General features: G+C 38.4%; 3 protein-coding genes, 1 long non-coding RNA gene and 4 pseudogenes across 4 annotated transcripts; 1 reads left to right on the top strand and 7 right to left on the bottom strand.

Moving 5' to 3' along the window:
- The first annotated feature begins 12,940 nt into the window (after positions 1–12,940).
- LOC139735193 (uncharacterized) lies at positions 12,941–14,641 on the top strand. Its single transcript, XM_071645953.1, has one exon. It carries the CDS (start codon positions 12,941–12,943, stop codon positions 14,639–14,641), a length of 1,701 nt encoding a protein of 566 aa, XP_071502054.1.
- A 26,860-nt stretch (positions 14,642–41,501) lies between these two features.
- On the bottom strand, positions 41,502–82,856 carry LOC139735144 (ubiquitin-protein ligase E3B-like). The gene is made up of 26 exons (XM_071645905.1): positions 82,554–82,856; positions 81,359–81,485; positions 80,261–80,331; positions 78,772–78,831; positions 78,187–78,291; positions 77,219–77,318; positions 76,082–76,250; positions 74,292–74,397; positions 73,556–73,741; positions 72,236–72,348; positions 70,068–70,222; positions 68,974–69,138; positions 68,198–68,369; positions 66,900–67,018; positions 65,951–66,062; positions 64,569–64,668; positions 62,370–62,489; positions 61,612–61,689; positions 61,048–61,146; positions 50,555–50,662; positions 47,134–47,271; positions 45,843–45,967; positions 44,747–44,929; positions 43,939–44,050; positions 42,831–42,923; positions 41,502–41,947 (listed from the first exon to the last, which is right to left on the bottom strand). The coding sequence occupies exons 1-26, from the start codon at positions 82,707–82,709 to the stop codon at positions 41,756–41,758; spliced, it is 3,264 nt and encodes a 1,087-aa protein (XP_071502006.1). The 5' UTR covers positions 82,710–82,856; the 3' UTR covers positions 41,502–41,755.
- On the bottom strand, positions 55,450–56,854 carry LOC139735143 (uncharacterized). The gene is made up of 3 exons (XR_011711195.1): positions 56,630–56,854; positions 55,926–56,032; positions 55,450–55,507 (listed from the first exon to the last, which is right to left on the bottom strand). It is a non-coding gene; the product is annotated as an uncharacterized lncRNA (long non-coding RNA).
- A 9,448-nt stretch (positions 82,857–92,304) lies between the features above and the next one.
- On the bottom strand, positions 92,305–95,468 carry LOC139735141 (dynein light chain 1, cytoplasmic-like). Its single transcript, XM_071645904.1, has 2 exons — positions 95,217–95,468; positions 92,305–92,709 (listed from the first exon to the last, which is right to left on the bottom strand). Exon 2 carries the CDS (start codon positions 92,605–92,607, stop codon positions 92,305–92,307), a length of 303 nt encoding a protein of 100 aa, XP_071502005.1. The 5' UTR covers positions 92,608–92,709; positions 95,217–95,468.
- Positions 95,469–104,016: 8,548 nt separating this feature from the next.
- LOC139735140 (dynein light chain 2, cytoplasmic pseudogene) lies at positions 104,017–105,764 on the bottom strand (annotated as a pseudogene).
- A 6,921-nt stretch (positions 105,765–112,685) lies between these two features.
- On the bottom strand, positions 112,686–117,615 carry LOC139735139 (dynein light chain 2, cytoplasmic pseudogene; annotated as a pseudogene).
- Positions 117,616–135,369: 17,754 nt separating this feature from the next.
- LOC139735175 (dynein light chain 2, cytoplasmic pseudogene) lies at positions 135,370–137,123 on the bottom strand (annotated as a pseudogene).
- A 6,478-nt stretch (positions 137,124–143,601) lies between these two features.
- Positions 143,602–143,895, bottom strand: LOC139735138 (dynein light chain 2, cytoplasmic pseudogene; annotated as a pseudogene).
- Between the last annotated feature and the right edge of the window lie 284 nt (positions 143,896–144,179).

The raw sequence follows: 144,179 nt of genomic DNA, 5'->3' as shown, positions 1-144,179 counted from the left end.
CAAGAGTTACACATTTTCTAAACACCTATATTAGGCTTACTAGGCAAGTTTTACGTCTTCAGTGTCACTATATTTCGCTGAAAAGCAAAAAAGTTCATTTCGCTGATGAAAGGAGAAGTTTGGCCTCAGGCCAAATAGAAAACAACAACAACAACAACAACAACAAGACAAGTAGAAATTACCTGTACATGTAGTTTCTTGTCGTCATGCACATCAGATTCTGGTGCCACGTAGATTTTTTTTTGTGTTACCATTTACTGTTTTTTTTACATGGCAATGAAAATATCAACAAATTGTACCCCTCATCCTTGTCCGCATCTTTTTTTTTTTCAAGTTGCGTCATCATTTTCATTATTTGTCCCGCACATATGCTGATCATTTTTTTTTTTTTTTTTGCCTGATTAGCGTTTATCATTCCGCTAGGTAAGAGTGATCTTCAAGCCAGGCAATGTGGCTAGATCGTCCGATGAATGAACTAAGCTCAGAGCTTAATTCGTCATCGGACGCCTTTCTCGATAGCAAGTTGTATTAGTGTCGGATGAGTGTGGAGTCAATCTGTTGTGTGTCAATTTGGTATTGCGCAGCTATTGACCGTGTCTGGCCGATCAACGTCCGGCAACAATTTGTGGAGTATCCGATGATTAACCGTCATCTGATGCTCACCTGATTCCAATCTGCGGTCTGCACGACGTTTTCGAGATCGAGATCGAAAGGTTGATAGCCTATCAACTCAACTGTCACCTGACACTCATCGTCCACTCATTGTACAAACCTAGTCACATCCAATGGCCAACGGTCTATAAAAGGAGGGTGATTGCGGCCCTCGCGGTTAGCCAACATGGGCGCCTTGGCAGACTTTTATCGGACAATAACCGTTTGCTACATCTTGATTATGAAGATTGGGAGTCGACGACTAAGTCCCTTTTGCATTATTTTTAATGTGGAATGAGACCTAAGGTATTATAAATAAAAATTTGGATTGAGTGAATGCAGTTATATAAGTCGAACACATTAGTAAAAGCTAGAGGAAACTCGGACGATCTGTTCACAAGTTATGAATTGTTGAAGTTGTCCCGCTTAGCAAAATGCTAAGAGAACTAAAGTATTTTGTGACGTCAGGTATGGAAAACGGTATCAACGAATTCTACAAAATTGCATTTTTTTTTCTGTGAAAAGTTTACATTACCTTCCTGTTACTGATATATGATATGAGAAAATTTATTCCCCCTCCCCCTCGATTTCTGAGTGAGGTAGATAAAATCATGTTGTTAGATGCCAGAAAAGTGAAAACATGGTTGTTTTTTTTTTTTCTTGCATTATTTCACTAACGTGTTCTACTAATATTGCTTCATCTACTTAAACCAAGCGTAGGCCTACAATTGAATTCATTCCTCTTTAAGTGTTAGCAGACTCCTGTGCCCCTACCTAAAATGCCAATGGACTATGGTAATTATGCACTTCTATGCCTACAACTCCAGAGGAGGATAGTCTGGTCCCCGTCACCACTATATGCTACTGTCAGCGACTGTTGAGACCAATTAAAGCAGGCCTTCCTCACCTCATAAACTACAGTTGAGTTTTGAAACTAAAGTAAAAAGTGATAAAATCAGTTTATCTCTGTGATAGAAACATTGTTTTGAATTGCTTTAGCTTCCTTCTTATTTAAAGACTTCAGAGATACGTGGGATTGACATTTCAGTTAGGATATCGTCAGGAGGTGTATTGTTTTGAAGAATCTGTTTGACCCGCTTCAAAACAAATTTTGGCGCAAATCAGCCCAGTATCTGGTCTGAGTCTGATTAGAACGTGATTACATACCGATTAGATGGACTGGTGTCCTGTGATTGTCAGAAGTGTTGGGTCAGTCTCATATCACTCTCCAATCACAGTCAGATGAACAGTCGGCTACCAGCCTTCGATCCGATTACCCCGATCAACGTCAGATCTTTGTCGGATTCGCTAGAAGTCGCAGGGGTCCCAAATTCCGTTTGTAGGCTCGGATTTCATCAGACCTCAATAGAACGCCGAAATTTTGGCATTCCGGGGATCGGATGAGCCTCCGATGGCCAGTAGAATGGAGCCTTCAGTTTGTACATCGCGATAACACGTCTTTGCACATCGTGTATTATGGACGGCCAAAAGAGCCAAAATTAACATTACATCAAACGGACAAAGGAGCCAAAAGGACGAAAGACGTCAACTCAGAAGGACAAAAGATGATAAGTCAAAAGGACTCAAAAGGACAAGGAACGCCATGTCAGAATTACATAGGACGTTAAGTCGAAAAGACAAAAGACGTGAAGTCGAAAAGACAAAGTACGATACCCCAGAAGGACAATGGGCGTTAAGTCAAAAGAACTAAGGACGATAGGTTAGAAGGACAAGTACGTTAACTCAGAAGGATGGAGGATGTTTACAGAAACAAACTGAACATATGAGGCCTGCAGAGGGAGCTAGTCGAACGTAGTCATGTAGCGCTGGCGCTAGTTGCACCTGTAGTTTACAACAGTATCTGTTGGAACAAGTTTGTATGATTGTATGTTTGCTGGCGCGCCGGTGTGCCGCTCATATGTAGTACCTATAGCTAGATAATCTTTAGACTGGGTCTTCTTCGGGGATCAAGTGACAGCGGGAGGGTATTGCCGGATACGACGCAATGGCGACCTGCTTGTGTACATCTAGTTTGTTGTCAAGTACTTGTAAGCGCGAGACATCTTCATCGAGACAAAGGCCTTTGCAGGGTGAATTCGAAATGTCGGAGTTCCTTTGAAATCATTTAGGCTAGTTCAATAAACAGTATAGAGAATAATCATTGTAGCTGGTCTAACTCTCACGGTTAGCATGACCAGACGCCATGCGCAACCTGCTGTACTGGGACAGGGCTGCGTATAGAACAATTCTAACCTTTTATCTAGTCTGGAGTTAGACCAAAAGATTAATCTGTGCTTTCATTGGGGATGGATATATTCCGCGGAGACTACGTCTGTATTAACTATATCATAATCATAAATCTTTAATGATGAAATCAGAGCTGTTAAGAGCAAAACTAACATGCATTAGTATAACAGCAAATCATGCATCCAGTCCCAAGGAAAGAATTCGATTGATAGAATGCTAGGTACGTGTAGAGCTATTTCCACTTTGACAAGCTCTGCACATGTAGGTCAAGGTTTAGATTTATTCCTATCCAATCTGAAAATGCGAGAAAAATGAACTTTTGAAATCCACAGGGCCCTACTTCTATAGGTTCTTTTAGATTTAGTGTCGATGGAGCAGATGTCAAGAATGTTACTTTTTAAAGGCCTAGATGTACACATATCTAGTTTGATGATAAAGCCGAATAACAGTAGACTTTAGGCAAATGACATTGAAATATGTAGCCAGATTGCTGGATGCTTTGCCATTTATTGGGGAAGGGTGCACTACAATGTAGGCAAAATAGGCCTATAAGTGATGTAGAAGCTGTTAGTGTTATAAGAACTCTTGGGTTACAAATTAAGAACACGCAAAAATATTGCCACACTCTAGGGTATCACTGTTATTACTACTTTCGACAGCCTCGATGTATGTAGGCGAAAAATAACAGTTCTGACAGTAGGCCTACCTCACAATTACATGGGTAGGGGGTGAGTAGGTCTACATGTAGACAGAAAAAAAAATGGCTTTTGACTTTTTCAGTGGTCCTTCTATCCGTGAAGCCAGACATAGTTTCTGCAGAACATGTACAATGAGGCACACTCCCACTTTTCCGGGATGGCGAATTATCCCGGAAGAGAGGGATTAATTGTCTTTATTTGTCCTTATTTATCGTCCTTTATCCTTAATTCGACTAGCTCTCCCTCTGTTGTCCTCATAATTATGTCATCAGTTTGTTTCTTAGTCCCTCGTCTGTTTGATGTGATGTTAATTTTGGCCCGTTTGGCCGCCAATATGTATTTTCTACAAACACGTGGCTCGATTTCAACGTTTAATTATTCCATGGCGGCCTTCTCCTATCGGAAACCCGCTACACCGTGCTAGCTAGGATTGTAAAGAAAAAAAAGGCCTTATGAAAACAAGCGAATGTTCTAAAAAAATCATGTCACTATGCACATGGATTAGATAAAAACAAGCGCATAAATCGCAAAACAAAAATAGATGAAAATGGTGAAACTTACAATAATGAGTAAAGATGGCGACTGCGCCAAAGCGATAACGATTGCACTATCGATATAGAAATGATGTGCTATCGTGATCGCGAAAGTGTGTTTTTTTTTCTTGAAATCTGGAGGGTCAAGAACATCTTTAGGGCCGGTCGCGTTACGCGGGCACGCCAATCCAACATTTTGTGTTTCTTGGCCCAATTGTTGTTTTGTATACTCCCTCGTTGATGATTTTCAAGCATGTACAAACACACTGTAAATATGTCACACCCAAAAATACTTTCCTCTGAGTCTCGAAAGTACAGTAGGTATCATAGATCTGACCTATTAGACAGTGAACACAGAAGTAATCCTAAGTATATTGGAAACATCAGCTGCATGGCTGAATCTGCGTATCCACAGCAAGACATATTCCTTTACCACTCCTGTGGTATTTGTTCTTATTGTCATGATATACGTTTTGATATTACGACAATTCAGGCCAGTGGGAAAAACAACTTATCCATAAGACACACAGTCTCCCCATCAGATAAATACCACACATTTTCAGCGTTGTTCATGACAGGACCATGGGAGCTATTTTCTTTGCTTATAGGACCTAGTTTAAAGGGTGATTAAGATCGTGGAAAGTATAGAAATAAAGGAGCATTAAGACAGCGGGTTAGTAAGGAATAGGAGCAACAAAATTCATTTTAACAACGAAGGTTGCTTTGTGTTCCCTCATTTCTGGTCTCATTTAAGTGCGTTTACTATTACTGCCAACACTTTCTCCGTTTGCATCGTTTGGATAATAGTTTTCCTTATTCTCGCATGAAATATTCATTCTGTACGTAAGGACTGAAAAAAGACAGAATGTTGTGAAATGTTACGAACAACAAACAATGAATCGTGATCAGGGTCTCCATTACTCGTAACAAGGAAGAGATTAGGGAAAAAGGAGTGTGTATACAGTGTAGTATTTAAGGCATGTCAAACTTGACTTGTCGTGTTTTAACGTCAAAACGATAGTAAAAAAAAAAAAAAAAAACCCGAAGACACATTGAGTCACTCTTTTTGGTGCGGAAGTGAAATGTAACGTGATTTTGTCTGCCTTGAAATAACTATGAAACAGTCGCCCCGTCACAACTGCCCCTGATCATTGTCAGGAGAGAAATTTATCTTTGATTTTGCCAGTGAAGTGAAATCGAATTTGTTTGAGTTTGCAAAAGATTTAGAGCTTTAAAGTTGTCCTAGAAAGCCACTAGGTCAAACTACAAGAAAGTGACTGTCTGGAAATTCATATTAAATGAGACAAAGTAAAAGTTAAAGAATAAACTGGCATAGCAACAGTGTGTCTAGATCAGTTAAATTTAGACAAGGCAGTCACATGAAATGAGACAAAGCAAAAGTTAAAGAAATAGCATGGCAACAGCATCCCCGGTTTGCAATATTATGTATTAACTCAGACTATAGAAATTGAGTGAATAGAGGTGTTATGTAATAGCTCCCATCCAGGTGGTGGCTAGGAATGTTCTCTAGCTCAGTCGAGACTCAGTTATGTCAGTGTCACTAGGATGTTGGTTGTAGTTTATTGTTCACAAGTTCATGAGTAAAGATGTTATGTAACAGCAGTCTAGACGATGGCTAGACATATTGTGTAGAGGTTCAATAGGGCTATATTTAAGCATGATGATTGGATGATTTCTTTAGTGTAGGAAAGGCATGAAAAAGCAAGTGTATCGGAGTGTAAGGGACTTTAGTGTAAACATCTATGGTTAGGGAAGCTAATAAAAAGCTGAGTGATGTAGAGGATCGGGGAGAAATACTTTGATCAGACATCCAGCATAGATCTCCGCTTAGGCAGCAGTCGTTTTTCTGGGGGTTTTCTACGTCGGTGAGATGCGAGCTCCAGCTGCCGATAAAACTGAACTCGGACAGTTATGATCCGAACTTTGGAACGGAGCTCAATCTCCATGTGCCTGCTCGCCGTCGTTTGAGCTCGGGCATCGCAGATCAAGGCATGAGTCTGCGTGGTAGCAGGGACTAGTGAAGGCCGAGGAGCTGAAAGGACCGCCAATAGGGTAGCGTCTAGCTGAGTGGCCAAGTCAAGGGGTGCTTCCAAGAGACAAGCCAAGCGACTGTGCCGAGGTCGACGACGAGGGTATCGGACATCGATGACGACTGAGCCAAGCTGAGGGGATCACCAGTTCAGGTCATCCAAGACAACCTAAGTTATGTATTTGTGATTTGTTTCATATTATATTTTATGCTCAATGTATTGTTACAGGGGCGTCACCAGCATTTTTTCAAGGGGGGTGCGTTTTGACACTAAAATGTTTACGAGATTTTTTTGGACAGACATTTGGAATATAGGAAGCTCTCAATCCCTAGACTTTTACTGTTTTTTTTTGTTTTTTTTTTTTTTGGGGGGGGGGGAACCAAGCGGGGAAAGGGCACCGGCGTAACTAGGATTTCATCTTGGGGGGGGGGGGGGTGGGGGGAGGGGGGTTAGTATGCGAGGGAGCGAGAAAGGGTGGGGGAGGGTGTAGAAGTGCCGGAGGGGGGTGTACCCCCTATAAATGGATTATGGAATGACGGTGTGAAACGACAAATTACTGGCAACGATATCAGGAGAATGGCATAACGACTACATGCGAGCGAGGGGAGCGAGCGAGCTTGAAAATTTTGACATTTTACAGTCCAAGAACTGCCGTTTGTAGCCATATTTTTGTGCTTTGTAAATTAAGGGGGGGGGGGGCGCGTACCGGGCGCAACTGCTGGTAATTACTGGCAGCAACATCAGGAGAATGGCATAATAATTAAATGCGAGCGAGCAAAGAGAGCGAGCTTGGAAATTTTGACATTTTACAGTCCAAAAACTGCCATTTGGAGCCATGTTTTTTCGCTTTGGAAATAAAGGAGGGGTGGGGGGCGTAACGGGCGCAACTGCGGGTAATTACTGACAGCAACATCAGGAGAACTGCATAACAATTAAATGCGAGATTGAAAATTTTGACATTTTACAGTCCAAAAACTGCCGTTTGTATAGCCATATTTTTTTGCTTTGGAAATTAAGGGGGGGGGGGGGGCGCACCGGGCGCAACTGCTGGCAATTACTGGCAGCAACATCAGGTGAATGGCATAACAATTAAATGCGAGCGGGCGAAGAGAGCGAGCTTGAAAATTTTGACATTTTACAGTCCCAAAACTGCCATTTGGAGCCATATTTTTTCGCTTTGGAAATAAAGGAGGGGTGGGGGCGCAACGGGCGCAACTGCGGGTAATTACTGGCAGCAACATCAGGAGAATTGCATAACAATTAAATGCGAGCGAGCGAGCGAGCGAGCTTGAAAATTTTGACATTTTAAAGTCCAAAAACTGCCGTTTGTATAGCCATATTTTTTTGCTTTGGAAATTAAGGGGGGGGGGCGCAACGGGCGCAACTGCTGGCAATTACTGGCAGCAACATCAGGTGAATGGCATAACAATTAAATGCGAGCGGGCGAAGAGAGCGAGCTTGAAAATTTTGACATTTTACAGTCCCAAAACTGCCATTTGGAGCCATATTTTTTCGCTTTGGAAATAAAGGAGGGGTGGGGGCGCAACGGGCGCAACTGCCGGTAATTACTGGCAGCAACATCAGGAGAATTGCATAACAATTAAATGCGAGCGAGCGAGCGAGCAAGCTTGAAAATTTTGACATTTTAAAGTCCAAAAACTGCCGATTGTATAGCCATATTTTTTTGCTTTGGAAATTAAGGGGGGGCGCACCGGGCGCAACTGCTGGCAATTACTGGCAGCAACATCAGGTGAATGGCATAACAATTAAATGCGAGCGGGCGAAGAGAGCGAGCTTGAAAACTTTGACATTTTACAGTCCCCAAACTGCCATTTGGAGCCATATTTTTTCGCTTTGGAAATAAAGGAGAGGTGGGGGCGCAACGGGCGCAACTGCCGGTAATTACTGGCAGCAACATCAGGAGAATTGCATAACAATTAAATGCGAGCGAGCTTGAAAATTTTGACATTTTAAAGTCCAAAAACTGCCGTTTGTAGCCATATTTTTTTTGCTTTGGAAATTAAGGGGGGCGCACCGGGCGCAACTGCTGGTAATTACTGGCAGCAACATCAGGAGAATGGCATAATAATTAAATGCGAGCGAGCAAAGAGAGCGAGCTTGGAAATTTTGACATTTTACAGTCCAAAACTGCCATTTGGAGCCATATTTTTTCGCTTTGGAAATAAAGGAGGGGTGGGGGGCGTAACGGGCGCAACTGCGGGTAATTACTGGCAGCAACATCAGGAGAACTGCATAACAATTAAATGCGAGCTTGAAAATTTTGACATTTTACAGTCCAAAAACTGCCGTTTGTATAGCCATATTTTTTTGCTTTGGAAATTAAGGGGGGCGCACCGGGCGCAACTGCTGGCAATTACTGGCAGCAACATCAGGAGAATGGCATAATAATTAAATGCGAGCGAGCAAAGAGAGCGAGCTTGGAAATTTTGACATTTTACAGTCCAAAAACTGCCATTTGGAGCCATATTTTTTCGCTTTGGAAATAAAGGAGGGGTGGGGGGCGTAACGGGCGCAACTGCGGGTAATTACTGGCAGCAACATCAGGAGAACTGCATAACAATTAAATGCGAGCTTGAAAATTTTGACATTTTACAGTCCAAAAACTGCCGTTTGTATAGCCATATTTTTTTGCTTTGGAAATTAAGGGGGGGGGGGGCGCAACGGGCGCAACTGCTGGCAATTACTGGCAGCAACATCAGGTGAATGGCATAACAATTAAATGCGAGCGGGCGAAGAGAGCGAGCTTGAAAATTTTGACATTTTACAGTCCCAAAACTGCCATTTGGAGCCATATTTTTTCGCTTTGGAAATAAAGGAGGGGTGGGGCGCAACGGGCGCAACTGCCGGTAATTACTGGCAGCAACATCAAGAGAATTGCATAACAATTAAATGCGAGCGAGCGAGCGAGCAAGCTTGAAAATTTTGACATTTTAAAGTCCAAAAACTGCCGATTGTATAGCCATATTTTTTTGCTTTGGAAATTAAGGGGGGGCGCACCGGGCGCAACTGCTGGCAATTACTGGCAGCAACATCAGGTGAATGGCATAACAATTAAATGCGAGCGGGCGAAGAGAGCGAGCTTGAAAACTTTGACATTTTACAGTCCCCAAACTGCCATTTGGAGCCATATTTTTTCGCTTTGGAGCCATATTTTTTCGCTTTGGAAATAAAGGAGAGGTGGGGGCGCAACGGGCGCAACTGCCGGTAATTACTGGCAGCAACATCAGGAGAATTGCATAACAATTAAATGCGAGCGAGCGAGAGAGCGAGCTTGAAAATTTTGACATTTTAAAGTCCAAAAAATGCCGTTTGTAGCCATATTTTTTTGCTTTGGAAATTAAGGGGGGCGCACCGGGCGCAACTGCTGGCAATTACTGGCAGCAACATCAGGTGAATGGCATAACAATTAAATGCGAGCGAGCGAAGAGAGCGAGCTTGAAAATATTGACATTTTACAGTCCTAAAACTGCCATTTGTAGCCATATTTTTTCGCTTTGGAAATAAAGGAGGGGGGGGGGGGGGGCGCACCGGGCCTAACTGCTTGTAATTACTGGTAGTAACATCAGGAGAATTGCGTAACAATTAAATGCGAGCGAGCGAGCGAGCTTGAAAATTTTGACATTTACAGTAAAAAACAAACTGCCGTTTGTAGCTATATTTCTTCGCTTTAGAATTTAAGGGGGCGCATCGGGCGCAACTGCTGGCAAATAATGGCAGCATTATCAGGAGAGCATAATGATTACATTCGAGCGAGCGGAACGAGCGAGCTTGAAAATTTTACATTTCACAGTCCAAAAACTGCCGTTCTTAGCCATATTTTTTCGTCTTGGAAATTAAGGGGGAGGGGCACCGGGCGGAACTGCTGGCAATTAATGGCAGCAACATCAGGTGAATTACATAACGATTAAATGCGAGGGAGCGGAGAGAGCGAGCTTGAAAATTTTACATTTTACAGTCCAAAAATTATTTAATTATGGTTTAAAGAAATCATAGAAAAAATATCTTATTTCTTGATCACCCTTTCATTCAAAAAGCAGTTTACTAACACTTGAACTACTATTTCGGTAGGTTTTGTTTGTTTTTTTAACCAGCGGATTGGGAGGGGGCGCACCCCCCCCCCCTCCGTAGTTACGCCACTGCTTTTGGGTGAAATAATTGGACAGATTTCTTAAATTCTAACAAAAAAGCAAGAAAATCTTTTCATCGCGGGAATTATGATTATGTGGGGTGGGGCAAATGGTGCGCTTGCCTTCCAATATTTTTATGGGGGCAACATTTTTGTTTTCTTTCAAAAGCAAGAAAATCTTCTCATTACGGGAATTATTAATTATGGGGGGGGCAAAATTCAAATATGCTTGCCCCTCCAATATTTTTATGGGGGTAACATTTTGTTTTTCTGTCAAAAAAAAAGAAGAAAATCTTCTCGTCTCTGGAATTATGGAGAGGGGGGGGGGTGGGCAAAATGATATGCTTGCCCCTCCCTTTTTTTTTTCATTTTTTTTTTTTTTTATGAGGCTAAGGCTCGCTCTTGGGCTGGCAATATGGATTGGTCAGAAGTAACGTACATAGTCCCTACATACTTGTAAGTAGCACACGTACATGCAAACGTGACTATAAAGTGCTCCGTATCGCACGGATGTACGATACGGTCGATAGATAGTAAACACTGTAGAATACTAATAGATATGTATAAAATCAGTGCTGCCAGAACCAGGGGTGCGAATTGTTTTTGCCGACGATTTGTGTGTGTGTGTGTGTGTGTGTGTGTGTGTGTGTGTGTGTGTGTGTGTCCCTGGTGTCAAATATCTAAAAAAAAATAGAAAAGAATAATTATTTTGCGTCCGGCGTTGAGGTCGCTCGCAGACTGATTTTTTTTTTTTTTTTTTTTTTTTTTTTAAGGATCTGAAGGGGGGTGCGTTCGCACCCAACGCACCCCCCCTGGTGACGCCCATGTGTTATGAACGAGAAAGCTGCAAAGATTTGAAAGATTAAACTCGAACATAACTGTATACGAACAGTTTGAATTTCCATTATTTTGGTGTCAGAGTAGCAGAGAGAGAAAAAAAAAAAAGTCACTCACGTGACAATTTGGAGGTCCCACCGAGATCTGCTACCTGATTAGAAAAAGTTATTTAAATACTCTTTTAACATGCTTTAGGCTTAAATGCGATGTTTGTGTTTGATTCATGATTGAAGTTTCATTGCTCGATCGTACGCATTACCGTCATATATTGCATGTTATTATTGTCGATATGATAACCGTTTCGTATGTTTGATCGGAAATATTACCCCAGTGTGAATCGTGCGAGTATGTCGCCTTACGTGACAGTTTGATTGAAGTTTTTCTCCCCAAGGTTATGCCCTTGGTGTTGCATGTTATGTGCATGTTTGACAGATTCGGGTGTGTGTGCATGAGTCTATGTGGAGTGTTACTCCTTTTTCAAGGTTGCGCCCTTGGTATTGCCGGTTAGAGGCAGTTTGATAGATTCGGGGTTTGCATGCATGATTGAATCTGTGTGGAGTGTTGCTCCGTGTTTCAAGTTTACGCCCTTGGTTGCATGTTATATGCATGTTCGATAGATTCGGGTTTGTGTGCAAGAGTCTATGTGGAGTGTTACTCCTTTTTCAAGGTTACGCCCTTGGTATTGCCGGTTAGAGGCAGTGTGATAGATTCGGGGTTTGCATGCATGAATGAATCTGTGCGGAGTGTTATTTTATTGCAAGGTTACGCCCTTGGTGTTGCCTGGTATAGGCATGTTTGGTAGATTGTGGGGTTTGTACAGTCTCAAATCAATTGTATGCTCATTGGGAGATACAACGCTAGTATGCTTATTGACAAGGCATGCTTGGTATGTGGAATGTTTGTTGAGTGAACTCGTGTCATTTCACATTGCCTGCATTCCAGTACGCTTTTGACAAGGTACTAGCGGTTTGGTATGTGGAATACTTGTTGAGTGAATTTCAGCTGTTTGTCATTTGCAATTGTATGCTCGTTCGGAGATACAAATTGTTGTTAAGTACGCTGGCTGCAAGGTAGTACTTTTGTCGGACTTTGATAGCTAGGTGCTAGTCAGCTGTTTTGTACGACTACACGTTTGCTTAGTCTGGAAGTTACATAGTCAGTATGGCTAGTGTTGAGCAAATCAGAGAGTTCTCTTCATTAGGCAGAGAAATGGGCCTTAGTGGTGGTGAATTGAGTAGCTTTGTTTCAGAGCGATGCCAGGCAATTGAAGCAGAGCTTAAAGCTGAACGCGAAGCGCGTGAATCTGCCCAGGAAGCTGCCCGTGCAGCTGCCCGTGAAGCTGATCGTGAAGCACGCAAAGCTGATCGTGAACGCGAAGCTCTAGAAAAGGCGCGCGAACATGAAATAAAATTAGCACAGTTGCGTATAGAGGAAGGAACAGCGAATGTTGGTAGGCCCCAGTTAGCTGGCTTAAAGCTGAAAGTAGGTCGATTTGATGACGCACATGATAAGTTTGATGCTTATGTCACAAAGTTCGAAATGTTGATGAAAAGTCTGAATATCCCGGTAGACATGTGGGTGTTGTATTTGATTTCCAATCTAACAGGCAAAGCGTTAGATGTTGTGAATCGGATGAGTGCTGATGATCGCCAGATTTATGCTACAGTGAAGCATGAGTTGATGTCATATTATCATCTCACTGAAGAAGGTTATAGGCGGAGTTTCAGATCAGCTAAGCCAGTGAAGTTTGAGCGCCCAAAACAATTTGCTACTCGAATGAAGGGGTATTTTGATCATTGGGTGGAAGAGGCTGAGATCGGGGATACTAGAAAGGATCTAGAAGATTTGATTTTGCAAGAGCAATTTCTGATAGATTGTCCCAGAGAAGTAGTTAGGTTTGTTAAGGAACGAAAATGTAAAGATTTCAAGGAGGTAGTCGATTGTGCTGAAATCTATGTAGAAGCTCACGGTCCTCATGCATTTTCGGGTGTACAGAGATCGGAAGGAAACCGATCTGATTCAAAGCCGGAAAGCAAACCGCCCCAACAAAATCAGGTCAAAAAGACTAGTACGTATCAGAAACCGGCTGATGCTCAGGCAAAGGTGGGAAAGGCTATGGGAAATAGGACTTTTCAGGGCAGGGGTTGCTATATGTGTGGAAACCCAAATCACATGAAAAGAGATTGTCCCATGTTGTCTAGGCCTGTATCAGCTCAAGGTTTGATGGGTGCTGGGGAAGGTACGGCCCCAAAAGTAGACATGAATGTGGCGAATGAGGTGTCGCGGGGTGAGCCCGAGCCGGGAGTTGTTGGTTCGACGGCAGGTTGTTTCCTCCTTGAGAGAGTGGTCAACGACTTTGAGTGTGTAAAGAATGAAGTGGTTGAAAAAGGTGGAATGACATACAATGATGTCGCTGCGAAGGCGAATCGTATGCCGGTTGTGTCTGGAAGACTGATGCCAGATAATACACCCGTGTCTGTTTTGCGTGATACAGGTTGTAGTACGTGCGTGGTGAAAGAGAAATTGGTTAGAAATGACCAATTAACAGGTCAACATCAGGCAGTGAGGTTAATTGACGGTACGGTTAGGCGTTTTCCCGTGGCTAAGGTAGCTGTTGACTCGCCATATTTTGAAGGGGAAGTTGAAGCCGTGTGCATGCCTGATTGTTTGAGTGAGGTAGTTATCGGGAATGTAGAAGGGGCTCGTGAACCGAGTGACCCCAATCTACATTGGGTCCCAAAGAGTGTTGTGTCTGACCCGGATGTAGAGGTCATAACCCCGGATGTGGGTCTAGAAAGTTCAAATGATGGTGTAGAACAGGACGTCGAGGTCGCAATCCCAGGTGAGCTGGATGATACAGGGATGGCTGTTCAAACTCTTGCACAAAAGGTGAAGGATTCGAGGCCTAGTAAAGGTTTGACTGTTGCAGATCCTGTTGATAATGTGCGGCCGAGTGAATTTCTAAAGGAACAGAAAGATGATGAGTCGTTGCGCCCTCTATGGCAGAAAAGAGGACATGTTGATAATTTCAAGTACGAGTTTGACTATGACTATGTGGTCGACGTTGATGGTGTTGCCAAAACGTATCACATCAATTTGTTGAAGAGGTACTATAGTCGAGGTGAAGAGGTACCAGTGGCCAGTTGCTTTGAGGTTGAGGGGGTCGAAGGTAATGAGGAAGTTGTTGAGGTCATGGCTGACGAGGAAGATATGGCAGAGGCTGGTTCTGATTGGAATGGGGAGATGTCCCGTATGCCTAGTGTAGTACAGATGGAGTTTGTTGACATGGTAACAGTAGATCCAGTCCAATGTGGAATCTCGTTGACGACTGAACGACCAGTGCAATCTCCGCCTCATAGGGTACCTCAGGCTATGGAAGAGGAGATTAGCAAGGAAGTTGATTCCATGTTGAAATTAGGAATAATCGAGCCTTCTAACTCTCCGTCCATTGTGCTAGTCAAAAGGCCGAACGGCTGACCTCATGAGTAGATTGCTGTAACTGTTTATATGTTTGTTTGTAATGGTCCTTGCTTTTCCATTACATGTTGAGGAGGTAAGGCTCAAAGAAAGAGAAGAACATAATGATGAAACATATATTTGTTGAGTTGTTATGAATAAAATAATGCGCATGTAAGTGTAAATGCTACAAAAGCTTTTCTTTCTCTCTTATTTCTCTTACAGGATTAGCGAATCGCGATTATAATGTAGATGTAAAGGGATTAAGAGTAGGGAATAATGCTTAAGGCTTGGTTTAATCTCACAGTGCACGTGTTCAAGTATACATGAGGTATTAGAACACTAGGCGTACTAAGAGGTAGCAGGTGTTAACCAGGTAGCAAGATTATATTTTAGTAGATTTTCATCCAGATAAACAGGTAAATAGCGGCAATATTATTTTGTTGTAAGGTTTGTGCAACATGGAAGTATCGGGAAATGAAAGCAAGGTACAGGCAAACATATTAGGATATCTGAGCAGGAATATGTGATAGTACAGATATTATTGGTAAAAGGTATCATTGTTGGAGGCAGTGAAGATTTTTTGTATACATGCTTGATGGTTCTATTTTAGTTTTAGAAGACTTACAAAGCTTATGCATTTGAAGATGATGTATTAAGTAAGCTATAAGGCCTTTATTAGGAATACCAACAAAGCAAAAGTTGGTTGTTAAAAGGCTTGGGAGATGATTATGAAGTTGTTTCTTTTCAGAACAAGGATGGCAGAAGAGAAAAGGATAGTGTAATGTATGATGTATATATGCTGTTGATATTGATGTCTATCAGTCTCTCTTTTGAACATATGCATATTGACATACACTGTGAATAGTATGTTGGTTGATTGAATAGCGCGTACCATAAATTTCTTGTAGGATATAATTTTGATATCCCAATTATATCTTAAGGTGGGGGATATTGTCAGGAGAGAAATTTATCTTTGATTTTGCCAGTGAAGTGAAATCGAATTTGTTTGAGTTTGCAAAAGATTTAGAGCTTTAAAGTTGTCCTAGAAAGCCACTAGGTCAAACTACAAGAAAGTGACTGTCTGGAAATTCATATTAAATGAGACAAAGTAAAAGTTAAAGAATAAACTGGCATAGCAACAGTGTGTCTAGATCAGTTAAATTAGACAAGGCAGTCACATGAAATGAGACAAAGCAAAAGTTAAAGAAATAGCATGGCAACAGCATCCCCGGTTTGCAATATTATGTATTAACTCAGACTATAGAAATTGAGTGAATAGAGGTGTTATGTAATAGCTCCCATCCAGGTGGTGGCTAGGAATGTTCTCTAGCTCAGTCGAGACTCAGTTATGTCAGTGTCACTAGGATGTTGGTTGTAGTTTATTGTTCACAAGTTCATGAGTAAAGATGTTATGTAACAGCAGTCTAGACGATGGCTAGACATATTGTGTAGAGGTTCAATAGGGCTATATTTAAGCATGATGATTGGATGATTTCTTTAGTGTAGGAAAGGCATGAAAAAGCAAGTGTATCGGAGTGTAAGGGACTTTAGTGTAAACATCTATGGTTAGGGAAGCTAATAAAAAGCTGAGTGATGTAGAGGATCGGGGAGAAATACTTTGATCAGACATCCAGCATAGATCTCCGCTTAGGCAGCAGTCGTTTTTCTGGGGGTTTTCTACGTCGGTGAGATGCGAGCTCCAGCTGCCGATAAAACTGAACTCGGACAGTTATGATCCGAACTTTGGAACGGAGCTCAATCTCCATGTGCCTGCTCGCCGTCGTTTGAGCTCGGGCATCGCAGATCAAGGCATGAGTCTGCGTGGTAGCAGGGACTAGTGAAGGCCGAGGAGCTGAAAGGACCGCCAATAGGGTAGCGTCTAGCTGAGTGGCCAAGTCAAGGGGTGCTTCCAAGAGACAAGCCAAGCGACTGTGCCGAGGTCGACGACGAGGGTATCGGACATCGATGACGACTGAGCCAAGCTGAGGGGATCACCAGTTCAGGTCATCCAAGACAACCTAAGTTATGTATTTGTGATTTGTTTCATATTATATTTTATGCTCAATGTATTGTTATGAACGAGAAAGCTGCAAAGATTTGAAAGATTAAACTCGAACATAACTGTATACGAACAGTTTGAATTTCCATTATTTTGGTGTCAGAGTAGCAGAGAGAGAGAAAAAAAAAGTCACTCACGTGACAATCATTGAGATGGCCGGAATAAACCCCAGAAGTCTTCAAGACAGACCTCAGCTTCTGGCATCCCACGGTTTTGCAGTCTTTGATTTCTGTTACTTCGATGCTATTGGAAAAGATCTCTTGACACGTGCACCGAAAGGTCAGAACGCGTACCTGGATTGCCAGCTGTTTTACGTAAGTCGACGAAATTTTGTGCGGTTTTTTATCCCCTCCTTTTTCGTGTCAGACGTGATAATCAGTGTATGCCGAGCCCTTTCAATTCAAATAACATCAGTTTTGATTATCCAGTACCTCCTGACCGAATAAGACAGTGCATCTATCATAGCCATTGTGAACTACGGTCTCTGTGAACGTAATATACCTGATATTGGTCCTATCGATATTTGATTTTACTTGATTTACTACTACAACATAGTACATTGAATTCAAAGAAATCAACAACATAACAGTGTTCAAAGGCGGATCCAAGAATTGCGTAAAGAGAGCGCCATTGCAAAATTAAAGGGACGGATTTTTCATTTGTTTTTCTTTTGTTTTAACAAACAAATAGGGGGAGGGCGGTGCGCCCCCTCTGGATCCACCACTGATGATTCATTATGACACATAACACACACATACAAATCTTAGTGTTGACATCTATTACAAAAATGCCCCCTACTGCATGGGCGGTACCACGGGGGGAGGGGGGTGCGTTGGGTGCGAACGCACCCCCCTTCAGGCAAAAAAAAAAAAAAAGTCAGTCTGCGAGCGACCTCAATGCCGGACGCTAAATGATTATTCCTTTTTTTAAATTATCTTTTTATTATTATTGTTATTATCATTATTATTATTCTATTGTTTTGAACTAGGGACAAGAAATTCGAGGGAAAAATTCGCACCCCGGGCTCTTGCAGCACTGATTTTATACATTATCTACTTTACAGTGTTTGCTATTTATCGACCGCACAGTAGGCCTACATATCGTACGGTATATATACGGAGCACGCACACGTTTGCGTGTACGTGTACGTGTACGTGTGCTGCAAGGATGCAGGGTCTATGTACAGCACTTTTATATTTCTGACCAATCCAAATTGAAAATGCGAGCCCAAGTGCGAGCCTTAGTTTCATGAAAATTTTGGAGGGGCAAGCATATTATAATTCCCCCCCCCCTTATCAAATAATTCCCGAGATGAGAAGATTTTCTTGCTTTTTGACAGAAAAGAAGTTCCCCATAAAAAGATTGGAAGGTAAGCTTATCATCTGCCCCCACATAATCATAGTTCCCGAGATGAGATTTTCTTGCTTTTTTTATGGAAATCTGTCCAAATATTTCACAAAAGTGTGCACCAGGTTGCTGAATATCAATTCTAAAAATGAAAAGTCTCTCTCGTGTGGGAGGGGGATACCCCTTCTCACACCTCTTCTGTTTGGTATATTTTCCAAATGTTTCATAGCAAGTGTGCACCAGACCTGTCACTTCACGTAAAAGAAAATGCATAAGTTCCGTCGTGTGGGAAGGGATGATTATCTCCTTTCAATTAACCCTTTACCCGCTTGATTTCCCTTCATATTATTGGTACACTAAAAGTTTTGGGGGATTGAGAGCTTCCTAAATTCCAAATGTCTTTATGAGCTGTTTTCATTTGAATTCTAAAAATGCAACAGCTTCCTCGTATGCAAAAGCATAAATCCCGGAGGACAAGGGGGCAAACGTCACCCTAGGAGGAAAAGTGTCTTCATTTTTAAATAGAAAACTGTCCAAATATTTCATTCATTGTGCAACGGATTGCTGAATTCCAATTCTGAAAATGCAAAATCTCCGTCTCGTAGGAGGTTGATACCCCTCCCACACTCTCCCCCGTTAGGTCTCCAACCATACACTTAGCAAACTTGGGGGATTGACAAATTTCAGAATATTTCATCAAAAAGCATGTTTGATATCTTTCACTAGGATCCAAATATATGCAAAATTTCCCTCATTCTCTTTGATTTATGTTTTCCCCGCTCGGTTCCTACCCACAGGCTCGACACATTTGGGGACTGACAATTTTCGGAGTATTTCAAAGAAGTGTGCATCAGGGGGCAAAACGAGTTTTTTTGCCCCCCCCCCCCCACGTGCCCTCTTTAACAATAATGATTGATCAATTTATCGAAAAACCAACATGAACAGTAAAGGCACTTTTCTCGTCTAAAAGTTGTCGATTCCATAACTGAAAATGCGAAATTTTTTGCCCATAATGGGGCGAATAATACACTAACAATTCACAGATACACTAATATTCCCCTCCCACACCTTCCCCCGCTCGGTCGCTTCGCTCCCTCGCGAGGATCTCACACCGTCACATAATGTACTCCCGTATGTTGTAATCATAGTCTTTTACAGTGAATTTTCCACTATGTTTAATTCCCAGAAATTTGCTTTTAGATGCTCTACAAACGCGACTTTTGTACTGTGCTTTGACAAAAAGTCCCTACCGTGGGAGGGGGTATCCCCCTCCCACAACCTCCCCCGGTCGGTCGCCTCGCTGCCTCGTCGAAGATCTCACACCCTCACTAATGTACCCCTCTATGTTATACAGTATTCATAGTCCTTCACAGTGATTTTTACGATGTTTAAATCCCTAGAAATTTGATTTAAAATGCCCTATAAACGCGTCTTCTAAACTCCGTTTTTACAAAAAGTCCGTACCGTGGGAGGGGGTGTATACCCCCTCCCACACCCTCCCTCACCGAGGATCTCACACCGTCACATAAACACGCGATTGTACCCCCCCCCCCCCGTTATATTCACAGTCCTTCACAGTGATTTTACGATGTTTAAATCCATAGAAATTTGATTTAAAGTGCCCTATAAACGCGTCTTTTATACTCTGTTTTTACAAAAAGTCCATACCGTGGGAGGGGGTACCACCCTCCCACACCGTCCCCCGTTTGGTCGCTTCGCTCCCTCGCCGAGGATCTCACACCGTCACATAATGTACCCCCATATGTTATAGTCATAGTCGTTTACACAACCTCCCCCGCTCGGTCGCTTCGCTCCCTCGCCGAAGATCTCACACCGTCACTAATGTACACCCCTGTGTTATAATCATATAGTCCTTTACAGTGAATTTTCCACTATGTTAAACTTTATGCTCATGAATACGTGCCACTTACAATGTGTGTATATACAACAATGTATAATGTGTACAGTGTATTATAAAAATGTACATGATGATACAGGAAACTATAAATCAAATAAAAAAAAAAGAATTTCGCAGGTTACAATTAGTGTCAAAACGCGCCCCCTTGAAAAAATGCTGGTGACGCCCCTGTACTGCCATATAGATATTTAATAATTGAAACAGAGATAAATAACTCTTGAACCACCTCAAGTTCTTTCCGCGTATTCTCTAGTGCGATAACTTGTGGAGTAAAATGATGATTAATTGTATCGAAGGCCTTGGAGAAGTCCAAGAATATACGACTGTATACGACGTTATCGGTAAAATGAAGAACAGCGTGGATGGTACCATGTTTTTTTCTCGAAAACCAAACTGGGAATTCATAAATATTTGGTATTCATTAAAAAAGATTATAATTCTGATGTATGTTATTTTTTTAGTATAGACAGTGAAGACATAATAAAGAGATCGGACGATAATTACTGACATCCAGAATATAGCCTTCTTAAATGTTGGAATTACTTTAGCCAATTTCACTTTATCAGAAAACATACCAGAGGAAATTGAAAAAAAATAGGATGTGAAACAAAGGATCTGCAACTGATGATATAACAGCTATCTTTATCATTTTAACCAGAAATGTGTTTGTTTCTTTGTTTGTTTTCAGAGGATACAATAATTATTATCAATCTCGTATCTATTTGTTGGAGTTTAAGAAAATCGAATTACGGATTACGAATTTCTGGGAAATGGCTCATGGTATCATGCAACTTAATACATATTAAAATTCTGACTGACAGTGATTGTCTTGGGAATTTTAGGGTCATAGGGTCAAAGTCAAAGTTCAAAGGCCAGGTTAACATGCTAACTAGAATATTACTTGATTCTGAAATAACACTTTGTCTCCATACCTTGAAAATTACTCAATGCATTTTAAACTATAAAAGAGGCAAAAAACAAACAAACAGGTTCAACATTTTTAAATCCCCAAATACATGCTCTCTCAGAAAAAGAAAAACATTCATGCTATTAACCTATTCCTTGACAAAAATAATCTCAAACTGCAGGACATTCTTGAATTCGCCCGGAGCCATCCCCGTATCGACCACACGAGGATCGGCATCAGTGGTTCAAGCATGGGTGGTTCACTGACGCTCAACGCTGTACCCAGGCTTACGGATTTTCCCGTGCGCTGTGTATCAGTTGCGAAATGTATGAATATCCTCTCTATGTACCTGGGACTTCAAGGACCGGGTGGTTCCTTCATCCAACCCGCTCCATTGACGTAAGAATTTCTTGGAATTCTCCATGTATTCTCCATTTATGTTTTGCTAAAGGAGGTTATTTCTTATGTATTTGGGGGGGGGGGGGGGGGATGGGGGAGAAATTCAATTCCCATGCCACCAAAAAAGAAAATTTTTCGTTTTCCAAAGAAAAATAGTTATAGTATACACTTATGAGTGAGTACACAGGAGTAAGGATTGAGCTTCTAACATTTTGTGATACTTAGCATGGTTAGAATTCACTTAATGTCATATAAGGGAGCATACAATAAGAGGATTCGAAGTTTGCATGTTTAAGAAAATTGACATTGCCGAGATAACCAAAATAAAAGAGAGAGAGAAAAAAAACAACAACAACAAAAACAAACAATCCTTATAAGACGTGGGTCCCACCTTTTATTACGACCGCTTCGTTTTGGATATCTCAGCCATTTCAAAAGCAATTCTCATCAAATAAACTTTGGATTTCTTTTAGTACTTAATGTTCACTCATGTTTCATATAAGAGGTTTCGATTATCTAAAAAAAAATCATTATAAAATGGTTGGAAACCTGAAGCCCCATTTCAACTAAAACTGTGCCATCCCTTTCAAATTGTTTTTATATCTCATACATTCTCTGTGACCATAGGAGAGAAAACAGATATTCGAATGTCACGCAGGACGAACATGGTACCCTGTGGGTAGACCCTAACTTCAACAACCATGTATTTGACGCGGCAAATCATGAAGACTACGTGGCCCCAGTAAGTGACAATTTGAGGTCATCATTTCTTTTCCATTGAACGATAATGATGATATTCATAGCAATAGTTGTCCCCGCCGAACGAGTTCGAGCAGGGGACTATGAAACGGGCTCCGTACGTGTGTGTGTCTGTGCGTCCGTGCGTCCGTCCGTCCGTGCGTCCGTCCGTGTGTGCGTCCGTGTGTGATCAAAATGTTCAATTTGCTACTTCTCTGTCATTTATGAGCCAATTTTGATTCTGTTTGCTTTATATGATAGCACTACATGGGAGCTTTAAAACTTCTACACAGAATTTCAGTTGTGACCTTTGACCTTGACCTTTGACCTATATTGTACATTTGCTACAAAATGCTACTCCTTCGCCATTTCTAACCCGATTTCGACTCCGTTTGCTTTATGTGATGGCACTAGGTGAGGGCTTCAAAACTTCTACACAGAATTTTGACCTTTGACTTCTTTGACCTTTGACCTTGATTTTTGACCTATATTGTACATTTTGCTACAAAATGCTACTCCTTCGCCATTTCTAACCCGATTTCGATTCCGTTTGCTTTATATGATGGCACTAGTTGAGGGCTTCAAAACTTCTACACAGAATTTTGACCTTTGACTTCTTTGACCTTTGACCTTGATTTTTGACCTATATTGTGCATTTTGCTACAAAATGCTACTCCTTCGCCATTTCTAACCCGATTTCGATTCCGTTTGCTTTATGTGATAGCACTAGGTGAGGGCTTCAAAACTTGTACACAGAATTTTGACCTTTGTCTTCTTTGACCTTTGACCTTGATTTTTGACCTATATTGTACATTGGCTACAAAATGCTACTCCTTCGCCATTTCTAACCCAATTTCGATTCCATTTGCTTTATGTGATGGCACTAGGTGAGGGCTTCAAAACTTCTACACAGAATTTTGACCTTTGACTTCTTTGACCTTTGACCTTGATTTTTTACCTATATTGCACATTTTGTTACAAAATGCTACTTCCGGCGGGGACATATATTACGCACCGCGTAATTTCTACTTTTCCTTGTTTCCTTTGAATCCGTGATATAAAAAGTGATCTGAAGTCTTTCTTGGTATAGTGCACAGACTCACATCTGCAAGAAGATCTGCAGATCTGCAGATGAAGAATAAGGGGCATAAAAACAATCATTAACTACTTTTAGATATAAAAATGTCAATCTGTACATCACAAGAACATCTCTCTCTCTCTCTCTCTCTATATATATATATATATATATATGTGCGTGTGTTTGTACATATAATATATGGACGATGTGTGTGTGTGTGTGTGTGTGTGTGTGTGAAAGAGAAAGAGAGAGAGAGAGAGAGAGACTTATGTGTTATGAAAATGATTGTGCTGATACTCTGACGATCCAATTATTCACCCAAAATTCTCTCGAACCGGGTTCATGACAAAAAAAAAAAAGAAGAAAAAATACTATTTACACAGATAGTCTGCCGACAAAATTATTCGGCGAATTGCAACGAGTGCTCCACGACATGTTCTTCGCCGATATTTGCTCAGAATATATGCGACATCTATTTTGTCGATATTGCTGCAAAGATTTGCTCCGCGACAACTGCCGCTATCATCTTTTCTTCTTAGGATACATCGCGCTTGAAATAGTTTCCTTCTACGTATTTAATGATTGTAATCTTGAAGTCTAGAACGTCCGAAAGGGAAGGGATGGGGGTTGTAAGATAATTTTTTTTTCTTCCACCAATACTTTTACGTTATTGATATGTTTGGAAACTTCAAATCTTTGCTGAAAATGAAATCAAATGCAGTGAACTGAAATGGAATTCCATAGATTATTATAGTTATTATTATTTTATTATTACCATTATCATTATCATTATAATTCATATTTTTCAACTTATCAGTGAAACCGGCGCGCCAAGGAGCTACCACTACTGTCTTGTCCGACATTTTATCAGATTCCTTCACGCCCCACCCCCCTGCCTTTGCTTACCAGCTATTTCAGGGTTTGCCGATTTTCCGAGGCTGGCGAAGACCAACATTAAAAAAAAAAGTCTCCCAAACTGTCGAATGACTGTCGGATTGACTCCCATACTGTTCCCCTGCATGCATGTCCTGTCATGTGTCTTTTGGTACAATTTATCTCATTTTACTTCACTTCATACTTTATATTTCCCTTTACATTTTCATTTAGAAGTAAAATAGTTCACGTGTGTTTGTTTGATTTTCGGTATTGGTTATCTGCACTTTTACCTATAGTGTTTAGAAGGACGTTTTGCTATTTCGCTTTGCCGTCTTTAGTGGGGCAGATATGAAGCGAAAATTGGTCGAGATGCTTACATCCGGCGAGGAGTATGAAATTTTATGGGTACTTTGGGGCTCTGATTGCCGGATCCAAGAGATGTGACTACTGGATCGGCCGCCATTTTGAATTTCCAATACGGCCGCAGTCATGAAATATTTTAAGATTCAAAGAACCTAAATCTGGCAAACAAGAGCGTTTTGACATGTTTAATTCGATGACGGATTAATTTGAAGTGTCTGATAAACATCGTATGGCCGCCATTTCGACTTCCAATATGGCCGCCTCTACGAAATGTTGAAAATCACTGTTTCGAATTCTAAATGACAGAGTGACCCAGAAATTTGGTGCAAATAGGTATTTTAATATGCTGGGTTAGAAATGGAATAATGTAATGTGTCTGACAAACGCTATGCCTGCCAATTCGAATTTCAATATGGCTAGGTACCAAGACAAACATCACGACTAACATTCAGCATGCAAAAAAAAAAAGTGCAGCAACGGAAAGCATAATGCACTTTCACTGACATCACAGTGTATATACAACAGCGGGCACTTAACCAGTTACAAACGCGCTCTCAATTAGGTAGCCTAATTTGATACAAAACCCGAGATAGAGATTTTCAGCACTCCAACTTTGCAACTATAATAGAGAAATTCAAATTGGCTGCCTCGCAGCTTTCCAACATGTCAAATCAAATCAATCTGATATTGAAGTTGATATGATTCTGTCTTTAATGTGTCAGGTGGAAAATCTAACGATCCCAACCTTATTCCTTGTCTGCGGTGATGATCGAATTGTACCATCGGAAAAATATTTGACCAGGGCAAGTATATGATATTCTCTTAAATGTAAGAAACTGAGTCCGCTGAATATCAAAGAAAGAGAACAACACGTGACACATCGGTGAGTTTGTTATGCCAAAAGACATTGTGAATCATCACCGAGGTTTATGCTCTTTGTGAGTGGGGATTTATAAGCTCTAAGGATTGCCATGATTCTAAGTTCTGTAATTCCTCTAATATCCTCGTGGGTTTCTTTGCTTGAGTTATACAATGCTGGTTAATCGTTTTTCTCTTATACTTATAATCAGCCACCAGTAATTTTTATGATCAGCAAACGTTACAATCAAAATGTAGGAAATGAGTTTATTTCTACTATGATCACGATGATGGTGAATCAGCAAATGAAAACGTCCACTTTGCACTCCTTATTTCAGTCAACCTCGATCTTTGTAAGCTCGCACAGTCAATTACCCGAGCTGAACGAGCTGAATAAGCTGTTAATACAACTGAAATCTAATGAAACGACTGCAGTTCATATAGTCTATGAAGTTTACGAAGCCTTATTGTGTGTGGTCATCTCCATTGCCAATAAGGAGAGGTCTTATATTGAATTATAGAACATTACGGAACATGTTTCCAATCCTTTTTCAATGCCAATTTGCCGTACATTCGGGGGAAAGCTGGTACAGCAAAACGAAATTCTAAATGGAAAAAAAAGTCGTCAGCAATTGAGCTTCCTGGACCCAGGCCTGCTTATAATAGCTAAAGGCTTTCCCGACCAATTTCTAATCTTTTTTCCCATCCAGTTCCTTATTGCTACATTTGTGACCGTGCACAACAAAACAAACAAAAAGTCGCACCCCTTGATTTTACGTGAGGACTCGAAATAGTGAAAGTAGGTCAACTAAGTCAATCTTGAGTCTTTCATATTTTCTGAATGAGCTACTTTTCTTCTACATTATTCTTTAGTTTGGGATCATAACACGAATGGGAAAGTGTGTTTTCCGCAGTTTTTCTACAACCACTTTTGGGGGGAGAGTAGAATGATCAGGGATGTATTAGAGGCTCCTTTTCATTTCTTGAGATCCCATGTACACTCTTCACTTTCTAGTCCAATATCTTCAGAAGAGATTATTCTTCTGCTATGAAAGTGGCAATAATTCATGAACAGAATGTGTTAATAGAACATGCTCAATTTCAGCTTAATTTGATAATTCCTTCATTGTTATTGCTCCAGTGGTTGACATCCTGTGTTTTGTCCCTTTAATCACACCTAGCCGGGCTTGGTGAAAGATTAAGCGCTTGAATAGACCGTATACTTCAGAGCCTCTTATCTCAGTTCACTCTTTTCCAGAGTGTGTGCTTTCCAGTATTTATGTAGGTTAGGGGAGTCCATCTGAATTGAGTTATACATCATTTTAAAAGCTTAGAATCTGGTCTATCAGAATCTGCCCTTAACTAAAAATCCACGCCTGCCGACTTTTTGTTGGTTTTGTGACGCAGGGTCACATTTAGTTTAGTAAAATTTAGCCTACATGACATTTATGATCTCTTCATTCAAATTAATTTTGGAGCATTCAAAATACCTCTAACCTCATTCTGATTAACACTTTTTCAACTGATATTCGTATATAAGACAAAAAACCATTTCACTATATTGGTTCATTCAATTTAGAATGATATAGACACGTGATCACGTAGGGGAGACCCAGGAGAGTTGAGCCACTTTTTACATAATTTGTCATATTTCCCCCTAATTGCATTTTGGGCTGAAGACTTTCTTATGGTTGGAAGTTAAGATCATATGTCATAATCCAGTTTTGTTAATTATACGGAAGGTGATTGCATTTCAGAATAAGAGCCCGTTGAAAAAAAGATGTCAAATGGCACAAGTCTCCTGTAGGACGAGGAGAGTTGAGCATACCCGCAATGAGAGTTGAGCCACCCATGGGAGAGTTGTGCCACACTGTACTAGGGAGTGGGAAAGTCGTATATCTCGTGAGGATGGGCCCGCATAAATACATTTAATGTGCTGTTCTTATCGAATATCACTATTTTGTGAATTGAAATACAGTGACTCTAACAGAGAACTATTTTTTTTTTCAGATAGAAAGAACTTCAAGATAGGCTTTCCAAGTTGTAGACAAATTGATGATGTCATCGAAATGTTCTGACTTAGAGTTGGCTACCTGGGGCCAACAATCAATAACTTTAAAACACTTCCATGCATAGGCGCCGGAAGTGGGGAGGCAGGGGGGGCGGCCGCCCCCCCAATCCAAAAAGTGGGGGGGCAAAACGCATTTTTGCCCCCCCAAAAAGCCCCCCCCCCAAAAAAAAAAAAAAATGATAATAATAATAATAAGAATAAATGAATAAACAAAGAAAATAAAATAAATATGTATATATATGAATAAAAGGGGAAAAATATGGCTACAAACGGCAGCTTTTGGACTGTAAAATGTCAAAATTTTCAAGCTCGCTCGCTTCGCTCGCTCGCATCCAGCAGTTGAGCCCGGTGAGCCTCCCCCTTAATTTCTAAAGCGAAAAACATAGCTACGACGGCAGTTGTTGGACTCTAGAATGTCAAAATTTTCAAGCTAGCTCGCTTCGCTCGCTCGCATTGAATCGTTATACCATTCTCCTAATGTTGCTGACAGTAATTGCCAGTAGTTGCGCCCGATGCCCCCACCCCTTAATTTCCAAAGCGAAAGATGAATATAGCTACAAACGGGAGTTTTGGGACTGTGAAATGTCAAAATTTTCAAGCTCGCTCGCTTCGCTCGCTCGCATTGAATCGTTATGCCGCTCTCCTAATGTTGCTGCCAGTAATTGCCAGCAGTTGCGTCCGATGCCCCCCCTTAATTTCCAAAGCGAAAGATATAGCTACAAACGGGAGTTTTTGGACTGTAAAATGTCAAAATTCTCAAGCTCGCTCGCTTTGCTCGCTCGCATTGAATCGTTATGCCATTCTCCTAATGTTGCTGCCAATAATTGCCAGCAGTTGCACCCGATGCGCCCCCGTTTATTTCAAAGCGAAATATGTAGCTACAATAATAAAAACTCCAGTTTTGGAACTGTAGAATATCAAAATTTTCAAGCTCGCTCGCTTCGCTCGCTCGCATTTTATTGTTATGCCATTCACCTTATGTTGCTGACAGTATACAATTTGTCGATCGCTTCACACTGTCATTCCATAATCCATGTAAGGAAAACTTACAATGTTCCTCAATGACTGCGTTGTTTAATGTATCACATTCCGTAATGTATCGTAGTCCCATTATTGCTCACGCACACACGCACAAGCATACAGACCGTCAAAATTACTTTATGGTTCCCCCCATGTTTCGACCCACCGTACGCCACTTTACATATATATATATATATATATATATATGTATATATATATATATGTATGTATATGTATATATATACATATATATATAAATAATAGATGTGTGTGCGTGTGTGTGTGTGTGTGTGTATGTGTATATTGTGTAACATATGCATGGTCTAATCTTGAGCCCCCTCCAATGTTTGCCCCCCCAATCCAAAACTGCTTCCGGCGCGCCTGACAGGATATATGCTTCGGCGACAAATGCTCCGGCACGAATTGCTTATGTTGAAGCTAGCTTACACAAACCCTTACCCCTGCCCTAACCCTAACCCTAATCAAAATCCTTACCCTGCTCTGACCCAAAAACTCAATCATACCCACGAGGCTCAGTCTCTCTTCGGAGAGATATTAATGTCAGAGCAATAATTGTCGGCGGAGCATATTATGTCGTGTCACCCTTTAAAACACAATAACTTCTTTGAGAAGCCATTACTCATGAAGACAATAATTGAGTAAGCGAAAAACCATTGGCAGCTTAATTAAAACTTTAAAAGAACATTAAAACACAACTGATGTAACCCTTACTTAGATCTTACAATGCTTTTCAGAGCTCGCTCAAACAGATATGCAACCTTGAACAGGAGATAAAGATTGTAGTGCGTGGAAATTAACATGACATTTTGTTTCATTTAGCTCACGTCAGCTTCAGGCTATGCTATTGATATTTATGTATCATCCTCTTTGTTGTGAATTTCAATTTCCATGGGGTTTCATTCAACGTCTAAAGACAACAAGGGGCCACAAAACTTTCCAGAATTGCCTGAATACAGTCACATCTTTTCCAGTCACATCCTTTCAAATTTGAGACGATGATATCATATTGTAACAATATCTGCTCAAAAAATGTAGTCCCATGAACAACATAATGCCAACCAGTCACTCTTCCATCTACCTGGCAAAACAATACAAAATAACAAAATGACCTCAACAAATGATTTGTTAGATTTAACGAAATGTAGAATACCATGATTGCAGTGTGAACCAACACAACTTTAGCAATAATGACACAACAAATGATGGTGCCCTTCACTCTTAGAAAAAATGTGCTGATTAGAACCTCTTCTTGTCCCGTATTTAAGATTCTTTATAGACCCTTTTTTATAGGGTTCTACGATGTATAAAGAACCCTATACAAAAACGGTCATTTTTCTGTTTATCCATGTATCTCTTGAGTGTCATTCGATCTACACCCATGCTCGAGCGGCAGCTCGAACACTGTTCAACTCTTCGACTGCTTTTGCTCCTCGCTGGAGCAATCCTGGATCACTCCCACGGTCTGATGTCCTTTTGTATATTTGTGGCATTGTCTGAAAGAAAAGTAAAAATGTGTATAAATAAGATAATGGTAAAAGGAGAGTTGAGCCATGGATCATGTCTCCTCATGATGAGTGGCTCAACTCTCCAAAGGTTGGCCATTTTTGCATGTGACTTAACTACCACTAGAGCAGTTGCATCATATTTAACCAAAAACATCAGAAATAATCAACAATGCAGAGACTCTGCGTTGCCCATATTGCGACCAAAGTAACTGCTAGTATATGAATAATAAGAAGGGTCTTACCTCTAACTCTCAAATCCACTTTTCAGCGCAATATTTGGTTTTCCTTTCACAAAATCTCCCATGAGTTACCATGGATCTTGCTGACTTAACTGGCAAGAAAGTTATATTATACACTACCAGCAGAGGGAGTTTTAACTTTTTATCTAAAGTGGAAGTGTGAGATTTAGGGGGTGGATCAACTCTCCTTGTGGCTCAAGTCTCCTGGGTCTCCCCTATATATGCTGCGCACTTCATTCAAATTCATTATGGGCATCCAATTCAACAATATTTGCAGTCACAGACATATTTATGCTTTGGTACTTTCTTTATTTTCTTTCCACACACTAAGACATACGGGTTCAAATTTGAACCCCAAAATTTTCCCTATACGACCACCCTAAACGGTGCAACTTTGCACCGCAATAAGCAATTTGCACCCTTAGAGGTGCAATACGCTGAATTTTGAGCCTGCAGGGGAGCGAATTTGCACCCTCAGTTTTGTGCTAATCAAGGGTGCAAACATGCACCATAAACATTAATACATATTGTGAATTAAATATTGGACCACGAGTACCAAGGTTTTACTCCTAAGATCAAACTTACACTCCAATGGATATGTCCGCATCTTTGTAGGTACAAGTATAAATATTAAGAGCTTTAATTTTCTACTTGCATAATAAAAGGTACAAATGTGCATCCCAAGGTGCTGGTATAGGGACAAATAGGGTGCAAATTTGAACCATTATTTTTCAATGTGTGCATAGTTATTGTTTTGTAAGCACCATAACAGTTCATATTTAGGCCTACGTATTCTTTTTAGAAATTTTGACAACCGTTTTTTCCCCCAATGTGCTTATTGAGTGTCCTATTATATAGTCCGAAGATAGAAGGTAGATTTGAATGAAATGTTTGGAATTTGACTGCCCGTTCGCGAATTTCAATGACCGAAGTACCATTTCTGCGAGTGATGGCGAATTTGAATGAACATAGTACCAGCCAATTTGAATAACCTTTCTTACGAATTCGAATGACACATTTGCAAATTTCATTGATCGAAATGCTAAACTTAACGCACAAACTGCAATTTTGAAAGACAGACTGTGCGATAACGAGGGTTTTTGCTAATGAATTAACCTCCTATCAAATGGACAGACAAAAGTGTGAAATTGGCGGGGAAAACCTATATTAGTGCATGTAAAAAGAACATCAGCATAGTGTAATGACAAAATCAATAATGTACTTTATTCACGTCCGAAAGGCGGCAGAGCGGATGAGACAAGCTGGAAACGGCCATCTTGTACACTTCGTCCATCTTCCCGGTGCTGGTCACCTCCTGGAAACCCCCTACCTTCCCCTCTCTACAGAATCACGCGTCTACGTGCCCGGTGTTTTGGACGGTAAGTCAGACAAAAATCAAACATTTCTTTTTCATTCCTTAAAAAGTTAATTTAGTTTTCAGTAAAATGTGTCGGTACTGCTTTTCTCACACGATGTATATCCCTTTTCTAGCTGTAGTTTAAAAAAAATCAACAATCAGATGTTCTGATGTATCTGCTGAATGTATTACGTTGAAAAGCGAACGATTGGTATAAAAGTCATAGTTTTCCTAAAGAGATGTTAAAAGATTGTTGATAGAAGTTGTACATGATACAGAATATAACACATTCAACTTGCTCTGTTTTATTTGCTACGTTGCATATCATTTGAGCTGTTTAATTATTTCAGCTACTGGCTTATACAATAATCTATAATAAAAACTAGAGTCCTTGTTATACTGTCCGGTTCTGTAGACAGAAGCAACTCCAAGCTTCCAATGCGAGGGGCAGGTTTAGCTGTGATATATCGGAACTAAACGTTAGCAACGACACCCTTCTTGTGCTTGTTTGTTTGTTTGTTTGTTTGTTTTTCAATGTAAAACGATCTAAGGCAAACACCGCATTCGTATTACAACCTCATAGAGACAGCAAGCAAAATGTGTTTTGTTTGACAACTATAAATGACTTATGAATCAAAATAAGAATAGTTTCAGAGGCACACATATCCTGCCACTGCCAATACTTTCTTTAATACTAGATGTAATATTCTGAATAAAGAGATAATTCAAGGACAAAAATAAATCATTGCTCATGTGCGTCCAATCCAATAGCTGTATACGCCCGCTGGGGAGGCGAGCCCAAGCTGCATGCAGAGGCGCAAGTTAAAGCATGGCAGAAGATGCTCGACTTCTTCAGACAGCATCTTGGTCCTGTGGAGCCTTTGAGACGTGACTGGCTGTCCACTACATCTACATGTATCTAAAATGCAACGCTAAAGTTTGGATTCATTTAAGACGGCAGTTTTTTTTTTTTTTTTTTGGGGGGGGGGGGGGCTGTATGTTGATATGTTGGTGCGCTGAACATGCCAGTTCGCAGTTCCACTTTGCGCATGAACTGAAAAAGGTCATTCGTACCAACAGGCGCGTTGGTTTTTAAATTCACTGAGATAAGCATTTGTCAAGGAATGATTATTCATTCAGTCCTTATAAATGGTGCTTGCCAGTACATTTACCTGACAGATAAAATGGTATTTGGCAATATCAATAAAAAGAGATTGTTGATACGTTCAGTGCAAAGTAATGAAATGGATGCTACACAAGTTCATTCTTTGTTTTAACAGGATTAATGAATCCCATAAATTGTCACGTAAAGCGCTGAAAACGAGTGTTGTGTCCCTATAACCGACTGATAAAAAAAGGTCATTAGCACCAATGTGCCCATGAGCTAACTCCGAACTGGCTTATAGTTTTCTCTCTCTTTTCATTTTCTATAGGCTGAAAGTTTGTATTGACTTGCGGTGATTGGCTTCTGGTTTTACGTAATGGGTTTTCAATTCTTAGCGTGTTGTTGGTATATAGAACTCTTAACTTTATATTGATTGTGTATGACACTATAATGCATGTATGATTTATTTTTGTGCTCCTATTATAGGACTTTGAAACACTGATTAAGATGTTAAACACAGAAAAAGACAAAGTTTCTCAATGGTTTACGTGTAATAGATTGACTCTTAACGTTCCCCACTGTCCAAAAGGAAGTTTATACGTTTTAAACATATTTCATCACGATCCTAAGACTGATGATAATTTGTTTTTATGGACTGCCTGTGTAACTGAAGTGAGAACGATCAAATTCGTCGGAATTATACAACTTACTCCAATTCAACTTGGAATGAATGTTTTTTAAATGTTTGCACATCTACTAAAAAGTAGATTTTACTCCGTCTGAGAAACTTAATATTTAGAAATGCTCTCACTTTTTTTTTATACAGTGCTTTGATTCTACCATGCTTATATACAGCTATAAAGGAGAATTGATAGGGTCACATGAAACTAATCCAACATTTTACTCTAGAAACGGAATTTTGTAATTAATCGTTGATTGCCCTTAATTAGCCCCTTTTGACATTGACATTATAGTGAGTCATATACTCCTAAAACTGCTCTCTATATGCAAAAAAAAAAAAAAGTTCGTACTTCCTGAAAAGCTTGATTTTTGCTTCTTTTCACCTCAAACTACCACAGGAACTTTCCTGCCAATGTTATTTTGGGACATTACCACAGGACAGTACCACAGGACATTACCACAGGACAGTTCAGGACGTTACCACAGGACAGCACAACAGGAGAGTACCACAGGAGAGTACCACAGGAACTGTCCTGTGGCAATTATTGTGAGATATTTTGGGACATTGCCACAAAAAGTACCACAGAACATTACCACAGGACAGTGCCACAGGACCAATACCACAGGACAGTACCATTATAGGAACTGTCCTGTGGTATTTTGGGACATTATCCCAGGACAGTACCACAGGACCAGTACCACAGGACCAGTAGGCTTACCACACATGACAGTACCACAGGACAGTATCGTATAGGAACTGTCCTGTGGTATTTTGGGACATTACCACGTTAGGACATTACCACAAGAACAGTACAACCACATGCACAGGACAAAACGCCCGAGGATTGTCATTTATATGCTTAAAACATTCAATACATGTACATAAGAGATCTGGGCCCCGTTTCATAAAAGATGTTAGGATAACAACTCTTGCTGGAATGGCAATTCCAATAGCAACAGTCAATCAGTAAGCTGGATTCTTGTTGTTACCATGACAATTGCCATTGATTCCAACAAGAGTTGCTGTCATATCAACTTTTTTATGAAATAGGGAACAGATGTGTCTGTTGCTTCGAATGAAATCGTATGTAATGAAATGTAATGTAATGTAATGTAATGTAATGTAAGTAATTCAATGTAATTTAATTTAATGTAATGCAATGTGATGTAATGTAACAACTTTTGAGAGTTTTGCTTTGATGTAAAGCGCCTTGAGCATTTAATCTAAGTGGAGAACGAGGCTATAGAAATTGTATGTATTGTTATTATTATTGTTCGTGAGTGAGGACCTGAAATACAAATACAGTAAGACTTGGGTTCAGTATAGTCAACATTATTCACAACGTGAAAATCAGTCGACTTACCCGAATGTCGACTTTAATACACGCATTAACGGAGTGAGCGGCAATTATAAAATCACTTATTTCTTTTTGAATGAACATGACTGTGTACAAGCTAGTTGTAGAATGATCAGACACTGCCGAAGTTGGGAATTCCTGGCATTTTAATCATCTTTGAACTTACTTCTTTCTCTTTACACTGACTTAGACGTTGAGAGTAATTAAAAGTTTTAAACAGAAAGGCAAGTGCAATCACGAGTCATGTCTAATGATTTACTCTATAAAAAAATTAAAAAAAAGCGGTTGAATGATGTGTTTTTGTTTCCATATGAAAAGAAGGGAAACGAGAACTGAGACATCACTACGTTGCGCTCCCCTTGCGTTTATAGGGAAACGGATCGACATTTTCGCGATGTCAGGACATGTTCAAATTTCCTGCAGAGTTCCCAGTTCGCTTCTCTGCGTCGATATGACATGTAAGTGGCACTGAAATTTAAGAAGGATTTCATAAGAAAGTTTAATGTATAAACGGATAATTCGAGAAGGCATCAATATCATACTATGTATCGCATGTGGGGACTTATTATGCACTCAGCAAAAAAGTAAATACTTATTCAAATTCATATTTCTCATAGAATATTTGGCTAAATATTAATGTTTTATATACCATGTAAAAGGTAATTTAATTGGCTATCAACTTCAAAGGTCAATAAAAAGAGAAACTTTACGCATGAGTGAACACATTAGTTTCTCTTCTAAGGCAGAGGGATAAAAGTTGCAAACAAGGCAAGTGCCAAAATGTGTCTCGCCCATTCGCGAAGAAGAAATTGTTTTTTTCTAAATCCCGGAAGTTCATTGACCCACATATGACCTTTGATCTTGTGGTGACCTTCAACTCCCCAAGGGACATTTACCAGCCAAGTTTGGTCACAAACGGACATATGGATCAAAAGTTATGAGCCATAATCGAAACGCTCCGTAAAAACTCAACATTGGGCCCTAAAAGTTCATTGACCCCTGTCTGTCACCTTTGACCTTGTGATGAACTTCATCTCTCCAATTAGGGACATCTACCATCCAAGTTTGGATACAAACGGACCTAGGACGGACGGATAACGGACGGACGGATAACGGACGGACGGACAGACGCCACAGGCGATCCTTTAGTCTCCCCGCACCTCCGGTGGGCTGGACAAAAATGAACAAGTTGTCATGTGTGCTAAGTGCATGCTCTTCAATAATATAACAATTAAGTATAACAAGGCAAATTTCGTTCAGTAAGAAACACGATTTAATTTGAAACTAAATCGTATGAAAAAAATACCCTATGATATCAAAGTTTTTGTAGTAAAGAAAGGCTAAACGTAGTGGAGGGAAATGAAGAATCTTCAGTCAAATCCAAATTCAAATTACATTAGAGAAGAAGCAATATTAACGAAAATGGTAGGAATTTGAAATGTCATTGCATTAAGGAAAATCAAAACTGATATTTGTTCTCGAATTTGTCTCATGAATTCTTAAATTCTAAAAATAAAAATGGAATATTCAAAGAAACTCCTTCGATTTCGTCACAAAGCCTTTTCGGCTTACTCCCCATGTCATCTGAAGGTTGAGTTGACAAAAAATTCTTGTTTTTCGCCTTTAGATCCCCACTTTGTTTTTGTTAAGACTTAGTGATACAAGAGAACAAAACATGACTAGTTCATATATGTCTCTCTTTGTGTTAAATTCGTCTTTTGTAATCACTGCTATCTTCAAGGTATTTGCAAATGATTGACAAAATGTCAATTTCTGCAGTTTTTACTTGTGTGCCTTGGAGGGTTCACTCATGCGTAAGATTTCCCTTTGTATTAACGTACCTGGTTAATGATAACCAATTAAAATATGGTATATTATTATGACAGGGGCCTATTGATTTTCATCAAAATCCTCTATGAAAAGTATGAACTGGAAAAAGTGTTCATATTCTTCCTTTAATGCTGAGTGTGTATACGTATGTATATATATATATATATATATATATATATATATATATATATATATACATATATACATATACACACACTTGGTTGATTCTATCCTTCTATGAAGAGTGCTCGATATCCTCAAAGGAAGAGCTTTAGACGAAGTATTGGAACAAGTTCACACGGTTGACTGTATTAATTGCATATATATATATATATATATTTACAATGTATGTCAACAAATCAATGTGACCAATCGCATACAATAGTATTACGTGAGAAAGTAGAGTGTGGAAAGCATGCGTGCAATTTTCAGTGTTGTGACTTTTTGAAATGCTTGTTTTGTAGTTTGAAACATTGTTTGAAATAGACAAGACAGAATTGATAAAAATTTCACAAAATGACGAAGAGGTCCAGCTCTCCCTGCTCTGTCAAATGCAGTTGTTTGGTAGTCTGAAGTTCAAATCTCTCTTTTTGGTCAATCCTGATGTCTCATTTTATTGTACCCGAAATGGGTTTATATGAAAGAGCATTTATCATTTCCAAACAGCCCACAAAAGAGCGTTTCGACCTTGCCATTTTTTATGCACGTGCTACAAAGGTTTCCTGGCAGGGATTACACTCAGAGCATTATTCATATAGGCCTAAAGAGTATTTCACACTGTCAACTCCACTGACGCGAAATGGAGGGCAACGGTTCAACACGACGTGCAAGGAAAATATCAAGACGCATAATATCTTTTTTAAGTATTTAATAAAATTTATAATGATTGATACAATAATGCAATTAAAACATTTTGTGTATTTGACTATCGACGTCATTCTCACACACGGGTAGTAAATGTAACAAAACATTTTTCAATTTCATTTCGTTTTGTTTTTTCTTTTACTGGTGAGGCTGAATAATTATTCACTCCTTGACTGTAACACATTTTGGAAAAAAAAGAAGAGAAGGAATAACAGACATGGTACAGACTAATGTTAAAAAAAAAAAACATATTACCGAGCTGAGAGCACCACTCGTCAGTGGGAGAACGATAGAAATCTTCCCCAAACTCAGTTCAGATGCATTCACAGGAATATGTTGCATGATCATGGATGATGCATTGAAATTATAACTTTCTGGACCCAATGATAAAAAACAATAGTCACTCATAAAATGATAACAAGTAAAATAATGTGATGGGCTGGCATAAAAAAAAAGAAAATTACTTTGTTTTTGTGAATAACATTTTTGATATTAACTTACACATCCATCGAGGGTACAGAGCTAATCCATACTCCTGCATGAGGTACATTACATCATCACAGATACATCAATAGTCTGTAATCAGCTCCACCTGTGAACCCTCCCCTCACCCCATCAATCACCTTTTTGATCATTGCTTCCAGACCAAACACCTCAGCCACAACCAACTCATCTCTTCATCCACCTTCTCACCCACCCTTAAACCTAACCTAACGTTTTGAGCCATTTTCAGTCTAACGAGCATGCATAAAAGATTGTGCAGTGTTGTAATGGTATGCCTGATTTTTGCAAAAATGGTGTCATAAGATGCGTGAGACTTGAAAGTACAAAGTTCTTGAGCAGTGCAGTAAAAAAATTTCGTGAGGCAAAATGGTTGTGGAAAATGTCGAGGGGGAGGGGCGATTGAATCAACCCGCCCCCTCCCCAACCACGTTAAGGGTTGGTTAACCCTTAAGTGCACATTTTGCATGTTACAAACTCTGCAAAGGCATCACATACAACTGTAGGTAGAAGCATTAAGCAGAATTGATATGGTACGAGGATTTCAGCTCTCCAAATTTTCCCTCAACCCCATTACCCCTTCATCCCCACCCCCCCCCCAAAAAAAAAGAAGAAAAAAAAAAGGGGGGGGGGGAATAAATGCTCATCATTTTTTAAGCACTACCTTTGACTTGCAAAGAAAATGCCTCTGCAGCATCAAATACATTGCACTGGAGTAGCCAGTGGTTACAGCCATTTGAAACTCTTCCTGCCGCTCCGAGAATGAGAAATTTCAAGGAATTTAGGAAATATAAGACCGCAGATGGCAAAGAGGTGGGGAAAAAAAAAAACAGACAGGGCCTGTGAACAAAGCCCTTTGGATGTCTCTACATCATGAGCACATACAAAAAACAAAAACAAAATCTGTACCATGCTGCCATGATCCTGACGACAAAACTTGTGCAGCTGCGAAACAACATACAAGTCTTCATAAGTCCCTTTGTCTCAGCAATCACGTGAATCAAACGCCAGACCCATTACAATTGTATTCTTGCTCAAGGGTTTCATGTGAATGGGGCTTCCATTTGTGGAGGGTTTTGCATAATGATAAATGGAGTCCTGCACATACATGTACGGCTCTGCCAAGCAAAATAAAAAACACCAGATTTAAATTTTCATACACACTCGTCTATCCCCATGTTTTATACTTTCACTATATGCCTATTAAACAAAATCATTTCATTTAATCATAACAGTAACAGCAGTATTTCCTACTAATATATCTCAAGAAAATACACCGTTATCTCTTCAGCACTGGTGTATGATTATGTTAATGACTCATGAAGGAATAAACTGTGTACTAGTTACCAAATCTGTGGCATAAAGCAGCTAAAAATAGTATATAACACACAAATACTCTGTATTGCACTTAAAACATATTTTTTCCTCATCTCCTCCTTTTCTTTTATCCTCTCTGTCACAGATTACTCAATACTGGCAAATGTATATCACATGGACTGATGAAGCAACAATCTGTCTACTACAGTATGAATAATCTGTCTGGAAAACATATGTTCAATGTCACTCATATGTCATAATACCCATCTGCCTTCATGAGAGACATTCACAACAGCATAATAACAGCAGCATGATGGGAAACTTTTCAGCAGCATCCCTTGATAGATACTGTGCTGAAACTTAATGTGGAGATTATCTATTAATATCCAGAAGGGATATCCCTCACTTTTCTTACAGTTCTATATTTAAATAGTATGCATGCAAGCAGGACTACTGTCAAACAGCAACCTTAAAGGGATGGTATAGTATTGGTGCAGATGAGAATTGGGCTTTAAACTTTTTGCAAGATACCAAGAAAACACTTATTATATAGTACAGAGCATACCATTTTAAGAGGAATTCCAAGTTTATTTGATGAAAATTGGGTTTGGAATGACTGAAATATCCAAAAACAAAGTAAAACAAAGCAATCATAATAAAGCATAGGTCCCACACTTTATCACAGGGATGCCAGTGACAAATTGCTCTTGGGCCGGAATTTTTTTTTTTGTGAACGAAACTGATGTGCGCGAAGCGCACATCACGAGCGCGAAGCGCGAAGTCCCTTCGGCCGGGGTCCAGGGCCCGCTCAAGGGCCCTGGAAGCTCTGGGGTTCTAGATGCTCTCTGGTGCAATCTGAGCATTTCTGAGAGCTCTTCTTCCCTCAAATCTAATCCAGAGAAATGAATTTGTAGCAAAAATAAAGAAGTCCTAGTGCCGTAAACTCCGTAGTTTTGCTTCGTTCAGCTGACTCGATCGACTCCCCATACTCTCTCAGCGCTGTAGCTGGAGCGAGAGCACAGCATGATCCATGCACCGCACATCATCGCCTAGAAACACCACACGTTGTTCGATCGCGATCGCACGTGCCGGTACATTGTATAACGCTTTCCAGACAATAATGTGGTCGTATTCTAGAAAAAAAAGAAGGAATTTGTAGCAAAAATAAAGATGTCCTAGTGCCGTAAACTCCGTAGTTTTGCTTCGTTCAGCTGACTCGATCGACTCCCCATACTCTCTCAGCGCTGTAGCTGGAGCGAGAGCGCAGCATGATCCATGCACCGCACATCATCGCCTAGAAACACCACACGTTGTTCGATCGCGATCGCACGTGCCGGTACATTGTATAACGCTTTCCAGACAATAATGTGGTCGTATTCTAGAAAAAAAAGAAGGAATTTGTAGCAAAAATAAAGATGTCCTAGTGCCGTAAAATCCGTAGTTTTGCTTCGTTCAGCTGACTCAATCGACTCACCACACCGTCTCAGCTCTGTAGCTATAGCGAGAGCGCAGTATGATTCATGCACCGCACCGCACATCAACTACATAAGTACATCACATAGAAACACCACACACTGTTCGATCGCTATCATCGCACGTGTTGCATGTCCCAGCTAGCAGCAGCAACATCGCGCTAGTTTTTTATGACAGTCGTTTTGTGATATTCTCATGCCCAAGTATATGCGAAACATACTACGGAAATCGTGAAAGTGAATGTCCCGTAAGTTTAGATGATCATATTTTTTCGTTTTTCTTTCTTTCTTTCTTTGTTTCTTTCTCGTGTTTTCCGGCTTTCCCACACAGACGGAAGTATGTGATATCACGAAGCCGGAAATTGGACACCAAAATATGAAAAAGCCGGAATTCCGGCTATTGCCGGAAAACTGGCATCCCTGTTTATCAGAATTGCTCTTTTTTTAATATCTCACCCATTTCAAAACCAATTTTCATCAAATAAACGTTGAATTCCTCATAGAATTACATGCTCTTTCATATTTCATAAGAGGTTTCTCGTTATCTCACCAAAAAATATTAGAAACCTGAAATTAGGTCTCAACCAAAACTGTACGATCCCTTTAACCCGTTGAGGATGAGTCCTGAGTATACTAGGGCAGGTGTCTACAGGAAATATGTGCTGTCGCAAAATCAAACCGTCCTCAACAGGTTAACAATAATTCTGACATGCTGGAAAAAAAAAAAAATGATCAAGAGGGACACACAACTGTATATGTGCATCCTGTCACAGTCTATATCCGTAGAAAAAAAAATGTGATTCGATACCCCTCTTGCATCTCACACTGTAACACTACATCAAAAACCAGAAAGCACCTCGAGGCAAGTGGTTACTATGACAACATGAATTTCATTCTACTGCTGACGACATGACAACATCCAATCCTACCAGATCCTCCTTTACTGATATACTCCAGTGTCTACATCAGATAACATGGCAACATCCAGTCCTACCAGATCCTCCTTTACTGATATACTCCAGTGTCTGGAAAATATTTTTCTTTCTGTCTCTATTTATCTGTCTTATTCAGTTAAACCCTCTTTTGGGAAGTTCTGGGGTATGGACAAATAATATCAAATGCATAGCCTGTTTTTGTCCCCATTATGACATCATCATTGGCAAGGACACAAAAGTTTACTCCAACCACAAGTTCATTCTCCGTGTAGTTTGGGTGTTTTGAACAATGCATCTTTCTGCTCCACTGTTGCTATGACAACTCAAAACCGGTGTTGCTGGTGATGGCATAGCGCAGTTTCTCCTTCAGCGTGCTCTTCTTCTGGTAGTTTGGGAGTTTGAGGAGGTTGAAGCACGTGGAGGAGGTCGGAAGGCGGCTGACGGGGTCTCGGCGCTGGATGCGTAAGAAGCCTCGAAGGACACTGCCCACTGTGTCGCCAGTGTCCTATTAGGAGACAACAAAATAAGCAAAGGACATTAGCCATGGCTCGACACTAACTTCCTTGTTTGGTAGCCCGATGGGGCCACCAAAATCCTAAATTTCAAATTTTTGGTGGCCCGAGAGAAAAATTTGGTGTCCCGAAAAAAACAAACAATAAAAAACATTAAAAGTCCCTTTTTTTTATGAGTCAAATATTTAAGATTTATGATAGTAAGAATTAGAAGTTGGACATATCTACACATAAATAAACTTCAACAAACTTGCAATACTCACTCTCAGGCATTCATTCAGTCCTTTTCATCCATCCTTTGAACAAATTTAACTGCTAATTTCCGATGCAAAAAGTTACGAATTTATTGACATACTTTTCAAAAAATTTTGGTGGCCCGAGGCGGGCCGCCAAATTTGCCCTTTTGGGAAATTTGGTGGCCCGACTTTCATTTTTGGTGGCCCCGGGCCACCGTTAGTTATCTATCATAAGAGACTTTTCGATTCATGTGGCCACCTAGTTGCTGGCTGCAATGGTCGTCTCATACAAGCACTGTACATGCGTCGAGCAGTGAGCGTCAGATTTTCAATCGTGCTAACTGTGCTTTCACCAGTGGACCAAATGCTGCTCATGTCAGCCCAATGAGCTTTGTTTTGATGCACAGACAACACAATGGACATACAGATAAAATCGAAGAGGCATTCAGTACAGCCAGTGGCGTGTGTTGGCTGAATACCACCATCTCTCCCACATGAGTTCTGTGCCACATTTGAAAGTCCCTTTTGCATGTACAACAATACATTAGCAATGCAGTGGACTTTAATACTTTTTACAAAGTACATATGAATTGTTCTGTGATCATAATAATCAAAAGAAAGATACTCGAGACTGCCATACCTGATCATCACTGACTTCTACACATCTGATGGAGAAGGGAGGTTCCATGTGTGCAAAGCCAAGAAGAGGAGGCTTTGAACAGCTGGTCACGAACTGTAAGATGAACAAAAAATAATAATAATCATAATCATAGACACTAGCATTCACATTATGGCTTCACAGTCATGTTCATCACTTACAGGTTTAAAGTAGCACAGTATACAAGAAAAAAAATGTTGAGACATTTAGTCACTTTGGATGGATAGAAAAATGCTACATGAGAAATATTAGGTACATGGCACTCATTTTCATGAACAATGGTTGAATATCAAAGGATTATAAACACAATTTAAAGACAAAAGTATTAACATCTTGATTGGCATATTAATTGATGCAAAGAGGCATCACTTCATTATATGGAAGTTCATTTAATCTTGGGTGGTCCCAGACTAAAGCATCTATTAAGAGTTGATATTAGTGAATCAAGCAGTCACTTTGAACTACCCTGTGAAGTTGTACAGTTTGCCATAAATTTGGAGTTAGGGTTTGTAAGTATAGTGAAGGTGATGGCAGAGAATCATTTAGGGTACACAGAGCACTCCTCTTACAACAAAGTCCTCAAGACAGGCGGATTTCCTTCATTATGTGGAAATTTTGTTACAAACAAACACTAAAGTACATAATGATGCACAAATGATAATTTTGGGACCTGAATTTTTACTTTGTTGTAGCCAGAATTTTGTTATAACCGTGTGTGTTATAATGGGAGTGCACTATAGCAATACACTGTATTTGCAGTCAATTCAATTCACTTTTATTTCTTCCCCATCATTTCATGAGTACAATAAAAAGACATGCAAAAATACATAATACAAAAAGTAGGTAGAACAAAGAAAGAAAGGTTGAGCTTAATGATGGTAACTATGTGTGAAGCAGTGCTTATAGATAAGGGCTAACATAACACTTAGATATTAATGTGATATAATCCACTCTGCATTTGAAAGAAACAGCATATTTTAATCCCAATTCCTGCCCCATCCTACCAAAACATATTGGGTGGAGATCTCTCTCCATTTTCTGCCCCTGTTGTTACTATTGGTATCTCTCTGCTTGTATCTTGTTGTCTCACCTTGAGAAAGAGTCCTCTCTCCTCCTGAGTGAAGTCGTTGCTGAGGACGTCAAACAGCCAGTTGATGACGCGGTGTGAATTATGAAATCCTCCGTAGTACTGGGTGTGCTTCCTACAGGGTAGGATGGACCAAGATGTTATTAATACTGTGATTATCAATTCAACAATGAACCAATCGGATGCTCAAGTATCAATCCATCTGTTTATGTATTTTTTCACTTGTTTGTTCAATTTGTTTGATGTCTAAACAAAAAACATGTGCAAAAAGACCAAGTGTTTGAAGTTCTCTCACTGATTTTTATGACATTTAATCTCTCGCAGTTGATCTGCTCTCTGGATAAAACACATTCTTTTTAGACTCTAGCCACACTGCAACATTGAAGGAGTGCAGTAAAACAGATGGCTAAACAGTTGTACTAACATAATTTTCATCACACGAAAATAGAAGCAAATGCATGACAAATATCAAGTATAGGTGAATTCCAGAATTAGTATCCGTGATTTTATTTGACCCAAGAGCACACCAAGGACATGATTTTTTTCTTTATTCTTTTGGTATGTCATTATATTCCATACATAATTATTCATTGAGGCTACAATTGTGATTTATGTTTCAAACAAACATTTGTCTTCTGCAACTGCACCAAAAACTTGGGGAATGCAGTAAAATGCCGAAGGGGGGGGGGGGGGGGGGGGGATATACAATAGTATAGAGGAACTGAAATGAAACAAAATAGATATGAGAGGAGCCGATTATCAATCCAATCATTCCAGTTGCTTGGGGGGGGGGGGGGGGGGGGACACTAACCTGAGGTCAGACAGATCCAATGCATTCACATCGCCTGAGATCAGCCTCTGCACCTCCGGCCCAGAGAACCAGGCCAGCCACTGGGGGTTGACAATGGAGAGGAACCCCCTCTTGAAGGCCCGGGTCTGGTCCTTTATCTGCTGACACATTCTAAAGTGGGCCATCAGGTGGATGTACTTGATTCTGAGTGAAGGAGAGAGATGGAGTGATGGTGAGATGGGTAGATGGACAAAAAAGAGAGAGAAAGAGAGGGGGAAGAAAGAGTGGAGGAAGAGAATGAGATATAAGAGAAATATATATATAAGAGATAGAGATGGAGGGAGAAAGAAAGAGGTACATATGGAGACAAAGAGACAAACACAGATAGAGAGAGAGAAAGAGATGGATAGACAGAGGGGAAAGAGGAAGACACAGAGCAGATATGAACTTATATTAGACACACAAAGTTTTAACAGGGTACTTAATTCTTGATGCATGATTGTTTTTATAAGGACTCTCATGAATTGTAAGAAGTCATGAACTGCTTGACAAGAATGTGATCAAAAAAAAAAAAATGCAGAGGAAGCAAGGAGGTTCAAGACTGGGATGTAAAATTGTGAGAGGCAATCTTAACATTGTGCTGACTATCTTCTACCCATTCTTTCACTTTAATACAAGTATGAATGATCCACAAAGTTCTAATTTCACAGCAAAGGGAAAATGCTATTACATATTTACAAACAAACATTAAAAAATATCAGAAAATTGTATGATTGCTTTTTCCTCTCTTCATCAAGCCAGGAGGCACTGTAAAACACGATATATTCGCGGCATGAAATTTTCGCGAATTGCTACCGCCATTCAATGCTTGTAGTGTAGACAAGAACTTTCGTATGCATTTTCATTTTGCGACTCCTGGCTCTCGTGAAATTTGCGAAATTAAAATGCACACGAACATTCCTCATTTTACAGTAGTTGGGAAGATAATTTCACTTCTACTTTAAAATCCCAATCCTCATATCCTTTTGGAAATAAAAGATAATGAAAAAAGGTTTCTGTATATGAGGTGCAATATGAAAGTGGACATCAAAACTTCCCTAAAGCAAGTGTGGCATACTTGTTCTGGTTGTTGACTGTGATGGCTTTCCCACCGGGGATGAGCTCGTGGGTAACCAGTTTGCCCATGAAGTCCTCGTCAAGAGAAAAGACCAGATCTAGGTCGGACACATCACCGTCGTAGTGCTGCATTTGCCACCATCAGAAAGAGGGTGGTTTGAAAGGGTAGGAGGAGAAAAGATCTGTTTTAAAGCATAGGAACTGTTCAGAAATTTCTATCAAGTCAGATGGAATTTCTGTACTAATCCACAAGCACTGGAGGGTGTCAACCTTGAGCATGGCCACAGCATCACGTGCATCATAGAACTCTGTATGCATAGTTTTTTTTTTTGGGGGGGGGGGGAAATCTTAGTCACAGATCAGTACCTAAAAATTCATGCTAGCCCCTTTCAATCTCTGGAGAATGAAATCCATAACTTCCCAGTATCATTGCTCACAGAAAGACAAACAAACAAATGCTTTCAAAAATATAACCTCCTTGGCAGAGGTAACTACATTTCTAGCTGGCAGAAATATCTGAATATGAATTTCAATCTGCTTTTTAAATGGACTTTCATCCATCCCTAATATGTTGAAAAACACACACAATCTAAACTTCTGAAAATGATGTCAAATCACCTGTTCACCCCATAGGACGAATGTCAAATTATTATCAATCAAATTCTACGTTACTCCACTAATTTCAGGCCAATTCAGAAACCTGCAGAAAGAGATCACACCAATGTGTGCAAAGTCTGTGAGCCAATTACATTTTCTTTCCACTCTCATGCACACAGAACTAAGTGGCAAAAGAGATTGTGCAATACACAGAACACAATGCAGACAGATAATATCAGCTGTTTTACGATCAAGTGTACACTTAACTCTTACCTCTACTAAGATTACAAACTCACATTTCATCTAAAGAGCAATATTCCATGACAGACTTATCCTATTGGGCAAAACTCAGACTTTGTTGCATCATTGTCACTCTGCAGCAGCTCGAATTGATCACTGACAAATATAATTCCAGTTTTTCTGTCAACCCACCATAACTTCTCGATGCTGAGTACAGCATACTGATTTCTGTAGGAAGTATCTGGATATCTCATTGGCCAATCACTTTGAAGCAACCGTGCCGCCATATTGCCACGCACAACACCCATACACTTGTGTATGTGTGCAAGTCCCCATAGAGTTTGCCTGGTATTAAAGATGGCAATGTGGCGGCTTCAGTTCTTTGTACAACGTGAATGGGCTAATGAGATATCCAGATACAGTACTTCTATAGAGATCAGTGGTACAGCACTGACCTTGACGAATGTGAGGTTCTTGTAGAGCTCCTTGTCCAGTGAGGGCAGCTCATCGAACGGACTGAAAAGGCTGCTGTGGTTATGGTCCAGGATTTGACTGAGGAAGAAGTGTGCAAAGGGAACCTCAACCACGATGCCCTGGTCGGAAACAAGAATGATGTCAGAATGTTAGTTTCAACATCATTTTACAGTATTTCATTACCTTGTAGTTCTGCTTTTTCTTTTTTTCTTTTTTATGTGAACTTATTGAAAAGTGTGTGTATTTCCAAATAACTACTTTCTACAACTCCATTGAAGATCTGACTAGCTTTCTGCAAAACTGGTACTTTAGCCCCTACACATCATTTTTTTTCTAACTTGTTTTGCATTGGAAACATGCTTCTTTGTGACTGAGATCCTTTTTCACCACATCCTTTCAAATGTAGCTCATAGTCCTTCTCATGTAACTTTTATTCTCAGTCATTATGTTAATGTAAAAGCTATTACTTTCATGTACAGATATTTTCCGGAATGATGAGGTCTTAGACTTTTTGGCAAGATGTTGTTTTTGCGATTTGACACTGACGCTATCTAAGTGCACTAATGTCTGTCCATAAATGTGACCCGCGACAACGGTTTCAGGCAAAAGTCGCAAGAGCAAATTTCCTCCTAGGCGGGGTACAAAGATCTTTACCATTATATTTGTCGATTTGGGTTTTTTGCAGAAATCGAATCTTTGATATGTTTTCTACATCTACACTAAATTTCATAGCATAAGACTACGTTTTTCCTATCGAAAATGGAATTTTAAGCACCCTATGTTGGATCGCACTCGTCAGTTTCGAGCTTCTTTCGAACGCCGCGTCAATATCCCCAGCGTTGCTACGGCGCAAGGTCTCGCATGCGATTGGCTGGTGAGTCGCACACATTTACATAATTCGGCTTTCGGAGACACCAGTTGCAGCGTTTGGGGAATGCTTTGTCCACGCGTGGATGATTACATGCTCCATTGTTCCTGCTATAGTAGTTTATACGCTGTAGTGCGTGCTCTTCGTTTGGCTTTCTATCCAAACTATTCTACCGCAATGTTCGACAACGGAAGTGAAACAAATATCATTTAGCACGACATAATCGTGTGAAAAGAAAAAACAATAGTCTACTTGTACATGTAGTAAAAATTATGACAGCAGAAGGTAGATGAGAGGAAAGGAGAGGTCACATGAAACCAGTTATATTCAAATACTACACATGAAGATCGCACGAAACTAACGAGTCGTGTATGTTTGTTTTAATTAACACCACCGAACAAAGCAACATATGCACGGCTTGTAAAAGCAAAACAAACAGGAAGCTTGACCTTTGCCAGCACAGGCATTTTTCTGCCTACAAAAGGGTCTCCAATGATAAAGTCAAATCAACGACAATGAAAACGCGATTTGTAAATGTGTGGATTCGCCACTCGCTCCTGTTACATGCACATGGTCATGGCGTGTGGATGCCATTGCGTAATGCGTGCATCCATACACATGTACACCATACGTGCAATTATCGTATCCGCCATCTTGAGAGACGTAATGCTAAAACAGACCCGAGCGAACCGCATTGTTTTTCGGCTCCATAAGCTGAGCTCCTAGGAAGGGTGCCCGGGAAATTTGACTCTCTCAGTGAGCCAATCAGAAGGCGATGTGGTTGCTAGAGGCGGAGCTTAACATCGATTGGCACCATCGTATGGATGGGTGATTCTCACCTCGCATCGCCGCTCGGACATTGTCTTTGAGAAGGAGGTGAATCTTCAAAGCCCGTTTTCTCGCAATTTTGTCAGGCTAACAACTTAAAAAGTGCATTTCATTTCGCTTTCCATGCCCACTTATGGTGCCAAAGAATGCAAGTGTTTTATATCAATGCAAAGCTTAGGAAATGGGCAATGTGATTCAGTGAAAAAATGAATTTTCAAAATGCCCGACTTTTGCCTGAAACCGTTGTCGCCGGTCACAAATTTACTGTGATCAAGACCAGGTGGCAATATTTTTGCGTGTTGTTAAATTCGTGGCCTAATAGTGATTCACAAAATTTGTGTATGTCTAAACCTTCATGAAATATTAAACAGCTTTTACAGTAATCTATGTGATATATACATGCACTGCTACAAAATATACTCAGCATATAGATCTATCATATTCATATTGTCTTTACCACATGTTGCATACATGGACTTTTACTTGACTTTGACCCTTTAGTAAGTTTATGCATTGAGTAATATTCAAGGTATGGAGAAAAAGTGCAATTTCTGTAATGAATGATAAATTGTTAATATTTTCATCTGGCCCTTGACCCTTGACCTTTGACCATAAAATTCATAAAAGAATCATTGTCAGGCAGAACATATTTCAAGATAGCTTGAGCCACTTCGAGATATGGAGGAAAAAGTAAAGTTCAGCACTTTCACTTGATCTTTGACCTTTGACCTTTTTGGCCAAAAAAACCCCCCAAAACTTCCCAGAGAATCTCTATTGGGTTAAACATGAATACACCAAGTTTAAAAAGAAAATAATCCTCCAGGCATTGTATAAATATAAGGGAAATAGTAAAATTTTGAAGTGTTACCCTTGACCTTTGACCCATGACCTTTGACCCCATGAACCCAAAATTCCCATGATGATCACTGCCAGTCAGTACATGCATATATAGGCCTACTATGTTCCATGAAGATACCTTGAACCATTTCCAAGATATGGAGAAAAAAAGTGAAATTTTAACATTTCTACTTGACCTTTTGACCTTTGACCCCATGACCCCAAACTTTCACCAGAGAATCTTAATTGGGTAATACATGTATACACTAAGTCTCAAGAAAATATTTTCAGGCATTGCATAGATATGGGGGAAATAGTGACATTTTGAACATTTGACCTTGACCTTGACCGTTGACCTTGAGCATGTGCACCCAAAAGGTGATAGGCACAACTTCACCCCCTGATACAGATAAATGCCAAGTTTCATGAGGATACCTCAAAAGGTTTTTAGTTACGCTGTCCACAAAATTCATTACGGACGGACGGACGGAAGGACGGACGGACAGACGGAAGGAAGGACGGACGGAAGGACGTACACCCTGAAAACATAATGCCTCCGTCACCACCACGTGGTGGAAGCACAACACATAAACCAAACTTGTTACAGAAAAGATTCACAGAAAGGCAAGATCATCAAGACAGTAAAGACCCATCTTCACTGCATATGGGTACCTTGCAGCGCTCTGCAGTTGTAGTGATGTATTGCACAGAAACAAACAAACCAGCAACAACAGAAGGAAAATCTGTTCAGAACACATGACACACGAGCTATTCAAATTAAACAATAATCATAGGCCCTATTGCATACAATATTTCAGTCAAGTTTTCTCAGATGGGATACAAGATCTGAAGAGAATGTCAGTACTAACCTCATACACGGCCTTGCCAAGCATCTTCCCAACAAACTCAAAGAGTGGCAAGTGATTCTCGTTGATGTACGAGGTGGGGCTGGGGTACAGTCTCTGCTCTGCTGTCGTCTGCAGAGAAATCAGAAAACTCCTCAGTCAAAATGGTGAAGGCCTTTGGACAGTGTGATTAGTAGGCCAGCCAAGACGATTTTTTTTACTTTGGACGGCAAAATTTGTTAATGCTAAGTTTTCCAGCTGAAAGTCTTGCAAAAATACTCAAGTTTAGCGTACGGCCGGATGTCAAGCGCGTTTTTGCCGAAAATGCCTTTTTTAGCACAAAATTTGAAAGAATGTCAAAAATCACGATTTTAATTTTTTTACCGAAATAAGTAATGGTTGATAAGTACCTTTCAAACTAGAAATGTGTTATCTTCCATTTCAAGTTTAGAACCTGACTAATATGCATTTGAATGTAGAATTTTTACACGCACATATATGGCGCAATGAAACATAAAAACTTGATTTACACAAAATTGTACTTTGTAAAATCTACCAATATTTCAAAGTTTTTTTAAACTACCTAAATCAATCTATTCAAAAGTTTTTATTTTTCCGAAATATAATATATATTCTGATATCTTATGCAGCATAGAAATTACAAGATAAGGCGAAAGATAACTCGTTTTATGTTATCCTAAATGGGACGATGTATTTTTACCGGACGCGCATTTTGAATGAAAAATCGAATGTATAGCGTAAGCCCATATATATTGTACATGGTATAGTGCGTGTAGGTATTTATCTTACATAATTGGCAAAGTCAATGGACAGGTTGGATAGCTGACTGCAAAACCCTTTGTGGCACCTTGATATGACTGAAATGTGTTTCTCCCCCCCCCCCTAAAAAAAATAATAAATAAATAAAATCAGTAGTGTTGTTACCATGGCAACTGATCATCATTAGGTCACTCCCTGAAAATTTCAAATATTCATAATTGTTAAACGTACGAAAGTGTTGAAACATTTTGTGTGTGTGTGAAAAATGTATCAATCTAACTAATCTATGTTTAACAATTAAACCTAAGAGTTATATATAAATTGTTTACTATGTTCGGAAATGGTTGTCATGGAAACCGTGATAACAAATCACGTTTTACTGGGAAAAAATACGATACCAAATCTCCCATCCTGCATACTCACCCCTTCCCCCGAGAATGCTTTGGAATTCATAATGCTATATAGTTTGCATTCTCAGGCCCTGAAACGGAGCCCTACAAGGGATAGGCACGAAATCACTTTTACTTTTGTAATGTTCTAAGGCGAGGTGTTTGCATTTTATTTTGATTTATTCTCCCGCAGAAGACTTATACTAAATGTTTCTTTTATGATGGTTGATTGTTTACATGAACGTTGTTTGGAACGCACACTTAGTCGGCGACATAAAAATGTTATTATGTATCCCGGATTTGTGTGAAAAAGTAAGGCAAATATCACCCTCAAAAGAGAAAACAAGAAGTAAAAAGGAAGTAGAAGTGAAATGCGTACAATGCAATAACAGCCTCATTTCCCCTTCCCATCATTAAGTCGGTTATATCATAGAGTCTATATTGCAGATTATATTAATCCTTGGCCAAGTTCTATGTCCTTGGAGCAGACATGTAACAACTTGTTTGTTTGCAATTCGATTTTTTTTTCTATATTATCACAAATTTGTGGAAAAAAAATCATTTCAGTTATCACCAACACTCTAAATTCCCAGTCAACCAACAAAACGTACTACACAATGTGCACACGCCCGCAACCACCGTCTCAAACAGCGTTCACGAATGAAGTACAGTAAACAGTAAACGAGGCAATTTCTCTTTTTTAAAGCAATGATTTGCCATTAGCGTACATTTACTAGAATAGCAGCACTTGACATCTATGTTGCTGGTTACCAAAATGCTGATTAGAATACCATACACAGTAAGAACATGCTTGAATCCTGCAAAATATATATAATTATTTCTCTTCAACAATATTTCGTTTTGAAAGGTAAAGAACCTCAGTCTCTATTTGTGGACATCTAAAAAAAACCCAAAAAAAATCCATCTGAAAGCAATCTTCTTAAATGATTAAAAGCATTAGAAAAGAATGAGTCCTCAGTGAAAATGTCTTTCATGAACAAATCTCTGTGACATACATCCAAAGAGTTTGAAAAACAATACAAATTGTGCTGACTACATTAACTGCATTGATAGCCTCAATATTTTTTTAATGTGACATATACTATAATGTGTCCAGCATCACAAACGTTACACCAGTTAGAAAAACAAAATGTTCTCTTTAAGCAATATTTCAATATCTCTATCTTTTTAACAATTTGTGGTTACATATTCTAGCTAATTATGACTGTACGCTGTTGCATTGAACTTTCGTCAATGTACAACTAAATTAGAATGGTGACTGCCAAATTTTTATAAATCTACTTTTAGTCTGATATTATTTTTGTGTTCTGCAGACCAGTGTGATAAGATATCTGTACTGAATACTCGTCTCTCAGTGAAGAAAAAAAAATCACCTCTCCAAAATGCATGGGTAATGTTTCCCTCTAATACTTTCCCATATTCCAAGTACCAGAATACATTGCTGGGGCCCTGAATAGCTAGCATATATTGCAGTATTACCAACATCATGACAATTATGGCACATGTGAAAGAAACCTGGCAAAACATACATCTTGACCAGTACATTTTCTTTTCACTACTTCTTGTACTTGGCGTTTGGATTGAAACGTTTTACTTATGTTCATTCCTTTAAGCTACATACTATTCTTTTATATCTTAAACTAGAAAAGAAAAAACATGCTCTATGCTATTTCCCTTCAGATTCACCAACTGTTACTTTGTGAAATTTTCTCTTTTTAAGCACTTCAACGTGCAGTTTTCTTTTTTTTTCTAACATGTCACATATTTTCCTCCATCTGATGAAGAAAGGCAAAGTTCACTTCCCTTTTGTTGCCCCCCCCCCCCCCCATAAAAACAAAAACAAAAGACATTCCAATCTGACAGGATTAAAATGTTGGCGTTTGGGCTTCAAAGGAAATAACAGGATCAATTTCCATGAACTACTAGTATGCGGCTTGTAACTCTGAGTCTCAAAGGCATGGTATAGTTTTGGTTGAGATGGAGATTCAGACTTTAACTTTTTGCAAGCAAATAAAAACAACTTATGAAATATGAAAGAGCATCAAATTCTTAGAGTAATTTGAAGCTTGTTTGATTAAAGTTCTTGGTTTTGAAACGGCCGAGAATTTTTTTTTTTTAAAAGTGACACAAAATGATGATAATTAGAAGTGGGTGCCACCTTTATTAGGACCTCTTTGTTTTTGTACATCTCAGCCTTTTCAAAACCAATTTTTAACAAATAAATTTGGAATTCCTCTTGGTATTGTTTACTCTTTAATATTTCATAACAGGGTTCTCATTATTTTACAAAATCTCCATCTCAGCCCCCATCTCAACCAAAAGTAGACCATCCCTCATCCCTTTAATGCTGCCATCAAAATTGGAAATAGATCTATATCAAATCATATTGTAAATGCTCTTTGCCAAGTAGTGTTGTGCACATTTTGGTACATTGTATCAGGCCTTGTTTTACTTCATCACTAAGGAAAAAAAAAGAAAAAAAAAATTAGAAAAGAGGCATTTAATCTGGATTAGTAGAAATTTCTAATATATACACATGTCTTTTATATATTCAACTTCTATAATAGTCCTGAAAGCACATTGTGATTATATTTGAGAAGTTTAGATGGATGCATTCCACATGTAAGTTCAGGTTCTGATGACATCCTTCATACGGAATCTGGATGCGGACCGGATAGCCTGACAGGGTTGTTTCTGGAGAGAGACAGAGAGAGAGAGAGAGAGAGAGAGAGAAAGAATGCTGTATCTGTCTTTACTTGATGAGGAAAGTGACATGGGCATTTTAATCTTTGGTGAAGACACAGTGACATACAAGTATATGCTAATAAAGACATACGGTTACTTGATTTCCTCTATATGTAGTGTTTCCTTGAAACTGTAAAGTATATTATTTTATACAGTAGATCCTAATTGTAGCAATTTAACCGTGAGTACACAATGAAATATAAAATGTAGGAAACTTTCATGATCCAAATATCCAATTCTTTCCATTAAGCTTTTTATTCCATTCAGAAGAAGTTCAAGGTAGTGCTTGCCTGATACTGCAACTGGATGCATTCAACACTTTCGTGCATATAATGTCCCCGTGACCTTTCACATCAATACCCTCATAACTAATCAAAGTCAAATTGCTTAGAGGTTATGGTAACTTTGCCATCCGAAGGTAAATATAATGTCATGGTAGCAATGCTCTACAGTCAATAAAAATCAGGGTTTCCCTGTAATTTACAATCAGCAGCAAAATCACAACAATAACTAAAATGCTACTTGTACAAGGCTCAGCAGGTAATCATCTCTTCTGTATAAAACCAAAGTTAAAGATGATCTGCTGAGTAAATGTTAAGTTATTGCAAGATGAGAATAGGACAGATGTGCGTGTGAATGGATGACTGCAACAACATAAAAACTCCTGCAACCATCTTTGACAGAGGCTAAAAAAGAAATAATCAGCGTTAATTCATGTAAATCTTTGTTGTTGGAGTGATTGACTACATGCATATGCAGTACTGCATTCATTTAGCAAAACATGTGTTAATTTTCTGCCCAATGAACGATCGACAGTCAAAAATTTGGTCAAGATGTCAAAGGCTTGACAAAATATTCCAACATATTTGGGGTTTACATTTTACATGTATTATTGCTTACCTCCCATATTTCCTTTCGAAATAGAGTACAGGATGCACAGATTAGAAGTTGGTAGTCAGGACATCTGTCTCTTTCTTTTTTTTTCTCTTGTCCGTAGTTGGCTGTGGTTTGCAGGGTCCATTTTGTCCACTTTGTGCTAATTCTGGTCGAAAATACAATTAACAAAAACTTAAATAAGTTATCATTTTCATGAGTGAAACAGGATAATCATACTGCAACAAAAAACAAACACATTCATCATGAATTAGAATTAATCATCACGATCTCATGAATCCCTTAGTATGAGATTTTGGATCTTCAAGTCACTGTCAACATTAATTTGTCTTACATGTAATACATTAATCATGTCATTGTTATTATCATCTTTGATGCTCTAAAGCCATATCTTACTGAAAATGAATTATGTAGGATGGAAGTCATCTTGACACCTGTAATTCCTGTACACAAATATTAGATTGTATCATGCTCTCATTTGTATGTGGATTAGGATATGATTTCCTTGCATAAATCGGTTTGTATTCATGAGATGATATTCCTAATTTCAAATCGTTGACACTTACTTGTGAGCTGGAAAGGGCATTCACATCGCAGTCAAGACATCTTTCTATCTCCCCCTCACTCTAGTGGATGTGATCTCAAACTCAGCATGTCCATTTGTTGCTGACACCTTGATAAAAATAAAGAACAATACATCACAGTATATCACCTTTACGTCATACTTAACGCAACATAATAACAATGGAAAGTTAATTGATTTGTGACTACAGATGTATTTTCATCTGTGCACACATTAAACACTTGTGCCAATTGACATGGTTGAGAAATATTTCATTACATATAATATCTTACTTGATTACATTTATGTTTGATTTTTATATGATCTCATCTTCAGTAGATAGAATACCGTTCATGATCCTCTACAATAGAACATGCAATGAATTTACAAGAAAACAAGAATACACATTTGATCATAGATTTGCTCCCCTTCTTATATAAATGGAGATACACGTGTATAAGATTATCCTCCTCTCTTTGTTTGCAAAGTACTTGTACACTGCATTGTAATGCAACTGTCAAAGTGAAAACATGCTTGTTACAATTTATTCAAATGGAATAGGAATATTTGATACTCAATGTATTTAGATTTGGCATTATTTTCAGCTGGGCACTGAAGTGATACATTTGATAATCAAACACTTAGTAAGTTAGTATTTAAAAGATATTTAAAATTAGACCGCAATTTAAGACATTTACCGTTTCTTACCTTCTGGTTGTTCTGCACTTTGTTGCAGGTAGAAAGAGCTCAGTCTTTACAATTAGATTTTGGCAAGTCAGGATAGGCCTATGTCTCTCTCTTTGGTGAAGTTTGAAGACAAGACTCAGTCTGTCCACTTGTTGGTACATCTAGCTGAAAACAGAAATCAACATGACTCAAATAATTTTTTTCATCTTTAAAGCAGAGCATTATAAGCTAACAGTGAACACAAAATAAAATCAATTTGAAATTTGATTGTTTTGAAAAGGCATCTTGACATTGACATAATTTTCTTTGTTCCCCATGCAAATCAATTATAACTAAAAATATATCTCTTTTATTAAGATGATATTTTTTTTTAGCTTTTTAAAAAGTTAAAAAAGAAGAAGGAAGATATTTAGGTTTCAGTGAGTCGGTATAACTGATCCATTAAAAATTTAATATTTACATTTTTTTTCAAATGAACCTTTATTTTTTGAGACATTAACATAAGAACTTGGTACTTATGAGTAAAGACATTTCTAAATAGTTCCTCTTTGACTAGATCTATTTGTAAGCTAGAAGAGTACATGTAAATGATTCACAGATTAGGAGAGGTTGGCAGTCAGGACTGAACACTTTCTCTCTCTCTCTCTCTCTCTCTCTCTTTCGGGCATATTCGAATGGCAAGATCACTTGGTTGTAGACTAGCTTTTATATAAAACACCTAGGCCTAAATCCTAGACTCTTTTTCTGAACCCACAGGTCTACAAATACCAGAAAGAGTGGAATCAACCTTAGACCTCTGCTCTAGAGACTAATATTAGTCTAGCTAATTCACGTTAGAGCTAATGTTAGGATCTTCTAATGTTAGATCTAACATAAACTTTTTTATCAAAGTTAGCCTACATATATAGTATAATTATTATGCATACATTTTAGAACCTCTAGATGTCTAAACTTAGGTCTAGCTAGGCCTAGTAAGCTGGGTCTTTACAACAAAACTGCCTAGATATGAGTAGTAGGTTACTAGAAACCTCTAACGTTAGGTAGAATCAGTGGCCCAGATCTTGACTAAGGTTAGACCTAGATCCTAATTCCAGACGCCAGCTATTTATGCTTCAGACCCCGGCCCTAGATTTTATATTGTAGGTCTAGTATATTAGACTCTAAACGTTGGTAGATCTACATCTACACCTTCTGTATACTACAGCCCCTTGCCCTGGACCTGGCTCTAGCCCTACAAATACATCTAACCAGCGCAGTAACGTTAGTAGTAGTGGGCCTGTACTGTCCACGTTATACTACTGCTAATGTGCTAACGTTAGGTGTTAAGTTCATTGTGATTATACTATCATAGGGCCTAGCCCGATTGAATTGTTTTGGCATAATAACAGGCGTAGCCGTACATTCTAACACTAACACTAACGTTTAATAGAGTAACACTACCCCTACTAGCTAGAATGTCTAACACTAACGTTAGTATTAACAGTTAGAGAGAGTGTAACCGTTAGATAGATTAGACCTAACAGTAAACGAGGATTCAGTCCAACTGCATGTAATGAGGCCATAGATTACAAACCTAGATCGAACGAACAAGACACCTAAATCTAGACGTAGACCTAATGTTTGTTAGGCCTCTTTTCGCACCGTGTCAAGACGTGCTTTACGGAATAATCGGTGTTCCACTAACAAGCACCACCGGCACGGTCGGGTGGCGGCCCGGGGGTTGGTAGGCATGCCCGCGCCCACGGGATCGGTGCGAAATCAGTAATTAAAGACATCGGCCTAACGTAGTACTAGCGCTTGAACCTTGATATTAACCAAGTCTCAGATCAAAGTTGTATATCTAAGTGTTAGATCAAAACAGATTTTAAAGTTCCGTTATGCAGTGCAATAAAGAACTATGTATTTATTTACTAAGTTACTTACATTCGAAGGAAATAGTCCCTTTTCCAGTCACCACGTTTCCAACTCAACGACCGAAACATGCAGCTCTCGCGCGAGAGATTTTACCTGTAGCTAGCTCGTAGGGGTAGACGTACGCACACGTATTAAGTATTCGCGCGCACACAAGCTGCGCGGGGCTACTGGAAAATGCTCGAAAATGCATTTTCTGAGTTCCTGCAAGTTCAGAGTTTTGATTAAAAGTAAAGATTTCTTCAAGAAAACTAGAAATAATATTGACACATTCAATTAAAGAAACACTTGTAGTTTTATAAAACATTAAATTACTTTTGGAAGATCATCTATTTAGCTTGGAAAAGCAAACTTTGCAGAACGTTAATTAATCTGTGAATATTATTTCGAGAAAACAACACCCAAACATTTGAGAGCCCCATATATGGCTGTACAAAATGACTTTTTAAATTGCTCAGGAAACACATTTAAATTGCAATTTCATTAAAAGGGACAATTGAAACTCATGATCTTTCAAATATCAATTGAATGCAAGCAAAAAATAAAAATCGTGATTTTTGACATGCTTCTAAATTTTGTGCCAAAAATGACATTTTTCGGCAAAAACGCGCTTGACATCCGGCCGTACGCTATTCCTTAGTATTTTTGCAAGACTTTCAGTATGAGAACGGAGCATTAACAAAAAATGCCGTCGAATCCTTATCTAGAGCCTTTTTTGAGGTTTGGCTGGTCTACTATGATAGGTTGAAATGGAGAGCAGGGCGATACATACATACAAGTGTAAATTATACAATACATAAATACATACAGAATACATTTTTTTTTTACCCTCCTGATAACTACTGGCATTTGATCCTAACCTGGGACACTCCACACATCCACTATCAATAAAAGTTCTTTATCATGATCAGTTGCATAGAAAAAAATAAGGTCATGAAAGGACAAGTTCACCTTCATAAAGATAAGGATTGAGAGAATGTAGCAATATTAGTAGAACACATCATTGAAAGTTTGAGGAAAATCAGACAATCCGTTCAAAAGTTATGAATTTTTGAAGTTTTTGTGCAGTACCCGCTGGATGAGAAGACTACTGCAGTGTATGAATAACTTAGATGTCACATGCGTACAACAATATAAGGAAAATATAAAGAGAATTTCACAAAATTCCATCTTTTGAAAAAAGTACACATTCCCCTGACTTGTTACCGACAAATGTTATGGGTAATATTATTCCCCCTGCCTTTAGATAGAGGCAAGTCAAGTGCTCTTTTATTATGCGAAAAAAGTGAAAATATGTTGAATTTTCTTTTACATTTTCTTTATACTGTTGTACGCATATGACTCACAAGCTGTAGTAGTCTCCTCATCCAGCGGTTCCAACACAAAAATTTTAAAAATTCATAACTTTTGCATCGATTGTCCAATTTTCCTCAAACTTTCACCGATGTGTTCTACTAATATTGTTGCATTTTCTCAATCCTTATGTTTATGAAGGTGAACTTGTCCTTTAAATTCCTTTTTCATTAAGAACCCCATGGAGTTGAATACATTGAGGCAAGAAAGCATATATAGTTTCCAATCCTCTTTCCAAAATACAGTTGAACCTCTCGTATCCGGACAAGTCGGGACCGGGGCTCATCTGGATAAGGGATTTGGCCGGATACGGGAGACTCAATGCTTTATACATGTACATATACACTTGTACATACACATGTACTGATGTAGCCCATTGTAGTACCACATGAAGTAATGTGTATACTGCAACCTTTTCATTGTTACACTCAGTAACAGACCCCAAAATAGAGGTTCGTGTTTGCAAGAATGAAATCATTTTCTTTTATAAATTCTTGGGATGATTTACCTAAATAATTATTAAGAAATGTATCAAGTATATGTAATTCATTGTGTTTGTGTAGGAGATCTCAAGGAGTTGGGAATCCCCCTTTCCTCCCGTAATTATTAAAAAAAAAATCACGGCGAGATTGCATCCGTATAATAGAGAGATCCGGATAAAGGGAGGCCGGATAAGAGAGGTTCAACTGTATGATGACATCGTTTTTTTGCCAGAAAAAACAAAACAAAAAACAACAACAACAATGTTTTGGATAATTGGTAGAGATTTCCAGAAGAGAGATGTCAATACATTCACAGACCTCCCAACCTTTCTGACTGAAAAATAGGGATGATTTGACTCAAAAGTAGAAAAGAAAGAGCAGATCCATTGGAGTGTGTAGAAAAATTATCAGGTAAATAGGAAACTGTTCTAAAAACAAGAGCTTGGAATGGACAAAATTCAGATTCTTTCCTCCAAATTCAGAATGGTTGGGAGGTTTGCATTCAAGTTGTGTATTCTATCTGTATTTTCTTTTCTCATCAAAATAACCTTCATATAGGACTGTCAAGTTTGTTTCTTTTTTTCTTTACAAAACAATTAATCATAAGCTAATGAAACAGCATGGTAAGTCACAGCTTAGAGGAATAGTGCATAAAAAGTTATGGGTTGATATGTAGCACGGACGACACTCTACCTTAAAAAGATTAAGTGATGGGTTGAAGACTGTCTTGATAGTTTCCTCTAGGAATTCCTTGAAGACTCCATCCTGGTCAATACCAGCCTCATCCAGACCCTGTATTGACAGGTGGGAGATGCCATTCAGTTACATGCATCATAGTGATTCATCAGTCAGAAAGCAGCAAACACAAGGAAACATGCAATAAATAAAACAGCATTCCTTTCAAAACTGAAATTGGCACTTACTTCACCTTACTTTTCCAATGCATAAAATGTCAGTGGAATTTTACAGCATGCACCTACCTAGAATTCAATCAATATTCCTGGACAAGCCATGATATCAAAAATCTACCTCGCAATTCTATCATTTGTTTTCTTGTAAAGGTATCACAGAAAGGGCAAAGTTGTGACGCCTCTCTTGTGATTCAGCGAAAAATGAAAAGCTTCAATACAATTATTTCTGTCATGGACAGAAAAAGGTACATTGTAACTGGATGGATTACATGTGTGGATGCATGACCCATATCAACGCTAGGAAAAGCACAATCCAAATGGGTGACCTGGTGTATGACACACTGACCTGCTCATTGATGAAGTTGACCCGGATACAGCCCTTCAGAGCTTGGGCTGCCACTGATGCAAGCTGCTGGTAACCATCCTGAGGACATTAGAGGCACAGAGTAGTGAACCATCATTCAGGTTACAAATCTTTTTCTTTGGTTTCTTATGTATTATTTTGTTACGTATTGATGGTAGCAACTTTTAAAAAAAAGCATGTATACATATATGATATACTCTGAATTTTTTGCCAATTCTGTGTGATTGCTGTCACTAAAAGTTCTGAAAATCCTCGGCAAAAATGAATAAAAACAAAAACAATATAGAAAAGGGTGTTGAAACATGGTTGGTATGCTCTGCAAGTTTGAACTGCAATTATGCGTACATGTAACACACATCCAATACCAAATACTAATTTCACCTTTAATTAAGGAAGGTACCAGGAATAAATAACCACCTGAACTAGAAAATAAAACTAAGAGAAAAAGAGTGAATGTCATGAAAATCACTAACAAACAACTCACCAAGCACTAGCGACTACATGTATAGAGAATCATTTTGCATTTTTGATAGACAAAGGTCACTCAGATGCATACTGCAAAGCAAGATATTTTTGTGGCATAACATGTTTTGTGAAGTGCCACTGGCATTCAATGCACAGAGCATAGACATGACCTTCCACGCGTATATAATTTTGCGAATAAAATTGCTGAAATTACAATGCACACAAACATTACTACTTTGCAGTGTTCTGTACGACATGAGAAGGGTTATACCCACCTCTACCAGCCTGGCCCTGTGGACTGTGACATAGGTAGAATGAGGTTGAGACATGGAGGATTCGGTGTAGCCCAGTGATTTCTTCTCATCACTCACTCTTTTCCTAAACAGGATCACTCTCTGTGGGAAGGTGAGCAGATCAATGGGTTGGTAGGTAACTTTATTTATAGATATAAGTAGATAAAATAATTGCTACAGACAGATAGATAGATTTGCAGTGATAGGTAGATAGATTGAGAGATAAAACATATAGATGAATTGAGAGATACAATAGGTAGATTTATATACAGACATACATAGATAAATTGCTATAGACAGATAGATAGATAGATTGGCAGAGTGATAGGTAGATAGAATGAGCAATAAAAACATATACATAAATTGAGACATGGAATAGATAGATAAGTATATGAAAAGACAGAAAGAATGATAAATTGATCAAAAAAATAGATATAGCTTCACAGATACAAGGAAAGACAAGTTGATAGGAAGATGGCTAAGAAAAGACTTATCATAATTTGTCTGATTACGCTTGTGCATGTATGAATTCTTGATGGTGTTTTCCCTTTTTATCAATGAATCTACTATATCAGGCTGGGAACTCCCTTTTCCAAGATACCCCGAGAGCCATCAAATTTCTTCAAAACAGAATTGGAATGAAAATGAATTATGTCATATTTTCATCCAAAGCAAATAAATGATGCCTTGTTTTAATTGTCTTTTACTATCCTTGCTTGCTTCAGCTCCATCTAGTAGCCTTCAGAAAAATAAAATGATATTCATATGTCCGGACAAATCAAATGGTCTCGGCATTTTATCAAGCACTCATGGTTGCAGAGCCTGCTTTGATTCTTAGAAAATGTGCATAAGCAGTATAAAACCAAATACTTTCAATGAAAGGATCATGACAGCAGCCATGACAAGACAGACATAGAAATTACAGCAAATAGATAGATAGATAGAGAGAGAGAGAGATAGAAAGATAAATAGATAGATAGATTGATAGATAGATAGATAGATAGATAAATACATAAATAAATAAATAAATAAATAAATAAATAAATAAATAAATAAATAAATAAATAAATAAACTAGATATATCGCTACGGCTACTGATATGCCTCCGCCATAATGCATGGTTCTCCTAATAGGTCTATAGTACAATGTCTTGACAATGTGTGATGACAGTTTCACACAATTGGCAAAATATCAAAATGACAGGTTTGACACAAATGTGCTGAATGTTCACTTTCCTAGAACTAGGTTCAATTGGATGAATGATTAAAATGTCAGAGTGCAGGTATTTGGGGAACTGATGATTTTTACTTGACTTTTGACCCTTTTATAAGTTTATGCATTGAGTAATTTTCAAGGTATTGAGAAAAAGTATAATTTCAGTATCAAATGGGAAAATAGCATTATCTAAACCTGGCCTTTGACCTTTGACCTCACAGTTCCAAAGAGAATCACTGTTAGGTTGAACATGCATAAATATGTAAGTTTCATGATGATACCTTGAGTTACTTTCGAGATATGGAGGAAAAAGTGCAATTTAGCACTTTCACTTGACCTTTTACCTTTTAACCTTTGACCTTTTGGCAAGAAACTTCCCCAAAAATATATATTGGGTAATACATGCCATACATCAAGTTTTAAAAAAAAAGCCTTCAGGCATATTGCATTTTAAGGAAAGTAGTGATATTTTGAGGAGTTGACCTTGACCTTTGACCCCCTGACCTTTCACCCATGACCCCCAACTTCCCTAGATAATCACTGCCCATCGGTACAAGCATATATACTAAGTTCCATGAAGATACCTTGAACCATTTGCGAGATATGGAGAAAAACATGAAATTTCAATTTTTTTTTCACAAAATAACCTGTAACCTTTGACCTTTGACCCTGTGACCCTAAAATCCACACAAAGTATTATCCCCCAAGGATATACCCTCATACCAAGTTTGATGTAAAGCCACCACGCGGCTCTTGAGATATCGACAAAAACAAAACGGAACGGACGGACGTACAGACGGACGTACGGACGGACGGACGGACGGACGGACGACCCGAAAACATAATGCCTCCAGCCACTTCGTTGCGGAGGCATAATAAATAAATAAATAAATAAATAAATAAATACATGAAAATAACAAACCAGATTAATTTCTATTCATCTTTTCAATTTGTGCATCAGCTCACTTCTCTATGAGGGATGACATGGGGTATTCTCTGCAGAATGAGTTCTGATCTCTTGGAATTCTTCTCATGTTCAGACTTGAATGTACTCATCTTAAGCTCCCTGAGGAAAAATAGAGAAAAATAACAGCTCACTACCATTGACATAAAACAAAACAAACAAACAACAACAACAACAACAACAACAACAAACAAATTAAATATGGACCACAAATCAAATAAGAGCATAATTTTGATTGAGTTCAGTTTTAAAATGGTGTAAAAGTATATGCTTATGATATGATAACTTTGACCAGCTACATACATTGTACACTGTAATGTGCATGACTTTATATCTGTATTTCTCATTAGACAGCAAACTTTAATGGCATTGTCTTTCAAAGTATTCTGGTGGACATTACATCCTCTATCCAGTACTCTTACATCAGCACTGTACTGGTCCTTGCTATGTCTTGATCTTGTACATGTGAATTGAATTGATTTACTGGATTTAAGCAACCAGCAAATTTGGTGCAGAGCTACTAAATGTCACATTGTAGTCCAGTTGTGGCGAGTTTGGCTTCACAAACAGCCTGAACTTTGCTAACATGACATAGTAGGAGGCAATCATGCCAGTTTTTAATCAAAACCAAATAATGTGGATACATCAAAGAAAATATGGATTTGTCCATAGAAGGACTAGCCTTTGTCCAAGGCATTCTCACTAGTAATTGCAAGAAAAGTGAGCAGAGGGTCATATAGACAATACAGAGTCCAGCCAGCAAGGAGAGACATGTCCCAGTGAGAGGGCTTTGGGAGGCCTTAACAATATCCTAACTTTGCTACTAGTATTCAGCAGTTTTACAGTGTAGCTGAGAAATATTCAAAGAAGCTATTAAACACATACATTTTTCACTGATGGCCGATGGGCAAATCTAGCAATTCCACTTGTCAAAATGAGCAAGTGAATCATTCAGAGACTAGATTATTCAGAAGGAGCAGGGTGCTGGATAAAGTTTTCTCCAAGCTCATTATTGTATACAATCACAATCGCAAATTTCAAAAAGAAAAGGCTTTTCACACTAACCAACTCAACAACACCTTGTTTTGCTAGCAATTGTATGCACAAGGGCCCTTGGAAATGGCAGACAGGAAAACATGCATCATGTATGCATACCTGTCAATCTCAAAAATTCAGTAAATACAAATAACAGGGAAAATAATGCTCCCCCCCCCCCCAAAAAAAAGTTTTTGTCCATCTTCCCGATAACACTATAAAGCAGGTGTTGAACATTCCCATATACAGGAACAGTTGGGAGGTATGTGTATACGTAGAACAGCAAATTTCCCCAAACCCTCCCCCGTCCCCTCCCCTTCTGCCTCTGAGCTATGTGGTGATGCCTCACTTGACGAGCCAGTGGCCGGGCGAGGCAAACTGTCTCCGACAGTCCTTGTCATACAGCAGCATCAGCAGAGTGTGGGTGGAGTTGAACAGGCTCTGCAGTTTGGGATTCTCATCTGGGTAGGATATAGGGGAAAATAACAACACAAAAAAAACATAGGGGACACAAATTTGCAAGATAACAAGATGTTCTAGGATTGCGGACCAAGGAATCAGTAATATAAGCCATGATGATGACATCAATCAAACAACTGCACTTTCATGACATTACAAATATTGCAAAGTTGGCAAATTAATATGTTGAAGTGTGGCAGCTTTCCTAAATACTTTGGGAAGTAATTACATGTAGTGACTTTTCAAACACTTGAGATATACCCACCATAGTTGTGCAAAATTCTCTCCCAGATAGCTATCACAAAACCCTCAGCCTTTATTTCACGGTCTTGTTGACTGCAGCAACATCTTCATCAATGTTTCTGTGAGAAACATTTGCTCAAAGTAACCTTAATTTGATATTTTTGATGAATAAATTACCTATAATACAAACATTCCACACCATGCATCAATGGTAGAAAAACAAACATCTCATTCTTTTTTTTTCTTTTTTAATTGAAGGAATAATTCCATACTGGGCTTGAGATCAACCTTGCCCTAAACAAATAAAAATGAATTCGGCAGGGTAAAGTTCTCCTTTAGAAGGCAAACTCTGGGACTCATTTATCAAAGGGTAGTAATGTTTGTCTTTGTGTGTTGTTTTGTTTTCCTCCATTGGTATTTGTATGTACATGGCATGGCAGAGTGGATCAGACCTGAAACAGCTTTCATACATTGATCCCCCATCATTGCCCCCCACTACTGACTTCCTTCCACATGGTCACCCTGTCCAATCCTTCCTAGCTAGTATCCTAAAGGCTTTAATATGATTAGTGGCAAAATCTTGTGGGTCAGCTTACCCAGATTATGCTCCCAGATTACTTTGAAGACAAAGAGGTTGAGGAATGAGGAGACAGCTATGAGGTCGTCCGGATGGAATGGTATCTGTTGATCATAGAATTCACCATCGTCCAAAATCCTAGAAAGAGCATGCACAGTCAGTGGGACATCGTAATTACACATCAATATGTGATAGAGGCACTGAATGACTGTATAAGCGGTTAGTTTTGCGAGGGTTTGATTTTCATGAATTTCACAAATCAGCCAATACAATGAGACACAAAAATGTCACCATGTGCTAGAGTAATTGTGCACTTATGATAGTTTTGGTGTCTATTCACAAAAACAACATCTTGCGAAAATGTGTGTGACCTCATTCGTGAAAATATCTGTATTGAAAATAACAGCTTATACAGCAATTGACACCAAGAATAATGCCTAAACAATGCTTTATCTAATACCAGAGGCTAATGGCAAACCAGTCTCTCTACACATGTATCATATGATTATTTGGCACATTAAATCACTGCTCTTTCTGATATGAAAATTATGGTTTCTGATCTTTATACAATGTACTTATATCAAGGGCGGGGGGGGGGGGGGGGGGGGAGGGAAGGGTGAGGTGGGGTTAGTCAGCAGTGTGTCTGTTTTGAAATCAAATGGCTTGCGTTTGAGTCCTGCTGAGCACTAGTTAAGCAATGTTTTGTGTAATCATGTTGTCCCATCTAACAGGACATTAAACAGAGGTCCCATGTGTGAGGGGATAATGACTCATACGCATAAGATCCCATTTCATTCATTCATCACAAAGAGCAGAGTGCTATTTCACCGAGTGAAGTGGTCCGCCCAACACATATACACCAGAAAATGGGCAAATGATGACGACCCCTCACGGTTCACCTCTGGTTACATGCAATAATCAAAGTATCAACTCAGCACACTGTGCCAAAATGAGGAAGACAAAGAACACTGATCTACATGTACTACTTCTACTACTACTACTTCTACTTCTACTACTACTACTACTACTACTACTGCTATTACTGCTGCTACTACTTCTACTACTACCACCGACTACTACTACTGTTGCTGCTGCTAAAGCTACTACTACTATTACTGCTGCTACTACTTCTACTACTACTACTACTACTACTACTACTACTACTATCACTACTATCACTACTACTACTACTACTACTACTACTACTACTACTACTACTATACAAACACACACACAATCAATTTCCATGTTGAACACAATCACCACATGTTCATCCAGATAGTTGACTAATTCGGACAAGAAAGCCGATCAACTCACGCTATGAGGTAGCTTGCGCTGTCACAAAACAGCATGAGCACTGAGAGAATTGACCGTTGGTCTGTGGGACTGTTGGCCAGACAGTCCTGGAACACTCGTAGACCTCCATGTGGACCAAGCTCAGCGATGAACTTCCACAGCCTTGGCAGGAGCAGGTCCCGGTAGCTCAGTCCTGTGTGAATACAGTTGCATTCAAAGCAAGGTGAGTAAATCCATAACATTTCTTTGTTTACCAGTGGGTAAATTTGATGCGCTGAACATTTGAGAATTTGAAACTTTTTTCAACTGTGAAGTGAGGGAAAACTCTCAAAACTCGGGGCAGCTTCAAAAGCTTCACTCTTGCTCCCAAAGACAGATGATAACATGCCCAATAAAATAACAAAATTACATTGTACTTACAACATATTTAAAGTATAATATACTATAGAGAAAATCAGGACATGTACGAGTGGAAATTAAAATGTCAAAATAAATCATGTTCAAATATTCATATACAAAAAAAAATAAAAATGAACAATTTGAGAGTCTACTAAAGAAAATGGTGAGCTCTTTGTAAAAAAGACAACCAAACAAAAAAAAACCAAAACAAAACCAAAACAAAACAAAACAAAACAGAACTAAGCAATTTCCAAATATTGTAATGATTATGCTCTTGACAAGTAAATAACATGACTTGTTATCTTTCTTTGTCAAGATTGGTAGGGTACTGGCTTGGATTTGAACCCACAACCTTACGACTCCAGTGTCTTGCCTTGTGACTGCAGCACCTCACCTACCTGTAAGTATGTCCCGTCTGAGTTCTGTGAGGGTGCTGAGTGCCGTCTGGTACATGGTGCACAGGGCACACACCTGGACCACCTCCGGTGAGTTGGGATTCTTACAGGACTTCTGGTTCCCAAGCTTGGACGTCATTCGCTGCAGCTTCTTTAGGATGTTACCACCTGGGGGGAAAAAAAAAGGTGACAAAAAACACAGCTGTTGTATAAAAACAGTATTACTAATAAAGAATTATGTATTTGTCCAAGTGTGTGTGTGTGTGTGTGTGTGTGTGAAAATGAATGCCTTTAATATCTAAAGGAACTATTTTTGCTTATTGTGACCAATAATCAGTTGTTACGCTGTACAGTAATACCAAATTGAATGACTGTCTATGGTATCATTTGCATAGAAGCGAATAAATATTATTGGGAAAAAAAAAAAATCTTGACGACACAGACTCCTTGCACAAGACCACCAGTACAATTACCAGTATGTTGACCTCATTCAAATTAGCTGTGATTCTCATATGAGGGCAGTCGTGGTGGGGTTAAATGTAAAAAAAGAAATTTCCATGGCGCCCTCTGGGAGTGGAAGCATATACCTGTATAAAACAAAAAGGTGAAACTTAGCTGAAGGACAATGGGTTATTTATTTCACTGATTTTTCAGCTTCTTGCTTTGATTCTTAATTCTTCATCCAACTTACTGTGTATAATATGTGTAATCTTGTCAAATTTGTTAGATTTATACAGTGCACTGACTTGAATTTCGTTGAAATTATGACAGCGACATGGGATCGCTTTCTCAATAACAAAGTGCACAATTATCGTGTCATCACAGGCGACTGATACACACTTACAGACAGTGAAATGAAAACATCGTTGATTAGGGACCTTGTCTCTTGAGACTTGTACAATGGAAAATGGGCTTCTGGTTGCAGCTAATTGCTACCGTGTCACACTACCACAGCTGAACATGATGACAACTGAGCAGATGTAAGTATGTCAAAAACATTTTTCATACTTCTTCCTGACTAGAAATCATCACAATTTCATCTACCTCTGTCTAATCCAGTATCAAGTTTTATAGAAATTTGGGTGGAAATTCCTCACTTTTTGTCGGTGTCTTGCTGTCGCTGGGGCTGGATGCAGTGGGCGTCTCCTCCGTCGCTGGTCCCTTCAGCACCCTCAGCACACAGGTATGTAGCACGGACTGGCCCCAGAGGAGTTGTAGCTGCTGAGTCACATGACCCATTGCATCTTGTAACCTATCATACAATGACAGCACAAATAAATCACCAATCCTGGTATCTTCTCACCCGCCAGTGATGTCAATTCTAGCACTGACTAGGCCACGTTGCCAGAGATAATTATTATTATCATCATTGTTATTACTATTACTATTATTATCATTATTATTATTATTATTAATATTATTATTATTATTATCATTATTATTATCATCATTATTATTATTATTACTACTACTACTACTACTACTACTACTACTACTACTACTACTACTACTACTACTACTACTACTACAACTACTACTACTACTACTACTACTACTACTACTACTACTACTACTACTACTACTACTACTACTATTATTACTATCATAAAGCAGGGATGCCAAGTTCAAAAAAATTGTATGAGTGAGATTTGCCTGACCCAATGTCTCCGCGCGCTCATGTGCCCGCGATGCGAGCAAGGGTGTGGGAGGGGTTACTATAGGGAGCTTTTTCAATTTTTAGCTCTCAATGGTGCGATCAGATACATACTTAAGTGACTATTTTTTACCTACTTTGAAAGACAAAAGGGAAATATACCTTCAATTGCAACTATCACTTTAATCCTTTGAGCTAGGTTCATTATTAATAGGCCCAAGTTGCATACTTCACCCAATGCGTGAGAAAAATGGGTGCCATGTGTGAGATTGTGAGACGGACCCTAAATGCTTGAGTCTCACGCAGAATGCGTGAGACTTGGTAGCTCTGATAATGGTTTCTTATTTGCCATACAAATCTATTGTGAGAAAGAATAATTAAAAACACAGGCAGTTTCAGGCAAATCTTGGGGCAAGATAATGAAACATGAGGTAATGGGGAAGGAATGAGAGTATAAGACATGTAAACAACTGATGTCCTTTCCTTGCGACTAACGGTATCATGCCAATAGAGGAAGAAAACCTCAGAACTACTAGTATATTGATTGCATTGCACGAGAAATTGAGCATGAAATAGCTGGCATGCAAACACTTCTGATGGACAAAGTTATTAAAGTGGCATCAGCATGGCACTGAGTACTCAATCTCGGACGCATCCATCAAGAAGTAGTATAGTGGACTCCCATATAATGAAGTCCTCTGGACCGGCAGTCTTCTTTTGTTATATCTAAATTTCGTTATAACCAAACAAATAAACAATAAAAATACATACAGCGGATATTGTTGCGGCCCTTATTTTCACTTTGTTGTAACCAGAATTTTGTCATATCCGTGTTTGTTATAATGGGAGTGCACTGTAAAAAGTATAGCTTAATTTACATGTATTCATACGTGTATAACAGACACTTCTAAATAAGTTATCCTGAGTAGGGGCTTTCCCTATGAGCTGTTGGTCAATTCATCCCAAAGGCTGGCTGTGATTATATTACGTGTAGATGGACCATTTCATGCTCATTGATTTGACAATTTTATCAGGGATTATTACGGGATAGTGTGATCAGGATTTTATGGTCAGTAAGCATAACCCATTGTGGACAGGCTGATTTTGCTACAACACGTATTTCCCATAGACACTTGCCCGAGTATACTCGGGACTCATCCTCAACGGGTTAAGGGCATCTGCTGCAATCCATAGAGGAAGCACTCAAGCTGTCTGGCATATAAGGCATATAAGGTGAGGTGGTAAGATAGCTCAGTCAGTAGCGTGTCTGCTTCAGGATTCAAAGGACCCTGGTTCGATTCCAGGGTCTCACTGAGCAACGTGGTGTGTAATCATACCATCCCCTCTAGTAAGAGGCAAAACACTCTGTCCCTTGGATAGGACACAAAGTGGAGGTCCCGTGTATGAGAGAGTCACAATGCATGCACATAAAAGATCCCACTTCATTCATCCATCGCAAAGAGCAGGGTGCACCAACCAGTGAAGTGGTCCCACCTCACATCCAATTGGACCCCGTGGAAGATCAGCTAGTGCAGCTGAATATGAGCTATCCAGCCATCTTCTCAGATGGAAATGCAACAAACAAACAAACAAAGTTCATTATGTACTGACCTGTTGTCAAATGGTTGTGAGAACCAGCCTAGCACTGGATGCCAGGATGTGGTGTTGGATTTCTTCTTGCCAACAAATGTGAGACAGTGATTCAACAGTACAGTGGTCACTTTCTGCCAAGACAAACAAATAATGCATAAAGTTTCCCATAAAACAAAGTAATGATCAACCCACAATACATGCATACACAATTCAAACTAACTATTCCCTGTATGTGTGACTTAACATTATCTGAAGGGACTTCAGGACTCATTTAACCATGTAGCCACTGAAGATTCTGCACATAATGGCCTATGGTTCCCTGAAAGGTACAACAATATTGCTCTCATTTCAACAACTTTCTATTAATGACTTAGAATACAGTGTAGCTAGGGTTAGCTCGCTGCATATGTATTTTTGTCTATTATAAATCATGTTTATTTGAAAGCCTACCTATGACTTTACCAACAGAATGGCATGTCACAGAAGTAATTCTGACATACTTTTGTTGACCTTTGACATGTTTTTCAAATTATATAATTAAATATATTCAGTATGATAAAAAATGGAAAACCATAAAACTATATGGAAAAAAAGGAGAGGCGGTTTCGGATGTTTCAGTGACCAATAGATTAAGTGTTGTTCAGATTTTATCATATGCTAAAAAACTAAGGATGCAATATCTTTCTATCAATTTACTGGTTTTTAATATTTTGGTAACTAAAACTACAACTGTTCTGTATGTCCTCTACTTATTAGCTGTATAATATTTACCATGAAAGCTGGCAGGTGGTCCGGGAGGTTCTGTACAGACAAAACAGAACGAACAAAATGACCACTGCTGCATACAACTGTATGACAGTTCCCCTAAAATTCAATGTGACCCCATATTAATGTAAGAGGCACGACAAGCTATTGAATTGCATTTGCATTAAAGTAATCATGTCTATGCAACCACTACCAAGCACTAATGGAATAAAGGGAAAGTACTTACCTCACAGTCAACATGTGCCAAGTAAGCAGGTTGGGGTAAACTTTTTGTAGAAATTATTGTATGACTGAAATTGAGTCATAAGCATCTGGCACGTCGTTCAGTCAAGAACATCTTGAGATCCACTGGTTTACCTTTAAGCAAAAGGTATCTCACTTTGTTTTTACTTCTGTTTAACCCATTGAGGACAAGTCCCGAGTATACTCGGGCAAGTGTATAGTGAAGTCATATGGGAAATGCGTGTTGCAGCAAAATCAGCCTGTCCTCAACGGGTTAACAAAGCAGAGTTAGGGGGATAATGAGAGTTTACAGCAAAGATATTTTACAGAATGCTCTGACTACTACATGACTTGGCCAGCGTTGTAGAAATGATCAATAGAAAGGTTATTGAGTAACCTGGCATGTGTGGACTCACCAAGAAGACACAGTGCGTACGTAGCATCAACCGATGTAAGGACCATGCTGCACCCAGTGTCGGAGCTCAGGAATTTCAAGCAGTGAGCCAAGAGGGCGCTGTTTCTCATCAGATTCAATGACTGTATGATTAACACAGACAGATGAACAGGAAGGAGTTTACACATGAATAAACATAAAAATATTTGTTTTCTTTCCCATACTAGCTATCCTGATTGTTCCATTCATATTAGGCTGAGCATCAAACAGTTTGAATATTTTGACAATATTGTAGGGTAATTTTGTTGCATCCTGCTCATAAAAAAGAAGTCTGCACTTTCAGAAATGTCATTAAACCCAGGTACGAAAGAAACAAACAAACTTGAATCTTGTGAATTTTAATCCCAACAGATTCTTGCTCATAAACTTCCTTTCTCTTCTTTTCAAATTCTATTATTTTGTTTGATTTTCATTAAAAAAAAGGTTATCATAGTAATAACTGAAATCGACTAAAACATAAGTCTGTAGGCATCTTGGGCACATCCTGAAGTGTGATTACTCTGTAATTCTACACGTTCTATTCTCTTTACTTTTCCTCCATGCGATGGCAAACTAAAGGCACAATTCCGTCCAAAATCTTTAATACTCCGCTTGGGGAAAACCCTCCATGTGGCTCTATCAAACTTGTCTCACCTCTGAATTCCCTGATGACAGGTGGAGCAGAAGTCCAGGCACTGGGAGGATGTGGCTGATGAAGATGTGAAGGAGATTGGTGGAGAACCCACTGGATACCAGCGGCCTACCAATGTCAAGACACACACACACACAGAATGAGCAGCACTTGTCAGTACTGGTAGGAAATTTAGACAACATGTTCAGCAGTGACAGTCCTATGTTTACTCGCAAATCCAGTTGGGAACACTACTTGAGAGTCAATCACCACATAAAATGCACACTACTACGTGACAGGAATGGAATTGTGAGAAAAACTTTCATTGTACTGTGACATTTGGCAATTTATCGATCGGTTTGGTCGGGTTTGTGCGTTTTGATTAGAAGATGCGACCTTGGCACGCTCCAACTGAGTCTGGCCTGCAAATGTAGTACATACATGTAAAGAGTTAATGTCATTCTGGATATCTCTGTATATAGCTGTCACTTGCAATTAACAAGACGGTAGGCTATTGTTGGGTCAACCCTGCATACAGCCACTTGCTGTAAAAGAAACTTGAAGTGGAACCAGACTTGGTCTATGCGAACCACTTCTTCAAGTCCAATGTTCCATGCATCAGATTTCAAGATCTTCTAACTGTCATTATGACAAAACAATGGACAAGAGGGAATGAGAGGAGAAGGGGAAGGGTACGTAGTGGAAGTCAAACAGAAGTCAACAGACTTCCACTCATGTTCAACAAACACACATATTAACCTGTTCCTTACGGGAACCTGGTATACCAGGTTCCCATGGGAGCAACTGATATACGGGAACCTGGTATACCAGGTTCCCAAGATGAAGACAAGAGTGCCTGCTTTCTTGGCCTAAATTCATGTTTCTTTGTGTTAAAATGCCCAGAAAAGTGGGTTTGATAAAAAGATCAGAGTTTATTCTATTAGCATTTGTTCTCCTTTTGTTTGAAAAATGCATATTTCACAGTATTATTTACCTTTTTCCTGATCTAGTTTTCGCTTGTTCTGCTGTAAACTCGTATGAACATGTACATAGCGATCAAGGCAGAGATCAGTTAGATTTTTGTGTTCGCTGACCCCAGTCACCCCATTCAGGAGCCTGGTTTTGTGTAGAACAAAAGATTCTGTGAGCTCATCAGCGCACACTCTACTCATACCTCGCACCCTATCGATATTTCTATTGTTCACTGGCACATGTAGTTGACCATGGAAAGGGGGATACAATGTACCACTTGACTGCCTTCACAAGGGTGGATTACCAACCTGTCTCCCTCTCTGTCCATGGGCAAAAAGAATCTTGTTTGGGGGCATTAAAGGCACTCAGAGAATTGCGGAAGGAATGGGTTAAGATATCCTCATCACTAACAAGCCATACACAACATGTAGTAATAATCTCTTACACCTTCCAAATCTACTGGCGACACACTTGCACATACTCTATGACAAATCCTCGAGTGGATGTTGCCTGTAAACTATAATATTATGTAGGCATTAATCGCATATACATGAGAACAGTTTATGTCATAACTGTAAATGGGCAAGGCCTTGTACAACCACTCTTGAGTATTAGGATATCCTTACAATCAGTAATTTATGACCCATGGGTCACATATTGAGTCTTAACCCCACCAAGATGAAAGCACCATGTTGTGATCAGAGAAAGACAACCAATACAGTACACGTGTGTAGAACCAATCACACTGCATTACACATCTGTAGAGTTGTGCCCTTATGGCTCTCAACAAACAATGCATACCATTTATTTTAGAGCAAATTTGTGTTAATTTGTTACCTACCTCCATGCTACCGTGATGGTGGCATTTAGGATGATCGGTGAGAGGGATGGTTGTCTCTTGGTCAGTCCCTCGGTCAGCAGGGTGTGGAGGACAGGGTACAGCCCCTTGCTGGTCAGGTGGCCCATCACATTGGAACAGATCTGACCCATGCTGGACTTCAGGGCATCAGCTATCAAAATTGATTGTCAGTTTCATTGATTAAAAAAGTAAAAACAATAAAATAATATTCTTACGTTAAAGTTCACTGAGACTCATTGCACCCTACGTAATCTGTAACTGTATCATTCACCGAGAGCAGTTAACCAGATATCATCAATAAGATCCATAACGATAACCTTCGTGTCTCATCCATCTAACATTAATGGTATCATTGCATATTTCTAAGAGAAATTGTATCAGCCTATATATTGTAAAGACTGACACAACTATGATACGGCTTTTATCCCATTTCATGTGATACAGGTAAATCCTCTTCCAGCATTCTCTGTTCTGGATGAACGCATTGACCTTGCTCATTGGCAATGATCTGAACGTTACAGAGTCAAAAACTTTCACTTTCATCCTGTACTGCATATCCTCAAAGAAGTTTGGTTTCATGTTCTTTATCCTTTTTTCTATCATGCATTCTGCTTCTCCACCCAGAAGTTGTCCTCCATTGGTTAGCAAATGCAAACACAACGATAGTCTTCAGCAACCTCCATAACCCCTTCTGTGCCAGTTTTTTTTTTTTTTTTCTGTTTTTATCAGCATTCAAAGCACGCAAAGGGATTGGTTAACTCCTGCACAATTTCTGTCATGTTTTCACACAATTTTCCCTTATGGCTGTTCTGTTGCCGGTACTCTTTTACTTTTCTGTAGGCCTCTCATCACATAATTGTATTTGACAGGTTGAACAGCTGCATTGTATGAACATCTTATATATCACTGAGCAACTGCCCCTGTATACAAGTATTGGAAGATGCATTATGCTATTATGTCATTATGTCATTTGAATTTGACGATGTTTGTCCATGGGTCTATACCTTTTTTACTCAACAACAGTGAACGATTTTGTGATGTGCACATCATTACCCAAATCAACAGAGGCCACACTGACATTGCGTGTCAAAGAGGAATTTCAGTGGCACACTAATGTACCTTTGGGTATCTTGAATATCTTCCAGGTCGCTGTGTCTGTGAAAGTGACCAACATGTGTAGGTAGAGGGCAATGCTTTTGGCTGCTACGGGAAGGTCAGGCTGTAAAGAGACAAGAATATCGTAAGGACAAACAGTAGTTTACTTGGATGGCAACATCATGTGACATTGCAAAACCTCTTCACCTTTCATTGTCACTGCCCTCACTACAAAACTCCTCGGTTGCTTCTGTCATGTATAATTTCCATGCTCAAAACATCAAAATGCAAGTTAAAGCAGTCATAGAGGAGTCTGATTAATGTTTCATTATGTTTTAAAGAGTACTAGTATATGGTAGTATTGTCACAATTACCATCACAGAGATGCCAACTTCTTGACATAAAAAACATATGGAATATACTAAAAAATCAATTTTTTTTTAAAGACAAATATTAGATTTTCATGAAATCTTGACACTAACACTAGCCCATTTGCCTTGGGTTAGTAGAATGTCAGAAAAAAAATGTTTCCCTGGTAAGAATGGGCAAGTAAAATGTTGCTACATGTACTTCATCAACATTGATGAAAAAATTATACTGCATTCACATATTTCTCGCCCATTTGGGATCATCATTCAGCATCTTTGTAGGGATTAAATCAATTAGTAGTACATCTTTCCAAGTGATGAAGTGTTTTTGTGGAGTTTTCTGTGCTTGATATTGGCATTATTCTTTTGTATTTCGAAAGATGAAAAGTTGAACTTTCAAGAAGTGATATCGTCATACTTTAATTGTATTTCACTCTGTCTATCAAACCAAATGCTATAACACTGTATTGGCAGGCATCTCTGCCATTGCAGATGCTTTTAGCAAGATTCTGGGTAGGGACAGCAAAATAATGTGAAAAGTATACAGCTTGAAATTTACATACAAATACATGTACTTATCAAATCTCTCTATACATATATCCCTTATATACATTTTCTACTGACCTTGAGTTGTTTCAGCTGAGAGGCACACATCCAAAGTATCTGTTTGAGTTGGTGTATCCATGGCAGCACGTATTCTTTGTTGAGAGCCAGGGACACATACCACACCTGGGAAAAAAAAGTATGAAAGGGACATAACAAAAGTTATAGATTTGTTGCTGTTGTTGTTGTTGTTGTTGTTTTGAAATACACATCTAAATGTGATATCACTTCAAATGTAGCCATCTCGGAGAAAGATATAATAGCGTCCAATGTTAAAATGATTGAAATCAGATTGAAGTCATCCTCACTGGGTCTTTTTAAGATTCAATCAATCACCGGGAGCGGAACCATGGTGTGTCACTGGTGGAGGTCTATGGGTATTTTAAATTCTGATAGAAAATTGCTTGACAAGCAAACCTTTGTGTCTGTTGGAATAAGAATATGTATGATACACAGCTACATGTATGGTAATGAAACTACAAAAGCATACATGCAATATTGCTGTCTGATTACCAATTTGTATCTTGCCACTGAAGCAGAACAGCCAAAGTGGACCACCCCCCCCCCCCTTCAAATTCTTCCCTATAAAAATGAGTTTCTTTTTACCTTCATGTCCTTGCTTGACTCCATGCTAGCAATCACATATCGGCAAACCTTCTCAAAACGCTGCAAATGGAAATAATGATTATTGCACACAAAACAGAGATACAGCATGACGGAAGACTGAGGGTATAATGGCACTGCAGAGAGTATGTGAGAAATCTTCAGCACTTAAAGAATCATAGGTATATATAATTTTTTTTAAAAACATCTAAACAGATGAATCAAGCTTCACACATTCTGTGATCGTCTCAATCTATTACCTAACATAACTGGCACACACTTTAAATATTTCTCTTACCAACAACTGTTTGTTTTGATTTCCAAGGAAAACAGTAAAATTATATACAAAATACACTCAAATGAGTTGAACATGACATAATTGTGACATGAATCAGATGTGAAGTTTCAAAACACAATGAAAACAAATTGACAGGTGGAAATGATAATAACATAGCGTCTGTTGAGAATGAGAAGGGCTTTAAGTCTTCTCGAACACTATGGGTTTTGTGGTCACTTAACGCCCTTATCATTCTCAACCGACGATATCATCGCTGGGGCGATAAGACCTCGTATAGATCTACAAAATGTCAAATGTTCAGGAGAGCCAAAAGACATGGCGGCCAAAGCACTGTGGCGAATGGGATAGCCTTGCCTTTGACATGTCGTGGTGGCTTCATTTTTGGAGTAAGACGGTTGGGATTTGGACAGGACATCACTTAACCCATTATTTGACCATTAATCCAAAAAACTAATTTTCACCAAAATTGCAGATACAAGGTCTTATCACCCCAGCGACGATATGTAACAGTGGTGGCCCATTTCAGATTGTATATGATAAGTGTGCTCTTCCATGGGGTCCAAGTTTTATATGCCTACATTTAACAATTAACATGTCATACCAAGCATCTTTTACGATCATATATCACCTTGTGAAATTCATTGATTCATTTTGAATAATTCCTCTATGTTCATCATACAAATATATTTCACAGTTCAAAATCTACCTACACATTATCTTTTTTTAATTCGTTCGTTGAAATCAGTAAGGCTGCTGGACTGTTTAACAGACGTAGGCAAATCACTGTACAATTTAGGGTACTGTCATGATATCGAAACATACCTTTACAATTTTGCGAGTAAGGTTTCCATAAAATTAATTTCTCACTTTGTGTCTTTAAATACGGAGTAACCAATTACTTTGTATGCGAATTTATCGCAAGAAGTAAGTACATTATTGGTGCCATTTTGAGAAGAATTGTGGTGCTTGAACAGTCTTTACAGTCTTTGCTTGGTCTTTGCATACTACTCACTTAAATCCATCATTCGGTCACTACAATGAGCTTTGCTTGGTCTAAACAGACCTAAGAAAAGATGCAATCCCATAACCTGATGAATGAACACTGATCTATGGATGTATTGCTCCTTATCAATTTTCCAATGATACCTTTATATTGAAATGAAAAGAAAGAGAAATAAAAACGATTCCACAAACCTTCTTGTCACTCTCATTCTTGTCACTGAAGACATACAGAAACTTCTTGATGGCTTGGTAAGCCTCAGTAGCTGTTGGATACAAAACAATGAAGAAACAGCAACAATAAAGATCATGAAAGCTCCATTGTTCCACTTCCTTAACCCATTGAGGATGGACATATTTTGCTACAACATGCATTTCCCATAGACACCTGCCCAAGTATACTCGGGACTTGTCCTCAAAGGGTTAAAGAACGATTAAAGTTTTGTCATTTCCAGTGGAGAATCAATCTATTACGGGAAAAGAAGGAATTAATCTCAAAGAGTAATACACTAGGAGTATAAGAGTATAGTTCATCCTCCACTTGCGACATGTCACCATGAAAACCTGATACATTTGTAATGAACAAGACTGATTTTCTGAATTCAGTTTTTTTGCATCTAAGAAATCAAAGATTTCAAATGATGTATAATGTGCCTTGTTTCATTATGGGCTGCATCAGAAACTAAAATACACCAAATGCATAATGTAAGTTAATAAATGAATAATTACAGTTTCTTGCTGTACAGTGATGAACCATACAACTTCTCACTATAGACTGAATAAAATTCAGTGAGTAACAACAATTTATTCATGCATTCCTTAACAGCACATTCTTTTTTCAATTGTTCTTCTGGTCACGGATACCTTTTTAGACCCTATTAGAGAAGGATCAATCAGGCCAGTACCATTGAAACCGAAATGTGTCTTCTCCTATCCCTTGTATTTTATTTTTGCACATGCTCTTCCACAAGCTATAAACAGCTGTCAAGGATAGGTGGTACATATCTCCAGTTTCCTGCTTCTGTCTTGTGCCACTTGATATCAAGATCACAATAATCATGGTAAAGCAGCACAAATATATTAGGAAGATCGCAAACTGCTGATTTACATAATGTTAACAAACATGTCGGAAAAAGGAACCAGTGGGAATCAAACCTGTCATGTAAAACTGTACTGCTTTCTGGGCAGCAATGAGAAGGCTATCCCTGGTTGCCAGAAAAGAATAATTTCTTGCTGTCAGTTACAGTACAGTGAACATATTTGCATACATTTACTCATTGTCCCAAGAATTACCTGGAAAGAAACGGCTGATAGCATCTGGATTGCTGGGAGTCCCACAGTTTGACTCGCATATCCTGTCTACATCAGCAAGCATCAGTCGTCTGTATCTACACCTGCAGATGAAACCTCTGACAAGAGCCTGCATGAAGAGAATGTGACAGATGATCATTTAAATCTTTGATCATTCAGATTGTAAAATTAATCAGAAATTGTCAGATTGGCTAGGATTTTCAGCATCAATATTTGGTCATAAAAGAAAATGGAAAAAGTTCCTTATGTACCCCCACTAATTTTGTTACACTTGCCACTCTACACTACCCTACCATTGTTAGCTTAACACATGGATGCATGCATGCACACTTGGCAAATGGTCAGGACAGTGCGCATCCATGCATTCGGTAACAAGTCACAATAATTGTACTAGTCTTAGTAGAGCTTAGTGTAAAATGATATGACAAAATATTAGCATAGAGTACAAAAGGAACTCTTGCAAAAAACAAACAAACAAACAAAGCATACAAACAAGCAAACAAACCCCAAACAAACCTCCATCACTATCAGTGTTTTGTCATGGTGGGAGGTTGTTGTCACTGGTTAACACTACGCCTGACCCTTGGCCTTTACATTTATACAAACATGCATTTCCATGCAACACCAAACAGCTGAAAAAATGTTTAGAATTTACTTAGAATAGAAGCTAGGTATAATTCATCTCTAGACTGACCTTGTAAGTTGGGGTCTCTAACTGGTTGATACTCTATTTGACAATTTGTACATTTTCTTTGATGCTGTTAAGTAAATTTACTCATTATTAAGTTTAGATCATCATGATACACTAATAGTAATACATAGCAATGGCAAATGCACCAGCTAGCTAGGCAGGGAACTAGTATTGTATTGATTGATACTTCTCCATAATAGATAAAATTTACTAATGAATAGTCTAGAGTCTACTTGCAAATGTTGATACATTTGTAAACCACCAAGTTATTTTGGTAGCCCGAGATACCATTTAGAACAATTTCTTATCAACTGACAACTGATTTAATAACACCTGTAGATATCTCTAGAATCTAGCTAGTGAGAGTCTTTCTGTACAGAAAGAATGCCAACGTAACAAACATATAATTCAGTATGTGGGACTACACAATTCCATTCGCAGCTGTGCTCCTACTAGCTACTGCAGGTAGAAATAATACTCTGTTACCTGTATCGCTATGATTGCCTGCTCTTTGCGACGAAGAAGTGCACGTTCATTTCTGGCTGCTTTCGCTTTGTCGAGGAGATCCGACTTTTTTGAAGAGTCTTTCGAACCAAACATGACTGCGATGCAGAATTTTCCTTTCCACGAAAGAAGCTTCATACAAACAACGATGACAGTAGTGTAGATTGATAGGGCAGTCAGGGAGGTGAGACCAAATTGATCGATGAGATAACGAGAACAACAATGATTGTTTACTTCCGCTCAGCTGTTGATCTCATTCCCGCACAAGTATGGACAGCTCCGTGCTTTGTAAGTTTACCACGCTGAATTTGAAAGCACCGATCAAGAAGACAGACATTTTCAGTGGACATCATGATCAGTGAGTACAACAGTCGCCGCTACCACCACAACCTCCAAGACCACCCCTTGCAGTTTCACACTTTGTACAAAGGAAATTCAGAGATTTCCATCAGTAATTCATTTCTTTGCGATCTTGATTTCATCAAATAGGCCTAAGCTGCACAACAATTCAAGCAGCTGATGCTCACAGAACTCACGCGCTTTTATAGTTTCACGCTGATTTTTCTTCCACGATCTGTATTTACATTTGCTGGACTTAAATATATTGGAATAATCTCTGTTGTTATTGTTTAAATTTTTTTTTAGAAATAATTTGAAGAAAAAAGCTTTTTGATTATTCATAAAAATTCATCTGAGTCTCATCACCAAAATTATTAATGTCTTTATATCTCACCATTATGATATCGTAAAATTGTGCGTATCCTTTAGGCCTAATTGTTGCAAAAGATCGGGAAAATCCAGCTTATTTTCCGTTAAATTAAGCAAATACATGTAATAAGCGGCTTCAAACATCATTAACTGTTAACTTGTTATAGCTAGTCTTAGTATCTTAAATTATCTGATTTCATTTTCACACCACTTGCAATTCCTCTCTTTCCCTCTCTCCTTCTCTCTTCCTGCATGACAGCGTCCAGGGTATTTTTTTTTTCAGGTTAGTTTCCATATCGTGAGTTTCTTTTGTAAATTTCGCTTCTTATGTAAAACAGTATATCAATCATAATGATTTGTTGTATTACATGTGTGTGTGTGTGTGGGGGGGGGGGGGTGCACCCTATAAATTTTACAAGCACTACTTTTTCGCATTCCTTCCCATTTCCAGCATTTTGGTAGGCCAATACTTAAAATATTCTGTGAACTTTATGTATTGTGATGTGATTTATGTATTCAATTTCAGTAACATATCTATAATTTGTTTCCGTAGGAAATGAGAAAAAAAAAATGAATGGATGGATGAAAACCGTAGCAGCCTACAGGTATTACAGGACCTATAGGTATTACAGGGTTCTTTCACCAAGAACTACAGCACCACTTTGGGAGCACTTGTAACTGCAACACTACTATAGGGAGTCCCCGGCCGCGTTTTTGTTTTGTTTTGTTTTGTTTTGTTTTGTCTTGTTTGTTTTTTGTTTTTTAAGACAGCACAGATTGGGGCATGGCGCGTATTAAACCTGTGGGAAACACGTTGGGTTAGGGTTAGGGTTAGGATTTAGGGTTAGGGTTAGGGTTAGGGTTAGGGTTAGGGTTAGGGTTAGGGTTAGGGTTAGGGTTAGGGTTAGGGTTAGGGTTAGGGTTAGGGTTAGGGTTAGGGTCCCCAGGGGCGTCACCAGCTTTTTTTCAAGGGGGGTGCGTTTTGACACTAAATGTTTACGATATTTTTTGGACAGTCATTTGGAATATAGGAAGCTCTTAATCCCTAGACTTTTACTGTTTTTTGAGGGAAACCAAGCGGGGAAGGGGCACCGGCGTAGCTAGGATTTCATTTTTTTTTTTTTTTTTTTTTTTTTGGGGGGGGGGGAGGGGTTAGTATGCGAGGGAGCGAGCAAGGGTGGGGGGAGCGTGTGGAAGTGCCGGAGGGGGTTGTACCCCCTATAAATGGATTATGGAATGACGGTGTGAAACGACAAATTACTGGCAGCGATATCAGAAGAATGGCATAACGACTACATGCGAGCGAGGGGAGCGAGCGAGCTTGAAAATTTTGACATTTTACAGTCCAAAAACTGCCGTCATATAGCCATATTTTAGTGCTTTGTACATTAAGGGGGGGGGGCGCACCGGGCGCAACTGCTGGCAGTTACTGGCAGCAACATCAGGAGAATTGCATAACAATTAAATGCGAGCGAGCGAGCGAGCGAGCTTGAAAATTTTGACATTTTACTGTCCAAAAACTGCCGTTTGTAGCCATATTTATTTGCTTTGGAAATTAAAGGGGAAGGCTAGTAACTGATCAGTGGGAATCAGTGGAAATGCTGGGAGATGATTGTTCCAATCCTTATGGGATTCATTCAAGAGTTCATTGTATATCTTTTGTTGTGTGAAAATGATTTGCTTCAGAACGGTCTCATATTCAAGTAATGTGCAGATTAATGCTCCGTCACTGACCAGGGACGCTAACCTGGAAGCATTAAACTGCACATTACTTGAATATGAGACCATTCTGAAGCAAATCATTTTCACACAACAATAGATATACAATGAACTCTTGAATGAATCCCGTAAGGATTGGAACAATCGTCTCCCAGCATTTCCACTGATTCCCACTGATCAGTTACTAGCCATCCCCTTTAAGGGGGGCACACCGGGTCCAACTGCTGGGAATTACTGGCAGCAACATCAGGTGAATGGCATAGCAATTATATATATAAATAATAATAATAATAATAATAATAATAATAATAATAATAATAATAATAATAATAATAATAATAATAATAATAATAATAAGTACAGCATTTGTAATGCGCCTTCGATCTATATCCTATTCTGAGGCGCAGAGGGACGTAATTATGAAAACAATAGCATACATCGTAGTCATAATTGTACATAAGAAGGTTGAAAAAGAAGAAAGAGATAGGTAGAGATATACACACCAATGAACAATTCGTTGAAAATTCAATCGAAACAAGATGCGAACATATGTGATTTCAAAAGCTTTTTAAATGTTTCAATGGTCTCTGCTGATCGGATCCTCAGTGGAAGAGCGTTCCAGAGCGATGGGGCTGCAGAAACAAAGGCTTTTTCTCCGAGAGTCGAAATTGTTCTTTTAACTGTTAATTGTTTACTATTACATGAACGGAGATTTCTGCCAGGGACGTATTCTGAAACAAGGTTTTGCAAATATTTTGGAGCTGAAGAATGTACTGCTTTCCATGTATGGAGAAGAATTTTAAACTCTATCCTCTTGGATACTGGTAGCCAGTGAAGATTTTTTAGAACTGGGGTAATGCTGGAGAAGCGAGATGTTCCACTGAGGACCCGAGCAGCAGAGTTCTGAGCACGCTGTAGTTTGGCCAGTTGGTAAGATGAAGCCTTGAACAATAATGCATTTCCATAATCAATACGAGACAAAACATACGAATGAATAACAGAGGCTGCAACTTTGTTTGATAAGGATTTTCTGATACTGTGAATATTGCGTAGTTGCAAATATACAGATCGACATGTGTTTGTAACGTGTGTCGCCATTGACATTTCAGGGTCAAAATAAACTCCAAGATTCCTACAATTTGACACAGATTGTACATTGACACATCCAATTCGTAATGACTGACTACGGACCTTTGCTGCCAGATGTTTTGATGCAATTATCATAAATTCACTTTTGTCATCATTCAGTTTGAGTTTGTTCCGTATCGAGTTCCGTATATATTGTTCCGTATATATAAATGCGAGCAAGCGAAGAGAGCGAGCTTGAAAATTTTGACATTTTACAGTCCAAAAACCGCCATTTGGAGCCATATTTTTTCGCTTTGAAAATAAAGGAGGGGTGGGGGGCGCAACGGGCGCAACTGCCGGTAATTACTAGCAGCAACATCAGGAGAATTGCATAACAATTAAATGCGAGCGAGCGAGCGAGCGAGCTTGAAAATTTTGACATTTTACAGTAAAAAAACGAACAAACTGCCGTTTGTATAGCTATATTTCTTCGCTTTAGAATCTAAGGGGGCGCATCGGGCGCAACTGCTGGCAAATACTGGCAGCAATATCAGGAGAGCATAATGATTACATTCGAGCGAACGAGCGAGCGAGCTTGAAAATTTTGACATTTTACAGTCCCAAAACTGCCATTTGTAATAGCCATATTTTTTTGCTTTGGAAATTAAGGGGGGCGCACCGGGCGCAACTGCTGGCACTTACTGGCAGCAACATCAGGTGAATGGCATAACAATTAAATGCGAGCGAGCGAAGAGAGCGAGCTTGAAAATTTTGACATTTTACAGTCCCAAAACTGCCATTTGGAGCCATATTTTTTCGCTTTGGAAATAAAGGAGGGGGGGGGGGGGCGTACCGGGCGCAACTGCTGGCAATGACTGGCAGCAACATCAGGTGAATGGCATAACAATTAAATGAGAGCGAGCGAAGAGAGCGAGCTTGAAAATTTTTACATTTTACAGTCCCAAAACTGCCATTTGGAGCCATATTTTTCGCTTTCGAAATAAAGGGGGGGGGGGGCGCACCGGGCTCAACTGCCGGCAATTACTGGCAGCAACATCAGGAGAATTGCGTAACAATTAAATGCGAGCGAGCGAGCGAGCGAGCTTGAAAATTTTGACATTTTACAGTAAAAAACAAACAAACTGCCGTTTGTATAGCTATATTTCTTCGCTTTAGAATCTAAGGGGGCGCATCGGGCGCAACTGCTGGCAAATACTGGCAGCAATATCAGGAGAGCATAATGATTGCATTCGAGCGAGCGGAACGAGCGAGCTTGAAAATTTTACATTTTACAGTCCAAAAACTGCCGTTCTTAGCCATATTTTTCGCTTTGGAAATTAAGGGGGAGGGGCACCGGGCGGAACTGCTGGCAATTACTGGCAGCAACATCAGGTGAATTGCATAACAACTAATGTGAGCGAGCGAAGAGAGCGAGCTTCAAAATTTTGCATTTTACAGTCCAAAAACTGCCATTCTTAGCCATATTTTTTCGCTTTGGAAATTTGGGGCGGGGGGCGCACCGGGCGCAACTGCCGGCAATTACTGGCAGCAACTTCAGGAGAATGGCATTATTACTAAATGCGAGCGAGAGGAGCGAGCGAGCTTGAAAATTTTGACATTTTACTGTCCAAAAACTGCCGTTTGCAGCTATTTTTTTTTTTTTTTTCGCTTTGGAAATTAAAGGGGGAGGGGACGCCCGGTGCGCCCCTCCCCCTGGATCCGCCACTGGTAGTCCAGGGTGTGGGTTTATGTTCATGACTGGGGGAGGTATCATGACCAGCGAGGTGGCGTCGAAGTGACCAAGCGGGGAAAGGATGTCCAAAATCTGCACTTTAGAGCATCCCCTAAACTAATTGTGCGTGTTTGTTTGTGTGTTTGTATCATATACATGGAAAAATTAGCCCAGGTCAAGTCTTTTTATTGGCAATGCAAGACATCTTTACATAGACTAGTATGTAAAGCAACACTGCAAAATGCAATGATCTAGCTTTGATATAACGAAGCGTAAGGTACAAAGGTGTACACTCTATATCACACTGCGCAACATTGTAGCGACTCTTCGTTCGGATGTACTGAGTACACTGCGCACATCCTGCTTGTATATGCAGAATGCTAACCAGGAATCACAATCTTTTGTCGGGTCCGGGCTTTTTGAACAATGTTTCACACTATATACCTATTTAATTATGGTTAAAAGAAATCATAGAAAAATATCTTATTTCTGGATCACCCTTTCATTCAAAAGCAGTTTACTAACACTTGAACTACTATTTCGGTAAATCTTTTTTTTTTTTTTACCAGCGGATTGGGAGTGGGGCGCACCCCCCCCCCCCTCCGTAGTTACGCCACTGCTTTTGGGTGAAATAATTGGACAGATTCTAACAAAAAAGTAAGAAAATCTTTTCATCGCGGGAATTATGATTATGTGGGGTGGGGCAAATGGTGCGCTTGCCTTCCAATATTTTTATAGGGGCAACATTTTTGTTTTCTTTCAAAAGCAAGAAAATCTTCTCATTATAAAATCAGTGCTGCCAGAACCAGGGGTGCGAATTGTTTTTGCCGACGATTTTCTTGTGTGTGTGTGTGTGTGTGTGTGTGTGTGTGTGTGTCCATGGTGCAAAATATAAAAAAAAAGATAGAAAAGAATAATTATTTAGCGTCCGGCGTTGAGGTCGCTCGCAGATTGTTTTTTTTTTTTTTTTTTAAGGATCTGAAGGGGGGTGCGTTCGCACCCAACGCACCCCCCCTGGTGACGCCCATGGTCCCCAATATCTGTGCCGTCTAAAAAAAAAACACGCTCCCCGGCCTATGAAGGAACTCTATACAAATTTACATTAGGACGCCCTCTTTGAATTTTGTGTGGTAGCTTTACAAGTCACGGCCTCATTTTATGGGGGAAAAAAGAAATGCAGTAAAAAAGATGAAATTATTGTAGCGACCACAGAATTCTGACCGTCGTCTGAGCTATATCATCATCTTTATTTTTTATTTCCCTGAACTTTGGAAATCTCAGAACTATTTCTTTTTTCGGTGTATGCTTGTCTCACCAACAAGGACAAGATGGTAATTAATATTCATTTATTATTTAATCTTCTGCGTGAGATGTTCTTGCGATGCCAATTAGTTACTTTGTAAAACACTATACAGCTCTGTCTTGTGATGGACTTTTGATGTAATATAATCATAATAAATGTATTATGTATAAATTTATAATATCATATTCTATATATATATATACATGTATATACGTATATATACAAATGTATATATATATATATATATATAAAGAAATGAAGAAATAAACTGGTAATGCATTTTTTTTTTGCCAATAAATGCATTACCAGTTTATTTCTTCATTTCTTCGTGGAGCCAATACGTGAATTCTCAACATTATATATATATATATATATATATATATTTATATATATATATGTATATAATATAAAACACGCATATATGTATTATTTATAAAATGATGTAGATATATAAATGCATATACCAAACACAAGCACGAGCAACACTATCATAAACATACATTTCATCAATCACCTCCAAATATGATTTCAACAATAATTACTTATCCCTGCTAGTTGCTTATTACACTCAAATTAAGATTCATTCAATAGCGTCTGGATTTGTTGGTTGTGCCCTGTTTGTTTTATTACATATGAACGCGACTTGTATAGGGAATATCAAATGTATTTTTATTACACTTTTCTTTGTTCAGCCCAGGACAGGCTCAATTTACCTTTATCCTTTTCCCATTTCCATGACGTTCAAGGTAAAGGTCATGGAAAATTATGTACGCTCACTTTTTTCATTATGGAAATCTGGCTTTGTCGACTGAGTAAACCATCACTCACCTGAAGTCATACATTACTTTTCCGGGAAAGATGACGGAAAACTGTATAACAGTAATGAGAATTAGATGTGTTCGTTTGTTTGTTTGTTTTGTTTGTTTGTTTGTTTGTTGTTGTTTTTGGGGGGATCATCTGATTTGACTTATTCAAGTCACCTTTATCATTCCTCTATTACTGAGTCTACTATAAGTGGAAGACGTTACAATTTGGAAACTGGAATAGGTTCACGTACATAGACAGTTTGATAGAAAATCCTGGCAACGACACGAAGGCAGTCATAACATTGTGCAACGCCAGATCTGGCATTAACAAAGAATTGAATCGGGATCAGGTACGGGGTATAATTTCATTTACAATCAAATCTAAAAATCGGAATAGCAACAATGCAACTGAATGTCAAAATAATCGTTATTCAAAAACTCTGGATTCCTCGAAGCGGCTTGCTCCAAGAATGAATTTTACTTCGATGAAGATTTTACTTACAGATGAAGGCGATCTGGGAGTTGGTATACCAAATATTACAAACCTGTGCTAACAAAAATCTATACGAACATTTCAGAAGAATGTGCTAATCCTCAATATTACATTGATTTCAATCAAGGTGTATTTACATAACGTTCACATAATCTCAATTTACATTCAAAGCAAATTTAAAGGCCATGAATATTGTACGATGCTACGGTTTGACCACTGCTAATATTAATTACAATTTTTTTCGTGTATAGTTACAAAGGTGGTGTGATGTTGACCAAATAATTGTGATATTGTTGATGATAATAATCATTCAGTTCATTGTGCAGGTGGTTATTTCTCTATCATCATTAATTTTGTCAGTGACATGACTGTTGTTTTATCATCATCCCGATTGCGTTCAAGGCCGAAGGTACATGCAGACTGCAGTTTATTGTGTAATTCACTGTCTCCGGTTTTAGGAACTATATCGTGACAAATCCACGATTCTTTTGCAACAGAACATTACATAGATGTTCGCTCGTTCTCATCGGATCAATGCTGACCGAAGAAAAAGAAACAAAGTGAGCTAAAAACAACAACAACCAACGTCACGGAGATTTTCGTGAATGTTGGCACAACAGTATCCGCCTTTTTGAACGCGGGATGTAAATTGAACTGTACCTAGTTTGTTGTTTTTTTGATTCACTGACGTCATTCAGAACAAATCTTTACACACAATTAAAATTGCATGTACATTGCATCACTATTTGAGGCACCGAACGTTTCTTACACAAAGAATAAATCCATCAAGTTCTAAAACAACCAATGTCCATGTCGTTTTCATATAAGTACAATTGTAATATGTTCATTGCAATACTTGGTTTCTACCCCTTTGTCTGCTTGTCACTCCCCTCTGATCACTGAAGACAACACATCATTAAGCGTTACATGAACTAGAAAATAAATACAAGATGAATATACAATTATTAACAGATTAAACACGTTTCTAATATCTACTGTATAATAACGATTGGCCATTCACCTCATAATATTTCGATTACAGTATCGTTGAAGTGCTCTTCATCCAAAGTTACAAGGACGAACTATGGAGCAGCATGCAGCGTACACCCATTTGTACATTAGAGCAGCTACTCCTTGAAGACTGAATAATAATAATGCAATACTGTCGTTGAGTACAAAGATATGCATCGGGAACGATGTGCGTGCTGGGCACAGGAGTAGGTATCACGGGTTGCCAATTTATAGCAATTTGATTCTTCTTGTACCACACTTACAGTCATCTGATGTGGTCTGCAGAGCAAATATTTCAATGTACGACTTAAAGGTCTCCGGGAAAGGTCCCTCATGAATGTTATTATTGAATTTACGTGAGCGACTTTTCTTTTCTTCAGCAGTGCTATGAGTGCTGTAAAATATGAAGCAACCGCTGAAAAGATACGATGTGAACATTGACAAGTTTAGTATGGGATCATGAAGAGGATAAATATTATCATGATGTCTCTTTTTATGGAGATGATTGCGTAACAAATCTTGCGACTGCAAAAAGATGTGTTTTGATCTAGCTTGTTAAGAATATAACACCATGATATTTGGTGATGACATTTGTTGATGACATTCAAAATATTGCGACACATAGACTCCAACAGTCTGGTTTCAGTATACAACGAACTGATTTCACTATACTGTACACAATCACGACAACGTTATTGTCAAACAAAACGAAACACATGACACGATCACAAGATATCTCTATCGTCAATCGATCATTCCTGTTGGCACTGTCAGACGGTGCATGCGTTGGACTTCATAGACTTGGAAGAAACTTGTTTTTGCTCAATTTTGTTCCTGATCATGCTGATGTTTGCTATTCTTCAGCGGAAAATTAATGTTTCTGTTCGGAAAAGCTACCCAGATTTGAACAACAGCACGGCGACTTTGTTCAGATAGAAATAGATGAAGTGTTTTGTCTCGTGCGTGACGTAGCTGCCAAAATTCCTTCCCACAATGCAGTGCCATGTCGGGTTGTACTTCTTGTCGAACTCTTTCTTGATGTAGGCCGCGATGTCCTTCTCGATGTTGAACTTCTTGAAGGCAAAGGTGGCGCACTCGACGGCTTCCTGCTGCATGCCGTCCGCCATGTCTGCGTTCTTGATCATGACCTTGTGATCATCCATCGTCCTCGTGTATGTGGCATTCGTTTCCGGCATTTCCTCTTGTCTGCTTTTTTAAACAAAGACGAGTCGGTTGATGACCTTTAATGTTCTCGACCGCTCTATAACTTCAATACATTGATGGCCGTGATGTAGGGGCTGTGGAAGACAAGCACGCAAACTTATCAAGAAAGCTGGCATATTGAGTTCTTTCAAGAGGAACTATCAAAATTCTCTCATACTTACAACAATAGTGATTGGGTAGCCCAAGGGGTAATACTCCCAGAATCCATTCGACAGTTGGACAAAATTGGACACCTACATTGACATCCACGTTGCGTTAATTAAAGGGGTGGCATAGTTTTAGTCGAGATGGGGATTCAGCTTTTAACTTTTTGCGAGATAATCTAAATTAGAAACCAATTATGAAATATCAAAACGTACAATTCTAAGAGGAATTCAAAGTTTATTCGATGAAAATCGGGTTTAAAATGGTTGAGATATCCCAAAACAAAGTAAAAACAAAGGGATCCTAATAAAAGATGGCTCCCACTTTTTATTAAGATGGCTTTAATTTGATTTGATCGTTCCTCATTTCAAACACAACATGATACAATCGATTGAACATAAGACTATATATATAGCGTCTTGATTAAAAAAAAATGCGACACTTTATTTTTTGATATCTCAGTCATTTTAGAACCAATGTCCATCAAAAAAACTTGTATTTCCTCTTAGAATTGTATGACTTCTTTTTTTTTATTTCACAAGAGTTTCTCATTATCTCACAAAAAAAAAGTTGGAAACCTGAAGCCCCATCTCAACCAAACCGATACTATCCCTTTAAGGAACGTGATCAAATTTATAGTATGAACTATACAACAGTGCAGGAATTTGCTTTCATGATATACATTTTTTGTACCAACAGTTTTTCGTCGGTCATCGTCATTTCGTGACGATATCACCACTGAGATCTTATCACTCGTGCTCATTCACTGCGCAAATGTCTTAAAAGAGCCTATAAGTCTGGGTTCATCTGTCCGGTCATCTCTTTAATATTACGTACGCAGTACTACTGATTCTATAATAACGAACTTGTCTTCTTTGACTCTGTCTACTACCCCCATTCTATGATACCAATGTGCAAATTACCAAACACCACTCCCAAAAAGGAAAAAAAAAAAACCCGATAAACAAACATATATCTCAGTACATTCTATTTTTGTATAGCCTAGCTAAATCACCCCATTTGTAAACCCTAAACCGCCACCATGGTCACAGTGGTAGGAATTGCAACCCTTACCATACCCGTCATTACTATCAGCACCATCAACGATGCCAAAATATTCTATTACCTCTGACAACGTTTGCTGATATTCTCACTGCCGTCACCACCATCACCACCATTACCACCACCATCATCATCACCTCCGTCAACACCAGTCTCATTGTCACTGTTAGCACCTGATTAGCAATACCATCACCGGCACCTCCGCATTCAGTAATTAGTGTAACACCAATCATCACTCTTACTTTCATCGTCGTTGTCGTCATCTTAAAGAGATAGTGCAGTTTGGGTTGAGATGAGGCTTCGGGTTTCCAACGTTTTTTGATGATGATTTTTGGAGATAATGAGAAAACTCTGTAAGAGCATAATAATCAAAGTTTAATTGATGAAAATTCTTTTTGAAATGGCTGAGATATCCAAAGCACAGCGATCCTAATAAAAGGTGGCCCCACCCTTTATTAGGATCGCCTGGTTTAACTTTTTTTCGACATCTCAGTTATTTCAAAACTAATAAACAAATAAGCTTTGAATTCCTCTTAGAATTGTACGCTCGTTAACATTACATAAAGTGTTTTCAAAGTATCTAGCAAATAGTTAAAAGCTGAATCTTCACCTCAACCAATCCTATGTCATCCCTTTAACTTCGACGAGTATGCAGCAAATTAACCAACAGCATAAGCACCAACACTTCACGACCTTTGTCATAACCACATCAATACCCTTGCTACCTCCTATGTAAATAGAAAAGTCATCATCACCAAGAAAAGTCATCATCATCACGACTACCATCTCAACAACAACAAAAAAAAAAAGAAAAGAAAAGAAAAGGATACCATGCAGCAACCAGCACCAGCACTTCACTACCACCATCCTAGAAATTACTACCACTGTGTCACCACCAAGAGGTGGCATCATCACCGTCAGGGCCACCAGAAACAACTAGTATACATTGCGCCACCACCGCCATTATTATTACCACTACAATCACAACCACGACACATCATCATTACCATAACCACCACTGTAATCACTTTTTTTTTCTTACGCCATATTAGAAGAATCATTCTTGTCCATCACATCACTGGTATCGATCACCGTGTATCCTCTATGTCATCATCCACTGTTGTGTCTGATTCGTGTTCGCTGCTTTCGTTGATATTCTCTCCCACTCGTCTCCATCTGCATCATTTTCAACACCACTGTTTTCCCTCTCAGCATCTCAAGATCCTCGCTCTCACAGTCTCATGCATTCTTACCTTGTTCTGTTGCTGCTCTATTCCAACACCGTCGACAAAAGTGTGGCGACCAAAGATATACTAATAGGTGAGAAATACAATGCAAACAAAAAGATTGTCGCACGAAGTACACTTATACCTACTTTCATTAAAGATGCCTCATCAACGCCGACGCAGGAACAATGCCTGTGGTGATGATGTCACTGATGAGGATTTGGCATCACTGGCGTCCATTTGGTGGAATACCCTTTATCCTCTGAGTTCAGCATCAGACTGTAATCACAGTCTGAGACTGCTACAACGTGTTATACACTGGTCCGGCTCTTTTACAAGTAATCTTCGCCCGTTTGTGACAGAACGCGGTGAGAACAATCAACCTCCGGCATCTGATTAGATGTGGACATGAATCAGTGACTTTCTCGCGCGATACCGCCGCATATGGACTAATTAAGTGAGGGTAAAATATCACATTTGCAAGCCAAGTGTGTAAATCTTCACGGTTGGGCTGTTATTACTGCTCGCTGATTGGTCGAGACGACCATGGGCGATTGTAGCTTTTAACAACACCATGCTTTCTCCCCGCTTTCACTTTCCTCATCAGTGATGATGTGTCGCTGGTTTGCGAGTGTTCGTGAGATAGCGTCTGTATGTGTGTGCGCGCCAGGGCACGCAATTAAGCAGAACTGAATGGGGACATACGGCGGTAGCCACTGGATGTAATTGAAATTGCATACAGCAATTAATAATCGTCTGCAAACTGCCTAAGACAATAGGGCAAGCTCCCGTCTCCATGTCAGTTTTAATTTCGAGTGACATTGTTCGCAATATTAGTCTTGACTCCAAAGACTTCAATTTTACATGTTCTCCTTCTCCTTCCTCACGCATTGTCTCTTTTCTGTTTGCGTCTGTTTATTTGGGCTTTCTACATCCTATTGTCTATCATTATTCCGCTTGCATCATGGAACTTTTCATCAAACAAACCTAGAAACACGGCCTAACTGCAATTTTTTAGTTAATTGTTAAATTGTTCTACGATTGTGCGATGTAACCTACATACTTTTTAATTGCAATTTTACGGTGACAATTTATTTTGTTGACCGACATTACGCCGGGAGACTAACAATATGACAGAATTTAGTCAGCCGATATGTCCACATGTTTCTCATGTTATTGTGATGAAGAGTAACATGCTGCAATGTATACCCATGACGTGTGATATATACGAAATCTCTATACACAATCTAAAAAAAAAATGCGGTGGGGTGGGATGTTAACTGGAGACGGATGGCGCTATTGAGGAATTGCTGCACGTTCGCGCATGATGGGCATGTCACCGGGAGAGAGAGAGAGAGAGAGAGAGAGAGAGAGAGAGAGAGAGAGGGAGAGAGATAGAGAGGGAGGGAGAGAAGAGGAGGGAGGGAGGAAATATACTCACGATCATTTTGATAGTATGAACGTGTTGTTTTTATCTTCTGCATTGCAAATCAAGTTATGATTAATTATTGCATAGTATTTTGAAATGACAAAGTATCCTTCTTCTATACAGCTTCATTTTTTCTAAACGAATTGGATCCACCTGAGAATATCACCTCTTGTCGTATTTTGATCGTTTGCAGCCCACTGTAACGTATGTTCTTTTCTTTATCATACTTTGGTTCATTGCGTTCTGATGGAAAAAGTCACGCTCACCAGCAGCAGTACACCTCTCCAAGTACTAAACTAATCAATCAAATTGATGAAACGAATCAAATCTACAGGCGATGACATTCTGATAATAGACTGGATGGCGTTTTAATGTCGAAATACATAACACAGATCCGAGGTGATAACCCCGTATAGATTGGCTTTTCATCCTTGTTGTTTTATATATATATATATATATATATATATATATACCTGCAACACGATGACGATAATTACAACATACAGCATTTACGGTCAGTTTGTAAAAGCGCCAATACTGAATACAACAATAAAAGATAGTGTGTCTTGGAATAATGTTTCATTCTTGCTTTATTGACGATATACTGTCGATTAACACCACACATGAATTTAGCATTCCTCCCCATTTCCAACATTTCCTTATGTTTACAATATTCTCTAACCTTATCTTTTATTACGCAATTGTGATGTAATTCATGTATTCAATTTCTGTAAAATATTCATATGTTTCTTCTTGGAATGAAAAAAAAATACGATCTTGTATAATTTAGGGTAGCCTCTTCAGTGTTACCACCCTCTGCCAGAGGGCCCTGATATCAGCATTATCATTAGGGTACTTATTTACACACCGTGGTCGAAAGGGACATTTTGGGTTTAAGAAAAAATCTTGTCCAAGAACGTCAGCACTGAGCAGGGATCAAACTCTGGTCCTCCAACTGAGAGTCGGGAGTCTTATCCACTATGCCACAGCGCCCCCACGTTATCAAACATGCATGCAATTTCCTATGAGGCTGCAACGAGAACCAAATTGAGATGAGCATTTTCTTCTCTGTTACTTAAAAGATTAGGTTGCACATTGTTATAAAGGCAAAATAACAATTATTCTGTTCACCATCATAATATAAAGAAACATGTTTAGCTTTGATCATCTAATGATACATTGTTGTCGCATGTTTCGTTACCAGTTAGTTTTAAAGTAAATGTCATTTTAACATAAAAAGGGAAAAATATAATCAGTAATGAACAATAAAATAGGACCTACGCAGATATTGCATCTCCCGGTATGTGTTGATGACATATTCACTGATACAGTTACAATCAAAACACGAAATGAAACCTGAGAAGACAAAAACAAAAACAAAAACAAAACATGGAGGTTTAATGAAAACGACATCTTTATCCTGATAGAAATCATGCCTGGCTCTAGAGTGAACGCAGAAAGACTGCACTCTTTCAATATTGTGATTTCCTTTAAAGCAATAAAAAAAAAAAGAGTACCCTAAACCTTCTAATGAAGTAAGAATTTAGTCTCACAGGGGCAAAAAAAAAACTAGACACTGTGTATATTCCATCGACCATACACGAGGTTGTGCAAAGTCTTGTTGTAGTACTGAGTTGTGGAGAGTGACGGCGAGGTGGATTTTAGCAGTACTCGGAATGACTCGTGAAGAGCTTATTGGGATCCTCGGGACAACTTGCCACTACTCCGCGCGACTCGGCGTGAACTTCCATTCACCCGTGTTCAATTTTGGATCGGTTCCAAAATGTTTGAACATGTTCAAAAATCTTATGCGTTACCTTCTCTTTCGAAAAAAAAAATCAGTGTTACACACATTGATATCAACATTATCAACATTTATATTACTATAAGTAAGATTGACTGCTATCAAAGAGAAGTTGTCGCCATCATGAGTGATCCCTGAGGTCTCTCTAAAATAAGTGAAAAAAAAAGTATTTTCACTCCAAATTCAATATAATTTAACTCTAAATTCACTCTTTTCTGAAATTCACTCCTTTGTGAGCGAAAGTTTTCACTCATTTTTTTTCACTTATTTTTAGAGAGAGAGTACAAATCATTTGAACATTACATTTATAAGAGTGGACAATTACTTGTCAAATAACTCTTACAGGTAGATACAATAACTATTGTAAGTAAATTTGATAGGCTATACTATCATAATCTAGCAGTGACCGTCATTATCGTAGTTATTACAACCCAATTCGTGGTTGGAGGTCTTTACTATTTTGTATGCCTATAAATTTTCTATTATAAATATATGGATCTGGTCAGAAATAAAAATCTGACGGACGAGACTACCCAGATTTAAAAAGTAAAACGGCAACCTGGCCTTGATAGAAATGGCGACCTCGGCGGTAGACTTAGCAAACTCTTGCATGTCGTCGGGCATGTCAACATTCTTGATCACCGATTTCGCTTTCCCATCGTAGGCTGTATAGGTCGACGTCATACTGAAGACTGATTCTCAAAGGGGGCCCTGAATGAATGCAATAAGATTTAAAGTGCAATATGTGTCTATGATGTCTATAGCCCTGTCATTTGCCCAAGGGATGATGTTTCATGAGGCTTTATGGCTAGTTTTCTCCCTGTAGGACAGAAAATCATTGGTAACAATAAATAACATGTAGGTAGCCTTATGGGCACAGATACACACCCAACAGCAAATGCAAAGACAAATAGTTTCAAATTGATTGCTATTTCAATATGCCCATATTATTTCAGTAAAGCATAGTTTTCTCCCTGTAGGACAGAAAATCATTAGTAACAATAAATAACATGTAGGTAGACTTATGGACACAGATACACACCCAACAGCAAATGCAAAGACAAATAGTTTCAAATTGATTGCTATTTCAATATGCCCATATTATTTCAGCAAAGCATGTACATGTCTTTTATACGTGCTATTAAATGTGTATTTCAAGGGTTACTGGTACATTAATCTTTGTTCAAACTGTAGCACTTCTTTATGTTCACTGACTTATTGCACTTTGGTTGTTACCATTGATTTCATTACAATGGTCATAATTATGTGTATTATACACAGTATACATACACACACATACACATGAATTCAACCTATGAAATGTCATTGTCTGTTTTAAGTTAGCAATCACTTCACTGCCACTGTGTATTGCATCAACCCCACGATTAGTGGAAAAGTGCGCGCTTGGTTTACCACAAATATTTTCATCTAAAATATATTAATTTTATGTTTCCCGTGTTACACGTCACAAAGATTAGTGTGTAATCTAGATGACTGTTAGTACAACAAAAATGTCGTTGAAAACACAGTGTGACAAACATCTCCAAATGGAGTATTTTAGAAATATTTACTTACCCTCTAGATGAATAATCTCCTGAAGAGTAGGTTATCAGCGGTGTATGAATGACCACCTGTATCTTCGTCTCTACGATGGATAGAAAGAACGCCACAGATTGATGGCAAGGTGGAATATCCAATTATCGTTGCATGCGTGGTCCTTATCACTGTAACTCTGTGGGTTTGTGCATTCAAGGGGATCAACCATCCATGTTGCATCCATAATAGCTTAACCATTATCTTCCCACACCAAAATATTTTATAATATTTACTTTGTTTCTACGGATGAGTAAACCCATATTCTTGGTCAACGGTAGCTTATAACAGTAGCTTGTAACATCGTTGTCACGGCGAATCGTTACAAAGGTATGACATAAAATTCCAGGCTTTTCATTCTTTTACCCACGCATGTACTAATATTTGCATTTACTTGATAAAGGGAAATGAAGTGAGGAGTTAGCAATTAATACTGTATAGCGTTTTCCTCTATCCAAAGGAAATCAAGCGAAAAAGAATGCCTTCAGTTATTCGTCAACAATATGCTATTAACACCCTCTTTTCTTTTGTAATGAAAACTGGTCTGTACAGCTAGGAATAACATTTTATGTGAGTGTTTGATTCTTTGTTTGTTTGTTTGTTTGGTTTTTTTCGAGTAAAGTAGAAGGCATCATTATTATCTTGACAGTTTTGCAATGACTCTGAGAGACTAGAACGATTATACAATATTATGCAATAATTGTGTTTGCATTTATATCAATTTAACCAGATTTATCCAACTTGCGTTCAGATTTCTATTCCAGGGAACCTCCAAAGTGGATTCAAATTTCGAGGACGCAATGAATATTGTAATTCGCTTGCGACGAACAGTCGACGAACGGAAAGAGACCATTAAGTTTAAGTGTTGAGATAGTATTCATTTACATTGTGTGTGTGTGTGTGTGTGTGTGTGTGTGTGTGTGTGTGTGTGTGACAGAGAGGAAGAGAGAGAGAAACTGGAGGACAAGAAAGGAAAATTGAGACGTCTATGAGACAATATTGAAATTGAGATGAGAGAAGAGGAGTGTGTGTGTTTGAATGTGTAGGTTGCACATCGCGAATATATTTTTGTTGTCTTGCTCTTTTCCTGATTGATTGCAAGTCTAACAGGCTTTTGGTTTCTTTGGAAAATTCATTGTTGAAATAATCTGGCCACTAAGTACGACGACGATGACCAACTGGTTGCTGACCGTTAGTTATCTTTTTTTTTGTTACTGATTTTGACGAGGAAAGATCTGGAAGGGTTTTTATATTATTATTTGTATGCCTACATGTATTTGAAGTGATAGAATTGGTGCAAGCAGAACTGTACTAGCTGATTTGACAGCCGATCCAGTTGCGAAGTTAATTTACCATGGCAATCTCGATCCCGCCACTGAAGACCTATAGCCACTGCGAATGATGAGAAACGGAAAAGTATGTGAATCCATTTTCCCTGTATTCATTCAACCTCTCATTTCCGTGGGTCGCCTCATATTTTGGTGTCAACCACGTAATTCCCTATAGCGAACTTCAATTTTTGAATTCGACACAAGTATTTGGATCGGTGAGAAAAGAAAAGCTGTCCTTGGAGCTCTCTGTGAAAATCCTCTTCTCCTACAAAGCATCTGTGAAATGAACAAACAAAAATAAAAATGGCGATGCTCTCGAGTTTCAGCCACTCCATCACTTCTGTCTCCTAGTTTCCATATCAACGTCAATGGAAACAAGTACAGCGAAACGTGCAGGTGATGACCTACAACAGTATATCGCAGGTCAGTGAATAGCGTTGGCCAGTTCTTCCTTTCAATCGTCACCTTGAAAAGGAGATAGCAGTAAATTCGTTATTCAAATATTACATTCTGTATGTCGTTTACCAACGTCTTCAATGTTCTCCATTCTCCTTTCTCTGTTATCCATGTTGCCTAATTGATCAAATCTTACAGTGATCGGTGTCTTTCTTTAAGCATATACAACAAAAATATGTTGATCACTTGATTTGAATTATGTGTGCTCTGTTCATCTATTCGGCATTCAGCGTGGTGATTGTGCGTGTCACGTGTCCAAATCGATCGAGGAAGACAAAAATGTATTCGCCAGCATGATGAAGAACTGAACAGCTCCGGCAAGATACCTTACTCCTAATTTGTTACCATTGAAGACTGCTAAATTGCTAAAAGTAATGTATCTATAACGCGGTCCTTGTACAGTTTTATGCGTTCTGCAGGGTATAACAAAGACTGCATAATCGTCTGATAATGTATTCGTACTGTAAAGAGGTAGTTCACCCCGGCCTACAATGTATGTTCGCATCAGTATTAAAGTTCTTACGCCTGTAAAACGTTTTTTTTTTTTTTTTTTTTGCCAGAATCTATTGTGTTTGGGCAAAATAAAACAGATCAATACAAGTAATTTTCACTTTTCATTGCATTTTATACCAATTAGTTTACAATCTATCCAAAAATATGCAGTGTATAATATGTTTGTTCTTTTTTTTTTGAGGGAGGGTAAAAGGAAGACTAACATTTTACCTCTCAAAGTCATATCAAACATTATAGATTTCCGTCTTCATGAATTTGTGCTTGATTTATCACCCGTGTCAAAATATCGTAACTTTCTTAAATTTGATCAGAATTTGGCCAATTTCCGCCTCCTGTCTCTCATTTTTTTTTCTGCTTCTATTCACACAAACTTATTTTCAGGGTAGACTTTCCCTTTAAGTCATTTTCCTTTTCAGTCAGTAGAGAACATGATGAAATACTCTGTGGGTCAAGTGAGATGTTGTTAATTACTACCAAAATACATACGTGCTATGATACTTTGTCCTATAATGATTGTCTGGTGTGTGCATCTTAAACATAATGCATATGCGAGACGAACTCTGAATTTAAACGGTGATACCCCGAAAATATCCACCACAAAATACAAACAAACGAACAAGCAAACAAGCAAACAAACAACAATACACTGTCGCTTTGAATGGTCGAACAAAGGAGGAATAACAATCATTGAAACTTTTTTTTTTTTGGGTAAATACAGTCAATATCAGCCCGATAAAAATCCAAGCTCGAGATATTTTTTAATTTCCCAGGTCAGAAAATAGCGCGCTATTTCGAAACATTGGGCTGATGTGAAAACACCTAGTGACTATCTTCTCTGGATAGGACCAAAGTCTTTCGCGAGATGACGAGTCGTGAGTCCTGGCATGTGTCCATCGCGATCGCATTGAGGCACACACACGCACTCACACACACACACACACACACACACACGCACATCACTCACATACTCAAAGCCACACAAGGAGATACATACCTAGCCTATGATTTCAGAACACAGAGGATTTAAAAGACAACTTGGCTAAGAAAGAGGGGAAAACGTTTGTGTGTGTGTGTGTGTGTGTGTGTGTGTGTGTGTGTGTGTGTGTGTGTGTGTGTGTGTGTGTGTGTGTGTGTGTGTGTGAAATAGACAATTTCTGTAATTTATTACACGGATGCTTCTTTTTCTACAGCCTAGTAAGGAAGTATTTCATTCACCCGCTCCCTCCCATTAGGCAAGAATTCGCTCAGTTGTTGCCAGGTAGGACAAGCCCCTGTGGTTGTTAGGGAAACTTTTGTGAACAAAGCATGCATAGAATTTGAATACATTACAGAGCCGGTTTATTAGCTCAGATGTATTTCGGTCTTTGCATACAAAAGAGAAAGTATAGATCACTGCTACTTTTTAAGGATCATTTAATATTTTATCATTTTGAGGGTCCTTTGGAAGAATTTGAGTGCATGAATTAAAAAAATATATATGTGCGAGTCACTGTAAGGTTTGCAGAACTGTAGTTATCACACATTTAATCAACAAGATGAAAAAAAAAATCATCTATACCTTAACAGTGAACATGTTTAGCGTGTTAATGAGTTTCTTTGCTCAACAGGTCAAGTGAACGATCATTGCTCCATCTTAGCGCGGTAACCAATGGTAACGAAACCCTATCCTGGTTGACCAGATATTTTTTTCTCTCTTTTGTAAATCATCATCAACAACAGCATCACTACTACCACCACCACCAACAACAACAATAAAACTGACTTTAACGAGATTGGGAACCGATAAACTTGACTTGAAAGGTGGATTGAAATTTTATGCACTGTATTGCAGGTGTTTCACATTCGGGTGCTTTGAATCATGAGGCGAAAACATTTGAATATATATCTAACACTACAATCAATATCACATTGCATTCCTTCTAAAATGCTTTTGTAAGTGCACAACTATAGATATACGATTACATTACTAAGAGTAGAATGATTCACAATACCATTCAAGAACTTTCTAATGCGATTTGATAGTAATATTTCTCTTATTCAAGTTGTCTCAATAATAGGAATTTAGAGTGAATGCATATATTTCTCTTTTCAAAAATAAAATGACGTAATGTATGAAGAAAACAAAACTGTTCCTGTCCTTTCAACTTGAATCGATTTGGAAAAGCACATGGGGAAAGTGAATAGTGTCATGAAAATAAGTTCGTAAGTCACTCACTCTCTCATTCACTCACTAAATCTTCCAACGTTTTCATTGCCCTATCCTTATGGAGATTAATACCGGTATTCACAACATAACCAGAGAGAACGAATACACAATGAATTTGAAATAATAATGCATTAGTGTCCCTAGGCTGCGATCACGAAAAGGATATGTTATAGCGATGATAAGCATATTTTAACAACACACTCGTATATCTTTATAAGAGTTAAACCCCTACAAGCAAATATAATAATAAGAACAACAGCAAAATCTGTATGCGGAGACCCAGACGCTCAACAGATATTATGACAGGAGTATATAGAACTACAATTACAAATAGTAAAATATTTTTTTACATTTCTTCCCTTTAAAAGCAAAATGGTCTCCTCAAAAGCACCAAACAAGTCATGAAGTAGATCTGACATCTCATTCGCATATCATAAGAATAAAAAAATAACATTTGGAAAAATGTGATGATCGCGGTGATCCAACACAGACTACAGTCAGACAGTCACAAAATGTATCATTTGAGAGTGATTCGTTGGTAATTAGAGTGTTATTGTCACAAGGTCTCTGAAGAACTATTTTGATGAAAGATCTGCCACCGCCGTTGGCAATTACGGGTCACATTAAACAATTTTGATCGAACCTCTGCGACATGTGATTGTACAAGCAATGCTTCCGGCACATCATGGTCATCCCGAATGCATCGGGCGTTGCTGGTGGAACGTATCCACATCATCAAAACGCAAGTCACCCATCAACCTGACTTGAAGAGTAGAACAGCGACCTGTCCAAGGTAGAAGTAGATGAAGTGTTTCGTCTCGTGTGTGACGTAACTGCCAAAGTTCCTTCCCACAATGCAATGCCAGGTCGGGTTGTACTTCTTGTCAAACTCTTTTTTGATGTAAGCAGCGATGTCCTTCTCGACGCTGTGTTTCTCCATGGCATCGGTGGCGCAATCGATAGCGTCCTTCTGCATGTCTTGAGACATGTCAGCATTCTTGATCACGGCCTTTCGTTCTGTCATTTCGAGGTTATGCTGACAAAAAGAAAAGTATACATAGACAAGAATATTAGGTCTTAACAAGAATGAACATTCGGTATTTCGCAATCAGATGAGGGCTAGCTCAACGCATTGCCTAGGAATATGCGGAAATTTAAATGTCAGGTGAAGTAGTCAGAAGAAGAAACACTTTCCCTATATAGGGAAGTAAGAAAGAAAAAAATGCGGTAGTTTTATACAAACTTACGATTTCAATCAGTTCGCAAGAAGAAACTAGCCAGAAGAAGATTAAGTTTTGAGGTTTTGTTATAACCCGACAGTCTGTTGATCACAAACGAACTGAACCAAAATTGGACTGAACATACCTCTTTGAAAGCACACCTTTTTTTTAATATAAGTTTACACAGTCGAGCGATTCAACGCGCTTTTCTTTTAATTCGACAAAAGTCACAACACTCCCCTTTTCCAGAGAAGCATGGGTTACAATCTGGAAAACGAGGTCAGTATGGCGGAAAAAGGATTTCATTGGGTAAAATGTTCAGAATCCCGAAGCTTTTCACAGCAGCTTTTCACAAGAGAAATTCTCGAACTCTTGATTGCTTTGTATTCAGTGAGGTGTTTAGCTCACGTGGAATTGAAAAGAGAAAAATGTAGAAAAGTGGGCGTGTTGGTTGCAGCTCGTGAATGTAGTCCTCACGTCGTTTATATTATCGAATTAACGTATACTATGGCATATCCACTGCTGGTATCATTACTGTAGAGAAGACGAAAAGAGTGTAGAGAGACGTCCGTCCCTCAATATTTGGGACAGCAAATGGACATCAGGGAAAGAATGTGGTATATAATTATTATGTTTCCCAGAAACAGTCAACAACAACATTAACAACAAAAAACCGCGTAAAAAATCACATAACTTTAATCACTCTTGATGCTCGTGGTAACAATGTAACAGATTGCAATAATATACACTCGACAGCTGCAGCTTTATTGCAGTCCGGGCTGTAATGGTAAATCAATGATGATAAACAATAGTTTCGTCTGGATTAGGCCTACTATTAGCTAGTGTCCTATGATGAATAGAAGAGCAACTCCACAGGCAGCCCCTCATTCCAACCATGGAGCTACTAACAGAGAACTGTCAGCTCCATGTTCCAACCGTATGGTTGAAGGGATCGTATAGTTTTGGTTGAGACCTAATTTTAGGTTTCTCACATTTTTTGGTGAGATAATGAGAAACCTCTTATGAAATATGAAAGAGCATGTAATTCCATGAGAAATTCAACGTTCATTTGATGAAAATTGGTTTTGAAAAGGCTGAGATATCCAAAACAGAGCGATTCTAATAAAGTGTGGGACCCACCTTTTACTACGTTCGCTTTGTTTTACTTTGTTTTTGGATGTTTCAGTCATTCCAAACCCCAATTTCATCAAATAAACTTTGAATTCCTCTTAAAATGGCAAGCTCTGTACTATTTCATAAGACGGGTTTTCTTGGCATCACGCAAAAAGTTAAAAGCCCAATTCTCACCTCCATCAATACTGTACCATCCCTTTAACCTATAATATCAATGCATTTTCCTCTTTGTTTTGTTGTTGATACTTTTGCACCTCATGATTAATATTGTCTGATTATATTATGTTTCATTTATTGGTGGTATCACTCCTTGGCGAAAGAAACATTAGGGCTTACATCATTTTTTTTTGTCTGCGTTCCTGAGGTTTCTTGTTATGATAATAGTGAATATTGTGAGTGGAGTTACATGCCTTCTCTTAACTCGGGAAGCAGGCCTAATTAGTTAGCCCTTTTTGTGCCTCAGTTCGATCTGTCCATTGGTTTGTGTATGAAATCTGGGTACATGACTCAACGACACAGAAAAGGTTGATATAAACCAATATTACGTTGTATGCAGAAAAGCCGAGAGAGTTATTTAGATCATTCGAGAAATTTCACTGTGCCAAACTGGACCATTCATTCTCATCATCATGGCTTCATCAATTTTCTGATGTACGTCAACATCGAATGCTTTAAGCCCTCCCCCTCTGCGCTAGATTTACACAATTTTGTTTTTCAATGAATCCATATAGCGACCTGGGGAGAATTGTCATTGGATGGTATTCTACATCTAGAGTAGCTTGTAACCGTAGCTTTTAACTGTGTTCTAAGGGAGCGGCATGTTTGATTTCTACCCAGCGAGGCGTCCAGACCCGCTAACGTCATCATTGAATTACTTTGTGTGGGTGGTGCAGAGTTGCGTGACTTTCCGGCGTTTGTCGGAGGTTTGACACTCCCTCATTTTTTGTGATGCTCCGTCAATAGTTACACTAGCTTGTGTAAAGATCCTGAAAAAGGAGACAAATAGTAATGATGTATAGGTATTTGGGGATAACAAAAAAGAGAGAGAAAGAAAGGAAAGAATGGGTCTTTCTTGTTGAGACGATTGACCACTCTGGGTGTTGTCGGGTCTTTCGTGCCCGGATCATTTGGGTTGGAATGTTGGAAAGGGTGTAGCTATTACTATAGCGCAGGTTTTTTTTTTTCTTCATTTGTTTAAAGGCATATTTCCACAACGTTCTGCTTATTATGTTAACCTCCTCCCCCCCCCCCTCATTTTAAAACATAAATGGTAAAAACGTGTAAGCAGCACCAGAAAATGAAGGTTTGAGTTCTTGGTTCAGAAGTAACGAACACATGTGCCAGATTTACTGCCATCACCTCACATATAGGGATTGACTGCGTGAAGGCAGATAAAGCTGTAGGAAATATGATTTTGATTATTGTGCACGCTGGCATTGCAACACGCATACGGATAGGTTAACGTCTGCTCCATTTCTTTTTCTTCTTCTTCTTTCTTTTTTTTTTGAGAAGAGGAAGGTGGTTCAAAGGAAAATCTTGATCTTATGTGATTGTGATCACGTGAGTTACTAGATTGATAATTTGTTAATATGTCAGATTTCCCCCCAAGGATCAGGCTGTGCCAATCAATCCCCGACACACACACACACACACACACACACACACACACACACACACACAAACACACACACACATATGTTTCCATGGCGTGTACATTGCCGTTCCTCTGCAATATCCCATTTGATGATTGCTTCAGCTTTTGATAGAGAGATGTGTTCGCATCACAAATTCATGGATAGCTCGATCATAAAATGTTGCATTAATATCGCGATCACATAAATCTTACACCATACAATGCCACATCTTATGTGACAAGTATATGTATATATATTTATATAAAGTATATGTATTATATATTATATGTATAAGATGACGAAGTAATGTAGTATTACTAGTAATGCATTTCAATCCAACAGCGAATTATTCAAACCAAATTTTCGACACATACACATGTTGTCTGCAGGGTCGACATTAACAATTACCCTACATTACTACCATACTACTCGTCATATATATATATATATATATATATATATATATATATATTTGCACTCAATCTTTTAATACATTTCTAACCTCACAATGACTCTCAGAATCGAACGTTAAAGCTATATTGTATTAGACCATTGATTGTCTTCTATCAATTGTTTAGGCTTTTTTATGCTTATAGGTTCACATTGTCATTGGTTTTTTTTTTTGACATTTAAAAAGGCAAGAATCAGAAAAAAGTTAAATGAAGCAAAATAAACCAACCAACCAACCAACAAACAAACAAACATAAGATAAATAATCTACAACCCGTCACACTTTTCAATCAAACAAAATCAATCCAGAATTATTCAAATTCATGAAATTTTTTCCGACGAGATGTTTTCATTGCAACTTATTGACTCATTTACGTCGATGTAGGGCAATTTGTCAATCAGTTGCAAAAATCCAGAATCTATAATCATTGCATACTTTTCTGACCTTGTCAAGTCAGCAGAAGACAAAATGGAGCTGGATATTAGGGGCCTTCGAGTGAGCTAAAGCATGACAAAACATGGGCTCATAAAATTTCCCTCGGAAAGGAGTTCGAAACCTATATACCAGTCCGCCAGTTGGCCACAACTTAGTTGACTCTGGGGCGCTAAGTCTTCTTTGTCACGTTGATCAAATTTAATTTGCTGTTTGTACATTTACCAGAACTTCATATTGTAAGATTTTTTTTTATCAATAAAAATTGTGCTCTTTCGTCGACGTTTAATAAGTAGCTGCAATTTTAACAAGCTAAGCTATGACAAACTTAAATGAACATTTATATATGCACAATATATAAATATATATATATATATATATATATATATATATATATATATACATTTATACATATATACATACATGTATATATCATATGGATCATATACACATAAATACATAGGCGAAAGACAGTATAGTATTCCAATGGAGACGTAGCTTCTTCTTCCTATTTCCTTTATTTTGTATTCGAGCTTTCGGCCATATAGGCCTTCATCAGGATCTATACAAACAAAAACACAGAATGACATAAGTGTGCCACTGCTAGTGATATTGTAATAACATGACTTACATGTATATGAAACAATATCGCTACACGTAGTACTATATTCATGACGTGAACAAATATACAGAACACCGACACAAACACATACACACACATTCGGATATGATGATAACATACGTAAAAAAGTATAAAGACATTTTGCGATGAGCAGTCGCTGTATATGTGAAAGATTACACGGTGCTCCATAGTTTGTGGTTAGTTTGGATGAGTGTGTTGTTGGTGTTGTGTATAGGTATAGAGGGCGTGTGGGGCAAATAGATAAATAAATATGTAATTATATATATATATATATATATATATATATATATATATATATATATATATATTTATATATATATATATATATGTACATGACACGGCATCACAAAACCAACAAAAAGTCGCCAGACATGGATTTATAGTTAGGGGCAGATTCTGAGGAACCAGACTCTAAGCTTTAGAATTCTGTATAACCAGGGAGGTCAGACGAACTCACCTCCCTGGTATAACTCAATTCAAATGGCCTCTCCTAACATATCTAAACCTAGAAAAAACCCACATAATCTGGAAAAGTGTTTACTGAGAAAAGAGGCTCTAAAATATAGGGTCTATTCAAGCGCTTAATCTTGCTAAGCCGTTCTAGCTGTGCAATGAATGTTACACAAAATATGTTGTGAATCTCCGCAGCAAAAACAATGAAGGGATTATCAAATTAAGCTGAGATTCCTCATGCTCTATAAGCACATTCTTTCAGTGACTAATACCAACTTTCAAAGCAGTATCACTTTATCCTTTCAAAAGTTATTAGAGTTGAAAGGGGAGAATGTTAAAGGGATTTTAAAGAAATGTTTGCCTCTACAAGACATACCTGATCACACTACTCTAAAAAAAAGTTGTAGAAAAACTGCTGAAAACAGACTTTCCCATTCATTTTATTATCCCAAACACAGGAATAATTTTGAAAAAGAATAGCTCTTTCAGAAAATATGAAGAAGTCGAGATAGACTTAGCTGAGCCGTTTCACCTTTTTGTAGGCCCCACGTAAAATCAAGAGGTGCGATTTTTTGTTGGTTTTGTGATGCATGGTCATATATATATATATATGTATATGTATGTATATATATATATATATATATATATATATATTTATATATAAAGAAACAAACTGGTAATGCATTTTTGGCCAATAAAGCGAAACTCAAATTTTCGGCGTCCTACGTCTTCTTCAGGAGTCTTGACAATGATTTAATGGACACTCTGAATGGTACCCCCCCCCCCCCCCCAATAAAATGAGCACTTTCTTAAGTTAAGGAACGAGGTTTTGAATAAGGACAGCAACTCACACTAGGAAATATCGTTGAGATAGCTTGCGTATTGCTTCTGGATCAGTATGAAGATTTGAGAATAAGATCATGGATACAATCAGAAAAACAAATAATCAAACAAGCTACATGTGTTATTGACCCATGTATTGCTGCCATTGTTTGCACATCAGCTGAAGCTCATACATGTAAATGTCATGGTATTTTTTTGTCTTAATTCCATCTGCTTCATTTTGATAAAAGATTGTTGAAATTTGGCAGATTGTGACCCATATGACACTCACTGACTCGTGACACATACACACACACACACACACACAAAACAAACAACAACATAGACACACACACACGTTTTCACAATTAGCTACAGATTATACATGTACATGCATGCCGATGAGAATTAGCAGTGGCTAACTGCAAAACACTCAAGTGATGTCAATTTGCTTTATTGCCTTCATGGGATTGTCGATTAGTTATGTAATATACCACACACATAGCAGGGATACACACGCCTCCAAAAAAAATACTCACGCACACCTCACCTTGATGTTCGCGCTTTTCTTTCTTTTCTTTTCTTTTTTTTTTTGATACCACGGCAGACGGGCCATTCGGAGAGGTAGCACTCATATTGTGTTATTGATCCGTACATACCCATGTCCTCCCCACCCCCCCCCCCCAAAAAAATACAATTCAGACGGGATCCTCCGCAACGATAACTTTAAAAATAGTGGATCAATCCAAATGAAATTTCAAAGTATAAAACTACATTACGTGTATAACTCCTTACCCACATCTTGCAGAAAATCCCGTCCAATTTGCTTCGGTGGTCAAATAGAAATGAAGATTTTTGTAGAGCATTTCAGGAATCCCTCCCCTCCAAGTTCCGTCCATTGTGTTTACACATTAATAAAGTGTATGCAGTTCCAAGAGCATCATTGGAATAAACATACCCATGACATGCTTTACAACGATCCACATTTCTCTGTGACCACTTAACCAAATTGAATGGGGTTTTCTGCAAAATATTGTAGGTAAGATGTTATATTTCTAGACCCTGAAATGGTATTCAGACAGTTTAATCATATTAAAAAAAAATCAAATCAGTAAACCAAACATAAGTGATCGGACATAGGTCAGTTTAGATAGTTGTGAAGCGTGCTTTTTCGGTAAAAATGTCGGAACATCTTGTAATTGTGCGATAGAAGTAGAACATGTATTTATTTATTTCTTTGTGAGGTATTTTCAGAGGGATGACCTATCTTCCGATTAGGACAGATCAAGAATATCAATCAGCGTGACATAATGTATCAGGAATCAATATTTAAGCTTTATTGAAATATAATACATCTTTATCATCAAAGCGCATCCATAAATATTCATTTAATGTAAGCAGATTAAAGTTTTCATGTCACAAAATTCTTTATGAATTAGTCTTTATGGCACAAAAATCATCACAAATCAACTTTTTTGGTAAGTTATGTGATCCATGGATTTTTTTTCAAACTATTTTCTTAATGCTACAGTAGCAAGCAAATGCTATATCGGTCCTTTGAAGCGAAGTACTGTGCGAGGTACTGTGTGTTTAATTTGAGCAGGGAGGTGGGAACCCACCTCCCTGATTTGAGTCCACATCAGATAGTGCAGGACAGGGTTATACTGTAATAACTTGGTTGCAAATTCAGTGATAAACGAAATTTCACTTTCAAATTTGATTGTTCTTAAGTTTTTACTGCTGAATAACCAGAGAATGTTTTGTTTTATGTAAATACTGTACGAGCTCTCTTCTACGGCTTTTATTCCAGAATTCATATGGCTGACTCAATTAGTCACTGGGATGATTATGTAGTGGCACGTACAAGATATTTTTATTCTTTGCGTTTATGTGACTCAATAATAGTCGGCTTACGTGGAAAGTACAGTATTTCATAGTCGGCACGTTTCCATTAACACTTTATGTGCCACATTCGCATGCCCGAGTCAGTCGACGGCGTGCCAACTTCGCATGTCTGCTCAAACCCGCCCAAACCGATAAATAAGTCGCCAAATGTCACAGTAAAATGAAAGCATTCTTGGACTCCGTTCCTCTCATATAATATCTTGCATTTCATGTGGTGATTGACTAGCAAGCAGTGTTCCCTATTGAATTCGTGTGTGAATTCTACGTTTCAGTCACTCTTTTGTGTGAAAAAGTCATGCCTTTACAATAATGTAGCTCTTGGTCATTTGAAAGAAAAGCAATCACAGATTTGTCGTACAATTTATATCAAAGCAAAGCTTTGCATTTTCTCACAACTTTGTTCACTACTTGTCCAGGTCAACAGAATTGCATAAAAGTTACATGGATTTGAAAAGCAGAATGTTTTCCCAAAGCAGGACTACGTTGATGTCTCGGAAAAATGTGGCACACAGGGGGTTTCTCGTATGGCGCATAAAGAGTTAATATCCATTGTCTGCGTAAAAAAATAAAATAAAATGTAAGATGAGCAGCGGATATATAAGGCCTAAGGTATGATCAAAATACAGCTGGTGTAGATGGTCAAAGGATAATTCACAAAAGCCTCTTTTTATTATCTATTTTTCTTTACAAAGAAGTCAGTGCTTTAGTAGCGTAGAACGGGGAAAGAAGAGCTGCATGTAGATTAATACATGATGTATGATATAGGCGTATTACAGGTGGATACATGATTCTTATGTACAAGTGATAGGCGGAGGTGGCAGTGTTCATTGTGTTGCTGAACAAACAACCCGCAGTCCGTAGGTATAGATAATCTTCAACCTGACTTGAAGAGCAAAATGGCGACTTGTCCAAGGTAGAAATAAATAAAGTGTTTTGTCTCGTGTGTGACGTAACTACCGAAGTTCCTTCCCACAATGCAGTGCCAGGTTGGGTTGTACTTCTTGTCGAACTCCTTCTTGACATAGGCCGCGATGTCCTTCTCGATGTTGAACTTTTCCAGGGCTTGACTGGCGCACTCGATAGCGTCCTGCTGCATGTCTTCGGACATGTCGGCGTTCTTGACCACTGCCTTTCTGTCACCCATTTCGATGGAGTTGCGGATCTGTAATGGTACGCAAAGAAGATTAGAAAATGCAAGTAGGCCTACCTATTAAAGGATGGAATGATGTCTCAAGCTATGTTCTGAATCTTTCCAGTGTATAAGCTCTTTGACATGTTCGTGCAAATAGTCGACGTGATGTCAATGATATAGCGTGTGTTATGTGTTGAGTCCAAAGTACAGGACTATATTCATTGGTTTAGCAATGATAAACGAATACATTTCTCGAATTTCGTTTACTTTCCTCAAACGCCTGTAGCGGCTATTAATATGGATGAACTTTGAAGCTAGCTTATTAAGTTTACTTTGTTATGATTGTGACCGTATAAAAGTGGAAGCTGTCATGGACAAACATGACCCGACGTCTTAAAGTGACAAAAAGGGGGTGTATTTTCAATACCCCCGCAGACATTAATGTTTATGTTACAAAACGCGTGTTGCTATCTTTAACTTGTGATTTATGCCTCTGAAATTCTCCCATCCACAACGCACTATTAACTCTGCTTGAACTCGGATCAATCATAAAATGTAAGTGGATAACAATTCATGTCAGCACTTGTGCTGCATTGCTACGTTATTCCAAACTGTTGAGACTTATAAATTTGTGAACATCTCCGGAAAAACCGTCCACCCTCTGAATGCCCTTTTTGTTGTTCATGTTGTGGTGTTTTTTTTTTTTTTGAACAAATTAGATTATACAGGTGTACACAATGAACTCCAATGAAATTTCAAACAATATATTATATTGCTTGATATATTTCCTACAGGCCTATAGGAAAATATTACAAATACTATAAATAAATAAATAAATAAATAAATATAAACATATTAATTATACATTTATATATATGTATAATTATGTAGGAAAAGAAAGGACCAATGACGGCTCTCTGAACTTGAAGACTTTTCCCCTAAAGACATTGCTTTCAATATTCAATATCATTTTGTCATATAAGAATGTATTACTTTTCACCCTCAGACGAGTGAATGTGTGTGTGTGGGGGGGGGGGACCATGTGGTCCGATTAAGATTTGTGTGTGTGCGCGCGCGCGTGTGTGTGTATGTGTGTGCGTGATAATGATCTAACATATCCTTCGTAAAGCCCCCGTTTCACCCCCTATGGCGATATCTACAGAGAAAGTGTGTTCAAATGCGGCAGATCAAAGAAATGTCGATATCTCACATCTTGAATTTCCAGCTTCTCTATTTTCAGTATCATTTCATCCAAATGTTTTTACCCATTTTCATTATTTCTCCCTGAATGTCTCTGTCAATTAGCGATGTGACTCTCCTAATGTGGACAATACAAGGTTACAGAGTCAGTCTCAGCATATCACTCGCACATACATCGCACAAAAGCTGTGTCTGTAACTTACATCGATTCCATTTCAATGATGTCACATCTACCCGCGAGCAGACGCCAAATTACTCGAGTATCAAGCAAGCTACCCTTAATGGGGTCATTAGGGATAAAGAAAATGCCTGCGCGCCGATGGAAAATTAATAATACAATGTAACCTGCCAGTGATATTGCAAATGCATATGGTTTAGTGTATGCATCAGTATAGCTACCTAAACAACAAGGTTATATGACACACAAAGAAAGACAAAAATATATATCAAATTTTGATAGGTTGGATTTGCTGTTAACTCCGGGCACGACATGCAGGGAAAGGGTTTATTCTAACGGCATGCAGCCTTGGTATAAACAAAAGAAGACAGGTGTGTTTGTGTTTGTTTTGTTGCTGTTGTTGTTGTTGATTTTAAACGTAGAATCTGTCTTCCACGGTGCCTTAGGAAGGAAACCGTCTTCACGTAACATACTTAATTTAGCCATTATTCAATCGTGAGCACGACTGTCTCGATTCAACGTGAGACAAGCTGAGCGTATCTATTGGCCTAGACCCTATATCTCAACTAACTTGGACACTCTACACGGTCACTTCGACATTTTATCAAGCGTTTCATTTATATAATTCATTCAGTTTGATTGACTTTGGAATACAAGCAGGGAGGTACCACCTCCCTACTTGTATTCTGGCACTGAGATCATCAACAGGCGCCTTTTTTTTTTCGTCAGGTATATCGCAAACCCTCCAAACGCGTGCAGACCTTGTATTTTCTCAACGATGGTCCTATTGTATACAACTGCCATGTATTCGACAGCTTCTTCCCCTGACTCATCCCCAGGCCATTCTCCGAGGCACATATTCTATCCTCTGCTCGAATTCCATTCGCGCCAATATATACCAGATACTCTGGTCTGTGTACCTGGATGTATAGTTGATAGATTGTATCCTGTTATCCTGTGCCTGGAAATTTACTTTCTGTGGTGGACGCCCATGCGTAAACCTGCCCGCCAAAATCACCTCCCAAAAACTGTCTGCAAGTCTTCATTAAACATGACCGAGATGTGGAATATAATTATATTCTCAGAGAAGATTTCCTGAATTAGAGATGCTTGAAAGAAAGTCTGGGTTTTTTTTTCAAATCTCATGTGCATGAAATTGCACCTGTGTGGTAATATCTCGTAGATTTCTATTCACCTAAAACCGTCGTTAATGTCAGATTTCCATGACATCAAGAGCACGTTTCTTCTTCCGAAAATGTCAAAGTTATCCACTCCCTTTGTCGTGGCGGAGGATCACAGACAATAACGAGACTTGAGTAGATTCTCTAGGAATATAGTACGTGTGCCTCTGGCAAATTGTGGAAGATCAGATGTATTTGTGTTGTAGCACCGAAATAATCTTCAAGAAAGGCAGTTGAGGCAGAGACGTTTTATTTTGGAGGTACAAATGACCATTTTTGTAGAAACCATCTTTAATTATGATGTACAAATTAAATTCTCACTGATCAGCTTCGGTTTACTGGTTCTCATCTTCATTCATGCAGTCATAAATCATACGAATTGAGTTATCCAATGCCACCTACATGTTTATGATTTATGTGACAAAACCATGTTATGGCATCCAAAACGAATATTGAATTTTAGTGTTGCAACTCCGGAAAAAAGCTATAAAAAAAACAAAAACAAAAACGATTTCGGCAAGATGAACACTACCATGATCTATAGAGAAAGAAGGATAGAATTAAAGAAAGAAATTGAACAATAAAGAAATTAAACAATAATTATACTCTAATTAAAACACAAGACAAAGGGATGCTGTTCTTACCTTTCAGTCAAAATGTGATGAAGTCGATAGCAATTGACTTTGACGCTTGACTTTGCCCACAGTCAGTTTCAGCCCTTACACCTGCATGCGTTCTACCAACAGCGTCAATTTTGCTTATGACCACACGAATAATCCCCGTATCCAATAAATATACGCATAAGGCAGGGACTTGACCGAGCTCACTCACTCAACTTGCTGAAAGGCTCGCTTCATCGAAATTCTGGAACGACACGATAACACACGCTGATACCGTAGGGAGGCTCGCTCACCGATTGGTCGACAAACGAGCTTTGTGTAGCTTATCACTATAGCTTCTCACGCAGCCCTTGATTGATCATGAACGCATTCCCTTTCAGGGAGGCACGGAGTGATGATTTGTCGTTGCTATGGCAGCACGGGCTGATGAAAATTAAAGGTGAAGCGATGGTAATATTAATTCATCTGTCTTTCAATCTCTGTCTCTTCCGTTTTTAATTTCGTTATACGTCATTGTCTTTTCCCTTTCTTAGGCCTCTCCCCCTCTCTCTCTCTCTCCTCTCCCTCCCTCCCTCCTTCCCTCCCTCACTCACTCACTCACCATATTATACAACGTTTAGTGTACACCCAGCACACGACTTATGGAGGTTAATAGAGATGGGGTAGTTTGATTGAGATTGGGCTTTAGCTTTCCAAGTTTTTGTGAGATAATGAAAAACATCTTATGAAATATGAAAGATCTATTGTAATCGGAATTCGAAGCTTATTAGATATATCTTGGCTTCAAAATGACTGAGATATAAAAACAGAACGATCCTCTGCTGACAAAAGGGGGACCCAACTTTTATAACGACCATTTTAGCACCGATTTTCATCAAATAAACGTTGTAGATCTCACAGAATTGTATGCTTTTTGATATTTAATAAGTGGTTTCTTATTATTTCGCTTAAAGTTAAAATCTGAAACCCCATATCAAGCCAAACTATACCATCCCTTTAAACTTGTTTAATTATTTTTGTGACAGAAGGGGTGGGGAAGAGAGCTTTCCCTCGAGAATAGCTTAAGCAGGCTTTACAAAATAATCCCTAAATTCTTCTCGAATGTGAAATGCAATTTGATGGCTCATATCTATATGCAGTGAATTGCAAAGTTCGTTGATGATGATTTTTTTTTTTCAAAATCAAGATGAAACCAATGTGCATTATTAGAAAACTGGTCATACGTGGCTATGTCTGTAAAGTCAATTACGTGAAGGAAAATAGTTGGGAAGTTGAACAAACAAATTTATTTATTGTGAAATAGCGTTTAAAACATGAATTGTCAATAAATTGACTGATGCATAGATAGATGAATGGATCAAACATCTGATAAAAGGAGACATTCAGATTTTTTTTTAAAGATTTGTGCATAAAGCATCTATAAATTGGAGATACTGGTTACAAAGTAATTGGGATGAGGAAATTACAATGTTTTCAAAATTCGCATCAAATCACAATTATGATGACATGTATAACAGATTCACATAAGAATGTATAATTCGGTGTCAAGGAAGCAGAACAAGATGAGAAAGCATGCATTAATTCTACACAGGTGGACTTGTCAAGCTTGCCAGAGTATCGTTTTATTTGCTCAAGAAACTTGATAAATTCCATAAATCTGTATAGGCCTATTATACTTAATTATGGCACTATCAATTAATCTTGTGTAATAAATGACGTGAAATTATCTAAAATTTCCAGAATGCTCCTTGTAACTACACATGATTTGACAAAAATGGACGAAATACCATAGGTCAGAGGCATTGCACAAGAAAGCTGCACATTTTATGATTTATATTTTCTCTTTAAAACCCTCTCCTAATGGATAGTACAGTATATCATGTAATAAGTAAGTGGTATCTACGCAAATTTAATCAATCTGATTATCATTCATTTATTATTATCAATCATGATTATTTAATCATAATTTAATAGCATTCCTCCTTCTAACCCTTCTCTTATCAAGCCTAACAATTGTTATTGGTCTAAGGACATGCTCCTCTAAGACAAAAAACACGAACGAACAAACAAATAAACAAACAAACAAACATAAGAACAAACATTCACATACTCGGTCAGTAATCTGCAAAACAACCTGATTGATCACTGATTGTCTAATAAATGCCGCAATGAACGGAAATCACGTGGAATAACCGGATACATGAAATTTAGTATTGTCCAAACAATGTGAAAAAGTAAAAGAAGAAAGACATAATTCCCAAATTCAAGGTTTTACGCAAATCAATCCTGACCCTTTCTTTTCTTGTCTTTTTTTTGTGGCAAATTAGCGTCGTCTAATTCATACCCAATTATAACATAACACGTGACTGAGTAGTTTTACATTTTGTTATGCTGTATGTTTCATATGATGTTGGATTACTGCTGCTTTAATAAGACTGTACCTGGTATAGGCTTTGAGTTATCATAAAAACATTTTTTCTATCTTTCATGTGGTTTCGATTTTGTCCCTCTCCAATATGGTGAATAAAGATGAGATGAAATGAAAATACTTTTTTTTTTCGTAGAATGTATAGATATGTTTGTATGAAAAATGCCTCATTTTGTAATGACTACTGACAAATATCATTTTTTTTTTGCTATCCATGTATCATGCCTTCAAACGCATGTCGAATTTATACTTTTTGTACATTCTATTGAAAGAAGTGAAAATAAAACCTTTGAATTGAATTGAATTGAATTGAAATATGAAGTTTATCTATACAAAATACAGATGTACAATGATCGTGATGATGAAGACATTAATCGTGTCGCTGTTAGGGCGTCAAACAATTTCAATTTACAAATTTACCTTCTTCAAAAAGTCTTTATTCGGCAATATCGAGTGAGGAAAAATCATCAAGTTGAGAACTTTATCATATTTTTTTATGACAGTCGATGGCGATCACGAGGGGACGCATGGAGGTAGATAATTATACCTATATCAATGAGGGTCCTACTACAGTATACTGACTTCCTATTATTGGCGAGGAGTTGCATGAATATTCACGAGCGCTTTGCGGTTTCTATTGTAGCTACTGTACTATTATACAAAAGCAACACTCCTGAAAGATTTTCTCGCATTGCGGTAACATCGTTTTATCAGATGCACATGCGGCAAAATGGTGAAAATCTTAATCGCAGTAATTACGATGACGATGATAATGCTAACGTTGACACTGGTTGATGAAACTGGAAATTATAATGAGGACAAGTAGAACTTGATGATAAATAACAAAATAATATGAGGTGATTGACAGATAACGAATTCCCATTCGTAACGACAACGTTTCATGCATGCGTAGATCAAGGTAGAATTATAGATCATGTCGATTTCAAATTATAATCACACAAACTAAACCCTTTTTTGACAATAAATGTTTTTAACGGAACGGGTAATTTTGATTTTCCGACAATCTTATTTCAAGTATGTGATTGTGATAGATATTCACATCTCGTGAAAACGATTGAAAAGTCAAAATGTCACAACTCACAACTCTTCTGATATTCATGCGATTGTATAATGACATGTCTACAGTTGTTGTTGTTTGATTCTATACTCTTTAATAGCACGCGTCCCTAAAATTGACTGCATACCTAAGTCATTCAATTCAATTTTAACTTGAAGTGGATTTTCACTTTAAAAAGTCAGCCCTGCTCTTTAAAGGGGATGGCTATAGTAACCGATCAGTGAGAATCAGTGGGAATGCTGAGAGATGATTGTTCCAATCCTTGTGGGATTCCTTTAAGAGTACATTATATATCTACTGTTGTGTGAAAATTATTTGCTTCAGAACGATCTCATGTTCGAGTAATGTGCAGATTAAAGCCCCGTCACTGACCAGGGACGCTTACCTGGAAACATTAAACTGCATATTACTTGAATATGATACCATTCTGAAGCAAATTATTTTCACACAAGAATAGATATATAATGTACTCTTAAATGAATCCCACAAGGATTGGAACAATCATCCCTCAGCATTCCCACTGATTCCCACTGATCAGTTACTAGCCATCCCCTTTAAGATCTGTATCGACTAAGACCCTTTTGACCTAGGTGTGAAAATGGGCATCAAAAACATTAAGACCGTTGTTATTTTGTCGATGAACATGTACATGGCAAGAAACGTGTATAGGTCTATATTATGATTCTTTAAAACGAAATACAAGACAAACCTGTTACAATTTTTCCATGATTGTATCGTTGTACTGTTTTGTTTTGTTTTGTTTTCGGTGATAATAATAATAGATATGAATTCAAATGATTTTATTAGGGCCTCTTTGGTTTTACTGTTTTTGGATATCTCAGCCATGTCAAAATAGATTTTCATCAAATAAACTTTGAATTTGTCTTGGAAAAATTATAGTATGCTCTGTAATTATTTTGCCAAAAGCTAAAGTCTGAATCCCCCATCTCAACCCAGACTATATACAATGCCTTTTAAAGTCAGCTTCCTTTAGATGCACAAGGTAATACTGACTCGTGTTTCTACTAATGCCCTTATGCAATGAGCTAATTCTGTTATCATAGACTATGGATTTATACTCCACTTCTGTCGCAAGTTACCCTTTCGTACTCCTTAAAACCCGTTGAGGACGAATCCCGAGTATACTCGGGCAGGTGTCTATAGGAAATGCGTGTTGTAGCAAAATCAAACCGTCCTCAACGGGTTAATAGGCCTAGGCTCTAAGACTAGCTGTAGGGGTATGATTGTGAAAGGTTAATTTGGATATTGATAATGTCTTCACATATACAGAATATATGTTCTGAGATACGCTCAAATATCAACATAACTCAAGAAAATAATATTCATTAAAAGGGCTCGTATAGTTTTTTGTTGAGACCTGCAACTTCAGGTTTTTAACATTTTTGGATGAGATAATGAGAAACCTTTTATGAAGTATGAAAGAGCACATAATTCCAAGAGGAATTCAATGTTTGATGGAAATTGGTTATGAAATGGATGAGATACCAAAAACAGAGCTATGCTAATCAAAATAATGTGGGACCCACATTATATTACGACCGCATTTTTTTTAACTTTGTTTTTGGATGTATCAGCCATTCCAAAACCGATTTTCATCAAATAAACTTTGAATTCCTCTTACATCATGTACAATGGCATGCTCTGTACGATTTCATATGTGGTTTCTTGGTATCTCGCAAAAAGTTAAAAGCCAAATCCTCAGCTCCACCAATACTGTACCATCCCTATAGCATGCAGGATAGAGTTGCTCTGCCTAAAGATTGTTAAGCTGATATTTGTGATATGTCATTCAACAAAGAAAGGCATATAATGTCTACAGTGTGAACAATGCACTGTTCGCTAGTCTTTTCACGTGGTCAAATGGTAAAGTATAAGAATGAAAGAATTCAATCGAGCGTGTGCTGAAAGCAAGGTGTATAAACCCTTTCATCACAGAGCCGTTAGACAGGATTTCACGGTTGTTTGCATTCTTTTATAAGCTAGCGTTATAAGCTACGGACTTTAGCCAAATGCGGCAGTCTTGTTCCCCCTGCCATTTTTTTTTTGTTGTTGTATTGAATACCCATTCGTCTAGCATGAATACTGACCCCTCTTTATGCACACCTCCCTAACTATATGTCAAACAAAATAAATGTAGCACACAATATTTTATATCTGCCCACTGCGACCCGTCGAGGCAAAAGGGGGTGTAAGAAAGATCCCATTTTAAATGTAGCAGACCACCGCCTCTTTAAACAGTTTCATATTTTCTTCCTTGCAGAATGGGATCAATTAATATTAGGGATAAAGAAAGCTGGATATTAACATACTGTTGGTACTAGTATTGCTTTTATGATTCTTTTTTTAATTCAAGCATCGAATGCCTGTATTATGAACACTTTCGGACTTACCGTTGTTTTTTCGGTTCTCTACGAACTCATACGTACATACATATTATGTACATACATACAAACACAACACACACACACACACACACACACACACACAATTGCTATTTATTTGTTTATTTGACATAATAAACCATACGTGCCTTTTTTGTTATCTGTTTTAGAAGTTCTGATTCTATTTAAGATGTGTTTGTTTGTTTGCTTGTTTGTTTGTTATTAGCTATGTCAAGCAATGTCAATGTTGACCTGCAGCAAAAACACTTCCTCTATTAATGCCAAGTCTCACGCTTGGAATAATATTAGGATGCTTTGACAATTCTAACCTACTCATCTTGAGTCGACGAAGAATCATTTTGTGAATGTACATTCGACTTAATATCACAATGTAGCCGTAAGAAAAAAAAAATTGTGGCAAAATTACTGCCTGTGGTAGTCTGTCGCGTTTGTAATTCAGAGAGGCCCTGCAAATATTTCGATTTATTGTTACTTACGTAACACACACACACACACACACACACACACACACACACACACACACACATACACACACGTACTATGTTCAAACGAATTTGATATTCATCAATATTCATTATACGATTCCATGTATTCACGTTTCAGGTGATTAGAATTCCATCTCACAACAAAAATTCGGTTTCTGACATGTAACTCCATTAATTTTTATCAAGTCTTGTTGTGAAGATGCAAAAATGTGTACATGTATTTCGAACATTGCCGGTTTTTGGAGATACATTGTAGTATTCTTGCCACTGACATGTAACACTTTGTCACACTACTTGTTTACCAGTTTCTTAAAACCCATTTAGCATGTTCAGTTTTTAGAAAGAACGTCATGCAATTTCGGGGTTACATGTACAGAAATACCTGATCGAGTTGTGTGGATATTATTGTTGTTTTATGTCGGGCGATTGCTTTGAAAGTGCAGCTATATACGGAAACAGAACATGGCACGGTATAAGGATAGCTCTCTCTCTCTCTCTCTCTCTCTCCACACACACACACACACACACACACACACACACACACACACAAAATTAACCTAATTCACGCATTCTTCTCTGATCAGGTATATAGATTTTAAAAAGTACGCGATTGATCAACAGACGCTAAGAAATTGAACAGGGCATCCAAATGCCCTCTTTAATAATATTATAGCACATGCTAAGGGCTTTGTACTACATCGAAGTATGTGGCTGTGATACAATGTTATATTTCTATTAAAGAAGTGTTTGCATCATCACATTGTCAATTAGTCAAATATATAGGGTTAGCACATTGCAAGACAAAAAAAAAGATAACAATTTCTGAGTTTGTTTTTTCATTCAGACCTCAGGTCACAGAATAACCAGTATTATATTATATATATATTTATATTTTTTTCGGAAAGAAATGCTGTAGGTAATGCAGAGGCAAAATCGGCATGAGAAATAATATAAATGTCCAAGTCTACGATACATACACATAACGTCCTTGTCATAAAGATTTAGCAAACGGGACGTTTTTGAGAATGGTAATCAAGGGAATGAATTGACTAATCCCAAAATAGACTTTAAACTTGCCGCGATAATAACTTACAATGTTTAAATATAAGATACTACGATTCTCGAGTTGTTAATAATGAGAGATAAACGTCATTGTGACTTGCCGTAAGGCTTGGTTTTTGTGACCGATGTATATGAGATCAAAGCAGTAGGCCTAATCTCTTTCTCAGATGGTTTTCACAACGCCACGTCACGGTCATTGACAGTGGACGCATTTTTTTAGTCCTCTATTGAAGTCCTGTCTAATTTTGACACATTCACAAATCAACTCATTTTCTTTTCGCATCTTAGTATACATTTTGGTGCCAAACATAATAAGATATGATAAAGATAAAAGTCACTGCAAGTTGACAATGGTGTAACGGTGTTACATGAAATAACTTAACAGTGCATCAATTAACCACCATACAGTATAATCTATATTCAACCAATAAAATGGAAGGACTATTCTGAATGAAAAACAAACGAGCTGCAAAACCACAATAAAAGGAAATGATGAAAAAAAGTAGGAAAGCTTGTATTTCGATCATGATTATGATGCCCGTGCAGGCTGATACGGACCTATTGACTTGGGATATATCAACAAAAGAACCAGTCACTCTATTTCCGGGCAATTCAGTTCAATTCAATTCAATTCAATTCAATTCAATTCAATTCAATTCAATTCAATTCAATCATAGTTTATTTCCAATCAACGAAAATAAAAAACATAGTACAAAGTATACATGTCATTAAATAATATTGTTCAAACGTTTGCAAAAGATTCATGTAATATACGAGACAAATTATAGAACAACATAATGTACAATAATTAGGAGGAACACTGTATAAATACTTCGTGGGCGAGCGGAAAATAAATTCGATTATGGGAAATAGTGATCCACTAAAAAGCAAAGCTTGTCGGACGTGGATCGCTAGATAAATAATGAGTAAATGATATACTATTCTATAACAATATACATGTAGTTATTTCTAAATACACAGGTCGGGAAAAAAATATAGAATACCAATGCTAGTGCCCGGACACTGTTCACTGAACCACGTGTACCGGGAAAATATGACAAGGACAACACATTCGTACACACATTCAATTACCCACACGCATACACACTGTAAGACGCGAGACAGTACCGAGAGGAGAGAAGACGGTAACAATACAAGTCTACGAAGTCTACAAGTCTATTTCGAGCCGTCACGAAACGAAAAATCCGAAAAATAGGCGAAAAATAAATTGCTCATGCAATACGTATAATTGTAAATTGTCGCTAGGAGAAAGCATGGATACTATTAGACCAAGAAATACCGAGTCCATTTCAACTAATCCAGACTTAGGCGTGTAAATACTCCCTAAGTGAGTCCGAACTACCTGATAATAATGTCCGATGCATGTCTTCTTGACAGACTAGTAAACAATCGTGGATCACAGTTCAATCAGAAGTTGATAACATGGTGTCTTCAAACATCAGCGATGCACTTGATTAGTTTTGTTATCCTCGGTCAATATCAAAAGAAGAGAAAAAGAAATCTCGTATAAACCCCTAAGAATGCTGATCCAAGTTCAGTGAGAAGATAACGAATGAAATCACATCATTAGTTTTGTCTAAAACTAGACTGACTTGAACAATTGGATGATGACTTGTCCAATGAAGAAATTGATGAAGTGTTTTGACTCGTGCGTGACGTAGCTGTCGAAATGCCTTCCCACAATGCAGTGCCCAGTTGGGTTGTACTTCTTGTCGAACTCCTTCTTGATGAAGGCCGCGATGTCCTTCTCGATGTTGTACATCCTCATAGCTTGGTGGCGCACTCGAGAGCGTCCTGCTGCATGTCCTCGGACATGTCAACGTCCTTGACCATTGACGCTCTGTCAGTCATAATGGTATCTGTTGATGACTGCAGCGAAAACGAGAGGCAATAAGGGGAATATCAATCTTCTCAATTTAAGTCTACTGTTGCAACAGGCTCTGTTATGCATCTGCAGCGTGCTCTTTTGGTTTCTTGATGTACTGAGGCCAATAGAAATGCTAACCAAAATGAAAGCCCATTACACGCTTTAGCGCGTGTAACACTGAATGAATGATTATGTAAAAAACTATGTTTGCCCCTACGTTTCGAATCAACTTTCATTTTTTTTTTCGAGCCCACAGGAGTGGAGACTAAGGGATCGCCTGCAGCGTCTGTCCGTCCGTCGTCCGTCCGTAACGCTACAAAAACTTGAATAACTCTCAACTTCAATGTCAATCAAACTTCGAGGGAAGAGGGGTACTAAGTAATACAAAGCTACACATTTTACTAAGACATGACAGGTCACCTCAAGGTCAAAAGTCACAGGCAGGGGATCAATGAACTTTAGGACCCTATGTTAAGTTTATACGGCGCTTTTCGATTATGGCTCATAACTTTTGATGTATACATCCGTTAGTTCCCAAACTTGGATGGTAGATGTCCCTCAAGGAGTTGAAGGTCATCAAAAAGACAGGGGTCAACGAACTTTTACCGCTCGTTTCGATTATGGCCCATAACTATTGATCATTATGTCCGTTTGTTACTAAACTTGGATGGTAGATGTCCCTTGGGGAGTCGAAGGTCATCACAAGGTCAAAGGTCACAGACAGGGGTCAACGAACTTTTTGGGTCCAATGCTAGTTTTTTACGATGCGTTTCAATTATGAGCTGATAACTTTTGATCCATATGTCCGTTTGTGACCAAACTTGGCTGGTTAGTGTCCCTTGGGGAGTTGAAGGTCATCCCAAGGTCAAAGTTCATAGGCGGGGGCAATGAACTTCCGGGCTTTAGAGAAAAATTAATTTCTACACGAATGGGCGAGACACATTTTGGCACTTGCCTTGATTTTACGTAATATTATTAAAGGTTTCTTTATTTTCTCAATCATTTTGGTGTGTATATCCGTGCGTCTTGAAAGTTTCATTCAGTTTACTGCATATACTTTTCTCCTAGATCTAGATCCCTTTTCAGAAAACGTTTTACCGATTATTAGGCCGACACTAATGCAATACGCTTGTTCCGGAAATTGCAATGATCGACAAGTAAGAAAATTGCGGCTTGTATGTGTGGCCAAATATTGATTTAGTTAACACCGAGTTAAACTTAAACAGAACGTCTAATATCATGTAAAACTAGAAGCGGATCTCAGCTTAACAGCCAATTATTTTTCTGAACATGATTACGAAACACTTCTTTGTACTGCTGTGGGTCTCTGATCCTGCGATTGTGAATGCTACTGCCAAAAAGCAGGGCAAACAAAAGTGAAAATGTTTTGCGAATGTTCAATCTTTTAATGCAAATAAAGTAAACAATCACGTTTTCAGAGAAGATTTATTTTTCTCTGAGACATCAATTAAGCAGTCATCCCAAAATTTGCGTTATATACAACAGAACTCTTTAACTTACCTATTTAATCTACTAGTAAAAACTATAAAGTGACCTATACTAGAAAAAAAGAAAGTATTGCATGCCCAGTTAAGAAACATTGTTTTTTTTTGTCGTTGTTTACTAATCGATATATACGGTGAGCTTGTGTACCCGAAAAAAAAAAAAAGATTGTTACACAACAGTCTTGCATTCATATCATCACACTGAATAAATTCATAGTAACAATATAGAGGAATATATTGACCAGCATGAATATGACAGCATCGTCAGGTCATTTAAGGTCGAAATCAACATGGTTATATGTATACTCAAGCAAAATTTATGCTTTATGACCATCGTCTGGCAATCAACGCTCAATCGCACAATCAATCGGCGGTAACACTCTCTAGTTCAGTCCATTCCAAGGACCGTTTTGATAAGGTGATATTGAAGACCAAAAAAAAAAAAAGAAAAAAATATATATATTATATATATATATATACATATGTATATAAGGAATAAAAAGTGTGCTCGCTTTCAGTGAAGTAGACACCTTGCCTTAACCACACTTTAGTTATCAATGACTCACGCGAGTTAATTTGGCTACAATTGTCTTCGATAGAATTATGAAAAACATTATTCTCAATGCGAAAAGCCGAAAAAAATACAGAACACAACGAAACGGAATTCACGTAAACCTACAAAACAGCGTATCCGTCCACATTTAAGAGCTTTATAGGCTCACACCTGTAAATAAAATGGAATGTCCCAGACTCCTTCGCAAATTCGTACCAAAGATACCAAAATACATGAAGAAAAATATTAATTAAAAATAATAATACAGTTTGGCATAAAACTGAATAGCTGCAGATCGTAAGTATGAATTCCTCTACACACTGCATTTTTGTTGGAGGATGAAAGCTTTTCTCATGGAATTTGAAGGACCATTTCATTGGGTGAGTGTACGGGAAATAGGTGATTTTTTGAGTGACAAGTACTCGTAGTCCATGTAGTCTGGCTTTGCGGACCCTTGGACAGAGTTTAAGCTGAAGAACCTGCCTTGGAAATTTGATGGATGACAGGGTATGGCTTACTTATCCAGAGAGTGCGTATCTAGGGGGGGGGGGGGGGGGGGGAGGGGCAAGGGGGGCACGAGCCCCAGGCGCCACTCCTTAGGGGAGCAAAAAACGAAAAAAAAAACGAAAAAAAAAAGAAGAAAAAGAAAAAAAAAGCGAAGAAGAAGGAAAAAGAAAAAAGAAAAGAAGAAAAAAAAAAAAACTCGCCGGGAAAGGGGGGGGGGGGGGGGGAGAGAATGGTTGGGGGGGGGGGGGGGCAGAAAAACCAAATCAAGCAAGGTAAAAACAAAACATGATGATGACGCGGACAAAATGATAATGTTTATTGTGTTCACACAAGAATTCCATGCTCTGTCAGCTGAAATACAAAAATTTTCGGCTCGCTCGCTGCGTTCGCTCGCTAAAGTTTATATAAATAAAGAAGGTAAGAACAAAACGTGATGATGACGCGGACAAAATGACAATGTCTATTGTGTTCACACATGTCATTTTATATTTAGCAAGCAAAATGTTTCACGGAGCAGCGGCTGCAATTTCTTTCGTTCTGAAGTGATCGCCAATTGGATCAAAAGAATGCGCCAACGGTTTCGAACATGGGGGGGGGGGAAGGGGGCGCAAAAAAAAAATCAAGCAAGATAAGAACAAAATGTAATGATGACGAGGAAATATGCAAATTTCGGCTCACTCGCTCGTTTAATTTAGAGTATTTTTTTCAAGTCCACAGTTTGTTGGTATAAGTCGTTATCTATAAGGCCGTCACTATTATCTTGATTAGGATTGTAAGATTAAATAAGCAAAAAATGACAAGAATTCAATGTGTCGCAAGCTGAAATACAAAAATTTTCGGCTTGCTCGCCAAAATTTATCCAACAAAAAGAAAAGAAAAGAAGAAGATAAGAACAAAACGTGACAATGACGCGCGCACAAAATGACAATGTCTATTGTGTTCACACATGTCACTTTATATTAAGCAGGAAAAATGATACACGGAGCAGCGGCTGCAATTTCATTCGTTCTGAAGCGATCGTCGATTGGATCAAGAGAGGACGCCAACGGTTTCGAACATGCATATGGGGGGGGGGAGCAAAAAAACAAATCAAAAAAGATAAGAACAAAACGTAATGATGACGCGGAAATATGCAAATTTCGGCTCACTCGGTCGTACTAATTTAGAGTACTAGTATTATAAGTCCTCAGTTTGTTGGTATAAATCGTTATCTATAAGGTCGTCACTATATCTTGAAGAATTGTAAAATTTGACAAGCAAAAAATGACAAGAATTCCATGTTTTGTAAGCTGAAATACAAAAATTTTCTGCTCGCTCGCTGCGCTCGCTCGCCAAAATTTATAAGAAAAAGAAAGAAAAAAGAGATAAGAACAAAACGTGATGATGACGTGGAAACATACAAATTTCGGCTAACTCGCGCGTATACTAATTTAGAGTACTTTTGAAATTCCTCATGCAGTTTGTTGGTATAAATCGTTATCTATAAGGCCGTCACTATATCTTGATTGGAATTGTAAGATTTGATTAGCAAAAAATGACAAGAATTCCATGTTTTGTAATCTGAAATACCAAAATTTTCGGCTCGCTCGCTGCGCTCGCTCGCTCGCCAAAATTTATCAAAATTCATTACATTTAAATCACCCTTAAAAGACCCCTTTAAAAAGCTTGAAAAAGCATATCATGTGGACTTTGTTTAAAGTCCCTACTGGGATGGGGTTGGGGTTGAACACTTTTTCAGAAATTAGGGGCGCAATTTTCGCGCTTGTCCCGGGCGCCGTTTTCCCTAGATACGCCACTGTATCCAGGTTATTGAAGATGAAACACCTCATTTCTCTCAGCTAATTTACAGATTTTTTTTGAATTTTGAATTTAACACACGTCTCTATGGGGAATTATTTACCCGTGTGAGCCCTACGAAGCGAGGAATAACTCCCTGTCTGAAACATGGACGCTACCCACAAGACAGTCGTGGGTCTCGATGGCCGCAGACATCGACTATGCACGGTGGTTTTTCAAAGACGTCAACATGAGCTTTTAGTATAAACATTCGGAGTAAACTATAAATGCTCACCTTTTAATCCAATTAGAATGTTGATATATTCCCTGTGCTAGGACTAAGGGTGATCTTCCAAAGAAGCGGATAAGCTGTGATTGTCGATTCGGAACATGGCTGGTTTTATGGGCCGAAGATTGAGGAGAATGGGCGGCTCCCACTTTCTGAACACTTTCCTTACATTCCTACCACTTTCCTAACGTAAACGGCAAATGTTCGACGATGGGAGCATGAGCGTTCCTGATTGGTTGATTTTTCCATACCTTTTATGTAACAAAAAAAAAAAAAAAATGTGTGTCGCAGTCGGATGCCTTGAATAAATTATGCCCACGCCCACAAGACAGCGACTGGCACACGACAGGCAGCGTGGAAATGGCATACACTAGTCCATGGCAGGGGAAACTCGGTATATAACGAACACTGCTATAATGAGATATCGGTTTTTACAAGGAAACTTTCCCGGTCCCAAATTTCCTTCTACACACAAGTCTTTGCCTGTATGGTCATGTTCCAAGATAGTAAAGCACGATGCAACAACTGTGTCTTGTACACGTATACATGTATTTTCTTCAGTGCACTCTACCTAGCACCAATGTTGTACGTTTGTTTGTGTGTGTGTGTGTGTGCGTGCGCGCGAGCGCATTGATACATGCAGAGAATGTGCTTCGAATATTGTACGGCCATAATATGCATACACGACATTACATCATCATGACGTATAGCAGGTGTGAGGCAATCTGGGGGGTGTTTCATCAAGGAGTTCGTCGGAGGTTTTCTCCGACAAATTTGAAAAGCTACTGAAATCCTTGCGTCTGATTGGCTGATTGCAAATTTGTCGGTGAAAACCTCCGACGAACTCGTTGATGAAACGCCCCCCTGATGCTGTGATTGGCTTTCTATGTACACCAGCTGTACAATGTGCTAGGGAATTCCCCACCTTAACACACGCAAACATAATTTTTCGAATGAATATACAATATGTGTCACATAATACACACAGCAATGTGAAGAACATGTTAGAGCTTTCGTGGCACGATTGCAAGCTATTCATTTACAAATTCGAACATCCATTAAGAAACGCATTCTTGATATTGGATTTCATTGGCGAAGAACATCTTCTTACCCATAACGGTGAGTAATTCCCTCAATCAATAGCAGTATTGATTGTGAGGTGATGGGCAGTCCCACATGTGGAAATTAATATCTTTATGTTATGCTTTTTTATGCCTATTGATATAGCGAGGTATCGGCTAAATCGAGGAAAACAAACTCGGTCCCGAACATCTCCTATCGAGTTTCCCCTGTTCACTATTCACGACCCCGTGGGATTTGTAATGTTGGCGCAATACGGATTAACCCTATAAAGACCAAGCTATTTTGACTCCTTCAAGGCCCAAGGGGGGGGGGGGGAGCACATTGTGAACCTATATAAATTCTTTATTATATGATGTATGACCGTCATTATTAGGCACATGGGTAGAGCAACTTACTAGTATACTCTACATGACACAACATCTAAAAATATTCAAGGTCATCCACTGAAGGCGCTATTTACCAATATATGAAGAATTTGGAAATGTACACATATTGGTATCACATTTCATATTTCCAAAATATTGAATTTTTAGTTTGCAGATTGGTAATATTACGATAAACAAATGATATCAGAGGCAAAACTTGTGTGAAGATAATACAAAATAAAAGGGTAGTCTTTGAAAAATGCTGTGTTTTCGATTTTTTTTTCTATTATATCTATCGTTTGATGCCTATGTCATATAAAAAATAAAGGAAATAATAAGAAGACCATTTCAGCGTAATTCACAACCATAATTACCTCACATCTTGGTCCTTCAGCAAATTACAGCCAAGAAGACCCCCATTTCATCCATTTTATTGTTAACTGAAATTGGAACAGAAAATCATGCAAAATGTGACGAACATGGTTGTTAGTTTACGGTTACCATGACAACAGCAATATCGGACATATCTAAATTATATATCAAAATGTTTGCAATAAGATTTAAGGAAAAGTCATCAAATTTGGTTGAAATCGGGTAAAGTGTATAGGAGTGGCAAATGAAAATATGTTAGGGGGCATAATGTGCCCCCCCCCCCTCTCCTTTGGGCTTTATAGGGTTAAAGGTCTAGTGGGGCCCCGGTATACGCATGATACGCACAGTGATAAGGGGGGGGGGGGGGGTGTTTCGTGTCGTGTTAAATGAACAAATTATATCCGGTTACTGTATGTTTCTTCAATGTTTTCGTTCGATGTAGTTTACTTCAGAGGACATTGCCTAGATTTCAGTAACCTTGGATCTTCGACGTCTTTCCTTACTCTTTCGTCAATGATATATGCTATATAAATTGCAGCACTATATGTAATGAACACACATATTGGCCTTAAGATATATTATTCAATATATTTTATTAGTATCTCATTGTATTTCCTTGTTTTTAGATACCTCAGTCACTCCAAAACCGATTTCACCAAATAAACTTTTGTTTCCCCTTAGAATTGTATGCTCTTTAACATTGGATTTTCATAGAATGGTTTCTAATCTTAATAGCTTGCTAAACGTTTTAAGCTGAATCCTCACCTCGAACCAGTACTATATAGTCCCTTTAAAATAACATTTGACTCAAAGATTACAAGTGCAGCGAAACATCAAAGCAATGACGAGGATGATTATAATGAGTTGAAGATACATCATAAGGTAAAAAGATGGTGGCATTTTTCGCAAAATAAATTGCAGAAATAACAACCCTATGATGTACTTGAAAGGCTATGCAAATTTTACAATCGTAATGGTAACAGTCGTAATGTACATATTATTATCCAAAACCCGGGTTCCCAGCTAACGAGAATTTCACATCATGGGGGAGGAACTCTTAATGATTATAGTACCTAGTCTTCCATTATTGGTTTTCTGAATCTATGCCCCCAGAAATTCCGCCTTGTATAGTCATTCTACTTCTTCCGGTTGGAGTGCAGTCCAAAAATATTAACACATATCTATCTTTGTTTGTTTTCCCCATTATTGTTATTTTTTACAACGGACATGACGGATCCCGTGTGGGAAAATTTAGATTAAACCTACATTATCCTACTAGTAGAAATGCACCTTTTCTCGTTAAATGTATCCCACAAAATGGACAATTATAAGTTAGCAAGTTCTCTTATGTATTCATTATTATGATCATTAAATTCCTTTGCGACAATACCTCAACAAAGTAAAAATGCCTACTCTAGAATTGCAGAATTACTGGGTGTCCATAATACATATTACTATATTTAACTAAAATATGCACTTACCGTAAAATTACAAAATATCACGAATGAATGCATACCCATGTGGGTGCCTCCATTTATACTACATGCATATAATATGAATATGTGAATTTTCACCAAGTATCTTAAAACAATTATACTGTCATGTGCTGGGTAAAAAAACAACGTACGATCCGGTTTTAAAACACTGCAACTTATGTCGGCCATAACGGGGGGGGGGGGGGTGGCAAAATTAGAAGAAAGGACGATTAGGCGAATTAATTATGCACTGAATCAAGTGCATCGATTGTGCAATGAATCAGGTTCATCGCTATAATATGTCAGTGCATAGATCTATTTGTATTTAAGTGAGGAGCAGATTTTTGAAGTCATTATCAATTTAACTTGTAAGGCCTGATCTTAGTAACCGATGTAAATATATGAGACCAAAGCAGTACGTCGAATCTCTTTCACAGATGGTTTTCACAGCACCATGCCACGGTCATTGAGAGTGGACGCATTTTTTAGTCTTCGGTATATTGAAGTCCTGTTCAATTATGACACATTCACAAATAAATCAATTCAATAAGGATAGCTTTCCACACACACACACACACACACACAAATCAACCTCACATGATAATTCACGCATTCTTCTCTGATCAAACACTAAGCAGGTATAGAAAAAAAAAAGTAGGCGATTGATCAACAGACGTTAAGAAATTGAACAGGGCACCCAAATGCCCTCTTTAATATAGAACATGTATCTTGATAAGGGCTTTGTACTACATCGAAGTATGTGGCTGTGATACAATGTTACATTTCTCTCCAAGAAGTGTTTGCATCATCACATTGTCAATATTAGTCAAATAGGGTTAGCACATTGCAAGACAAAAAAAAAAAAGATAGCAATTTCTGAGTTTTTGGTGGTTTTTTTTTCATTCAGACCTCAGGTCACAGAATAACCAGTATCATTTTTTTTTTTTCGGAAAGAAACGTACGTAATGCAGAAGCAAAATCGGCATAAGAAATAAAATAAATGTCCACAAGTCTATGACACATACACATATGACGTCCTTGTCATAAAGATTTAGCAAACGGACGTTTTTGAGAATGGTAATCAAGGGAATGAATCGACTAATCCCAAAATAGACTTTAAATTTGCCGCGATAATAACTTACAATGTTTGAATATAAGATACAATTTTGTACTTCGATTCTCGAGTTGTTAATGATGAGAGATAAACGACATTGTGACTTGTAAGGCCTGGTTTTTGTGACCGATGTATATGAGATCAAAGCAGTAGGCCTAATCTCTTTCTCAGATGGTTTTCACAACGCCACGTCACGGTCATTGACAGTGGACGCATTTTTTTAGTCCTCTATTGAAGTCCTGTCTAATTTTGACACATTCACAAATCAACTCATTTTCTTTTCGCATCTTATTATACATTTTGGTGCCAAACATTGAATAAGATATGATAAAGATAAAAGTCACTGCAAGTTGACGATGGTGTAACGGTGTTACATGAAATAACTTAACAGTGCATCAATTAACCACCATACAGTATAATTTATATTCAACCAATAAAATGGAAGGACTACTCTGAATGAAAAACAAACGAGTTGCAACACCACAATAAAAGGAAATGATGAAAAAAAAGTAGGAAAGCTTGTATTGCGATCATGATTATAATGCCCGTGCAGGCTGATACGGACCTATTAACTTGGGATATTATCAACAAAAGAACCAGTCACTCTATTTCGAACCGTCACGAAACGAAATAGGCGAAAAGTCATTTGTCCATGCAATATGTATTATTGTAAAGTGTCGCTAGGAGACAGCCATGGATAGCTACCATACCAATTAATAACAGTCAATTTTAACCAATATGGATTTAGGCGTGTAAATACACCCCAAGTGAGTCCGAAGTACCCGATAATAATGTCCAATGCATGCCTTCTTGACAGACTAGTAAACATTCGTGGATCATAGTCCAATCAGAAGTTGATAACATGGTGTCTTCAAACATCAGCGGTACACTTGATTAGTTTGTTATCCCAAGGAGGTACCTCCTTGGTTATCCTCGGTCGATATTAAAAGAAGAGAAAAAGAAATCTCGTGGATAACCGTTACGAATGCTGATCCAAGTTCAATGAGAAGATAGCGAATGAAATCACATCATTTTTGTCCCAAACTAGCCTGACTTGAACAAGAGAACGGCGACTTGTCCAAGGTAGAAGTAGATGAAGTGTTTTGTCTCGTGCGTGACGTAGCTGCCGAAATTCCTACCCACAATGCAGTGCCAAGTTGGGTTGTACTTCTTGTCGAACTCCTTCTTGATGTATGCCGCGATGTCCTTCTCGATGTTGAACTTCTCCATAGCCTGGGTGGCGCACTCGATAGCGTCCTGCTGCATGTCCTCGGACATGTCAGCTGTTCTTGACCACTAGCCTTTCTGTCAGTCATTATGGGATCTGTTGATGTGACTGCAGCGAAAACGAAAGGAATATAATTATATAGGGGAATATCAATCATCTAAATTCAAGCCTACTGTTGCCAACAGGCTATGTTATACAATCCAGCGTGCTCTTTCGGTTTCTTACCGAACAAAATGAAGCCAATAGAAATGCTAATCAAATTAAAAGACTGTAATAGGCTTTAGCGGTGTAACACTGAATGAATTACATTGTATTATAAAGAGCTGTCTTTGTCCCCACGTTTCGAATCAACTTTCTTTTTTTTAACGTATCATTAAAGGTTTCTCTATTTTCTCAATCATTTTGGTGCGTATAATTGTGGCGTCTTGAAAGCTTCATTTATTTTACATGTACTTCATATTTTTCCCCTAGATCCCTTTCCAGAAAACACCTTTCCGTCAATAACGTTTTACCGATTAGGACAATACTAAATGCAATACGCTCATTCCGGGTATTGCAATGATCGACAAGGAAAATTGCGGCTTGTAATGTGTGGCCAAATATTGATTTAGTTACCCCGACTTAAACTTAAACAGAAAGTAAAAAATCATGTAGAACAAGAACTGGATCTCAGCTTAGCAGTCAATTGTTTTTTCTGAGCATGATTACGAAACACTCACTTTTACTACTGTGGGTCTTTGATTCTGCGACTGTGAATGCTATTAATTGCCAAACAGTAGGGCAAACGCAAGTGAAAATGTTTTGCGAATGTTCAATATTTTAATCTAAATAAAGTAAACAATCACGTTTTCAGTATAGGTTTATTTTTCTCCGAGACATCAATCGTAATATATCAGCAGTCACCCCAAAACTGCGTTATATACAACAGAACTCTTTAACAATATACCCATCTAATCAACTGTTACGAGAGTAAAGAAAACTATCAAAGTGACCTTACAAAAGAAAGTCTTGCATGCCCAGTTAAGAATCAACATTGCTTTTCGTCGTCGTTTACTAATCGGTACAGTGAGCTTGTGTACCGGAGAAAAAAAAAAGATTGCTATGCAAGTCTTTCATTCATGTAATCACACTGAATTAATTGTATATAACAATAGAGGAACATATTGACCAGCATGAATATGACAGCATTATCAGGTCATCAACATCGCATAATATAATACTCAAGCAAAATTTATATTTTATAACCATCGTCTGGTATTATAGGCACTCCGGCGTCATTGGCGGTTACACTCTCTATTTAGGTCCATGCCAAAGGCCGTTATATTTGTCATTCTTCAGAATAGTAAAGATATGATATTGAATTCAAGACAAATAGATCTACTATTAATAAGAAATAAAAAAGTGCGCTCGTTTCCAGTGAAGTGAACACAATCATTAACCGCACATCAATTATCAATTACTCACGCGGGTTAATTTTGCTACATTAATTTTGTCTTTGATAGAACTATGAAAAACATCGTTCTCAGTGGGAAAAGCCGACAGAACACGACGAAACGGAATTCACGTAAATCTACGGAGCAGCGTATCTGACCACAGCAAAGAACTTTGGAACGATGAAGCATGCATGCATGAACGCTACCCGCGAGACAGTCGTTGGGTCTCGCCAAAGAGATGGCCGCAGACATCGACTATGCACGGTGATTTTTCAAAGACTTCAGCATGCATCAGCTTTAGTATGAACTTGCATTCGCAGTAAACAATAAATCTCACCTTGTAATTCAAGTAGAATGTTGATATTTCCTGTGCTAGGACTAAGGGTGATCTTCCAAAGAAGCGGATACTGAGTAAGCTGTGACTGTCGATTTTTAACACGGCTTCTCTCTTTCTACAGCAAGACGGTAGTGATTCAAGCTGCGTTCTTCTCTTCCTCTTCAAGTTCACTGAACGGGAAATGTACGACAATGGGAGCGTGAGTGTCCCTGATTGGTTGATTTTCTGTAGCTTATAACAAGTGCGTGTCGTGGACGTCGGATGCCTTGATTTATGCCCACGCCCACAAGACAACGACTGGGACACGACAGGCAGCGTGGAAATCGCATACTATAGTACACTATACACGACCCTGTGGGATTTGTAATGTTGACGCAATACGGATTAAAGGTCTAGTGGGGGCCCCTTTGTACGCACGATACTCACAGTGATAATGGAGTGGGGGGGGGGGGGGGGTTCGTGTGATGTTAAATGAACAAATTATAATTATCATGTTCTGTTTTCTTCATTGTTTCCGTTTCGTGAATCGCGTTTCGTGATTTTATATATTTCAGGATATATTGCCTAGATTTCAGTAACCTTGGATCTGCGGCGTCCTTCCTCACTTTCGTCAATAATGTACATGCTATATAAATTGCAGCACTGTGATGTATACACACATGATTCATATTTTGGGTTTCCTTTTCTGTTGGCATGGCATTCAGTATTACCCTGAATGGACTGTTCATTACTGGCTCTATTTCAAGACGGATTCAAGGTCAACGTTTATTTAATGAGAATATTGGATTTGAAACGACTGAGATATTAAAAAAGCGATCCTAATAACACTGATAGGCCGCGACTTTTTTTTACTATCTCTTTGTATTTCGTTGTTTTTAGATATCTCAGTCATTTCAAAACCGACTTTCATCAAATAAACTTTTAATTCCCCTTAGAATTGTATGCTCTTTGACATTTCATAAACAATTATACGGTCATGTGCAGGGTAAAAACCTGTGATTCAGTTTTAAAACACTGTAACTTATGTCGGCTACAACGGGGGGGGGGGGGGGTGTGACAAAATTAGAAGAAAGGATGATTCATTGCATGGATTATGCAATGAATCAGGTGCATTGCTATTACGTATGTCAGTGCATAGATCTGTTCGTGAGTGAGGAGCAGATTTTGTGAAGTCATAATCAATTTAATCTGAATTGAGAGTATTGACTGAGACCACTATCACTGCATGAGAGGGTTAATGCCAAATTTCTGATTTTCATGACTCTCTCATTTTGCCTTCGCATTTACCTGAATATCGCGTCACTCCGTTTGTTTGCCGTAACTTTAGCCATCTCGGCTTATACCATGGAGTGGATTTGTCATATTGGTGACCGGTCTATATCCGTAGCTTGTAACAATGGCTTTTCACAAGAGCGTAGCCCTGGTGCGTTGAACCATGGAGCTGTCGTAGCTCCATGGTTGAACAACAACAACAACAACAACAACAAATCACTCATTACGTAATGATATTGTGACGTAAATATGCATAATAAGCAAATACGCATGTCGTTCATCACATACAGATTCGGATCGGGAATGATGTGAGAAATGCGTGTCTCTGTAGGCACAAGATATAATTGCGTGTGTATGTATGTATGCACGTATGTGTGTGTTGTGCGTGTTTAATCTAATGTCAGTTAAGAACCAAAAGCAGACGAGCTAATTGTTAACCCATTAGCTATACTTAATAGCCTGTTCATCTCGAGTGTGCCACTTGATGACATAACAATAATAAAAATCTCTCTCGATCATTACCATGTGAACAATTTCCTATTCTCTTTGCTCCTCCTTCTATAGACTACATTATAACTAACACACACACACACACACACACACACACACACACACACACACATATGAATATTATGTATGTATGCAGCGAAAACAAACAACAGCAACAATACAACATGGCCAGGAATCTATAGAGGCCAAAAGAGGAGAAAGAGGAAATTACTAATGTGTAATGCATAGAAAGAGAAAGGAAGTGGATATATCAACGTCAAACAAGCTCGCCCTCATCTTTAAAACTGAGTTTTCAAGAATTAATGATACTTCTCAGACATTCAGGAAGCATTAAACATACTATGACCTATTTCATCAGGAGCATCCCAGAGCAAAATAGTAGTCTCACTTCAAACAAAAACGTCCTCATTTTAGATGCCCTAATATCGATGTCAAAATACCGACAATGTTCCATTAAACCTTCTGCGTGGTGACCCTGACACCGAAAATCCAACCAAATTTAGATTCAATGAAGCTCTGCGAAAATAACTTGAATCATGGATGGGCATCAAACAATAGTGTTCAAAAATACAGAAACTCTTTTGTACACAAATTCCGTCACCTCTTTTTCCTTTATTTTTTGAACCTTTCTGCATAACTTTGCTTGATATATTACTCTTTATCTTGTACTTCTGTATAACGTATATACTGATAAATGAAAATAGAAATAATAATTCTGGTATGCCTTCTCTTTATTTTTTCCGTCTTTCTTCTAACAATCTGAGGTAAGTGTGATAATGTGCTTCCAGATTATATGCACATATCTTGTAATAGTGTTGAATTGCCTTTTTTGCCATGTAAAGTTTGTGTTATTGGACGAGGGTCGTTTCAAATGATTGTTGTTGAGATATTACTTGAAAAGGGAAATCTAGACCAGTTAAAGGTAGAAAGAGTAAAATTTCAAAAGCACAAAAGTGAATATTTGATCAAAAATATGATAAAACCTAGTTAAGATATCTGACATTGCAAGCTCCTGCTAATTTTTGCAAAACAGTTCTCCAGCAATTGATATGAAAATTCGAGTGAGATAATGTCAGCATACCTCACAATTTTCCTTAGATTATGTTTAAAAAATGATGAAAATGCAATTTTCTGCTGTGCAAAATTATGTAAAAACAATGTAAAATATAATCTTATTTCTTGCTGTATAATTTCAAAATAATGATCGATTGGATGCACGATTTGAGTCTCCATGTAGCATAATTCCGTGTAAATAAAAAATGGATAATACAGAACTTTTTGTACAGATTATAGCAAACTTTGAGGCAATGATATTTCTGTTTTGGTGACAATTAGCGAAATTCGTAATATATAACTTCCTTATATTTTATCTATTTGTATGTGTGTGTGTGTGTGTGTGTCAAATTTTCACTGTTGTGCACGGTGATAAAAAGTTTCTCCGTCTCGTCAGATCAATTGTTATATGGTGAGGAATTTTATTTAAGGATGGTATTAGTAATTTATATGTGCTATTTAGAATGGTAACGTGTTCGGTTTGTCACAGAATTTCCACACTTTTTTTTGTCCTTCCTGTGGACTTGTTCGCATCCTAAATGATGTTTTGGTAAAGTTTTAAAGCGTTGTTTTCATTCACTTTCACGGTTTGTCTTTCGTCTCGGGTGCATCAGTTGTTACTATGTCTGGTAACATTCAGGTATATAGCTTTCGACGATGATTTTACTCCTATGATTGTAACTTAACCCTTTAACTTAATATGTGTTAGAGTAAAATTGACCGTGGGAACAGAGTCCAACACAAACACACACACACGCAAACACACACACACACACACATACACACACACACACACACACACACATTTCCTTTGCTCATGGCAGTAATCGTGGAGGTAGAAAAACTTTTCTACCTCCATGCATAAATCAACTCGCCTGGAATTTGTCATGGTCCTGAACAATAACACAAAAACAAGTATGATCAGTCCCGGCCATCCCAAACAGTTGTACACCAATAAGACGAGTCCAATCCACTAAGTCTTCAAAGGACTCGAAGAGGGAAAAATATATTATATATAAAAAACTAGAAAGGTACATGCACATCAGTAATGTGACAGAGAAGGAAAAATCATGAGACATAGGAATGTACTCGGAAAATATTAAGCAATGCATTGCACACACATGCGCACACACACTCATGCACCCACACACGCTGAATATTTATTCCTCAGTGGTTGTTTGAATGCATCCCTTTAGCAACTTACACCTGCATTCAAAGAATGTCACGGCCTCAGATCATTCTCTAATCATATTCAATAATCATTGATAATCCAATCATACACGAGTCAGCACAATGCTTGCACAGTCAAAACAGACAAACTGCAAATCAGTCTTCGTCAAAGATGTCATTTTTTCCAAATATTTAATATATAAAATATTTACATGACAATTTTTTTTTTACAAGTTGTTCGGGGAAAAAACTAGGATGTGTGAAAGATAAGGTTTACTTCAAACCAAATTTGAAACTGCAGATGAATGTAGAAAGAGGTTGTATCAATAACGCAACTTGGCGAAATTGAATAAACACAGATTTCTAAGGGCGAAGTGATCTAAACATTGTTCAGAAGCTAACGCTGTCGTCGTAAAGTCCGGCTACTGAAGTGCAATCCACTCAGACATGTGGCAAGAGTGTCTTTGATGGCAATCGACGTCGAATGTAACCAATCTGAAACATTTCGGTTCACCAAGAGCAAATTGGAGATGACAACAGCATCGTGGACGAAATGGACTATAAGACGACAGGATCTAAAGAGTCGAGGACCCGTTGAGGTTGACACGATCTTGACACTGGTTGTTCTAGTGTGCGGGTGCGTCACAGGTGGCTGGACCGGCTCCCGAACAGACGATCATCATTTTGGCGCGTTTGATATCAATACTGCTATATATCTTGAAGAAGGTGTGGGTATGAAGTCTGGGCGATACAAGCTTTATACCTCAATGTCAATGATCAGGAGCTAGATTTTAACCAGATTTGAACAGCAAAATAGCGATCTGACCGAGGTAGAAGTAGATGAAGTGCTTCGTCTCGTGCGTGACGTAGCTGCCGAAGTTCCTTCCCACAATGCAGTGCCAAGTTGGGTTGTACTTCTTGTCGAACTCCTTCTTGATGTGGGCGGCGATGTCCTTCTCGAGGTTGAACTTCTCCATGCCCTGATTGGCGCAATCGATGGCGTCCTGTTGCATGTCCTCGGACATGTCAGCGTTCTTGATGACGGCCTTGCGTTCAGACATGGTGGATGACGTAGGTGTCTGCATATATCATGAAAGGAGACGGGACAAAAAGCGAAACTGTAAGAACTTTACAATTATCGTCAAACAGTGTCTTAACTTTACCAAATATTAGTATCACATTTCTGAAGCAAAAAACAAAACGTGAGCAATATGAAATTTACACTACTCAAATGATGTCAGCAAGTACTGTGAAGAGATTTCGAATAAAGGGCCTATTTAAAGTAAATTACTATATTTGTATTATGGAACAGACCATCTGGTTATCCCTCAATTTAGCACCTAAAACGTATCAGGTCTACAGGGCGCGT

Source organism: Diadema antillarum, unplaced genomic scaffold (assembly GCF_040938485.1).
Source record: "Diadema antillarum isolate AM-2024a unplaced genomic scaffold, OU_Dant_1.0 seq00000565_RagTag, whole genome shotgun sequence".
Taxonomy (NCBI): domain Eukaryota; kingdom Metazoa; phylum Echinodermata; class Echinoidea; order Diadematoida; family Diadematidae; genus Diadema; species Diadema antillarum.
This window is presented reverse-complemented; position numbering and strand designations above follow the sequence as displayed.

Bases quoted from the DNA above. Each gene is read 5' to 3' on its own strand.
- LOC139735144 (XM_071645905.1), bottom strand. From the start codon at position 82,709: ATGAAGCTTCTTTCGTGGAAAGGAAAATTCTGCATCGCAGTCATGTTT. The intron at 64,669-65,950 runs GTGAGGCATCAC...ATTTTTCCTCAG, and splicing joins CCCGGCCACTGGCTCGTCAA to GGAGCTTAAGATGAGTACAT. The intron at 44,051-44,746 runs GTTAGTGTCCCC...CCTACCCTGTAG, and splicing joins TTGGATCTGTCTGACCTCAG to GAAGCACACCCAGTACTACG.
- LOC139735193 (XM_071645953.1), top strand. From the start codon at position 12,941: ATGAAGGGGTATTTTGATCATTGGGTGGAAGAGGCTGAGATCGGGGAT.
- LOC139735141 (XM_071645904.1), bottom strand. From the start codon at position 92,607: ATGCCGGAAACGAATGCCACATACACGAGGACGATGGATGATCACAAG.